Here is a 143,880-nt window from a genome sequence, read left to right as displayed (position 1 = left end):
ACTTACCAACAAGCGACTTGGCCATAAACTGTTTGAATTCCAGAAACATTTTATCTAGGATGTATTCTAAAGGAGACTTAAAGAAATAATAAATTAAAAGTGATAGGCTCCAAAGGGCCCCTTCCATGTTCGTCGTTAGGACTTGTATCCGATCTGTATGGCAATAACAATGGTAGTAAATCAGCTAATCCGCACAAAGTGTCATGGTTAACAGAAAAAAACACAGAAATATATACAGTCGTCAGTCATTGCTTCAATACATTTTCTGTATGGAATCAAATCATATTATTGCATCACAATGCCCCAGAAGGATCAGTGCTTGTTAGAGGGAGTTCCGTACTGTCCAGCAAAAGTCTTCCATTCCATTTCATTAACATTCTGAAGCTAAAGATTATTTTAAAAGTTTCAGTGTGAAAAATATTAATTTGGTCCAGAGTAAACATGTGACTGAGGCCGTAGGAAAGTCCTGTGCCTATATATCCCAATTTTTTTAGAAAACAGTGTGTAACTTAAATTGTGAGAAAACCCAGGTAAAGGGTTTGCCCAGTTCACAAATGCTACAAACATGAAATTTAATCATTTCGTGTCAGATACTGACAGTAGTCATTTAAGGCCGTGGCAAGGACTCAGTTGTAGCCTTAAGGATGAAACAAAGTCGGAAGGCTGCACTTGACACCAAGTTGATCTGCCAAAATTCTCTCCCACCTGTAATCACGGACATTAGACCCATTAGTGCCATCTAGTGGTAATTTGAACATAAGTATTTACACTGCAAATTTACATGATATTCTTTTGGTGAATTGTTACAAAGATATCGGGGCGTTGCTCTTTCAGTTAAGAGAATTGCAACGTTTTGAGAAATATTTCGTGTCCAGTTTTACTTTACTATTCCATGAGCTCATTTAGCTTTGCAGAAGCCCTTCGCAACCACATTACGCGATTATGACATCATTCATTATTTTCGAGAGCTGAACAGTCAACGTTAAGAGGGCTGCAAAAACGCTAAAAATAGTGAAACTTTATATGCTCTGCGGCCGTCCAATTTAGGTAGATTAAGAGGTAACAAAGAAGACGTACTGGAATATAATTAGTAAGGAAAATAATATTTCTGGACAAATTAGATAATAATCTTACTCAAGCCTAATTAAAGATAAAGAAGTGTGAAGTACTTTTTATCTTTGATTTATTGTCTGAATAGCTGGCTGAGATACGTGCTGAATAAAGCGTACCAGAATCGTAAAACAGATGTTAGCCTGATATGTATCTTGCTGTTATTAAGCAGTAAAGAACGGACCGCTGTTCGCAGATCTTACTGCCTACACTCACACGACAATCAAGACGAACTGAACTTGTTTGCTGTTCGTACAAAAGCAAAAAAATATGAAAGCTGGATCCATTTAATTCAAGACGGGTTATGCTGCATAAACTACTTTGTGGTATTTGAACAAAGTCTACAGCCTAGCTAGCAAACTGACTTTTACATGCAGGGGTTTCCTTCAATCAGTTGCTGTCAATTACGATATCGTTGCAGCTTTTTAACGTAATGTAGGCTTAGCATTTCATATTTTGGGCAGCAGCGTAGTATAGTGGAAAGGAACAGGGTTTGTAAATCAAATGTCTTGCAATCCCAGTTTGCAGGTTTTCGGGTCTGAATCGCTGGCGGGGCACTGCATACTTTGTGTGCTTGGGAAAGATACGTAACCAGAGTTGACTCAGTAAATATCCAGCTGTATTCAATGGTAAAATATGAAAACTGTATGCGGTGTCAGCTGATCTGGACAGGAATCTCTGCGACAGCTGTAATGTAATGTAAAGCTGCTCATTGTTTTAATGACATGTTTCAACAATGTATTCTTGATCTAACTTGTTTGTAATATCAAACTATTATTTATGTATGTACCAGTCTCTCAAATCTGCATGCAGAAATTAATACAGTCACCTGACTGATGTCGTTAGTGACCATCAACTAAGTAGCAGAGTTAGGAGAGCTCCACAACTTCAGTAGGGTGAGGGAGGTGAGAAGCATTATCAGAGGTCTTATTGGCTGATACCAGTAATGTGGGAAATGCTTATACTGGCACATACTGTCAGTGGGCAACCAAAAAGAACAGCCTGCACATTTCTGATCTTCCATATATGATGTGGCTACCACACCAGTCATGCAACCACAGAACATACAAAACTCCAATAAAATATAATGAAAACATTAAAAGGGTGAGTCTTTTTCTGCTTTATTGATATTATATGATGCAGTCAAAAAACAACACATATTTACATGCATGTCCAGCATGTTTACACCAAATCAAATTAATCAAAAGGACTGCTATAATTAGTCAATTGATTAAGGCTTAATTATATTTAAATAAAGATTCATATTCTATTGAGAAGCATGATTTGGAGAAATAAAAGTTCTTTCTTAGTGTATCCTCAAATTAAACAAATAAATATAAAATTCATTTTAAGTACATTGGATGAGGTAAACTGGGTATGTTTTACATAAAAAGTAAACAAAGTATGTTATGTGATGACTCTTACTGTTGGGTTCTGACAATTACCGGTATGTTTTATTATCATCTGTGCTTTCTCTGGAAAAAAAAAAATCAGCTAAATGACTGAAATTTAAAATGTAGTTACAGTACTATAATAATGCTATAATAAGCAGAGACATAAAGGATACAGGCCAATCATAGATACTAAGGCCAGTCTTAATACATGGTGTGATTTGTCTCATTCCTAACATAATAGAGCTGTCATATTGAATCTTCAAAGTGTTATGCAAAACTGTAGCTATTCTGGTTGGGGAAGGACTGATGTTAGAACATAAGAGTCACCATATATTTGCTTAGGATGGTCTCTTATCCAGAGAAACTTACATAAGTAATATATTATCAATTTATACAGTTAAATGTTTACTGTAACTATTCAGGTAAAATACCTTGTAGGAATCAAAGCAACGTTAAGACTACCAGAAGCCAGGACAGTTGGGATCTCTCTGTATGTTAACTAGGTGGCATTTGCAGACAGACACACTAACACAACCACATGCTGGAATATGTATTCGACTGCTCATTTGTACACAATGGGAACTACCATGCTGATTGTCACACTTGGTACACTGTCCAGCCGAACTACAACGTTGAAGTTCAGGCTCCTCATCGGCCAGCACACATATGCGATTTTCATACACGTGAACAGTTTTTACGACCCCTTCTTCCTTTTGCCCCGCATCCACGTGTTTTTCTTCACTGTTGACTTTACCCGACTTGCTACAAATTCCAAAAAAGGTCAGAAACACCGGGATGAACATGACGCCGTGAACCGCCCCAAACAGGATGACCAGGAACATGATCTTGAAGAAGGTTCTGAAGATGTAGCTCTTTGAAGCAGACAGCACCACCACCCCCAGTATGGTGGAGACTGCCCCCTGCACTATAGGATAGCCCAGGGAAAAGAGCGCCTCAACAGCCTTCTCGTTGGCCCTCGGCTTACTGTTTGAGACAAAGGCGTATGAAATGTGCGCAGAGAAGTCCACTGAGAAGCCAATGCAGACAACCAGGTTAATCATGGATATGGAGTCCAGATTAACGTCCCACAAAGCCATGAACCCGGCCACGCCCGCAATGACAGAGGCGATGGCAAAGGTCACCCACAGAGAGCAGAGAGGGTTTGGAATCAGCAGGAGGGAGATCACCCACATGGCTGCCGTGGCAACTACAACATTCTGTATGGTGTTACTCACTATGACAGCATACTGGTCATAGTAAATAAATGCTGGGTGATAAACCATTAAGGAGGCATTCTGCAAGGAGCTCTTTGCAGCTGTCTCTCTCAGCTTATTCAACATGTTCTCTTCTTCAAGGGAATTAGTTATGTTTATAGTCTGTATGAAGAAACGAGAAGCATAAATCTTGTCATTGGTGAAGTTAACATCTTGGTTAAAGCCACTTACATTTAAAAATGTAATTAAATTTGCTTTGAATTCAGTTTCATTACTCATATTGAATTTATCTCTTGCATAGATTTCATATAACTCAAGCCACGACACAAATAAGGTTTTATCAATAAATTCTAGATTTTCAAAAATTTTCAGGCTCACATTGAGATATTCCCTTTCACTCTGATTCCAATACGGAAATTCACCATCTATAATTACCATAACATTCGGACCATATCTATTGAAGTATGCCTTCTCGTCGTCATAGTACTTAACAACATAGGAGTCGTCAGGTGCCAAATTTCTAACGTCTATGCCCTCCTGTATCTGAAAACATCCGTAAATGCTTCCAGCCAAATAGGCAGCATAGAGCAGGACCACAAAGCCTTTGGTCCATGTTTTAGTCAGAAACGGCCCGTAGTATTTCTTAAAAAAATGATTCATTGGCTGTTTCTCTTCTTTATTTGTTTCTCTGTCATAAGCCCCTCCCACACAACAGATACTGTGACCTTTAGAACTTTCCTGGGGACGTTCTAATGGAATCTTCATGCAGGTCAGCCAGTGTCGGTTGCTGGCTTCCCTCCTTCCATTCAACGCCATAAAGGCGCCGAAGAATGTGATGTTGTAGAGGTAGCAGAAAAGGAAAGCTGTGCCAGTGTACAGACAGAAGGACCGGACAGAGCCGAAGGGAGTCATGAGGCCGATGTAGAAAGCCAAGATGTCGGTCAGCGTGGTGATGGTGATGGAGATGGCCGCCTCTTTGTACATGTCGGCCAGACGCTCCTCAACCTTGTCATGGACGTTGGTCTGCTGCCAGGCAGATATCATGATGAACATGTTATCGACGCCAACTCCTTAGAAAGAAAAATGATAGTTTGGATGTTTAGCTTCAGTTTTCACTTAAGAATTGGAAGTGTAGGTTGTCTTTTTTAAGTGTTAATAAAACTAAGTGTTATCACTTAGTTTGTACACGTCTTCCCCAATGTCCATTCCAATATTCCTCATGTCTCCTGTTCATGTGCCACTTCATTTGAGTCTTAAGACAAAATAGCTAAAAGAATGTGAAGATCTACTATTGTCTGATTTTCGGTTTATTTGATTTCCAAACTGTTTGTTCAGATACGCGACACACCATAGCACTACTGGAAATCCTCCTATAGGATGGCAGAAAAGTGATATCAAGGCAGTGAACGTTATTTCTATGAGTACATGGTAAACAGTAAGATGCTCATATTTAAAAATTATATTTAAAAATCAGATCTACATTGATTGCATTGGATATTTGTGTTCCAACTTATATTTTTATTATTTTTATTATTATTATTGTGCTCCTTGCAGCAAGTCATTTTTTGATATTAATATGAGCCCTCAAGTATGGCTGCCTTGGACCACTTTATGCATGTGTATTTTCATGTAGATTATTATTTTGTAATATTTCGGCTGAAATGGACAGTGATCCCTTCAGCCATGCTTCTGTCTACCTCCAATTCCCAGCAGGCACAGATACAACATGCGAAATGCACTCTAGGGTATGAGACTTATACTCTACATGTATGACCATTAAGCTGTTAAAATAAGCCAGCTTTATTTAGTGTTTCAAATAGCATGTTTTATTTATTAAAATATACATTTTTAATGGCTCTTTGGTGTAGATTTCTTCTGTAATAAAGGTTGGAGAAAACACATACATTTATAAAACTGCAGTTGAATTATGCTTTAGGTTTATGCTTATAGAAGACTGACTGTAGTCTTTGAAAAAAATCCAAATATAAACCTGATGCTTTTTAAAAATACACAGACCTTCTGTTTATGAGTAAAATAACAAACTATCTCACATATGGTATCTGCTGATTAACTATATTTCAGCAGATAATTAAATATTCTGCATTATTACTGGCACATTGATCCCAAAACAAAACGAAATATTTATTTTGTAGTTTAAAACTTTATGCTAAATATTTGCTTTAGAAATTAATTAAACATGACAAAAAAATAGGGTCAGGGTTAGGGTTAGTGTGAAGGCATATTTTCTATTCTGAAAAATAACTTTAAAAAAACCATCATCGTACTTATATGAGAAAAGTGGGGGTCTATGGCGCTTGTTCATCTCTTAAAAATTGAGTAAACCTAGAGATACATCTGTGTGGTATGAGGGTCCCTGGGGTAGAGCGTCTCACCGAGTATCAGGAAGGGAGAGTTAGCTGCAGTCATGGCAAAAGGCACACCAATGTAGAGCATCATCCCAAAACTGGACAGCACCGCCAGGCCGGCAGAGAGCACACCAAAGGCAGCCACCCACACCTTGTTCCTCACACTGTCCAGCCTAAGAAAAAATGGGACGCAGAAATAAATACAAAAACAAAAATCATAACAATGGATATGTCTGTATTGTTCTGGCCGACTCGTTTTCTAGAATTTTCTTACAGGGAGGTAATGTTATTGCAGAACAGCTACGAGACAGTTGCATTTCATGTTTCCGAGTGAGCAGAAAATATTGTACAGTACATATCATTTACTAGCAAAAATAGTGGTTCCTCTCTCTGTTTGACTGCATACCTAATGTCCAGAATAGGTCATCTCTATTGTTAGTGTTTCTTAACGGAAAATCCAAGCCTATAGGAAAATATGTTGTTACCAAATAATGATAATAATAATATTCACCTTATGCAAGATACAATTGAGAAAGTAATGGCGAGGAAGTACGTGACCGAAAACAAAGGGATCACTTCTTTGGTGTTGCCCTCGAGCTCCTCCTGACGTGATCGAGATGTGAAATAAGACACCTGAAAAGACATACTTGTATCAGGCATCATCAAGCGTTACGACACACAAATGAACAGCGCAAAATCGTTGTGGTCAAACAGACCAAAGTATGTAAAAGGTGCAATCCCTTTAAAATATCATTTTTAAGTAATAACAAACCAGAACGTAGTTACATACAGTGGTCTTTCGGCTACGTTGCTTAACTTGAAAGCGTATGGACTTCAAATCACCAGATTAGCAAGCCCGACACGTTCCACCAGTGAGGCACAGCTGAATCATATTTTGCACTCATCCGTTAAAAACACACTGATATTTCTGTGGCTTGTGATGTCAAAACAGACTGCCATTCCTCGTGCTCATTTGAGGTCAATCTGGAACAGTCATCGAGACTGAAATGATCTTTTCCGTTTTCTTTCTACTGGTGCCACACATTACTTCACATTACACCACGCAAAGCATTTTGTGTGAAGGTTGATGAACCTTTGTAATACATAGAAAGTAACAATGCACTGTATACAGAGCGCTAGAGTGAACAGAAAATCGAAGTCTACCCCAGTTACAATTTTTAGCCATGCTATTTTGATAAACGTGCTGCTCAACTGCTCCCACGTCATCTTCGTCACTTTACAGCACGTCTTAATCGAGATATTACTCCACATCCTAAAATATGTTTTGTCAAAACACATATTCATGAATTAATATCCGTCAAACAATGAATCAAAAGAAGTTGCTTACGGCTACATACCTCAATAGAGTTCATGGTCACTATTTTGGAGGAGACGTTAAGGAATTCATTCAGCCACAAATCTACATTCTGGCGGTCTTCTTCGTCCTCTCTTAAATAGTAGAAAAGTCGTATTGCCCGAGCCTGTTCGACAATGTCATCTCTGTTCACTTTAACCCCACCGACCGTAAAGCCAAGAAAATAGTCTCCATGCCAGGGGAAAGTGATGTTGATTTCTGAAATCTTAGTGGCATTGTTATCAATAATTTGTAATATGGCATTGGAGACGCACACATCATTAGCTTGTGCGCAGATGTTCGCGAACTTTAACGATTTGGCACTCACACTGATATTTCGGATTTTTTCGTCCAAATAGATAACTTCTTCAAATGCTGCCTTTGTCAGTATATTGTCACCATTTTTTGACACAGCTATGAGAGATGCGTATGTTCCTTCAGTGTACAGCCTCTGGATGGAAAACGTTGATTCGTCGTAAGGGAAGTTTTCCTTGACGAATTGTCTCTCTTGCTTGGCAAGTCCATTCAGCGGGGTAAACTGTTCCTCGATGTCATTCGCTTCTCTGTCTTTGAGAAAATAAAATCCCCCTCCCAACGCAGTGGAGACTAACATGGGGATGATGAGAAACCAGTAGGGGTGAGAGCCGACAAGACGTCCGAATTTTTTAAAGAGTTTTGATAAAGGCTTCTCAATGCAGTCTGTATGGCAGCACGCCATTGTCCTCCTAAATTGTGCTACTCTTCCTCACAAAGCGTTACAGCTTGCAATCACTCGTGCAACTGAACTTGATCTGTGCCTTTGACTGGGCCGTACCGTTACTCCCCATATCTTGTTTTTAGCAACTCAGTTCATCTAAACTCTATAGGGAGTTCCCTACTAGAGCTGTAATGCAGCTGACCCCCCCCCCCCCCCCCACTCCACCTCCCACAGAAGGCGACAATGAACCATGGACTACCTCAGCGCAATAATGACATTATTATGTGCAATGCAACGCAGCATACCTTTTTCTGCAATAATGTGGATACCATGTGCACCGCACTTTTAATAGAATACAATATGATACGATAATACGGGCATGTGCAATATCAGATACGTGTGCAACAGAGATTTTTTTTTTATGGTAACAGCCAGGGACGTTTCTAGCTATTGAAAAGATCCGGGGCTAAGTCAAGTTTGCCTGGGGCTTGTCTTTTTTTTTTTTTTTTGAAGGGAGATCGGCATCGGTAGGTTGGGGAGGTTTTATTTACCTCCATAATAAATAAACATTATCACAGCTTCGGACACTGCAAGTCAAGTTCCGCTCTGTTACACAGTCTGTTGTTTTGCTATAAACACCTCCTTTTTCAAAATATTCGGGGCTAGGCTTAAAATATTTGGTCGGACCTAACGACACAGAAACTTTATTATTATTATTTATTTTCATACACTTCTCATATTTTATATATTCACACATTTGTATATATTCTTGTTGTTTTTAAATTCTTGTTATATGTTGTCATGGCACTGACACGGGGTATCAGTAGTAATTTCGTTGTCCTGTACAATGACAATAAAGCTCACTTATCTTTTATCTTATCTTATTAAGGTGGCTGATTAACATCGAAGCGCAGAGATTCTTTTTTTCTAGCAACTTAGCTCGGCCCCCGCTCTTTCCCAAAAAAGGTTGTTGCGCCACGTTACCAATCGGTTTATCTTAGAACAGCTCCTTTTTTCTCTATGGATTCCAGTGCAGTGAGTCCATGCGTTCATGGGAGGTCAGAGATGTCCACCAGCACATAATAATCACATGATTTACCAAGTAAATGAGACAAAATCTTAACTAAAAGTTGCAAGGGACAAAAGTTCATAAATCGTCACAGAACTGACCTGTTATAGTTATCACCATTAGTCCTTACTAAAAAAAGGAAATTCAGATTCACACCAATCCATCACACTTGAACCCAACCCTCATTGCTAAAAATCATACATGGACATTTTACTGAGCTCTGTAGTCTCGTCCTTTCGGCTATTCCAAGTTGAATTTTCTGTGTAAATTGTCATTGTTTAATATGTTTTCTGTGTTCTCTCTGGTATAATCAACACACTGAGAGAAAGAGATAAAGACTGATATTCTTTGTGTTTTCAGATACCTTGGCATGGTCCTCACCCTGAACTGAACACAGTAAAAATTTCAACAAACCTTCCAATAACAATTTTAAGCAAGCGCCAATATTAACATATTAATAAGTGGAAAATAAGTTCTAATATTCTGTCTTAATTCCTTTATCGGTTCTCTGCAAGAATATCCATGGTTTGCCTTCCGGAACAGCCACAGAACAAATAACATCCCAATAATATATCATGAAAGCACTGACACGGTGAGGCTTTTTCTGCTTTATTGAAATACTATGATGCAGTTTAAAAAACAACACATATTTACATACATATGCTATGCAGCACGTTTACACCAAAGCAAATTCATCTAAAGGTAAATACAGTATGTTATGCAATGACTCTTACTGTTGGGTTCTGACACTTGTTTTATTATCATCTCTGTTCCTAGCCTAACCTTTTCATATGCACTTTTGTGAATTTCATTGGAAAAATGTCTACTAAATTACTAAAAAAGTAAAGTGTGATCACAGTACTATAATAATGCTGTGGAGACATAAAGGAAGTAGGCCAGTCATAGATACTGAGGCCAATCTTAATACATGGTGCGATCAGCCTCATTCCTAGTATAATAAAGTTGTCATATTTAATATGGTCTTTAAAGTGTTATGCAAAACTGTAGCTGTTCTGGAAGGGCAAGGACTGATGTTAGAACATAAAAGAGATACCATATATTTGCTTAGAATGGTCTCTTATCCAGAGCAACTTACATAAGTTATATATTACCAATTTATACAGCGAGCTGTTTACTGAAGCTATTCAGGTGAAATACCTTGCTCAAAGATTCAACAGTATCTCACCTGGGAATCAAAGCAGCAACCTTAAGACAACCAGAAATCAGGACAGTCAGGATCTGTCTGTATATTAACTAGGTGGCATTTGCAGACAGACACACTAACACAGCCACATGCTGAAATGTATATTTTACTGTTCATTCGTACACATTGGGAACTATCATGTTGATTGTCACATTTGGTACACTGCCCAGCAGTGTTACAATGTTGAAGTTCAGGCTCCTCATTGGCCAACACACATATGCGATTTTCATAAATGTAATGATTTTTTATGATCCCTTCCTCCTTCTGTTCTGCATCCATATGTTTTTCTTCACTGTTGACTTTACCCGACTTGCTACAAATTCCAAAAAAGGTCAGAAACACCGGGATGAACACGATGCCATGAACCGCCCCAAACAGGATGACCAGGAACATGATCTTGAAGAAGGTTCTGAAGATGTAGCTCTTTGAAGCAGACAGCACCACCACCCCAAGTATGGTAGAGACTGCCCCCTGCACTATAGGATAGCCCAGGGAAAAGAGCGCCTCAACAGCCTTCTCATTGGCACTCGGCTTACTGTTCGAGACAAAGGCGTAGGAAATGTGCGCAGAGAAGTCCACTGAGAAGCCAATGCAGATAACCAGATTAATCATGGATATGGAGTCCAGATTAACGTCCCACAAAGCCATGAACCCGGCCACACCCACAATGACAGAGGCAATGGCAAAGGTCACCCACAGAGAGCAGAGAGGGTTTGGAATCAGCAGGAGGGAGATCACCAACATGGCTGCCGTGGCAACTACAACATTCTGTATGGTGTTACTCACTATGACAGCATACTGGTCATAGTAAATAAATGCTGGGTGATAAACCATCAAGGAGGCATTCTGCAAGGAGCTCTTTGCAGCTGTCTCTCTCAGCTTATTCAACATGTTCTTTTCTTTAGTGGCATCAGTTATATTTACAGTCTGTATGAAGAAACGAGAGGCATAAATCTTGTCATTGGTGAAGTTAACATCTTGGTTAAAGCCACTTACATTTAAAAATGTAATTAAATTTGCTTTGAATTCAGTTTCATTACTCATATTGAATTTATCTCTTGCACAGATTTCATATAACTCAAGCCACGACACAAATAAGGTTTTATCAATAAATTCTAGATTTTCAAAATTTTTCAGACTCACGTTGAGATTTTCCCTTTCATTCTGATTCCAATATGAAAATTCACCATCCACAATTACCATAACATTCGGACCATATCTATTGAAGTATTCCTTCTCGTGTTCATAGTACTTAACAACATAGGAGTCATCCGCTGCCAAATTTTTAAGATCTATCCCCTCCTGTATCTGAAAACATCCGTAAATGCTTCCAGCCAAATAGGCAGCGTAGAGTAGGACCACAAAGCCTTTGGTCCATGCTTTAGTCAGAAACGGACCATAGTATTTCTTAAAAAAATGATTCATTGGCTGCTCCTCCTCTTTGTGTGTTTCTCTGTCATAAGCCCCTCCCACACAACAGACACTGTGACCTTTAGAACTTTCCTGGGGACGTTCTACTGGAATCTTCATGCAGGTCAGCCAGTGTCGGTTGCTGGCTTCCCTCCTTCCATTCAACGCCATAAAGGCACCAAAAAATGTGATGTTGTAGAGGTAGCAGAAAAGGAGAGCTGTGCCAGTGTACAGACAGAAGGACTGGACAGAGCCGAAGGGAGTCATGAGGCCGATGTAGAAAGCAAGGACGTCGGTCAGCGTGGTGATGGTGATGGAGACGGCCGCCTCTTTGTATGTGTCGGCCAGACGCTGCTCGACTTTGTCATGGACGTTGGTCTGCTGCCAGGCGGATATCATGATGAACATGTCATCAATGCCAACCCCTAAGAAAGAAAGATGACGGTTTGCTTCAGTTTTAACTTAAGAATGGGAAGTGCTTCTTGTGTGTAGAGTGTCTTTTTTAATGTTAATAAAAATAAGTGTTATCACTTAGCTTGTACACATAGGTATGTCTTCCCCAATGTTCCTCATGTCTCCTGTCCATGTACCCCTATATTTTGAGTCTTAAAACAGCTGAAATAATGTGATTTGCTGGTTGTTCGATTCTCAAACTCTTTGTTCATATACGCGACACACCATAGCACTACTGGAAGTCTTCCTTTAGAATGGCTACTGCACGATTATTTCTAAAGACATGGTAACCATAAGACGATAACATTTAAAAACGATACCAAAAAATTCGATCTACTTTGATTGTGTTGATATTTGTATTCCAATTCTCTGCAACAATTCACTTTTTGTTATTAATATAAGCATACATTTACAAAATTGCAGCTGAAGTATACTTTCAGTTTATGCTTTTAGAAGACTGTGTCTTTGACAAATCAAAATATAAACCTGGATGTTTACAAAAATACAGACTTTTTGTTTATGAGGAAAATAATCATAAAATATCTCACATGTGGTATTTTCTAATTAACTATTTAGGAGGTATTTAAATATTGTACATTATTGCTGGCACATTGATCTTAATGTATTACATTAACCTACAAGAAAACAAAAATAAATATTTATTTCGTAGTCAAAATAGTTATGTTAAATATTTGCTTTAGGAATTAATTAAATATGTCAGGCTGCGATGGCATATTTTTAATCTGAAAAATAATTTTAAAAACATCATCGTACATATCTGAAAAATGTGGGGGGGTTTGGCACATGGGTTTTTTTTTCATCTCTTAAGAATTGAGTAAACTTAGAGATACATCTGTGTGGTATGAGGGCTCCTGACCATCTCACCAAGTATCAGGAAGGGAGCATTAGCCACAGTCATGGCAAAAGGCACACCAATGTAGAGCATCATCCCAAAACTGGACAGCACTGCCAGGCCCGCAGAGAGCACACCAAAGGCAGCCACCCACACCTTGTTCCTCACATTGTCAAGCCTAAGAAACAAGGAGACACAGAAATCAGAGCTTCGAACCGGTTTGAGGAACGAAAATGAAAACAGAAAATAAACATTATTTTATGAGGAACAGAAATCATGAAAACGAAAACGCTATTATATTTATTGTCCCGTTATTTCTGAAATCTCTATTACTGGTCAATAACATTATTTTTTTGTTCCTTGTGATATAGGCCTATAAAACATTTGTTAAATGTATCAGCTAAACATTTTTGTATTTTAGAGCACACTTCATTCAGTGCGCGCTTAATGGAAAATTGTCCAAATCTGTAGAAAGTCTGTTGTTTCCAAACAATAATAATAATAATAATAATAATAATAATAATAATAATAATAACCACCTCATGCAAGATACAATTGAGAAAGTAATGGCAAGGAAGTACGTGACCGAAAACAAAGGGATCACTTCTTTGGTGTTACCCTCGAGCTCCTCCTGACGTGATCGAGATGTGAAATAAGACACCTGAAAAGACATACTTGTATCAGGCATCATCAAGCTTTTTGTTTTGTCAATCAGATAAAACTACATAAAGGGTGCAATCCCACTATAATATAATTTTTAAGTAATAATAAACCAGAACGTAATTTTTATATTACAGACTGCCCCGACCTACAGTACCTCCAGGACCTCATCTTTCCCTGCGCTCGAAAATTTCGCTCTGCTACATCCAGACGCCTCGCTCCTCCCACCAACAGAACGAAAGGCCCATGCTCCTCACAACGTCGCTTTTCCATCACCCCCCCCCCCCCCCCCCCCCCCGAAGTGGTGGAATGAACTCCCCACCCCCCTGAGAACAACTCCTTCACTCCAATCCCTCAGACGTGGGCTGAAGACACACCTTTTCAGACTCTACCTGGACTGACACCCTTTCCATTTTTACCTTGTAAATCTAAGATTCTTGGCTCCTACTTGTAGCACTATCTTTTATGTTGTATTTGTAGCACGTTTTGCCTAGGTAGTATAGCAGCACTTTATTGTCCCAGTGACTGTATGATATATGTAACCTCATATCGGATTAGTTCTGTCTCGCTACACTGACGTAGCGCTCAGCTTCAGCACTATCTGCATTGTATGACCTGTACACATCTTGCCCTTGTGCCTGTTGTTTGCCCACTATTTGCACTTTTGTACGTCGCTTTGGATAAAAGCGTCTGCTAAATGAATAAATGTAAATGTAAAACAAGAAGCCTCTGGTCAAACACTCTCTGCCTGTCGTTCAGTTAACGGAAGCTGTCAATCAAGGTTCAAGGAGGTCGTGTGGGTGTGATTGCGTTGAAAGTGACCAATCATAAGAGGACCAGTGCCTGCCTTGGTTTCCTCCCCCAAATTGTCAAAATTCAGATCGAATCGCGCGAGCAGAGCTCAACTTCTAGAGCAGAGTTAACCCGCGCGAGCGCGTATGCCGTCCGGCGCTCGCCAAGCAGAAACTCTCTCACGCGTGGTGGCTGCTTTGTGCTCGCGCGAATATTTTCTGCGCTCGCGACTTTTGACATAATCTGACGCCATTACCTATGCCAGTTACAATTTTAGCCATGCTGTTTTGATAAACGTGCTGCTCAGTTGCTCCCACGTCATCCTACGCCACATATTAATTGAGACATTACTCCACATCCTAAAATATGTTTTGTCAAAACACATATTCATGAATTAATATCCGTCAAACAATGAATCAAAAGAAGTTGCTTACGGCTACATACCTCAATAGAGTTCATGGTCACTATTTTGGAGGAGACGTTAAGGAATTCATTCAGCCACAAATCTACATTCTGGCGGTCTTCTTCGTCCTCTCTTAAATAGTAGAAAAGTCGTATTGCCCGAGCCTGTTCGACAATGTCATCTCTGTTCACTTTAACCCCACCGACCGTAGAGCCAAGAAAATAGTCTCCATGCCGGGGGAAAGTGATGTTGATTTCTGAAATTTTAGTGGCATTGTTATCAATAATTTGTAATATGGCATTGGAGACGCACACATCATTGGCTTGCGCGCAAATGTTCGCGAACGATTTGGCACTCACACTGATATTTCGGATTTTTTCATCTAAATAAATTATTTCTTCAAATGCTGCCTTTGTCAGTATATTGCCACCGTTTTTTGACACAGCTATGAGAGATGCGTATGTTCCTTCAGTGTACAGCCTCTGGATGGAAAACGTTGATTCGTCGTAAGGGAAGTTTTCCTTGACGAATTGTCTCTCTTGCTTGGCAAGTCCATTCAGCGGGGTAAACTGTTCCTCGATGTCATTCGCTTCTCTGTCTTTGAGAAAATAAAATCCGCTTCCCAGTGCAGCGGATACTAACATGGGGACGATGAGAAACCAGCAGGGGTGAGAGCCGACAAGACGTCCGAATTTTTTAAAGAGTTTTGATAAAGGCTTCTCAATGCAGTCTGTATGGCAGCACGCCATCGCCCTCCTAAATTGTGTTAGTCTTCCTCACAAAGTGTCATAGCTTGCAATCACTCGTGCAACTGAACTTGATCTGTGCCTTTGGCTGGGCTGTACCGTTAATCCCCACATCTTGTTTTTAGCAACTCAGTTCCTTTTAGGGAGTTCCCCATTAAGGTTGCTGATTAACGTAGCCAATCGAAGCGCAGAGATTCTTTGTTTCTAGCTCCTTAGCTTGGCCCTAGCGGTTTCCCGAAAAAAAGTCGTTGTGCTACGTTGCCAATCGGTTTATTTTACAACAGCTCTTTTCAGTAGAACAATTTCAATATTAATTTTAATGTTTTAGCAATAATAACGCTCCTATTGATGCGACAACAACTAAATGTTTTTATCATAAAAGTAAGACATCTTGGTCGGATTGGGGTTTGTAAAAATTTACATTAAACACAAGCAATTTGTTAATGTACAGTACCAGTCAAAGGTAACTGGGAAACGTGTTCAGAGACATTTTGATCTATAAACTTACGCTTAACTGCTTGGATTTTTTTCTTAGACGACAATAAAAAATCTTAAAATTGCAAGGGAAAAAGATCATAAATTGTCTTTATGTCAGGTATGAAGCCAATATCCCAGACGATATGGCTTGGTAATCGCTTCTTCACACAAATTGCCTTTTGATATCAGGTGAAAAGTTATTATTCTGGCACAGTTAATATTTAAGTACGGAAAATAAAACATGAACATCCAACATATGTTAGATGTTCTGGATAAGTTTGCAAAAAATTGTAAAAGTGTAAAAGTTTTCATCTGAATTTTCTTTTTGTGTTATACAATGAATTACTCTTATAAAGACTACAGAAATCAATTAAGAAAAAAATTAACTAGCTTGCAGTCAGGAAAAAAAACACCACAATTAATCTATAACCATTTATCTTGCAGTTTAAGGTGTGATGCAGTCCAGAATGCACACACTGATAACTTTTGCTTACTTCAGTATCAGATTTGTACTGTATTATCAGTGAAGGAAATTCAAAGTTGAGATCATTAACAGGAACAACATCAGGTATCTCTCATGGAGGGAAAGTCCCTCACTTCTTCCTATGAAGTGCATACTAGTTGATAGAGGTAAAAAATTATTAAAAGATTAACTAGTGACCTTACCACCATATTACATTATCCTCACATCTTCCTGGTTCTGAAATCTAAAAGCTCTGGTTCAACAGATCTGGCTGGTTATAGTTGTCACCATTAGTCTTTACTGAAAAGGCACATTCAGATTCAATCCATCACACTTGAACCCAACCTCCATTGCTAAGAATCATACATTGACATTTTACTGTGCCCTGTAGTCTCACACTTTTGGCTATTCCAAGTGAAATTTTGGGTGTAAATTGTCATTGTTTAATGTCTTTTCTGTGTTCAAAGTCTCCCTCGTATTCTGGCAACTCTAGGTGTAATTGATACATGGAGAGGAAGAGATACAAAGAATAACAGTTTTTATTTTCAGATAACTTGGCATGGCCCTCACCGTGAACACAGCAAAAAAAATCAATAATACTTCCAATAACAATTTAAAGCAAGCTCTAGTATTAACATATTACTAAGTAGAAAAATACAGTCTTAATATTCTGTCTTACTTCCTTTATCTGTTCTCTGAAAGAATATCCATGGTTTGCCTTTTGGTTGCGATTAAATATATACAGTAGCTGTGCTTTGATATGTACACTGAGTTTGGATGGAAGAGTCAAGTGCAGTGTGAACACAAAACCAAAAGAAATGAGCTGGTCAAACAAAATTGGCACACACCGAGTTAAGGATCCTGACAATGGTTTAAACATGCTTAGTTATCACCCCCGCTCCCCTCAGCCAGCTCAGCTCATGCCCAGTTCAGACTGGCTCAACCACACCCACTCATCAAACGCACCAGTGACTCGTTCCTCAATCAAGTCCAGGCTACTTAAGGACTCAGTTTCTGTTTCCTCATTGTGAGGTATTGTTTCCTGCAACTACCAAGCCTGCTCTCTGCCATTCTGACTTCTGACTGCCGTGTTTGACCCTCGCCTGTTCTTTGGACCTTGCTTGCGTTTTTTGGATCTGGTTGTGTTCTGCTGCTTCCCGTGACTGACCCGTTTTGTCCCTGACTACGTTTTTGTCTTCTGTGATTAAAAATTATTGACCACACTTGGATGCCAGTCTGTTTTCATTACATTAGTACCTTCAACCTCACATTTGCTTTTCAAGCACAACACTGTTAAAATGTAATGTATTACAATGAATATATTTCTGTTTTTCTAGCAAGCTAGTCACTGCTGTTTCAGATGAGATGGCTGTATAATACAGCCTGTATTCACTGAAGGGTAGATACTTTCCTCCCTTCACAACTATGGTCTTATAGGACCATAATATGAAGATGTTTTAAACGCTTGCACTGCAGGACATGAATTCGGTCGTATGTACAGCGTGAAGAGACGACGTGCACGCAAGTAGGGATGGGTTGCTGAAGCACTGGATAATGTACTAACTATACAAAATATTTCCTGACTTGTGGTTGTGTGATTCCAAGATGTACCTCGACTCTATCTGGAACGACTTACGCGGCAGGACCACTGGTCATTTCGTCATAGTCGGGACTGTATCGAGAGTTTACACCATTCCATTTATTCATTTTGGCAGATGCTTTTATTCAAAGCGACTTAGAGGCAGAGTACAACACAAGCGAATGCCATACATGCAGTCACAATATTAGATGTGTTGTATGACCAAGTTTAAATAGTTGGCCAGACAAGGTACAAGCTAGCTGGTAGACACACAAGTGCATTTTGCAGCTTCCACGTATTGGGAAAAGAGCCGGCAGTCACAAATATAAACGACGCCTGGGGATTCGTTAATGCTGCAAAACTGAAGGGAACGAGCTGGTCGAACATATTTTGCATGATGACAATGGTGGTTTAAACATCTTTGCTACACCCTGCCTAACATTTGCCTTCCTTAAGATTTTTTTGCTAGTCCTTCACTCAGCAATAGCAATAGAGATTATTGTCAGTTTTTTTGTCATTTATTGTCATAATAAATGCTGTTTTATACAATTTTATGGAATTTAGCACATATTTGCTGTCTCATTGTGGTTCCATTTGATATGCTTTGCTGTCACTTTTTCCATTTCATTGTTATTAGGTACAAAGTGCAACAAATGTCCCATAATGGTTACGTAGGAAACTGGTTGAGAATAGTGCAGTCAATTTCCTGCAAAATTACAGACTTCACCTTGAACTTCACAATACTTCAGGCTGGCTGTTGATTTATCCCTCAAGGGCTAACATGTGAATCAGAATTCTAAGAAACAATTATCACGCCATTTGTTCAATGAGGTTCCATATAATGAGCTATCAGCTCTGACCTCGCCATCACACCAAGTTGCCTGTTTTGCAAACCTTTTGCAGACCACATCATCACATCATTATTACCACAATTTATTCTGTAATACTACAACAAAAGAGTAAAAAGAAGTATCCCTATGTCTCTCCTTTGAAAACTAAAACCAACTTTAAAACACTTGAAATCAATAGTAGTCTCGCTCTTCAAAGTTAAAAGTTTGGATTCTTATATTGTATAAAAAAATAAAATGAGCAGAGGGTCTAAATGTTTGAGAGACTTTTTTTAATAAATGCATAACAATGGATGTGAAAGTTCATTTAATTATTCATACAAGTCCATTGAGTGTTTCTCCTTTCACAAGAGGGTTTGATTACATTTTAAAAATACAAGTGCTGTGAGCATTTTATGCCCCAATCGAGCTCGGTGAGGTCTCAAGATGAGCCCCGCTCTGCTAAAAAACCCTCTCCACTGGTGCTGAGGAGGCTGGAATTGATAGCACCTTCATTGCCAGTGCAGGAACCTGTCCTAGTTTTTATCCCAGAAGACCAGTGCAGTATCCACATCAGATTCCTGGATGACATCAAAATATTTGCTTATCTGAGCTTGGATTGTTGCATCCCGAGCAGAGTTGCATTGCTTCTTTAGGGCTTGATATCGGGCTACAAGCCGAGGACACCTATTTGGCGGAGATTGATCTGATGGATCACTGACATCAACAGAATTAAGTGATATCTCCCGAACCTCCATGGACTCAAGCTCAGAGATTAGGAGGTCTGGAGAACATAAACATATTTTTTTCTTTCATATGCTTATATATAAAGGATTATCTTATCTTATCTTAAATGCACAATCACGGTCGAAAAACTACACGTCCCATGAACCGACAGCATTCTGATTCCCGCTCTCCGGCCTTGCTAGCTGCAAAGATATAACTGCTACTTTTGTAATATAAATCATACACAATCCGCGAGACGCCGGCCCATGCGTTCAGCCCACAGGCTTCATCAGTTGTAGAACTTCAAATTATGTAAATAAATCTTGTTTGCTCTACAGGGAAGTGTGCAGGCGTGTAGAAAAGCTCTTATGTGTGTGTATATATGTATTCTTCTGCAGAATTTAAATGTAGCCTAAATAGTAAAGCATAACATAGTAATGTACATTATTGGCCAATGTAAGTTATATTTAAATGAATCAATTAAAGTAACTATATTTCAAACTGACATCATATTAAGTAGGCTAGATGATGTTAAATGTCTATGATTCATCCATCACTCACCAGTACTAGATTGTGCTGGGGAGAGAAGATTTGCTTCAGTCTGTGCCTTCCTCAGGTCTCTCTTCTTTTTCCAGCTCAGGTTGAAGGTTTTCACAAGATTCGGACACAGTCCCATGGCAGGGGTTGTGCGCTCCTTATAGTGATGTTATGTTCGCGACCTATCCGAGTATTTTCAACGGCTCTTTAGTATGAACAAAGGGATCCAAGTTGTACTTGAGAGCCGTTCTCTTTTTAATTTTACTGAACAATTTTCCATATATATATATATATATATATATATATATATATATATATATATATATATATATATATCAATACGATCAGGTGTATACCAAAAAGACAGAGAAAAGACAAATTAAAACAGACAAGACTTAAATAATATTAAACATAACAGAGAGAGAGAGAGAAATAAATAAACAAATAAATAATAACTTAAAGGGCTAGGGCTCTTTTTGTAAATCATATTCTTCTATTATACTCATAAGTTTCATTGCATTTTTATTTTTCATAACTTTAAGGGCTTTTATATAACAAAGAAACTCATTATGAAACACTAAATTTAGGTTTCACTTTCATATACTTTGATTTGTGTATATAAAATTTTCCAAAAATAAGAATGTTATTAATCAGAAACTCATCTTTGTTATTGTCCATGACAAGTCCATAAACAATGTCCTTTTGAGAAAAATTTTCAAGTTGAAAACCCTTTGGGTAAAGCCAGTCATGTACATCAAGCCATAAAGCTTCAGAATACATACATTGGAAAAATAAATGAACGGTAGTTTCAGTATCATCACAAAATACACAATTTTTGGTTTCAGTTCCAAAACGCTGTCGTAGCAAGTCATTGGATGGATACACTCTATTTAAAATTTTTAAATGGATTTCTTTTGCTTTGGGAGTTATGGGGAATTTGAATATTTAGTTCGTAACTTGTGAAGAGTATATTTCGAATAGATTTCTGAAACTGAGTTTCTGTAAGATAGCCTACTATAGAGTATGAGATGTTATTTAACATATTTTGAATTGTTTTGTTTGGGATTTTGACTTCATTAAAGTCAAAGTCCCCAGCTAACAGTTGCGGGAGAAAAGGGATGATAGGAGTAGAATTTGTTAAAATTCCTTTAATTAAACATACAAAAGAATTTGGGATAGCTTTAGTTATGGATTTAAATATGTTACGATTGCCAATTAAATCATATCTAAGGCAGAAATTCTCATATGATATGATACAACCACTACTGCCAACTTAGTGAATCACCGACCAAATACATTGTCCTTGTTGTAACGTAGCCAATCAAAACGCAAATTATTTGTTTCTAGCTCCTTAGCTCGGTCCCAGCGGTTTCCCGAAAAAGCTTGTTGCTCCACGTGTCAGTCGGTTGGTTGTCTTACAACAGTTTTTTTCAGTAGTATTTCAATAATAATACTAAAGCTGCTATTGATGCGGCCGCAACTAAATGTCTTTTTTTATATCGTAACATTAACTGATCTTGGTCGGATTGGGGTTTGTCAAAATTGACGTTAAACCCAAATAATTTGTTAATGTACAGTACCAGTCAATAGTTTGGACACACCTGGTGAAGATACTGGGAAACATTCAACGTTCAACGTTCATACATTTTGATCTAAAGACTTGCGCTTAAATACTTGAATTTTTTGTCTTAGACGACAATAAATAAATCTTAAAAGTTGCAAGAGAAAAAAGATGATAAATTGTCTTTATATCAGGTATGAAGCAAATATCCCAGACGCTATGAAGGCTTTTCCCCCCTTTTTTGCCTTTCTGCATTACATGAAAATAGATTTTTAAAAATGTAATGGCTAAGTGGAAATGGTAAAAGTGGAAGGTTCCATTTGAATTTTCTTTTTGTGTTATACAATGAATTACTCTTATAAAGACTACAGAAATCAATTAAGAAAAAAATGAACTATCTTGCAGTCAGGAAAAAACACACAACAATTAATCTATAACTAATTATCTTGCAGTTTAAGGTGTGATGTAGTCCAGAATGCACACACCCATAACTTTTGCTTACTTTAGTATTAGATTGGTACTGTATTATCAGTGAAGGAAATTCAAAGTTGAGATCATTAACAGGAACAACATCAGGTATCTCTCGTGGAGGGAAAGTCCCTCACTTCTTCCTGTGAAGTGCATACTGGTTGATAGAGGTTAAAAATTATTAAAAGATTAACTAGTGACCTTACCACCATATTACATTATCCTCACATCTTCCTGGTTCTGAAATCTAAAAGCTCTGGTTCAACAGATCTGGCCGGTTATAGCTGTCACTATTAGTCTTTACTGAAAAGGCACATTCAGATTCAATCCATCACAATTGAACCCAACCCCTATTGCTAAGAATCATACATTGACATTCTACCATGCCCTGTAGTCTCATACTTTTGGCTATTTCAAGTGGAATTTTCTGTGTAAATTGTCATTGTTTAATGTCTTTTCTGTGTTCCCTCATATTCTGGCAACTCTAGGTGTAATTGATACATGGAGAGGAAGAGATACAAAGAATATCAGTTAGTTTTTATTTTCAGATAACTTGGCATGGCCCTCACCGTGAACTTAACACAGCAAAAAAAAAAAAAAAAAAATCAATAATACTTCCAATAACAATTTAAAGCAAACTCTAGTATTAACATATTACTAAGTAGAAAAATATGAAAAATAGTCTTAATATTCTGTCTTTCTTCCTTTATCTGTTCTCTGAAAGAATATCCATGGTTTGCCTTTTGGTTGAGATTAAATATATACAGTAGCTGTGCTTTGATGTGTACATTGAGTTTTGATGGAAGAGTCAGAAGCGCAGTTTGAACACAAAACAAAAAGGAATGAGCTGGTCAAACAAAATTGGCACACACCGAGTTAAGGATCCTGACAATGGTTTAAACATGCTTAGTACCTTCAACCTCACATTTGCTTTTCAAGCACAACACCGTTAAAATGTGATGTATTACAATGGATATATTTCTGTATTTCTAGCTTGCTAGTCGCTGCTTTTTCAGATGATGGCTGTATTTACTGAAGGGTAGATACTTTCCTCCCTTCACAACTATGGTCTTATAGGACCATAATATGAAGATGTTTTAAACGCTTGCACTGCAGGACATGAATTCGGTCGTATGTACAGCGTGAAGAGACGACGTGCACGCAAGTAGGGATGGGTTGCTGAAGCACTGGATAATGTACTAACTATACAAAATATTTCCTGACTTGTGGTTGTGTGATTCCAAGATGTACCTCGACTCTATCTGGAACGACTTACGCGGCAGGACCACTGGTCATTTCGTCATAGTCGGGACTGTATCGAGAGTTTACACCATTCCATTTATTCATTTTGGCAGATGCTTTTATTCAAAGCGACTTAGAGGCAGAGTACAACACAAGCGAATGCCATACATGCAGTCACAATATTAGATGTGTTGTATGACCAAGTTTAAATAGTTGGCCAGGCAAGGTACAAGAATCCGTGTATCATTCGTTCTTTCCATATTCAATCGAGAATCCAAACTTGGAGTATGAAAAAACGATTCGTTATTTGTTTATGAATCTGATACCAAAAAAGAATTAACGGTTTATTTTTCATACTTTCGATTTTATGCTCAAGTTAAAAATTAGGAAATGAAAAAAAACGGGCCAGGGTCCGAACTCGATTTTGATATTTAATTTGTTCAGTTTGTGTGACCCGGAAGTTACAGTCTCGTTAGCTTTAACCCTGCGCTCACACCGGCAGCGACTACGAGCGACAAAGTGGTCGGAAGTCATTCATTTCCAACGGTCGCTGGGCGAAACTGAGAGACATGGCGCGTCGGGTCGCCTGGCAACGCGATCGCCGCGACTTGGCGACTAAAAAAAGTTAAGCAAAATTCAACTTTATGCAAACGAGCAGGCGACAGAGTCGAGCGACGGTCAATCAGGGCAGATGTACACCTCTTATATTCTTTCGCTGTGAAAGTTTTCTTAAACTTTAGTTCCTATATTAGTAGCATATTTTAGTTCCCATAGCGGCGATTGCGAATGCTAGCTACTTTGCGGTCCATGGTGAAACGGTAGTGTTTGAAGCAAGATCACACTCTTTATAGGAAAATAAATTCCCTCCAAAACATTTTTTCAGTGGGAATGCACCTGATTTGTGGCTTCGCATGTTGGGCGATATATTAATATGCCTGCCTTTTAAGAAAATATGAACATACAACTCTACGATGAATATAGCAAAGACGATGTAGCCTAAATATAACGTATAAATAAATATAAAATATAATATATAGGCTATTTATAATATATATTCGTATATAGATTTTTAAGGAAATTGATATATCTCCTGTCAATACATTTGTAGCCCACTTCCTCAAAACTACGTTAGCAACGCCCACAAGCTGGCTGCAGCAAGCGACAGCGAAACAGCCGCTAGCTGCAGCTAGCGACAGCTACACAGCGACTTGGCGACGTACAGCGATAAAGTCGCTGCCGGTGTGATCGCAGGGTAAAAGCCCCGTACACACTGGAAGACACAAGCGACGAGAGACCACGGAATGTTAATGAGATTAGGCGTTTTGAAGCGATGTCAAGCGAAATGACAGTTGGCGACGCGAAGTGAAAGGGTTCCGAGTTAAACTAATCTCAAATTTGAGGCGACGCGATTGAGGCGCCCGTCGCTTCGTCGGTTGTGGGCGTTCCAGGCTTTGGTTGCCTAGGTATCCGCTTGTAGGCTATATTTCCCACCCCAAATGTTTCCGATTGAAACAAGCAGTAGCTGGCTAGTTCTACAAGACAATAAATATATCGCTGGTGTATGCATATGGAAGAGCTACGCTTCAATAGTGACAGTGCAGCCACGTTTAATGTCTTTTAGTTCACAGATAGTACAGTTTATACATCAAAGCCGTAGTGGTAGGAACCAAAGTCGTGGACGTTGTCTCCTTGTGGTAAACGTTTGGGGGACTCACTGTGGCGTCATCTGTCAGTCAACGGTACCATTCGCTCGCATTGGTAGTCGCCTCAAAATTGAGATTAGTTTAACTCGGAACCCTCCCACTTCGCGTCGCCAACTGTCATGTCGCTTGACATCGCTTCAAGTCGCCTAACCTCTCGGTCACACTAGCTACAAAGGGCCTTTTCCACGTCGCCATATTGGAAAGCAACAGGGGGTAAAGTTACTTCCGGTCAACAATGGCTACCTTCAATGTAGATGTGTCTCTCTCTCTGATTTTCTCCAGATTTTTGGCATATCTGCTAAAATTCCGGCTCTCAAAGGTTGCTGAAACAGTGGATATATATTGCAAAACAAAACGATACAAACTGGATCGTGGATATAAACTGTTCCATAATCAGTTTATCTTTAATTATGAAGATAATGTCAGCTAGCTACGGAGAGATGGCTAACGTTAGATCAAGCCACCTAGCAGCTTGTAAATACACATCAATAAAGCTGTGTAATGAATAACATATGTCATGATAGTTTAATATTCATTCATGTTTCTTACGTGCATGTTCTCTTTGGTATAGTGTCTGACGTAGTAGACGGTAGTGTCATAATATGAGCACGGTGCTACAGGTCACTTAAAAAGAATGAGGAGCCACACAAACTGGAGGTGTAGTGAAGATAACATTGTTAAGGGGCAAAAGGAGCAAGAGCGCTGAGTAAATTATTGTTTGCATCGGTCTGTTGAAGGAGATGCTTTGGCTAGCAACGCTAGCAACATCAACGTTTTCTCAACCACAGCAAGGTTTGACTTGACGAATATCAAACTCCAGTCTTTGTCGATCTGTTATAAACTTGACTTCCTGGCTGGGGTTCTGTCAAAGACCCATGGAAAAATACAAGGCACTGCATTTTTTAAATTCTGTTTCGACCAGTAGTTGTAAATAGGTCGTCGCTGCGAAAGTGCATGCTACAAACAACTGTGTCATCACAGACGTTAAACAGCTCTTCATGGCTTGAATCCATTCTCTTGCCAGTGGTGTACTAGCCATCGGGCATACCAGGACAAATCTCGGTGGGCCGGTGGACTGTCAAAAAATCCAATAAGTTTTTTTTTTTTTTTACTGGACCTCTCTGTGTGCCTATCATCTGATGAAATTGTTCAATCGGGAGGACTGAGAAATGAACTTTTATTTCAATAACAAGGTACCATAATTTCATGAATGCATTCACTGTTAAGGCATTTTGCAAAGCAGTTTTCAATGACACATGTTCGTATGTAATCATTTACTTTGACACTGACAAAGTCACGTCACGATTAGTTCAAACAGAGCTTAGTTGCGTAAGCTTACCAACAACGCGGTCATCTATCCTAAGTAAAATACTGCATTGTCACCGCTGTTTTTTTTTTTAAATTAACGCTAAATAAAGCGACAAAAGTTTCCAATGTTAGCTGTGTGCCGTTATCAAGGCAAGCAAGCAAGCTAGTTAACTAGCTAGCTGGCTACCTAGCGGGTTAAAGGGAACTTCAGGACCGCTGATGTCCAAGTTGTACCTAGCTAGCTAGCTAGCTGCATTAAACGTGATAATATAAAACTTGCTACGTGACGTATAATCAGAATAATATAATCGTTTGTAAAGTCCATGCACATTCATTAAGAGATGTAGACAGAACTTCAGAATCGTAGCCAAATTTATACTTTAATTCCTTAGCGCGCACCCCCCCTCATTCGCCAGTAATAAGGAAGATGTCTAACCGGAAGTAAAGATACCCCCTGTTGGCTCAGACTGGAAGGTCCGCCATGTTTACGTGAAAAAGGCCCAATGAGGACGACAAGCACTTCGCGTTTGTCACTTGATGGGCGTTCCTGGGCGTGCCTAGCTCGTAGTTACCTGGTTACTAACGTGACGGACACGCTCCTGTATCGATAGTTCAGCTCTGATCAGAGCTTGTAACTCTACCTTCAGGACGGCAGACAGCTCACTGTACAGCATTGCCAGAGCCAACCTGAGGAGAGGCATCCAACATTCCAAGGAGGTCTACAGGAGGAAGATGGAGGGCTACCTCACGGACAACAACCCTCGGCAGATGTGGAGGGGCATCCAGGCTATAACCAAATACAAAGGCCAGAGCCCAACAACCACCGGCAGCAGCAGCACACAGGCAGAGGAGCTGAACAGCTTCTTTGCCCGCTTTGACACCACCACACACCTGCACACACTGCTTCCCCACAACTCCAGCACCCCCCCCTCTCTCCCCAGGAGCATGAGGTGAGGAGGACACTGAGAGCAGTGAACCCCAGGAAAGCTGCTGGACCTGACGGCATCCTGGGGACTGTGGTCAAGGCATGTGCAGACCAGCTGGCAGGGATCCTCACCAAGCTGTTCAATCTCTCCCTGACGCATGCCACCGTCCCTTCATGTCTGAAGGCTGCCACCATCATCCCCGTTCATAAAAAACCTGCCATAGACAGCCTCAGTGACTACAGACCCATAGCCCTCACGTCTGTAGTCATCAAGTGTTTCGAGCGGCTAGCACATCAGAGACTGCCTCCCTCCCTCCTTCGACCCCCACCAGTTCGCTTATAGAGCGAACCGATCTACGGAGGACGCCATCGCCATAACACTTCACAGAGTGCTGAGTCATCTGGAGAACCGGAAGAGCTATGTGAGGATGCTCTTCGTGGATTACAGCTCAGTGTTTAACACAATCATCCTGGACATATTAGTTACCAAACTGTTCAAACTACAGATCTCCCTCCCCACCTGCACCTGGATTAAACATTTTCTCACAAACTGCCCACAATCTGTCAGACTTGGCCCCCACCTCTCCTCCATGCTCACACTAAGCACTGGTTCTCCTCAGGGCTGCGTGCTGAGCCCTCTACTGTACACCCTGTACACTTATGACTGCACTCCATCCCACCCAACCAACGCCACCATTAAGTTCGCGGATGACACAACCGTGGTTGGGCTCATCTCCGATGGGGACGAGATGGCATACAGGGCTGAGATAGGGAAACTGTCTGTGTGGTGCTCAGAAAATAACCTGTCACTGAACGTCCTTAAAACAAAAGAACTTATCATGGACTTCAGGAAACACAGACAAGACCACGCCCCTCTCCTCATCAATGGAGAACGTGTGGAAACTGTCACCACCTTCAGGTTTCTGGGCACCCACATCTCTGCAGATCTCTCCTGGACATCCAACACCAAGGCCTTAGTGAAGAAGGCTCAGCAGCGGCTGCACTTCCTGCGTGTCCTCAGGAAGAACAACCTGGACAAGAAGCTGCTGCTGGCCTTCTATCACTCCTCTGTGGAAAGCATTTTAACATACTCTCTGGGGGTGTGGTACGCAGGCTCCACAGCTGAGGACAGGAAGGCTGTGTGGAGGGTTATTAACACCACCCAAAAAATTATCAGCTGCCCTCTGCCCTCCCTGGACGACATATCCAGATCCCGTTGCCTCAGTAAAGTTAAGGCCATCACAGGAGACCCCTCACATCACGCCTATTACCTGTTTGACCTGTTGCCCTCTGGACGGCGCTTCAGGTCAATCAAGTCCCACACCACCAGACTAACCAACAGCTTCTTCCCCTGGGCCATACGGACTGCTAACAAACACTGACACCCACCCCCCCACCCTCTACCTCAATACAACTGTGCAATTCCACTGTGCACTTTAAGTAGTTTTTATTATTGTTAGTATAGTTATTATTGCACAAGTTTTTCTTATTATTTAAAATGTCTTCTTTTTAAATTTGTATTTTATTGTATTTATTGTATTTTATTGTATCTGTACCCAATGTCGTGTGCCTTATTTGTATTGTGTTTATATAAATGTTCCACAGTGCGCTGTTGTTGCAGACCACCCACAATTTCGTTGTACCCCACCGTGCAATGACAATAAAGTCTATTCGGATTCTGATTCTGATTCAGAGGTATTATCTGGTTACAAAAACACGGTTTTTGTATTTAAAAGTGTTTATTTCTAACTTTTACAAAATGAAAGAGAAAAAATGCCAAACATACTAGATTCATACAGAAATACAGCTGTTTGACCGTATTCCGCCATCTTGGATTATTTTTTCGAGTTGAGCAACTAAAGAATATACGTCACGTTGCCTTCCTTCAGATTGGCAGTCGCCGTGTCGCATCGTTCAACATTTGCATAAAATAGACATCTCGTCTATTTTGGCCCCGCCTAGCTGACGGCATAACGACCACTTGTCTCTTGTTGCTGTAAAACGCCCACTCTAATTGAAAATGAATAGTAGTCGGTCGCTTTGTCTCTATCTCTTGTAGCTACTGTGACCAAGGGGTAAACATTCCATGGTCTCTCGTTGCTTGTCTCTTCCAATGTGTAGCCTACGGGGCTTAAAGCTAACGAGACAGTAACCTCCGGGTCACACAAATCGAACAAATTAAATATCAAAATCAAGTTCGAGCCCTGGCCCGTTTTTTCCATTTCCTAATTTTTAACTGGAGCATAAAATCGAAGGTATGAAAAATAAATCGATATTTGTTTTTTTGGTATCAGATTCATAAACAAATAACAAAATAACAAATTGTTTTTTCATTTTCCGATTTTGGATTTTCCATTGAATATGGAAAAAACGGAGACACAAGTGCACTTTGCAGCTTCCACGACTTGGGAAAAGAGCCGGCAATCACAAATATAAACGACGCCTGGGGATTCGTTAATGCTGCAAAACTGAAGGGAACAAGCTGGTCGAACATAAAGTTGTGCTCAAAAGTTTGCATACCCTGAAAGAAATTGTTAAACATTGGCATTTATTTGGAAAATATGACTGATAATGCAAAAGATTTTTTTCTTATTTAAGGATAGTGGTCACATGAAGTCATTTATTATCACATAGTTGTTTGACTCCTTTTTAAATCATAATGATAACTGAAATCACCCAAACAGCCCTGATCAAAAGTTCACATATCCTTGAATGTTTGGCCACATTATAAACACACAGGTTGACACACACAGGTTTAAATGGCTATTAAAGGGAAGTTCCCACACCTGTGACTCATTGTAATTGTAATCAGTGTCTGTGCATAAATAGTCAGTGAGTGTCTCAGCTCATGAGGTGATGTACTGACTTGGCTGGATACTGCACCATGGGGAAGACAAAAGAACTGCCAATGGACCTGTGTACTAAGGTAGTTGAACTTTATAAAGCAGGAAAAGGATATAAAAAGATATCTAAACACTTGAAAATGTGTCAGTACTGTTCAAACCCTGATAAAGAGGTGGAAAATAAGAGGTTCTCTTGATACTAAGCCACGGTCAGGTAGACCAAGAAAGATTTCACCCACTACTGACAGAAGAATTGTTCGGGATGCAAAGAAAAACCCACAAACAGCTTCGAGAGAAATACAGGCTGCTCTGGAAAAAGTGGTGTTGTTGTTTCAAGGAGCACAAGAAGGAGGTACACAAATAACCTACATGGTCGAGTTGCCAGAAGAAAGCCGTTACTGAGCCCATGCCACAAAAAGGCCTGCCTACAGTATGCCAGACAACACCTAGACAAGCCTCACAGCTTCTGGAGCACAGTCATTTGGAGTGATGAGACCAAAATTGAACTTTATAGTCACAACCATAAACGCTATGTTTGGAGAGGAGTCAACAAAGCCTACAGTGAAAAGTACACCATCCCCACTGTAAGCATGGTGGTGGATCTCTTATGTTTTGGGGCTGTGTGAGCTCCAGTGGCACAGGGAAATTAGTCAAAATTGATGGCAAGATGAATGCAGCATGTTGTCAGAAAATACTGGCAGACAATTTGCATTCTACAGCACGGAAGCTGCGCATGGGACGCTCTTGGATGTTCCAACATGACAATGATCCGAAGCACAAGGCCAAGTTGACCCTCCAATGGCTACAGCAGAAAAAGGTGAAGGTTCTGGAGTGGCCATCAGTCTCCTGACCTCAACATCATTGAGCAACTTTGGGAAGATCTCAAACATGCAGTTCATGCAAGACAACCTAAAACTTTACAGGAACTGGAGGCATTTTGCCAAGAAGAATGGGCAGCTATACCACCTGAGAATTAAGGACCTCACGCACAATTATTACAAAAGACTGCATGCCATCATTCATGCTAAAGGGGGCAATACACGGTATTAAGAACTAAAGGTATGCAAACTTTTGAACAGGGATTATTTCCTCATTTTCTTTATTGTCATGTTTTGTTTGATGATTGTGCCATTCTGTTATGCCTTACATATGAACTTGAGTCCTGTAAGAAATAAAATACATGTGTTTTGCCTTCTCACTCTTTTTTTCTTTGAAAAATGGTACACATCTTCGCAAATTCTCCCAAGGTATGCAAACTTTTGAGCACAACTGTATTTTGCATGATGACAATGGTGGTTTAACCATCTTTGCTTCACTCAGCAATAGCAATAGAGATTATTGTCAATTTTTTGTCATTTACTGTTATAATAAATGCTGTTTTATACAATTTTATGGAATTTAGCACATATCTGCTGTCTCATCGTGGTTCCATTTGATATGCTTTGCTGTCACTTTTTCCATTTCATTGTTAGGCCTATTAGGTACAAAGCGCACAATGGTGTGGTGCTGCCTCAAGCAAAAAATTAACTAAAATGGATTTAATGAACAAATGTCCCATAATGGTTACGTACAAGGAAACTGGCCGAGAACAGTGCAGCTAATTTCCCCAAAATCACAGACTTCACCTTGAATGTCACAATACTGTATGTTGGCTATTGATTTATCCCTCAAGGGCTAACATGGAATGTGAAACAGAATTTGCATATCTAGAACAAATTACCTCGCCATTTGGGGTTCCATATATAACGCTCTGACTTCGCCATCATACCAAGTTGCCTGTTTTGTAGACCTTTTTCAGCGATGTGATCTTGCTTCCTCCTCCCTGCATTTGGCCGTGGTGCTGTAAAATGCTATATAAGAGCCTCAGAAGAGGCCAGCAATTAAGGCAGAAGGCAAGAGGGATGTGAGGTAGGTCAAATGAACAACGAAGTAAACACTTATGACAAAAATATATCTTTTGTGAGAAAATTTAAGTTTAAAATATGTCCTCGTTATTGTCATTTTGTAATTATGGCTGGCTCTACTGCAGGAATGAATGTATGGATTTGACATAAATATAGCCTAGTTTGCACATCCATTAGGATACTTTAAAAAACCTGGTTGTGCAATTTCAATTTCAATTTAATTTTTTTTTTTTTTTTTTTTTGTAGAACCACACTCCAACATAGTCTATTCAGTCTTTGAAAGATTACCTGCTTGTACTTGCTTTCTTCATAGTTTTGTTTGTGTTTGATTTGTTGTACAAGAAATTTGTCAGAATAAATGCAAGCTATACAAGCTCGATAAAATACGATTTAATTGTTTGATTGGTTTGTTGATTGATTGATTTTGATTTTAGGCAAACCTTTGGCAATACAGAGTAGTGCTGCTAAATTTATGTACTTTCAAGTTTATAATAAGTTATACAAGTAGAAAAGTGTGTGTGAAATAATTTGACATTATCATTTATAAAGTGTACTTCTGGTATGTTTTGAATTAATTGTATTTTAATTCATCGATAGGTACAGTGATGTTAAACGCACTCTGACCAAAGGGTTACGACAAAAAAAAAAAAAAAAAAAACAGAACAGAAATAATATTTCCTGTTGTTTCATGCTTATTTGGTTTCCCTTTATTAACTACTTGATGAAATATGTCATGCCTAATAATTTTAAATAGCTTCTTAAAATGATGTATCACCAAAAATGGAAATATTTAAGGAACTTGTCTGCCATTACATTACATTCCTTCAGTTTTGTGTTCAAACAGCACTTGACTTTTCCCAGCAAAATTGATGCCCATATCAAAGCACAAGTACTGCACATATTTAATGTAATGTAAATAAGGGGGAACACACTACGGTACCTGATTTTAGAACTAAAGTGCAGATTAAGGTCTTGATTAAGGTCAGTGAGGGGCCTGTTCATATTTTAGGGCACCAAGCCTTTTTACCTGCTTCACGTATGTGTTTTTAAGTTTTTTTTGGATCCAGACAAAGTTGCAAGGTGTGAATTGTGTAAGATGCCTTGGGAACAGCGTTTCCCAAACCTCTCCTGGAGGACCCCTTGTCCTGCATGTTTTAGATCTCTCCCTGCTCCAACACAGCTGATTTAAATGATCAGTTTGTTATTAAGCAGCTTCAGGAGTTCATAACGAGTTGATCATTTGAATCAGCTGTGTTGGAGCAGGGAGAGATCTAAAACATGCAGGACAAGGGGTCCTCCAGGAGAGGTTTGGGAAACGCTGCCCTAGATATCCACACTTCTAGGCCCGGAGCCTGGTTACCAATGGATTTTCTCATGGAGTTATTAGTCTCCATTGCAGAATGCAGTCGCAAGGCGCTCCCTTTAATATAAAAGCTGAGCAAATTTTCTGAGAAGATGAAGCACTTCTGGAGACAAGATGAAACTTTTCTGTATTAACTGACAATACTATTGTAATATACACCATCCTGACTTACCTGACTACTAAACACTAAACTGACAAGTTAGAAATGCCATTAGGCTGCCAAATCTTTTTAGTTTTTAAAAGGGGAAAATACTACCACACACTTACTTCAAAATTTTCTCTCACATTAATAATGGGGCTGGAGTAACAGTAACAGATGATATGGAAGTTTGTACATGCATCAGCCATATGCATTGCAATATTTGACAGTATTGTTCTTTATAAGCAACCATCAATTTGAAGTTCAGTGTAGAGGAATTTTATGACACCTCACACAAATAGCTGGTTGATGCACTTTAACATTGATGGCTGCCCATGGTCTGCACCAGTGAGTGGCAGAGGTGGAAAACTCTGAAAGTAAAAGTCCTACCATGTATTTGTTCTAGCCATTCACTAAACAAGGTTATTTCACTAATTAGCTCCTCTACTTGGCTGAAGAGTTCTGCTTATTAAATTCAGCTGGTGTAGTGCATGGCTCGAACAAATACGTGGCAGGACTACTTTTTGAAACCGGGGTTTCCACCTCTGGTGAGTTGTAAGCTGCGTTTTAACCGAACGCGGATTTTAACCTTCCTCGCGCCGGTTTGATCGCTTGCCTGAAAAATGAACAAGCGAATTTCGTGCACGTCACAGCAAGCATTTTTGATTGCCAACGCTGCTAGCAAGTTGCTGAGATTTCTGGAAAGCGGGCCTGGCTTCTAGGCCCTACTTGAAGGTGATTGGCTTTCGTCAGGCGAAATTTTCGCTCGAGATGAACATTTTTAAGTCAATCGAACGGTTGCGAACGCGTAGCGATTTCGCGTCGCTTTAAGGTCTACATATACAGCGCGTTACGATTTTTTCGCATCGCTTTGTATGCCTGTTCAGCTAGTTTTGCAGCGATTCCGCCCATTCGCCTGCTGCCATTGACTTTTCATGCGTTCGCGTTGCTCGTAAATTTCGCCTCACGTTCGGTTAAAACGCAGCTGTACGACTAGCTGTCTTGCAAAGTGGTCCTAATTGTGACGCAGTTGTGTCCGCTCTCTCATGGCATTGTGTGCTGTCCATTTGCAGCTGTATTTATACAATGGTCATGTCATGATATTCAGTGTGCATAGACCTAGAAAATGCATTCAGTAAAGTCGTGCCAACTAATTAGTTACCGCTACATCAGATATCACCATACAGTACGTAAAATTGGATTTAAGGATGAATACACACCAAACGGGCCATGCATTTTAATGAATATGAGCGCAGGTCATCAATCATAAATGGTTGTTTTAGGCGAGTGTGGAGTTTGCCGATAGTTCATCCAAGTTCCTTTACAGAATCAACCATGATTACTCTTGGGCTATTGAAAGCTGTTTTCAGTCTGAGGTCTACTCTTTCATTTTGGGTGCGTTCTTCTGAAATTATTATTGGATCTGGCCTCTTGTGTGACGTGTATGATTTACATTACATTAAATGCGTTTAATTCTTTGTCCTACTTGGCAGTTTCCATACGAGACTGTCCGTTGTGAAGAATCAAATATGGAGGATTCGGATGAAGACATTGCTGTAGTGGGTATTGGCTGCAATTTCCCCGGTGGTAAGTGGTGTACACCCTTAAAAACCTTTATCGATTTCAGATGACAGGTTTCCACGGAGATAATTGGGTCTGCTCATTTTCAGAATCCTGTGATTACAAATGTGTGTGTGCACACTCACACATGCACACACAGAGAAATATCTTCACCCTGAGCTAAACCTTTGAGTATAAATAAAGATATAGATGTTTTTATAATAACGGTGGAAACGATACTATCACCCAGGGGAAGGACTTGACAGTTTCTGGAAGGTTCTGTCGGAGGGAAGGAACTGTGCGGTGCAGATTCCAGATGACAGGTTTGACAGCACGTTCTGGTACGACCCGGACGACAGCAAGGCTGGAAAATCATGCTGTGCCAAGGCAGCTCTGATTGATGGGTAAGGTTTCATTCTGCTGAGGTGGCTGCATTTAACTTATCACCAAACACCAGCACATTTGGCCAGACATGCAGACCTCTGCATGTAGCAATCCCCAGCTTACTCTTCCTTGTATATTAAATGTGCACTAATTTTTCTCTAAGCTGTGCGAATCCCCTGCTGCATAATTTAATTTGAATTTATGCATTTCACTGCCTGTCAGTAACATTATTATAACATGTACTACTTTACACATGTAATGCCCAGTGCTTTGTCCTTCCTGGGGGGTAAGGTGTGAAAACTTTAATGAATTTTACAATCAGGATAGCTGAAAACAAGGGACTAACTGTCTGAATCTTGGAGGAAGCAATCAAATTGTAAATTACTTGCAAACAAATACTGTGGCTCACTAAAATATTAAATAATCACATTTGCAGGTTCAACAAATTTGACCACAGGTTCTTTGGCATCGCTGAGGCTGAGGTGGATTTCATGGACCCCCAGCAGAAGCTCCTGCTGGAGTGCACCTACAGAGCCCTGGAGGATGCTGGGATACCAATGGAGAAGGCCAGCGGAACCAGAACCGGGGTGTTCATAGGTAATTAACGAACATGTTAGGACTCAGGCAGGGACTCAGGCGCAGACAGGAGTGGAGGATGCACAAGCGGTTTATTACAGTCCTCAGGGAGAATCCAGTAAACGCGGTCAAAAACAGGCAATGTCAAAAAACCAGGAAAGTGCAGCGGATGGTACAGAATCGTATCCAAAACTTGTGGTCGGGAAAACGGGCAAGATCAAAAGACAGGCGGGCAGAAACAAGATGAGAAAATGCTGGTTGCGAAACAGATAAACTGAGACAAACTGGCAAAGAGCTAGAAAACAGACGGAGTATAAATGCACAAGCTAACAAGCAAACGAGACACAGGTGAACAAGCGGGCAAGTGAAACAGATGAGCAGTCAAGCCACAGGCAGAGAAACAAGGGGCGGGGCAGGGAAACGAGAGCACTGAAAACAAATTATCATTATTTCCTTTTTACAGTTACAGCCACAAAGTATACAGTATACAATGTTTAAAAATTGAACAAGACCACTTTCAATTTTTGGTAAATGTGACTTCGGTAAAGCGATTTGTTTCTTGAGATTCTCTTACTGAAGGTAAAGTGTGATCAGCTGTAAATTAGGAAAGCGGCTATTTACACAAATGTAGTTACTGTCCAGTAAACATAAATGTCAGAGCTGTTTTAACAAAAATGGAAGAACTGTATATATGAGTCCAGGCAGTGAGCTGTGCAATTAATGACAGTTGACATAAAAAAGCTGAAAAAAATTAATGATGGATTTGTTTAATGAATGTGTACAGTATTTAGTGCAGTTTATCAACACTTCAACACTGTAAAGCAAAGCAGCATGAAGGTACTGAACATGTTTTTCATGGCAAACGCTTTCTTCTAGGTCTCATGAACAGAGATTATGAGAAGGGACTGAACAGGAATGCTGACACAATAACACACTACAACGGCACAGGGACAGCCATGAGTATAGCAGCCAATAGGATCTCCTACACCTTCAACTTCACTGGACCCTCATTGGCTATTGACAGCGCATGCTCCTCCTCTCTTGTGGCTCTGCACTATGCCATCCAGGCCATTAAACAAGGTAAAACCATGTGCACTTTTGCTTGAGTGTTAAGATGTGAGCATGTGCAGTTAAAATTAGTACCTTTCCAGTCTTGCTGTCTTCATTGAGCAGCCATGCTGTGCTTACCATAGGAGACATGACCCTTCATGGTGTTGAAACGATTTCTTCCCACTAATAGGCTGGGCTCAGGACTTGGATTCCATCACCACTTGATGTGACTGTGGTTCTAGAATGCTACAAAAAAGTTCTAAATTCTTCTTGTTTGTGATGTAATGAGCTGAGATGTAAGCTGTGCTTCTTGCTCTTCCCAGGAGACTGTGAGATGGCAGTCTGTGGGGGAGTCAGCTGCATCATTGAGCCACGAGTCTTTGTTGCTCTCAGCAAAGCCAAAATGATCTCCCCCGAGGGCACCAGCAAACCTTTCTCCAGCAGAGCAGATGGCTATGGGAGAGGAGAGGGCTGTGGGATTGTCCTACTTAAGCCACTTAAAAAAGTAAGAATTGAAAAGCACAATTAATTAAAAAAGCACATGCAAGAATAAATACATGACATGATTCTTCCAGTGCTAAATATAGAATGGGTTAATGCATAGGAGCCCTCTATCCATAATTTGCTGGGGTCTTTTGATGATGAACTTAAAGCAATCTGGCATGCCCTCCCTTTCCCATGGAGCCATGGAGAGAGGCTGTGAATTGTTGTTAAAGGAAACATACCTACATAGCAGAAGAGCTGAGAAAAATGCCTTTCTGGGAAAATATTGAGGCTGTTCAGTTTCATGTCAAAGCTAATAGTAAGATAATTATCAAATTTTTTTAGGCCCTGCAGGACTTTGACCATGTATGGGGCATCATTAGCAGAACTGCAGTCAATCAGGACGGCCGCTCCGTCACTCCAATCACCAAGCCGTCCATGGCCCAGCAGGAGGAGCTGCTCCGCAGAGTTTACTCTACAGGGATTGATCCTTCACATGTCCAATACATAGAGGCTCATGGGACTGGAACTCCGGTGGGGGATCCCATTGAAGCAGGGAGCATCTCCAAAGTCATTGCCAAAGCCAGACCCCCAGGATCAGACCCGCTCTGCATCGGCTCTGTGAAAGGTAACATCGGACACACTGAGTCCGCAGCTGGAGTGGCGGGACTCATCAAGGTGCTTCTCATGATGCACCATGAAACATTGGTTCCTTCACTCTTCTACTCTGAGGATGGGGCCAGTATCGATGGCAAAGCCCTGAATCTGAAAATTCCCACCAGAGTAGAGAAGTGGGAAAAGACTGGCCCAATGGGAAGGATTGCAGGTGTCAATAACTTTGGATTTGGAGGGACAAATGCACACGCCATTGTCAAACAGCTCTCTCGTTCTCATTTCACGGAGTCATTTAGTCGCAGTTGTACCAAAATATTTGTACTCTCTGCTGCCTCTGTAAACTCTTTGAAAATGGTAATGGAAGACACAGCTCACAAGATAAGTACAGACAATACTGTAGGCCTTGATGTGCTAGTGTACACATCAGCTTGTAGGAGAAGCCACTCAAAACACAAGTACCGAAAAACATTCCTTACATCTTCTTTGAGCGATTTGGGAGAAGAGCTCAAAACTGTGATGAACAAAAACATTGCACCATCAAAGTCAGACACCAGGTTAGTGTTTGTGTTTTGTGGAAATGGGGTTACGTACAAAGGCATGTGCAAGCAGCTTTTGAAAGAAGAGCCTGTTTTCAGAGAAAAAGTGAAAGAGGTTGAGAACCTTTTCCAGAAGTACAAAAGCACCAGCATTTTACAGAAGCTGGAAAATGATTATGACAATGACAATTACTCAGAACCAGATGTTGTCCAACCCCTTCTCTTTGCAATCCAGGTTGCCATTGTTAGCCTTCTAAAGCACTGGGGTGTCAGACCTGATGCCATTCTTGGCCATTCTGTAGGAGAGGTGGCTGCTGCCCACTGCTCTGGTCTGTTGTCTCTTGAAGATGCAGTGAAGGTCATCTACTTCCGCAGTGTGTTGCAGAGCAGGGTCACAGGAGGGAAAATGCTCGTTGTCAGCAACGTAGAAGTGTCAGAAATACTGAAGCTCCTCCCTGCCTACTCTGGGAAGGTCTGCTTGGCTGCCTTCAACAGCCCTCAGTCCTGCACCCTGTCAGGTGATGCAGATACTGTAGAGAGTCTTCATCAGAAGCTGAAGATCTCATTCAACAGTAAAAATCTATTTCTTCACATTTTAGACGTCCCTGCGGCTTACCATAGCCACATGATGGATCCTATCCTGACCGAAATCGAGGACAGCATAGGTCCCCTTCAACAGAATGAAATGGAAGCAGAGTTATTTTCAACTGTGACAGGAAAGGTGTTTTCCCAAGGGGATTTTAGCACAGGGAAATACTGGGCTCAAAATGTTCGTGAGCCAGTTGCTTTCAAGCAAGCAGTGAAATCAGCAGCCAAAGACAAGAAGAACGTAGTCTTTGTAGAGATAGGTCCCAGAAGGGCCCTGCAGAGGAACATCATGGAGACATTGGGAAATGATGTCACGGTTTTCCCCTCCGTGCAGCCAGATAAAGACCGTGAGACGCTGCTGACTGTTGTGTCCAAACTGTTTGAGCTGGGGGTACAAGTAAACTGGGATCAGTTTTACAGAGGGTGTGAGGCACCACCTACACCTTTCCCCCGGTATCATTTTGATTGTGTAAAAAAGGAGTTGTTCTCAGATAAAGCCCGGAGGGGCAATGAATTGATGTCCAGCATTAAACATCCTCTACTGGGCACAACAGTTGATGACATGGAATTCAGTTGCAGCTTGCATTCAGATGAAGCATCCTTCATCTATGAACACAAAAACAATGGGGTTGTCATCGTGCCTGGTGCTCTGTATGTTGAACTGGGTTTCGCTGCCTTCATGGCAAGCGTAAGACCAAGATTACCCCTCAGCTGCCTACAGCTAGAGGTCAGCTTCCAAAACCCATTCATAGTCGGCAAGAATTCCCCGGAGATGAGAGTACAGCTTGAACAGGCAGATAATGGGATGAGATTCAGAGTGTTTTCTCCATTGGCTACCTATGCATCAGGGTGTGTTCAGCTTGGTGATGACGTGTCCGTTGAAGAGCGTAACATTTCCTTGGACTGCGTATTCAGACGGTGCCAGTCGGTGGTGAAAACGGAGCAAGTGTACAGCGTCCTCTCCCAGATCGGCTTTCAGTACAGCTCAGTTTTCAGAGGCCTCGGAGATGTGCACTACGGGGAAGAATTCGGGGAGGCAGCTTCCTCAGTCAGCATCCCTGATGAAATTCTTATCCAGTTGCATGACTACTGCATTCACCCGGTGGCGCTGGATTATTTTCTGCAGATGGCAGCCATAGTTGCATCAAGTGGATTCAAGTCAAAACCTGGTTTCCCTACTGCTATCGGCTCAATGACAGTATTACAACCCTTACATAAAGAAATGGTCATTTATTTAAGGGAAACCAGTGTGGGGTCAGACTATTTTGAAGCCTGTGGATGCTTTACTGGTAGAAATGGCAATGTATTAGTTGAACTGAAACATGTGAGAATCAAATATCTAGGAGGTGGTTTAAGTGTTGCTGAGGAATTTTTCTTCCAAAACAAACTGACTTCCATCTCGGAGGATGTCACTGTCAGCCACAAACCAAAAGCTTTGGTCTTTGCAGACACACTGGGTGTTGCCGAAGCACTGCAACAGCATTTGCACCCAAAGTCTTATTACATCCCCTACAAAGACCACTCAAAACCCAGCATCCCTGATTTGCTTTCAGGTTTGAAAGTATCAAAAATTGGGGAAGAATTCAAGGAGGTTTTATTCATGTGGGGCATTCAAAATCTCAGCGAACTAAAAGGAGAGGAGGTTTTGGCGCACCTGGTTAGCTGCTGTGAGATCTACCGTCAACTGCTTGTGAGATTGAGGGAGGAAAATTTCCCCCATCCTATCCGAGCTGTGACCTACAGATTAGCAGACAAGGCAGTGGACCAAATCAGTTCAGGGTTTGTGTTTCCTGGCATGATCAGATCATACGCCGCCGAAATTCCAAGTCTTTCCTTTCAGTTGATTGATGTCAGCTCTGCATTAGCTGAGGACATAAGAGCTTTGGGTCAGGTCATCCACTCGTATCCTTGCAGCAAATACCCAGAGATTGTAATAAACAAAGGTAAGCTGTATGCTACTGAGGTGACACGCACACCTCTGAAATTGACTGTCAGCAGTAACAACGGATATCAGTCCTACTATGCAGAAAATTTCACATTGCAGACTGCTGATGCCTACAAAATGACAACCTTGACAGCCATTCCCTGTGACAGGGAAAGTGATAAGGAGACGCAAACAGTTGAGGTTCAGTTAAGCAAAATCTGTGTTCACTCATCAGACTACTTCCCTGTCAGTGTTTCTGATCTGACTTTTGGTCAGACTATGTACTGGAACAAACACACATCTCAGAACCACAAGCTTCTGGCTCTCGACTTCAGTGGTACTGTTACAGCTGTGGGGAGGGATGTGAGCAAGCTGAAAGTGGGAGATCATGTTGTTTCATGCTACCCTGTAGCTGCATCCTCCAAGATTGTGATTCCCGAAGCTGCCTGCTACAGCACAAAGAAATTTCCATTTCTCAAGGAAGTACCATGTGTGTCCTACTTTGTGCTGTCGTGGGAAATCTTGCACAATTCGCTACCCAAAATAAGACAGCAGAGAAAGCTGGGTGTCATCTCATCTGAGCCTGACTCCAGTCTTGTGCAGGTCTTGGTGCTTTCAGCAAACAAGTCCGGATGGATCACTGTCGTAGGAGCACAGTCTAGTGGACTGCTGCAGAATGTGAATAGGTGTGAAACATTCATTTTCTTACCCCCATTTGATGTGTCTTCAGTTTCCATAGCGTGCAGGGTTTCCACCGCCAGGAATGTTGTTGTAGTGTGCGATAACCAGGTGTCATCTTCTCTGTCACAAAACATCTTTAGAAGTGAGAGTGAAAATGTTTGCATTCAGACTCTTCAAGTAGCCAGTGTGTTCCAGAAAGCTTATCTCAAGAAGCAGAAAGTACGCATCTCTCATTGGTTGAAATCCTTGCACCTGCAGAAGAAATCTCTAGACCTGCAAGGTGTCACGTTTGAAAGAGTGACATCTGGAAGCATTGACTTCTTGCCACTGCAAGAATCTGAATGCTACTTCTGCTCAAAGACAACGTCCATCATTGTGCTTAATGCTGGGGAAAAGAACAAGAATGAAATGTCTCACATTCCTGTGCTTGAGAATCAGAGGCAACTTTTCCAGAAGAACTCCGTGTACATAGTGACAGGGGGGCTGTCTGGGCTGGGGTTCGAAACCGTGAAGTTCATTGCTCAAAGAGGAGGGGGCTGCATTGCCATTCTTTCTAGAAGAGCTCCTTCCTCTCAGATGCATCTTGAGATATCTAATCTGCAGAATCAGTGTGGCGTGTCTGTCATCAGTACAGAGTGTGATGTCTCAGTGTCAGAGCAGGTTGTCAGTTCGATCGCTCTCATTGGACAGAGGTTTCCCACCTGTCCAATCAGAGGAGTGTTTCACAGCGCTGTCGTCTTACATGACGGGCTACTGGAAAGTCTTGACGGATCCCTCTTTGAAAAAGTCCTGAAGCCGAAAGTCGTTGGAGCTCTGAATCTGCATCACGCAACAAGGCACTGCAAGCTGGATTACTTTGTGTGCTACTCCTCCATCACCTCATTTACTGGTAGTTCAGCTCAAATCAACTACGCTGCAGCTAATTCGTTCCTTGACATGTTGTGTCATTATCGGAGAAACCTTGGACTTGCAGGACAGTCCATTAACTGGGGGGCTTTGAATGTCGGCCTCCTGCTGAACAAGGATAATTTGCAGAAGTTTCTGGAGGCCAAGGGCATGATGGTTATGGGGGTCCCAGAAATTCATGAGGGCCTGGAACACAGTTTGTTGCTAAACAATCCCCAACAAGTTGTGTGCAAGTTCAACTTCAGAATCATGAACAGTCACGTCCTTTCTCAAAACAGATACCAGAGAATGCGTTTCCTCACACTGATCACCGAAGAATTCAAAAATGCGAAAATTCCAGAGCCCCAGGTTCAGCAGTTAGTTACCCCTTCCTTACCAAGAGAGTATATCAGGTCAGTACTCAGTGAAACCTGCAATGTGGAACTGGACGAGCTAGATGATAATACTGCGCTTTCTGCTCTCGGCGTAGACTCAATGCTAGCCATGACTCTGCAGAACGTCATCTTCCAACAAAGAGGAGTCAGTGTTCCCCTTGTCAAATTACTGGACCCAAACAGCACCCTGTCCACTTTGGTATTACTCCTGGTGGAAGCGGACAAGGGTGCAGTTCAGAGAGAGGACCTAAGCCAGATTTTGGAATCGAATAATAATGAGTATACACAGCTGTGAAAGAGATTTTATTTTGCATGTAACATTTAATTAATCTGTGAGTAAATCCTGTTTCACCATGTCTGTATCATTATCGGAGGCAATTTTCTCACGTAGAATGGCCCCCGCAGGTATTTTGGTACAGCATGCATTAACAGACTTGCTTTTTTCACAGTTGTGGCCATTAAGTAGAGGTTGTGTTAAATATTATTCTACTCAAAAGCAAAAGTCTAACAATATAAGTCAAGGTTTTTGTGACCTTGTCCAAGGTGCAGAAGGTCTTCTCGATCACCCAAATGTATTTAATTCATAACCTTTTACTTTAAGTAAACCTTAATTTTAATTTATCGATCTTACCTCAAAATCTACCATTGGAAAATGTGTTTCTGCATCATATTGTAGTTGCACACCTGCACATTGACCTTTTGTGTAATGCAGTATGTTTTAAAGGTGTTACAAATAAGTAATATAATATCAATAATGTCAATAAAATGGGGATCTGTATAAATCTTGGGAGTTAATATCATTTTGCAAGATACCTGCCTGTTTGACTTATTCATATAATTTCATATTCATGCTTAAAATGCTTTTTTTCTGCATCTGTAATATTGCTGTTTTCTGTCTTCTGTTTTCTGTGTGCCTCTACAAAGACCATGTCAAAGAGACCATTCCCAGTTTTTTTTTCTAGAAAATCATTCCTGTCCTGTTCTCCCAGTTGTAATAGCTGAAAGCTGAGGCAGATGCTTTGGGTCTGGATTTGAGTGTCACGTAAGTCACAACAGGAAAATTAGGGGGAAAAAATCAAATGAAAATATATACTTGGCAGCACTCTGAGGAACTATGGTAGAAATATGAAATGTTGTATGGTGCAGGTGCTCAGAAAATTGAAACTGAATAAATTGAAGCTAAAGCGCACAAATTCTCCAGGATCAGTACTGCCCACCTCTATGTTTTGTATTTATATTGTGAAATGTGTGTATTTAATTGATGTGATTATTGTTTTTTTTTGTATTTGTATTTCTCTTATGTTTCTAAATAAAATCATTTGGGAAAGGTGTTCCCTGGATGCCAACATTTTGGACCACTAGTGCTTCATCACCATCACGCACACATGCATGTTCCCATCCTGATATCGACGCCTACTTTTGTAGTGACTTTTGGTGAGCTGAGCGTATAGTGCACGTGAATGTGAGCTCAGAGTGGTGATCTGTGGTCAGCAACACAGTTTGGTCAACATAGGAACTCACAGTATTGGCCACAGTGGAGATTTTCAGGAACATAACCTAACATGTATGCAAGCAATTGCTCAACATTCAAGCCTTATGATGTCATATAATCTGATCTTTATTTTTTCATGTTTATTCTGGAGTTATGGTAGACCATGTAGAGTGCATGTTGCACTGCATTTCAGTGTAAATCCCTTCATCATTAATGGATACACATAGAGCTGTAGCTAGACACACACTCATAAGAGACGGAATGTACACATTAATCAATATACAAGTGTTGTATGATGCTATTACAAACAGGTGTTAAATAATAGGAAAATACCTGAAGCGTGTTACTGCATGAGATGTCTGTAATAGACATAGCAGCGTACCTGAGCAGACCCAAAGCATGGGCCAATGATAAGATTGCAATCCATCTACAATGTATTTATGAGCAAGTACAATTGTACTGGATGCATAAATGAATGGTGACATCTGCTGGATGTTCTGCAAACAGTATAGTTAAGGTTTTGCATATTGTGGTTTGTTATAACACCATACTCTCAATAATTTCTGACCTTGACAAAGGGTCTAAGATCAGCTTACCCAACTCCATTGTAAACCCTATTCATGTAGTGCAAAAGACTGATTGGTCACTTAGGATAGAAGTATCAACAGCTATCAATCCCAAACGCAACTGTACAAGTTTTTCCAGTTTAACTTTAAGCCTATGCGTAGAATATGTGATTATGATTACTGTTAAACATTGTATTGAATGCCTTCATTCAGGGTGGCTTTCAGCACATCAAGGGTATATACAGTGCATTCCACTTACAAGAATCAATAACATATAGGTATCAAAAATACTAGAATAAAATCACCCCTGTTCTAATGCTAAAAGACATTCATTTGTAATTCTGCTTACATCCAACCACTCATAAGAACATGGCAGCCATTTTGCATCAGAGGCCTATAGACACAGTTGGAAAAATGGGCAGTAGTCACACAGCCCTCATCAAGCTAAGAAGCCTTGGTCAGTACTGCTTTTCCAGTCTGTAGTTTACAACACATGTTTCTTTTGCCGTATCTGTTTGGATGACTCAGGTTTCACCTTCATAGACACTGTGCGACTCCCCTCCCTGTGATTCTGTCTAGCTGGCATAACGGTACTGATCCGTTCCTCTGGGTGTCTGATCCCAAGTCCAATCAGGTTTCAATCATCATTCATCTGCTCGTGATTATTGATGTCACTGATCATATTGATCTGTGGATGTAGATAATGGTCTCTGTGTGTCATCAAAGGTGGAGCATAAACATGGTCTATGGGTAAACTCCCTGTTCTGTTGGTAATCCACCGGTGGTAGATATTGCACACAATTTACTTATGCTGTATGGATTTGGATGACGTTAGTTTTGACTTTGTGAGCACTGTGTGGCCTTCGCTCCCTTCTGGTCAGGTTAGCTGACACACCAGCCCTGATAAAAGCAATCTCATAAATACAGTGATTGTTTACTGGTTTATGGATGCTACGCCTGTGCAGTCAAGGTCAGGTTATTCATCATATATTATTAGAATGTTTTTTCCTTATTGTTTTAGCCCCGTGTAATCGTGCTGAAAATATCGTTCAGCACTGTGTTCAGAATGTCCCGATCGATTAATAATTAAGCTCCACAAACAACTTACAGGAATCATTTTACCTCATTAAATTACCTGGCTGTTACACGATGAGGATAAAATCAAGGTCAGGCTTAAGTATTTTTGTTTTCATTCCGTGCATAATTACTACATATTAAAACTATCATATCTTTCTTATTGTCTCCTTATTGTCATTAATTGCAATTTAAACCCAAAGAAAGTTTTTATTATTGTTCTTATACATTTTCCTTTAATTCCATGTTACTTTCTCTATTGTTTTTAATAAGTGTCATCCTACATTTTGTTTCCAGCTTTTTTATATTCTCAGAGCTCTCATTCTCCAATATTTTTTTCAGTACAGTGCTTTGGTAATAAGTTAGTATCTATTTTATGCTAAATTCTGCTATCCTTCATGATTAGCAAATTGATTTACTGTAGATTTACTTGAGCAGTAGAATAAAATGATAAAACAAACACTTTTTTCAAGAATGATAATGTTAATGTTAATATGTTAAAGACTACACTTGACACAAGATAAACTGCAGAGGCAAACTTCACAGACAAAGAGAATCAATGACTAAAAATACGATAATTATTAAGATCTCCTTATACAAAAAGTAATGTGAAAATGTAAACACTTTATTATAGACATTACATAATAATGAAACCGTTTGACCTCAACATCTTTGAATACAATTAATCATGGCGTGATCATTATTTTAGGTATTTCTAAATGTCTGTCTGTAAATTGTATCTGTAAAGGGCATGTTCATTCTGAGTGAAATGTCAGATTGTAGACACAAAACACACACACACACACAACAATATATACATACATTAGATAGATGTGTGTGTGTGTGTATACATATATATATATATATATATATATATATATATATATATATATATATATATATATATATATATATGATGCTTCAAAAAACATGCATGCCATGCAATTCATATTTAGCAGCTGGATACTGAAAACAATTTTAAACAAAAATGACCTAATTTTGTATTTTCCACCATTTTATCACAAGTTAACAGAAATTTTTGAGAGACCCAGGACCTTGGTTTAACATCTCATCTGAAAATTGTCTCCTACAGCTTAGTTTCCCATGCACTGGTGCAAGAGGGAAACCAAATGGTGAACCAAATCCGCTTTCAACAGTACACCTGAGAACTGGTATCAAGCTATGTCATGGGCAGTCCTCATAATCTTCAGGAACTTTCATCTCTAAATTCTGAGGATTGTAATCTACTGATCTGAAAGATGGATTGACATGTGAGTTGATTTGAAACACATCGCTCCTGACAATTGTCAGTTCTCCAGTTTTAAAAAGTACAAAGCAGGAACATTGCATTCAACATGTGGCACATGGACTTACTGTGATGAAACAAGGTAGCACTGCTGAAAAATGACCAATGACACCTGAGAACTGGTAGCAAGCTATGTTATGGGCAGTCTTCATAATGTTCAAAAACTTTCATCTCTAAATTCTGAGGATTGTAATCTACTGATCTGAAAGATGGATTGACATATGAGTTGATTTGAAATGCGGTGCTCCTGTTTTGGCCAGAACACACTGAGCAGATTACCATATTTCTTCGTCTATTTTTACCATCATCCAGCTGTTTGTTGCCACAGCATCCAAATAAGGTCAAAAACACAGGAATAAAAACAATTCCATGAACCATCCCAAAGAGGATGACCAGGAACATGATCTTGAAGAAGGTTCTGAAGATGTAGCTCTTTGAAGCAGACAGCACCACCACCCCCAGTATGGTAGAGACTGCCCCCTGCACTATAGGATAGCCCAGGGAAAAGAGCGCCTCAACAGCCTTCTCATTGGCACTCGGCTTACTGCTCGAGACAAAGGCGTATGAAATGTGTGCAGAGAAGTCCACTGAGAAGCCAATGCAGATAACCAGATTAATCATGGATATGGAGTCCAGATTAACATCCCACAAAGCCATGAAACCGGCTACACCCACAATGACAGAGGCGATGGCAAAGGTCACCCACAGAGAGCAGAGAGGGTTTGGAATCAGCAGGAGGGAGATCACCAACATGGCTGCCGTGGCAACTGCAACATTCTGGATGGTGTTACTAACTATGACAGCATACTGGTCATAGTAAATAAATGCAGGGTGATAAACCAGCAACGGAACTTCTTCACACTTCTCAGCAGTTTCCCTCAACTCATTCAATAATTTCTTCTCATCCACTGAAGTGACAATGTTTACAGTCGGGATAAAGAAACGAGAGGCATATATACTACCATTAGTGAAGTTCACATCTTGCTGGAACCCTGATATTTGTAGAAACTCTGGTAAATGCTCCTTGAATATCTTTTCATCCTTTAAATTGAAATCAGATTGATTTCCAAATATCTCATATGATTGGAGCCACGATGGTGTTGTCATCTCCTTGTTAACATTAGGTAGACTTTCAAATCTTTCAAGACAAGCGTCAAGATTGCTAAGTGATGTTTCATCCCAGTACAGATACTCTCCTTTTACAACTACCATAACATTGGGACCATACTCTGAAAAGTAGCTGTCTTCATCATCATAATAGTTACCAACGTATGAACCATCGGCTGCCAGATTTTTGAGGTCTATGCCTTCCTCCATTTGGCGGCATCCATAAATACTACCAGCCAAATACCCAGCATAGAGCAGTATCACTAACACTTTGGTGTAGGAGTTTGTCAGAATTGGGCCGTAGTACTCTTTGAATAAGTCATTTACAGGCATCGGTACCTCAGCCCCAGTTTCTTTATCATAAGCACCTCCCATGCAGCAAACTTTGCAGTGCTCAGGAGTGTCGCCAGGTTTTGGAATCTTCATGCAGGTCAGCCAGTGTCGGTTGCTCTTTTCTCTCCTTCCATTCAATGCCATAAAGGCACCAAAGAATGTGATGTTGTAGAGGTAGCAGAAGAGGACAGCTGTGCTAGTGTACATACAGAAGGACTGGACAGAACGGAAGGGAGTCATGAGGCCGATGTAGAAAGCCAAGGCATCTGTCAACGTGGTGATGGTGATGGAGACGGCCGCCTCTTTGTATGTTTCTGCGAGGCGATCCTCAACACTGTCATGAACGTGTGTCCTCTGCCAGAAGGAGATCATGATGAACGTGTTGTCGACGCCGATCCCTTGGAAAACAATTGAATTGTGTTATTGATCGAATCACGGTATATAAAAATCTGTTTGCTGTAACTTCTCAGAAGGAGAGCTTGTAATCTTACCAAGTATCAAAAAGGGGGCAGTGGCCACAGTCATAGCAAAGGGCATGCCGATGTACAGCAGCATCCCGAAACTGGACAGCACTGCCAGGCCAGCAGAGAGCACACCAAAAGTAGCCACCCAAACCTTGTTCCTCACACTGTCCAGCCTGACATGATGGAAGAAAATATGGGAAACGTGGCAAACATTAGCATTTCAGTCTTTCCTGATTTATTTCAAATGGGTTTTAACAGCACCAAGATTGTTTTATCCTTGAACCAGCTTCACACATTCATCACCATCCCATACAAAACTGTACGACATGCACAGTCTTACTTGTATGACATTTGCAACTGGAGTCAATCAAGCTAATACAACCTGTTGACATTGCATGGGATGGAATAAATTAATTCATCTCATTTCAGAATTAAACATCTGCCTGCTTTTTCTTTAAGAATGGTTGGCAAGCACAGATTGCAAGTAGTCATTTCATTCATTGTTGTTTACATCTATGATTACGTCTATGTAGAAAGAGTGGAGTTGCTCAACAAGTTGTTCAACAAGTATACTTCTTATTTGGCTTATAACTGGATACTCATGTGGTTCTGTGGTCTCTGAGGTGGCACTATATGCTTAGTCTAGTACAGTGTGTATTGGAGAGACCTTAGTAGTGAGTAAACTCTTTAGCTGTGTAATAACCTGGTTTCCAGTTTGCCAATTTGTTTGCTAATTAACCACGGAGCTAATTATTTTGCTAGCTATATCAAACACAGGGCAGAAAACTATCAAAACTGATTCAATACTAAATATTATTAGTAGTGATGCTATTCATTATTATTGCTGTTCATTACATTACATCATTTAGCAGACGCTCTTACCCAGAGTGACTTCCAAATAAGTGCATCACTATGCTATTCAAAACCTACTCTCTTTAATCTTTGGTTTATGGCCAATACTCAGACTCATACCTCAGGGGAATATTCCTGCTTCTTTTGGTACTACATACAGTATAAATAGTATTACCACCAGTATACCAGCAATATTAGCAGTTTAACTATGGAAAAAAACATGTATCAAATCTGACATGTCATTGTGTCCTGAATGTTTACGATATAAAAATTCTACAGACCTTCTACAGTAACCCCGTTTTCCTGACAAGCAAAATTCTAGTATACTCAAATGCTTGTTGAAAAGCTGTCTAAAAAGGTGCATCTGAACACACATACCTCATGCAAGATATAATTGAGAAGGTAATGGCCAGGGTATATGTGATTGAAAAAAATGGGATCACAGACTTTGAATTGCCCTCAAACTCCTCCTGCCTTGATATGGAGGTGAAGTATGACACAGACACCTGCAAAGACACACAATGGAATGTAAATAAAATAAAAAATAAAAAAAAAGCATTTAATGTGTACACATTCCCCGCCAAATATACCCATCTCCCTCTTTGTTTCTAGATCTATTATGCATTCAGTGCAAACACTCATAAGATAGAGAACACCAAATCATAACGTCTGACCCTGCTTAAAATTTTCAGCTGTTTCAGTTTGACTAGGAAGATTTGAATTACGGATATTTGCAATACATATCCAGTCTAGCTATTAAATATTAAAACGGCTTACCATAGGCGGGGCCCGTTTGGACTGCGGGGCCCCCCCGCCTGGCGGGGGCTGCGGGGGTATAGCCTACTTTACTGCCCAGCTTATTAATTTAACTTTTCTTTAGACTACTTTAAAAAGACGGCTTTGGCGCCCCCATGCATTGCATAAGTCATGGCATTTGGCATTGCATGTCCATTTGGTAAGATTAATGTCTATTTTTGGCTTACCCAGCAGTATGAACACAAAAGCTTCCATGTAGGTACGCATAAAGCGTACGTTTTTAGTTGCTCTTGTGATAAAAGACGTAAACTCAAGTGCAGTAGTTTTCCTTTGAAAAGTTCTATTTAAAAGTGTAAAATACTTCATTCATAAAATCTTTAGTTTTTCTGACACTGAAATAAATCGGATATAATCGTAATATTGCGGACGCAAATCCTGCTGTGACTTACATAATAGCCAACCCCAGACGCCGACTATGGCCTACTGTAGCCCTACTAACAGGGCCGGCCCGCGGCATAGGCAGTATAGGCAAATGCTAAGGGCGCCGACCATCCAGAGGGCGCCAAAAACGGGGGAGAAAAAAAAAAAATTACTCTTCTTAAAACTAGTTGGTATTATATATCTTAATAGGAAGATAATGAGCCAAAAATATCTAACTGCACAGCAAACCCTATTAAATATGAATAAAAATAATAATAAAAATGATTATCACACTTTACTTTCTTGAGATGCTCCCCCTTCCCCCCGGACTAATTAGACTCTACCTGCTGGCGGAGGGGGGAGGGGGGAGGGGGGGCACGCATTAACGTGACCCCAAAAGCAAGCTCGACAACAAGACAACGACGACAGGACAACAACAACATGTCAAAACGTCCCAAACTGTCTGGTGCCCAGGGGAGGAAAAAAAGAAAAGAAGAGGAGGAAAAAGAGAGAAAGACAGAGGTAATGTTACAATAAAGGTGATGTAATGACATTATTTGTACGTAGGAGAACAACGACACGTTGTTAACCAAACATGGTTTGCTAATCAATAAATAGCTAGCGTGAACTGTTTTAACTTCAGTTAGGCTAATGGCATGTTACGAAGGACCAAAGCTGTTATGAAAAATGGCACTCCCACCCAGCTTCCAAATATGTAAATATTATAGGGTCAGCAAGAGTTAAAATTAAAATAAAACTTGTTTACATTTTTATTGAAAACTGGTTAGCTCACGTTTTCTTAGCTTGCAATATTAGCCTTAATCAAAAAGCTAACGTGTTATTCCTTTTCCTATAGTTTTAAGCCTGCACAGTGCACATCATTCCTGTTATAGCATACCTTAGCATTCCTACATTCTATATTATAGTGCAGTTTACTACTTCTTTGCATTCTGCTAATCAGCATTTCCTTGTAATGACAAAAATTGAATCTTATATCATTTGCATATCAGAAAAGTATTAAACATGTACAGCGTAGTCATCATGCACATATCCCTTAGATTTTTAATTTGTCATATTTCAGTTTATTCTTAAAATCATATTATGTATCATATCATATTTATTATTAGATTGGTGTAATATATTCCTCTTCTCTCTTCAGATGCGCTGTTGAGGTTTCTCAGTCCCACCCCTGCAAATCTTGGGTCATCTACAGCATCAAGCGCTCCTCCTGTTTCCTCCACCTCAACAGCCGATACTGTTGTTTTTTAATATCTTATTGTGTGCAGTGCCTAATTTATATTGTATTTATAATTTATTTTATGCCACTGGTTTACACTTTTTTATTTTGTGGCTATTTAAATCTTATACTTTATTTAAGCTATTCATATTGTATTTCAAAAATTCATTTCATATTTTTATTGTATTTCTTTCTAATTTGTTCCAAGTGTTTTGATTTTGCAATCGCAAATAAAAGAATGTCGAAGACAAAGCTATTCAGTTTCTTGTGAGTATGTACACCAGCAGTCGAATTTACTCCGATGCAAGGGGGGCGCCACCTACATTTTCACCTAGGGCGCCAAATTGGTTTGGGCCGGGCCTGCCTACTAAGTCTTCAGATGCAAAATATCTGATGGTAAATTTGACCATTTTTATATTACATTCTTTAAATCGTTGTGTACCTACCTCTTTCAATTCAGGTTCCTTGGACAACGTCTCTATGAATGCTTTTAGCCATAACTCGTTTCTTGTAGAGTTGTCCTCTCTCAAAAAATAAAAAAGTCGAATAGCCTCTGCACTTTCTATGTTGTCTGAAGTAATTTTCACCCCACCAATCTCTGTCCCAAGAAATACAGACTTAGACTGAAATTTATAAAACGGAAACGTAAGACTAATGTCTTCGATTTTACTAGCATTGTAATTAACGATGTCCAAAACAGTGTTAGAAACACACGACCGACCAATTGTGGCGCAACTACTTTCATAAGATATCTGTCCATCCCCAGCTTTTATCTGCTTAACTTGTCGATCTAAACTGATAATTTCGTTAAATGCTAGTTTAGTTAAGATGTTTGATTTGGACACGACAATCAACGAGGCATACGTCCCCTCCGTATCAAGCCTCATATAAGAGAAATCCGAGTCACTCATGTTGAAGTTTTCCTGAACGAACTGTCTCTCCATCTTCGCGGGTCCGTTCACTGGTGTGAACTGGTCTTCGATGTCGTTCGCCTCTCTCTCTTCCAGATAGTAAAAGCCCCCACCAAGCCCAGCGGAGACTAGCAGTGGTATGAATAAAAACACCCACGGATACCTGCCTACAAACCGCCCGATTCCCCCAAAGCAGCGGGAAATCGGCCTTTCAATGCAGTGTGTGCGGCACTCCATTTTCCGCAACCTTTAACTTTTCTTCATACTAACTATCGATAAAAAGTGCCATGATGTAGCCTACTCTCAACGACCTCGCAGATGCGTATGTACTGGGAACAACCTGTTATCCGTTTTACTCTTTCTATTTGTAGTGGAACGTCATCAACGTAACTGTCTTGCTGACCTAGCTATATGGCAGAGTCAGCAACTTCTTGGTTAAACCTCTTTGCGCTGTAAAACATGTCCTTATCAGGTATTTTCTCACTAGCAGTTTCCTTATAGCAACAGGACAAAGGTGGTTATTTTATGACCAATATAAGTTTATGACTATATTGAGACTCAAAATAAACACATACAGTACCTTATACCTTATTCCCAAATAAATAAAAATAAAGATAAAAATGACCTCTGTAGACCGTACACTAACATTTTAATTAAAAAATAACATACAGTGCTGTAAAGTCCTTACACCGGTTTACAGTGAGAATGACTGGTATCAACAGGAGATATACATTTGGGATGGAGGTTTTGCATCAGATTGCAGATGCTGTGTCTCATTCTTTTTACGGTGCATAGACAGCAATGTGGTGTTGTGGAAAGAAGGAGCCTTTATAACCCAAGGTTGCTGGTTCAGTTCCCCACTAGGGCATTTCTGTTGCTGTACTTGGTAAGTCCTGGAAAGATACATAACCTGGAATTGTCTTAGTAAATATCAAGCTATAAAAGGATAATATTTATAAATTGTAAGAGTGTTTGCTAAGCATCTAAATGTGATTATCTTGGACAAACACATGGCAGTAGATTCCTAGAGGTCCACATATTGTTCTGTCTCATAATAAAAATGTTTAATGAGGCTCCGGTTTGGATGAGTGGGGCATTATGCAGGAAAGATGTTACACTAGGAGCATGTCAAGATGAGGCTTACCAGAAGGACTGGGAATAATGTCCCAGGGCCTGTATCGAGCAGCATGTTGTCAGGTTGCGTTCAATTAATACAAGATCATTTCTGTAGCGACGAGACACCCCTGCCCCCGTAGTTTCATACCATGATACCTCCCTCTGGATTGGAACAACATCTGGGCCACCCTCATTGACCAGTACCAAGGTAGTCTGCACAAACATTTGGCTGCACTTTGAACCACCTGTACGTCCACTTGTGGGCTTACTCTGGGAGCCAGAAGTACTTTACCTGTATTGCTCAAGTAAATATCCAGCTGTATAAATGGACAGCATGCTAGCTATTATAGTTTGCTCTGGATTCAAAAATATGATAAGCAGATGGATAAAAATATACACAAAAACCCTGTATGAATCACTCAGGCACTCACCCAAAGGTGTGGTGTAGCAAGAGGCTTGCTCTAACTAATTAATGCTAGAGTCCCTCTAGCCAGCTAGCAAATTCTACTGCACCTAAGATGATGCTATAAATACACCACAGATTTAAAGCTCACACCCTCATTAAATAAGAAGTCAAACTTATATGAGTTTTCAAGCTTCTTTGAGAGCAGCAAAGATAATTCTGCTCCTGTTCAACTGACATGTGGATGGCTGATTGACAGATACATAGTGTATATATGTATGTATGTAAGACAATATATAATAATATAATGGTGTATAATTACCATTATTCATATTATATATCAATATTATACATGGATATTTTTCTAAAATCATATATACATGAATGTCAGTCAAGAAATGCATTGAGCCATGTGTATCAACAAGCATGGTCAATATACAGTATTGTATGCTGAGTACTGTAATGGACACAAATACTGATCTTTGTGAATGAATTTTTCTGTTAAACTAACAAAGTGTTTTTCACTCACATATTTATTCCTCTAATCAGTACTATCTGAATAATCGGTCAGAAGAATTTCTAACCTTTGACCAGGAATGCAAATGAGGATTGTAAATACGATCACATGATTTCTGATATTCATTAAGAAGAAAGGCTTATCTTTTATCATGTTTGTTCAGCCATGTTATATGGGGTCATGTATAAAGTATAAAGGGTATAAAGTGTTTATAAAGAATGGACAATAAAAGCCCCATTACAAAATTACTTAGCTTGCATTGCGCTGGATCACACATTTATCTACAGCAAGTGGTCACATGAGCACTTTTGGGAAACTGACCTTGGACCATAACCCAAGTTTCCTCTTGAGGAAGTGTGATATTTAAAAAAAAAAAAAAACTGAAAAGAAGGATATTAAATACAACACAATAGTAATTTGTTTACCTAAATCAGTTTGTATTTTCAGAAAAGTATCAATCAAGTTTTAGGTAAGTTTGTCATACTACTTTATGGTATTATTGCTTTTTCTTGTTCTTCAATTAACCAATGTGTTATCCAAATGTACGAAAAAAGATACGCATGTATGAAATCATTAAGACATGTTGAGAAATGGCTTCTTTGAGACAGCCTCATTGGATTGTTGTGCGGAAAGATGTTTTGTCTACAAACATCTTGCAACTGGTCATTTTTCAGGTCAGCTTCATACTGAGAAGTTGAAGAAAGGTGTTGGTCAGCTCAGATGTTAAAATGGAAATGACTCCTTCCTAGGGTAACTTTGTGTACAAACGACTCCTTCCAAGGGTGACAGTGACATGCACTGTCTGCTCTCAACAAGACAGTGGCCCAGAGGTGTATCCCAAATATGGGAGGGGTGTGAAACGCAGTGTCTTCTAACTGCAGGTGTTTTTTTTCTCTGTGCCTTAGAAGAAGACGCACTAGTTCCTCAATTCTGTTAGAATCTCCATTTCAAAAACATAGAGAAAGACGTGGGCCTGAATTCATTTTCATACTTGAGAAACCCACTTTTATTTCTATAGGCCTGGCTTTGAGAAGACTGTGGAAAGAATTGAGCAGCAGCTTTCATTACATTACATTACATCATTTAGCAGACACTCTTACCCAGGGTGACTTACAAATAAGTGCATCACAATGCTAAGAGTAGTGGTTGAAAAGTACTGGGTCTGTAAAATACTGAGTTAAGCGCTAAACTTAAACTAAACTTTTTTATTTTTAATTTTTATTTTAGCCAAAGATGTAACATGTGTAAAACATGTGATGTGGTCACAAGCTTCACTACTATTACATTAAATTACATTCATTTGGCAGATGCTCTTATCCTGAGTGACTTGCAGCATATTAGAACATTATTATTGTTAGTACTGCTACTACGACAATGACTACTACTACTATTACTACCACCACCACCACTACTACTACTACTACTACTAATAATAATAATAATAATAAATATAGCTGTAAGCAGCAATTCTGAGGTCCAAGCAGAAATAAGCTAATTGCCTGGTTGTCTTGAATTTCATGCAGTAAAAGTCTGTGATGAAGATTTTCACAGGTCAGTGTTAAGAAGAATTTGATGCTCATTTGCATATCAATTAGTAAATGAAGCAAATGATTGGCTTGTAACGGCTATGTTTTTTGATATAGTAACTTTTCCTTCATAAATTAGACAGAAGTCAGTGTAAGGGTTTTCATACCAAGTTTTGTGTTGATCAGGCTAGTGGTTCAGAAGCACATGAGTATTAAATGTCAAAAAAACCATTATGTCACCGTTGCGATTTGATTGACACATAGCTCTGATGTTATTTGACGTAGCGACTATTCCTTCACAATTTAGGCAGAGCATACCCCAGATGCCCTACAAGTTTTGCATCAATTGAATGTACGGTTCATGAGAAAAAGATTTTTAAGTATATTTTAAGTATATATTATATTAAAAATTGGGTTAAAAATGGGCTTGTGGAGTCTGATATTGGCTAATTTGCATATTAATTAGAAAATGAAGCAACTTGATTGGCTTGAGGCAGCTGAAATCATGAATATGCAAATTAGCTCAAAATCCAATATGGCAGACTTGAAAGGTTCAAGAGGCAAAGTTGTTTCTTGTGATGAGGGGAACCTGTATACCAATTTTAGTCACTTTTTGTCAAATAGGTCAAGGGGGCTGAGCTTTTGAAAATGGCGATTTCAATCCAAGATGGCTGCCAGGTCATGTGACCTATGGACACCATATTGAAGACAATCGTTCAGGAGATGACCCTCTACCATCCTACCAATTTTGGTGACTTGATGCACGGTTTTGGTTTTATGGACAACATTGGAAAAGCGAAAATTTTTTGCAGTTTTTGTTGTTCTTTTTGTTGTTTTCCAAATACCTTCAGGGTTATCTTGATTTATCAAATGGCTATGCAACCCTCTGATAACAAACAGCTAATAAACACAGTTATGCAATAACAGCGTGTGTGTGTCCAATATGAAGTTGACTGAGTCCCCATTAAAAAAACTGCATTGTTATTACTCAGAAAAGTGCATACTGTGTTCTCCTGAATTTGTGATATTTCTGTGTTCTCACATTGCTCTTTGTGGGCAGAATAATGCATGTATCTCATTCAGATGAAGTAACATACATCACAATGAGTTTTTTGGCATCATCTTCACCATATTGGACTTCACTCTTTTCGACATTTTGTTCTTTTATTTATTTATTTATTTCTTACATTACAGATTTATCGTTGAAAACATAAGGGGCATAAAGAAAACCATTATTTGGGTATTTTATTTACTTCGACACTAGTTTTGCAAGGACAGTCATAAGGTAATCATTGTTTCCCCTTTGGTTTCAATATTACTGCAAAATATTTTAAGTAGATTTTTTGTCCTGGATTTTACATGGGTTTCATGGAAATTTCATTTTTCCTTATTGTCTTACTTATCTCGGGTGGTAATTATACCCCCATAAACCCTGCCACAGTTCATATAGAAGAGATGTGGAACAGTGTAAGAGAATGAAGGTGTCAAACATCCATGTTGTGTGATCAGACACCAACATGGAGACACAGAGGAAGACATTGCTGTGGTTGGCATTGGCTGCAATTTTCCTTGAACACACAGTAAGGTGTTACCCCTGATTTAGCTCTGAAAATAGCTGTTACAATGAGGTTATACTGATTAAGTCAAGCAAAAATCAAGATTTCTGTGAAACATTTTACCATAGGTGAAGGACATGACAATTTCTGGAAGGTTCTGTTGGAGGGAAGGAACTGTGCAGTGCAGATTTCAGAGGACAGGTTTGACAGCAGGTTCTGGTACGACCCTGATGACAGCAAAGCTGGAAAAGCACATGCTTTTGTTTGTTGTTTTTCCTTGTGTTCCAGCCCTGCCCCACGCTCCACCCTGTCTCCGCCCACCTGATCAGTTCCACCTGCCTGCCCGCACACCTGTTTCCAGTCCCCTCATCAGCCCAGCCCTATTTCTACCCTGCTTGTTTCTGTCTTGTTTGCTAGTTTGTCACAGTGTGTTTTCGCCTGTTTCGTCCCCGCCGGTTTTTTCTCTGTCCGTGCAATTCCCAGTTTCCGACCTTGCCTGAGCCCCGACCAAGTCCCTGCCTGCCACCTTGCCCGATTGCCTGATAGCCTGCCTGCCTGGTCCTCGACCCTGCCTGCTCCTGTTCCTGATTCCAGTTCTGCCCTCAGATTGCCTTCCTGATCTCAACCCTGCCTGTCTTTGTACTACGTCTTTGTTTACAGTTTACAATAAACTCGCCTGGAACCCGAAGCTCCCGTGGTCTTCGACTGAGTCCTTGTTTGAGCCGTTACAATACTCTGAATATTTAAATATAAGCCTGAATATATAAATATAAACCTGAATAAATATAATTCCTGAATATATAAATGTAACTGAATATATAAATACAATTCCTTAATATATAAATGTAACTCTGAATATATATAATTCCTGAATATATAAATGTTATGTGAGCATTGTTAACATAAGTCTATAATAATTAGGATAAGGGTAAAATAGCCATACTCCAGTTAGGGAAGCTGGTTGTAAGGAGAGGCTGTTTTGATTCCCGGGTCGTGGGGTTTTATTTCCGAGTATGTATGTGTGTGAGCTACTCCGCTACACCTCCGCTGTACCGAGATGGCTACGTCACACTGTTGTCGGAAGTGAAATTCCCCATTCATTTTAGTCATAGACTTATTTAAAACGTACTTTTAAAGTACTTCTAGTGATTTGGCTGCTGTGTTCCATTTGCCTCTGAAGTCGGAGGTTGGAGCTGGGAATGACGTCACACCCGAGTTGATCGCGTTCCAGTACAACAAGCCGGAAAACCAAGATGGACGCCTCCAGGAAAATCTTTCTTGTGCTTGCTCTTTCGGAATACAGACAACTACAGAACAAATATGAGGTCCACCTCAAAAACATCATAGAAGAAGTTATATCCACTAATGAATGAATGGCCTGGCGCACTTAACGCTAGCTAGTTAACTAACGTTAAGTTGCTAGCTAGCTAGCACGCAAAAGGTACTTAATCAGAAGTCAATACCTTGGCTTTCAGTATGATTTTAAAATGAACAATTTGTTAAGAAGAGACATGATGAAGTTGTATTTGATAGCTAGCTAGCAAAGTTCGTGAAAGCCAAATTAGCTAGCTAGCTAGCTACTTGCACATTCAGCTGAAAAGTACAAATAGGCTACCACCTTACAAACACAAGTCTAACTGGCTACAATAAAAATAAAATAATAAACGTAACTAGCTAGCTACTGTCACATTCCACTGACAAATACAAATATCCCCTTAAAACAAACACAAACACAAACACGTAGCTACAATAATAAAAAAAACAATGAATGTAGAAAGCTAGGTAGCTTGCTTGATAGTTAATTTGGCTTTCACACACTTTGCTCAACTGTCATATTACTAACCGCTAGTTAGCTATCAAACTGATACAGCCTCATTACGTCTCTTCTAACCAAATAGTTAATTTTACCACAGCCACTGCAAGCAACCTGTTGTGACAACTTTAGCACTGTAGTTAGCTAGCTACCCCGAGCCGTTATTGTTAGCCATTGTTAGCAGTACCAGTTGATAACAACGCATTACGTGGTATTTTGCGCATAAAGACACCATAGCAACATGTCCACAGATAGAAGTTAGACAGCTACTACAGCTTTCGCTACTGTTCATGCCCAGATCAGCCATCTTGGATTTTGAGGTCAGGGTTGGTGAGGGTCCTCCAACTTTCCCAGTAGGAAATCTAACTTCAAGGGGCATTCCAATTGAAATTTCAGACTGGGAACTAGGGAATCCCCAGCTCCCAGTACAAATGGAACGCCCCAACAGTGAGCGTAGACCACGTAGGTTAGGCAGCATAGCTAACCAGCTAGCTAGCTAGCAAAGTCAGGTTACCACATCATCACCCATGGAGCTTGCTAAGTGGACTGACTGTTAGCCCACGATTTTGAATGATGAAAAACGCCCTAAGCCTTTGAGACATATCTACAGTCAGAAACACCTTGATGTTTAGGCAAAAAGATAATTCTGCTTACACGTGTAGATTTGGGCACTCGACCTGAGTGAAAATGCACATTCAGTTAGCTACATTTGACAGACGTTGCTCTGATGGTGTGCTTACAGAGATAACCTTCACGGTTTTCATAGTGTAAAACTATGTCGTAGGGCATTTTGGAAACCTGAAAAATTTGCAGTCGTTCACGTATGTACGGTGGCTGCAGTCCGGGACAAAGCACTGAACCATTTTATAACGATTACGGTTGTTTGTTAGCTAGCTAACTACCAACCGTCGTTGTCCTTGCTACTGTGTTGTCCACTAGCAACCCTAGCTGGGTTCAGATCCAACAGTTTTCTACATTACATTACATTTAGGTCATTTGGCAGACGCTTTTATCCAAAGTGACTTACAAGTGAGGAACAGCAAGCAAGCTACAGTAGTGTAGGAGACCTTGGAGTAAGCTTTAAGTGCAACCTAAACAACTAAACTCAGCTAAATAAGTCAAGAAAAGTAGAAAACAGGTAAACGAGGTGAAAACACAAGGATAGACAGACAGAGGAGACAAACAAGTAGTGACAGGAGAAAGAAGTGCGAGGGCAGAAAGTGCGTGGAGATGGAATTGTGTCCGCCGTGTTCTGAACCATTTGTAGTGGTTTCACCGCACATGCTGGGAGGCCAGCTAGGAGGACATTGCAATAGTCGAGGCGGGAGATAACCATGACCTATACCAGAAGCTGGGTAGCATATTAAGTCAGGTAGAGCCGGATTTTGCGGATATTGCATAGTACAGAGCAGCACGACTGAGAGACTGAGGCAACGTGGTCCGAGAAGGACAATTGTTTGAGAGTATTTGAGGCAAGCTTTAAATTGATGCTGTGATGCATGGATGGCTTGGCTGGGATGACCAAGAGTTCCGTTTTAGAGAGGTTTAGCTGAAAGTGGCGTGCCTTCATCCATAAGGATATATCTGCAAGACATCCGCGCCAAGACTGTGGCGTCATCAGGCGGGAACAACAGATATAGCTGGGTATCGTCTGCGTAGCAGTCGTATGAGAAGCCATGCGAGTGGATGACCGGGCCCAGAGAGGAAGTATAGATTGAAAAGAGGCCGAGAGCACCGAGCCTTGGGGTACCCCTGTAGAGAGGTGATGGGATTAGGACGGCTGTCCTTGCCATGACACGTTTCTAAACCAAAGACCCAGACTGCCCGGATGAGATGGTGGTATCTGATTTGTCAGGACGTTCCCCCCACATTGCACTATTGGATATGTTGTTCGAAAAGTGGACTACCAAACGAACTACAAGTCTTAAATCTTAACATTTTCGGAAAATATCGAAACATTAGATGAGTCCAAATATATCTTCACACCGAACATGTTAAGTTAGTTTATACTCAGGTATATCACAAGACAGTTGTTTTTCTTTTTTGAATAATTTCTTCTTTTTTTTCTTCATAGGCTACTGAGTGGGCAAAACAAGTTTAATATTAGCATCAGTAAAATTTTTACAGTACAATCAAAGATAATCAAATAAAAATGTTAAATAATTTAAATTTGAATGAGGCAATAATTTGGAGTTCATTATGGGGTCCTTACTTTCTTGCTATTAGGACCTTTCAAGTAGGGGAACCAAATTTCACAGAGGCTGTTTATCAACACCAAGAACGCTAAGAACGTACTTGTGTTCTTGAGAAGAACGTTCTTGCCAAGCGTCCTTGATGAGAACGGTCTTGCAAGATTGCGAGGACGGAGAACAAGATTGAGATGCTATGTGTACTTGCGTACTTGCTATTGCACAATACCCTGGGCGCAGCTCATTTAAGCAGTGATATGACACTGGCATTATAATAACACTGGCATTATCAGCGCAACATTTGAAAAACTTTTGTTTTATTGTGTTTGTGTATTACATTTTGTGTTTTACAAGTGTTATGATGCCCCTGCCCTAAGCCGAATAGTCACGTGAATAGCCTTTGAAATGTCACAAGCTACCAGCAGCAAAAAGATGAGGTAGAAAGATAGACAGACAGACAGACAACCGATTGTCTTGTAATGTTAAATACCATTTTAGTAGCCTACTCATCCTACCTTATGAGAGAAGTGACAACATGAAGTTTGAGTTTGAGTCTTTATTATTAAAACTAAAGTCGTCCAAATGGATACAGCACAAGGAAAGGGTGACAGAACAAGTTTTGGAGTTTACCCAGAGACAATGTATATATATTTTTTTCTTTTAATGTATATATATTTTTCCTCTTTTAAGTGACATGCAAAGTATGAACACAAGCTTTAACAAACATTTGAATTAAAATTATGTACTAGAAAGATGTCCTAATAGAAAACATATGAATGTTATTTTTCATATACATAAACATTGTTAACCCGACATCATTGAAAAAATAAATGATCACATATACATGGCATAATTATAATTTTCTGTTTCTGTATCTGTATATTTCTGTGCTGAATTATGTATTACATATTGAGTGTCATCAGTCAAAACACTGTAAATCACTGTGGAAAGGGGGTGGGCAACTCCCTTCAACCACCATGGCAGCCATTTAGCCCAAAAAGGTCAGTAGATACAATAGTAAAAAAAATGGTTTACAGCCACTTGTCATTAGACCAAAAAGCTACGGGCAGTCCATATGTGCCATATCCATTTGGATGACTCTGGTTTTGTTTTTATAGGTGTTGTGTATCTTCCCCTCCTTGCAGCTCAGTCCAGCTAGCATAACAGCACTGACACATTCCTCCTTGTTCTGGCAAAACTCCTTGTTCTTGTGATAATCCACTGGTGGACATTTCACATGATTTTCATGTCCCACATCCATTTGATCTCCTCTGGTTGTGTCTTCATATGCATTGTGCATAATTCTCTCCCTGCAGTTTGGTCCAGCTGGTCTAACAGCATTGTTGCATTTCTCTCGATATCTTACCCCAGATCTGTTTAGGTTTAGGCCATCAATTATCTGTTCATTGTTACAGGTGTCCCTCATCCTTTTGATCTGTGGATGTTGAATATGGTCTCCGTCTGTCAAGGGAGTTGGTTTGTCAAAACATTGTGGGTATGTGAACTCCCTATTCTGACCATCATCCAGCGATGGTGGACATTGCACACCGTTTTCTTGTGCATTGCCCATTTTGTCACCTCTGGTTTTGTCTTCAAAGGGATTGCACATCTTTCCCTCCCTGATGTTTAGTCCAGCTGCCATAGCAGCACTGAAATAAGCCCTTGGAACACTCACCCTATTTCTGTTTTGACTTTTACCATTTTCCACTGGGTCATGGATATCAATGAAGCTACTAATATTGGTTGGTGAATGATGGTAAGGATCATCTGTTTCAAAACCTGCATTGAAATGACTATTTCTGCAGTTAAACCCCTTGTTTTGGCCATAATTCACTGTTTGTACGCGTTGCACACCATATTCTTGTGGAATCCACCTCTGATTGACTCCAGTTTTCTGTTCACAGTACATCCTTCCCTCCATGCTGTTCATCCCAATGAAGTGCGCCTCCTGGCATCTTGGCTTGCCACAAACTGTATTCAACTGTGGAAACTGATTAGGGTCATTGCCTGTCTTGAAAGATGGATTGTGCTGGTTGTGTCTGCAGTGCAGTCCCCTATCTGGCATACCAGCATTGGAATGTGTCTCAGGGTGCATTGCCCTATCTCCTTTTGGCTTTTTACCGTCAGCCATTTTTTTATCTTTACCGTTGCTGTCCCCACAACATCCAAAGAAGGTCAGAAACACTGGGATAAACATGATACCGTGAAACAACCCAAAGAGGATGACCAGGAACATGATCTTGAAGAAAGTTCTGAAGATGTAGCTCTGTGCTGCAGACAGCACAACCACCCCCAGTATGGTAGAGACTGCCCCCTGCACTATAGGATAGCCCAGGGAAAAGAGCGCCTCAACAGCCTTCTCATTGGCACTTGGCTTATTGCTTGAGACAAAGGCATAGGAAATGTGCGCAGAGAAGTCTACCGAGAAGCCAATGCAGACAACGAGAATGATCATGGATATGGTGTCTAAGTTGATGTCCCACAAAGCCATGAAGCCGGTGACACCCACAATGACAGAGGCGATGGAAAAGGTCACCCACAGAGAGCAGAGAGGGTTTGGAATCAGCAAGAGGGAGATCAGCAGCATCACCGCAGTAGTGACTCCAATGTTCTGGATGGTGCTGCTCACTATGACGGCATACTGGTCATAGTATATAAATGAAGGATGATAAACCAATAATGGGACAGGACACTTCTCAGCTGTGACTCTAAACTCATTTAACATATTCATCTCATCGATTGCAGCGGTGATGTTCGCTGTTTGCATAAAGAACCGTGAGGCATAGATCACATTGTTGGTGAAGTTCACATCTTGCTTGAAGTCAGAGTATTCAAGAAATGAAGATAAATTTGCCTTGAACACCCTTTCATCACTTACTTTCAAATTCATCATTAATGCATATTCTTTATATGACTGAAACCAAGAAGTAAATCCATTTTTCTCAATGTAAGAGAGATTCTTAAAAGCTGTGATGCAGGTGTCGAGTTCAGATACATTCTGTTCATTCCAGTATGGAAATTCACCCTTCACGACTACCATAATATTTGGACCATATTTGGCAAAGTACTCTTTTTCATTATTATAATACTTAATTATATATGAGCTGTCAGGTGCCAGATTCCTAAGGTCTATGCCCTCTTGTATCTGGAAGCACCCATAAATGCTGGCTGCCAAATACGCAGCGTAGAGCAGGATCACAAAGGCTTTGGTCCACGATTTAGTGAGAAAGGGCCCATAGTAGTTCTTAAAGAAGTGATTCATTGGTTGGATTTCCTCTGAGCCAGTGTGGTGGTCATAAGCCCCTCCCACACAGCAGAGGTAGAAGCCTTTGGAGCGACCTGGGGGGTGTTCCTTCAGAACCTTCTTACAGGTCAGCCAATGCCTGTTGCTGTTCTCCCGCCTGCCGTTAAGCACCAGGAACGCTCCAAAGAAGGTGATGCTGTACAGGTAACAGAAGAGAATGGCGGTGCTGGTGTACAGACAGAAGGACCGCACGGAGCGGAAGGGGGTCATGAGGCCGATGTAGAAAGCCAGGACGTCGGTCAGCGTGGTGATGGTGATGGAGATGGCCGCCTCTTTGTACGTGTCAGCCAGACGCTCCTCGACTTTGTCGTGGACGTTGGTCTGCTGCCAGCAGGAGATGAGGATGAACATATCATCCACACCAATCCCTAAAGAAAGTAGCAAAGGTTTTACCAGAGCCTTTATTGTGTTCATCATGTCAAGCAAAATAACATTTGTTGATTTGTAGTGGCTACTTTAGAGATACTTACCCAGTATCAGGAAGGGAGAGTTAGCCACAGTCATGACAAAAGGCACACCAATGTAGAGCATCATCCCAAAACTGGACAGCACCGCCAGGCCAGCAGAGAGCACACCAAAGGCAGCCACCCACACCTTGTTCCTCACGCAGTCCAACCTAAAGGATTTGGGGGGGGGGGGGGGGGCAATCAAATATTTGTTTATTTGCCACAGGAAAAAAACAACAGCGACAATGATCACAGCACTCAAGGGCAACCCCAAACATCATTCTGGATTACATGATCCTTAGAGGTCCCTGCATGTCTTCATCAGTTCAAATTCAAAATCAAAGAGGAGGCACATCACTGTCTCTCAGCACAGCAAAGTCTTGATTATTGTTCTGTAGAACTTTCCATGCTTCCTCAGCAAGCTAAGAAAGTACACTCAAGTGCAGAGGACGTTTTGACCTCATCTTGCCACCCTGCTGGAGTTTTTACCTCCTTTGCTCTGAGCATCTCTGTTTCCACTGCAAACCCTGGTCTATCTGACTAGCTTGACTAAAGTGAGTTCATTTCACTAGAGCATATCCTGGAGGCCCAATGTCACCTAGACCAAAGAAAGCATACCTCATACATGACACCACTGAGAAGGTGATGGCAAGGAAATATGTGATGGTAAATAAAGGAATAACTTCTTCTGCATTTTTCTCAAACTCTTCTTGCCGAGACAATGACGTAAAATAAGACACCTAGAAAGACAAGAAATAAAGAAAATTTCATCAATAATATCAATATTACTGCATGACAGTTGTCACGCTATAGTTTAAAGCTGAACCAGCTTTGCATTCAAACTAGCAAAATCAGAGCAAAATAGAATATGATATTGCATCAATGAATCACTGAAACGAGTTGTGGCCATACACCTTGCAATTAGCTAGGGTAAACGTACCTATTAAGCTCACCAAAATCTACATTGACACATTTTTAGAGCACATGACATTGATTTCAGCAGGAGAAGTGATGTTAAAATGAAGATCACTCATACAATAATATTTAACTTAATTTAAATGCTTTTGTAGTTTAAAATAAAGATATACATCTTTAAATGCAAAAAACCTGGCTGTGCTTAATGTGTACATTTTGTACCCCTGTTCCAAATAAGCTCACAACAATACATTTTATTCAAACTGATTGTTTATTTTAAAAAAAAACACTTTTAGAAATCATTGAAATAAATTTTATTCAAAGGTAAAGAGTCAATAACAAATACCAAACCACTAAAATCAAGCAACAAGCCATTAAAATAGAACTTCATTGAACCAGTGGTCAAGAATGGCAGTCTCATTCGTTGCCTTGGCCCTTGACTCAGGAAATTGCTCAGATTTTCTGACCATCAACTCGGGATGGTCTCTTATAAATCTCTGGAACCACTTGGGACCAGCCCTCCCAAGTGTAAAAGGTGTGTTCAGATCATTCACCTGCACATACTCTTGCACCAGATCTAAAAGATCAGATCTGGTGAATCCGTAGCCCCATTAGGAAAGGATATACACAGAGAAGAAATTAAATAAATAAATACATACTTCAATACACACACACACACACACACACACAGATATATTCAGGCCTGTATATTAGTATCAGTGATCAGTACCTATTGTATAAACTGACTCTTATCATAGACCCCTCTATTTAATGGTTCAGTTTGTCTTACTTTAACCTAGCCTACCTGAAGACAACCTGAGATCTCCCTTTCTGTCTCTACACTCAGGTAGACACCCTGCCTTTGATGCGCCTCAACACTGATGTGCTCCTTTACTCTCTGGGTCAGAGCTTTTCTGTCAACTCCAAACTTCCTGGACAGATATGACAGGTTTCTGATGGCTCCCTCTTTGTATAGACAACATGCATCTTTAATCTTTGGGCATGAACCATAGTTCTGCCTCGATTTTGTCATCTTAAGGCTGCAAAAATAATTTATTAATCATTTTTTAAAGATTAACTTAAAGTGACAACCATCAGTGAATGTTTAAAGTCCGTTTATGAAATATTTACATGAGCTTTACAATGAGCTTAAAGGGAGCACACTGAGCTTAATGGGAGCAGCAACAATTTTTGATAAAAAAAAAATATTATAAATATTATATAAATATGATATAAATATTAAATGAAATATTAGTACAATATTTTGCAAAATAAATGATCTAGGTTATAAGATCAAGTTTGTACAATACTTTAATACAAACAAACAATATTGATAATGTCTATTATATGTTGATGTTATCTTGTTGATGTCACACTGGCGCTCTCTGGTTTTTACAGTACTGTACCCTTTAAGCTCACCTTACAATGATATGAATTCTTTAAAAATTACAGCAATCTACAACTATTGACCATCAATAAACTGGAAATGTATGGTATTATGGATTTTAAAACGCAAGCCAGTAATACTTGTGATGCAATATATTGGTGTAGGACACAATCTTACATGGCTAGTATGCTAACTATGTACTGTAGTGCCTGTGCTATGTCTCTAAAACAGTCTTTTGATTTAACTGTAACTATTTCCCACATCCAAGTTCCAAGATATACTATGCATAATTTTAAACATTAATCTCTTAATTTTGCAATAAGTAGTGATACTTACCCAAAATAAAGTTTTTGGACAGCTTTCAAAATGGCCACCAGCAAGTGTGAACACATTGATACACATATCTGAGTATGCAATTATCTGATTGTCTTAAAATTACAGGAGGTATGTAGTAACAAACACGTTAATTGGTTAAGACATCAAGTAGGATAATACATTTTTTCTTTAAATAATTTGAGCTCAAAGATGGTAGTGTGCTTAATAGGTACATGAGCTCAATAGGTACGTTTACCCTCTCTGTCACATCAGATGTCACAGTTTGTGAGTAATTTCAGCAGGTTCACGTTTTGGAATGATTCATAAAAGCACATACCTTAAGCAGTGATGCATTTTCTGTTGTCTATTTATTGGACATCAATCTGTATAAAGCTTTTTTCACACCTCCAAGAAAGAAATTCAACTTTGAACATCAGTTCAAGTAACTAGTGCCTGAAATGTATATGAACAGCAATATAAATCTTCAAATGCAAGTATGTTATAAGGTGTGGTTTTAGCTACGCATCTTGTAATACAAAATATAAAATATTCTAACCAGGTTACAGACATGACTTTTAGGCATTTTATAGTGGTTGTGTGATAAAACATCTTATTGGCACATTAGTCATTAGCAGTGCATGAGTAAATGGTCTTGTATGATATAGTTGCAGAAAGACACATGTTTCTGCATGTGTTTCTACAATGTAGAAATTTTTCATATGCATAGCAACAACTACTATAAACACCACAGTTCAAACTGTGATATTAACAGATGAGAGAGACATGCTTTTTTCATTCTGGGTATTGGCCACTAACCTTTACTTATTTGTCTTTTGTTGTATGTTGTGGCTTCCAATAGGGGGAAAAAACATATTTTCCCAATAGTCTGTGTAGCTCATAAAATGTGTATACTGTACGTTGTGCGGTGTATATTGTGATTCTGTATGAGAATTTTTCGCCACAAACTTTTGCACACCAGGGGCATTGTCTCGTTTGTCCAGAACTCCTCTGTAATGCAACAAGTATTACAGGGAGAATCCTATAGTAAAAATATGCATGCACAGATACTGATGCTGACCAATAGGATGATGCAGCCTTGTAGCCTATACATTGGACTGTATATATTTACTGTCCGTCAAATTCTTACAGCAACTTACTTCAATTCCATTGATGTTCGACCTACTGGAGAAGAATTTAAGGAATTCTTCAAGCCATAAATGGGCTTTTTGGCTGCTGTCATCTTCCTGCACATAGTAAAAAAGTCTAACAGCCCAAACACTGTCATTGCTGAAAATCCCGCCAAACTCTGAGCTCAGGTTGAGCCCCGGAAATATCACATCAGTGGTGGGCGCCTTCTCACTCCGATTGTAACGAATATCGTTGAACGTAAACTGTTCTGTCCCATCACTCACAGTGATGTCAGTGACTTTCTTGTCCAAATTGATTATTCCATCAAATGCCGCTGCTTGTAAGTCTGCATTTGTCGGTGCGTTTGATTTAAAAACAGCTATGAGAGATGCGTATGTTCCTTCAGTGTACAGCCTCTGGCTGGAAAACGTTGATTTGTCGTAAGGGAAGTTTTCCTTAACGAATTGTCTCTCTTGCTTGGCAGGTCCGTTCAGCGGGGTAAACTGTTCCTCGATGTCATTCGCTTCTCTGTCTTTGAGAAAATAAAATCCCCCTCCCAATGCAGTGGAGACTAACACGGGGATGATGAGAAACCAGTAGGGGCGAGAGCCGACAAGACGTCCGAATTTTTTAAAGAGTTTTGATAAAGGTCTCTCAATGCAGTCTGTATGGCAGCACGCCATTGTCCTCCTCCTAAATTGTGCTACTCTTCCTCACAAAGCGTTACAGCTTGTAATCACTCGTGCAACTGAACTTGATCTGTCTCTTTGCGAGGGCTGTACCGTTACTGTTCACAAGTTGTTGATTTCTAGGGACTTAATTCACCCGCATGTATTTCCTTGTCAGAGTTGTTAATTAACGTAGCTTATCTATGTGCATAGGATCCTGTGTGCCCAGCTGCTTAGATCTTCCCCACTGATTTTGCTGTCAAGGTTGTTCAGCCACACACAATCTTAAAAAAAAGTTGCAAGGGACTAAAGTTCATAATTTGTCATCCTCTCAGGTATGGAGTGAATACCCTAGTCCCTACTCAGGCATTTTTGTCTCCCGTGAAAATAGATTTTAAAAATATGGTCTCACAAATTAAGTTTTGATAGCAGGTCAAGAGGTTCAACAGGGGAGAGGTTCATTTTGTTTGTGCTGTCAGTTTGTGTAGGCTAGGTTCTTTGCTGGGTTTTAAAATAAATTGTTTTTTTTTTTTTGCTGTTTGCTCTTTTCTGTGTGTTTTGTGGGAAGTGTTGGCCAGCTTCTCCACAGAAGGAAATGAAAAGTTGGGCTCATTTTACAGGGACATCTGTTATTGATCATGGAGGGAAAGTCCCTCTGTTCTTCCTGTTTACTGCATACTGGTTGATAGAGGTTAAATATTATGAGAAGGAAACTAGTGTCCTTACTGCCATGCCATTATATCCTCATGTTGTCCTGGTTTTGTAATCAAAAAGCTCTAGTTCAAGAGTTCTGGCCTGTTATACTTATCATATTAGCCTTTACTAAAAAGAAACATTCAGATTCAATCCATCACACTTGAACGCAGCCCCCATTGCTAAAAATCGTACATTGACATTTTACTGTGCCCTGTGAGCGATTCCAAGTGGAATTTTCTGTGTAAATGTCATTCCTGTGTTCAAAGTCTATCTGCTATTCTGGCAACTCTAGGTGACACATGGAGAGAAAGATAGACTAACTGATTCTTTGCATTTTCAGATAACTTGGCATGGACCTCACCCTGACCTTAACTCTGGAAAAAAGAAAAGCAGTAAGACTTCCAACAACAATTTTAAGAATGTCCCAATATTAACATTAATAAGTAGAAAAATTCTTAATACTCCCTTACTCTTTTTGCCTGTTCTCTGAAAGAATATCCATGGATTTTCTTTCAGTTGAGATTATATACAGAAGTTGTGCTTTAATATGAACATCAAGTTTGCTGTGAAAGTTCAAGTGCTGTTTGAACACAAAACCAAAAGGAATGAGCTGGTCAAACATATTTGGCACACACCGAGTGTTAAGGATCCTGACAATGGTGGTTTAAACATGCTTAGTACATCCAACCTAACATTTGCTTTTTCAAATACGAACCCATTAAAGGGTAATATATTAAAAGGAATACATTTTTGCATTTTAAGCTAGCTAGTTAGTGCCATTTCAGATGAGATGGAAACGTGAACTCCTACAATTTGCCTACCAGGCCAACAGGTCCATAGATGATGCAGTCAACATGGATTTATATCACATTCTCCAACACTCAGTGAAACCTGCGTCATGGAACTGGATGAGCTAGATGATAATGCTGTGCTTTTGGCGTAGACTCAATGCTAGCCATGACTCTGCAGAACCTCATCTTCCAAGAATGAGGAGTCAGTGTTCCTCTTGTCAAATTACTGGACCCAATACTTGATAAATAATAATAATAATAATAATAATAATATGACTTTATTGTCCACAAATGTGGAAATTTGTCTTTGGCTCCACAGGTAGTTGTTAAAAATGAGTGAATGAGTATACACAGCTGTGAAAGTCTGTCAAGGCCTCAGTATCAAGACCCATGCTTTGTTATCAGTCTTGAAGGAGGACAGGCAAAGTGATTTTCAGAGAGAGGATCAAGAATGAATGAAAAGTAGCAGGAGTACACAAAGTTTTGGTTGTGCTCCCTGCTGCTAATGATAACCATCTAATCCCCATGCAGGTGATGCATGGCAGCCATTTTGCATCAGAGGCCAATAGATACAGCAGGAAAAATAGGAAGTAGTCATACAGCCTTCATCATGCTACGAGGCTTTGGTCAGTCCAGCTTTTCTCGTCTGTAGTTTACAACCCATGTTTCTTTTGCTGTATCTGTTTGGATGACTCAGGTTTCACCTTCATAGACACTGTGCGACTCCCCTCCCTGTGATTCAGTCTGGCTGGCATAGCAGCACTGATCCGTTCCTCTGGGCGTCTGATCCCAAGTCCAATCAGGTTTCAATCATCCATCTGCTGATGATTATTGATGTCACTGGTCATATTGATCTGTGGATGTAGATAATGGTCTCTGTGCGTCATCAAAGGTGGAGCATAAACATAGTCTATGGATAAACTCCCAGTTCTGTTGATAATCCACCAGTGGTAGATATTGCACACAATTTACTTATGCTGTATGGATTTGGATGACGTTAGTTTTGACTTTGTGAGCACTGTATATCATATATTATTAGAATGTTTTTTCCTTATTGTTTTAGCCCGGTGTAATCGTGCTGAAAATATCATTCAGCACTGTGTTCAGAATGTCCCGATCGATTAATAATTAACAACTTAATAACTAACAACTCCACAAACAACTTACAGGAATCATTTTATCTCATTAAATTACCTGGCTGTTACACAATGAAGATAAAATCAAGCTCAGGCTTAAGTACTTTTGTTTTCATTCCGTGCATAATTATTACGGTAAAACTATATCTTTCTTATTGTCTCCTGATTGTCATTCATTGCAATTTAAACCCAAAGTAAGTTTTTATTATTGTTCTTATACATTTTCCTTTAATTCCATGTTACTTTCTCTATTGTTTTTAATAAGTGTCATCCTACATTTTGTTTCCAGCTTGTGTATGTTCTAGTTACCCGTGTTTATATTCTCAGAGCTCTCATTCTCCAATATTTTTTCAGTGCTATGCTTTGGTAAAAAGTTAGTATCTATTTTATGCTAAATTCTGCTATGCTTCATGATTAGCAAATTGATTTACTGTAGAACTACTTGAGCAGTAGAATAAAACGATAAAATAAACACTTTTTTCAAGAATGATAATGTTAATGTTAATATGTTAAAAGACTACACTTGACACAAGATAGACTGCAGAGGCAAACTTCACAGACAAAGAGAATCAATGACTAAAAATACGATAATTATTAAGATCTCACACATACAAAAAGTAATGTGAAAATGTAAACACTTTATTATAGACATTACATAATAATGAAACCGTTTGACCTCAACATCTTTGAATACAATTATACATGGCATGATCATTATTTTAGGTATTTCTAAATGTCTGTAAATTGTATCTGTAAAGGGCATCTTCATTCTGAGTGACATGTCAGAGTGTCAGATTGTAGACACAAAACACACACACAAATATATACATACATTAGATAGATGTGTGTGTATACATCACTACAAATATATATATATATATATATATATATATATATATATAATTAAATAAATAAATAAATAAATAAATACACACACACATATATATATATATCTATATATATATACATCACCTAGTTTTGTATTTTCCACCATTTTATTACGAGTTAACAGAATTTTTTTTAAATTCCAGAGACCCAGGACCTTGGTTTAACATCTCATCTGAAAATTGTCTCCTACAGTTTAGTTTCCCACTCACTGGTGCAAGAGGGAAGACTGTCCTCTACTGGTGAACCAAATCCGCTTTCAACAGTACCCTGGTTTTCCCAGGAGGTCTTCCTGTCCAGCCTTTCATCAGGAGAAGGCTAGAGGGCATTTATAACTGCTGATCACTCATTTAAATGTACTTTTTAATTGTCAGTTCTCCAGTTTTAAAAAGTACAAAGCAGTAACACTGCATTGAACATGTGGCACATGGACTAACTGTGATGATACAAGGTAGCACTGCTGAAAAATGACCAATGACACCTGAGAACTGGTAACAAGCTATGTCATGGGCAGTCCTCACATTGTTCATGAACTTTCATCTCTAAATTCTTAGGATTGTAATCTACTGATCTGAAAGATGGATTGACATGTGAGTTGATTTGAAACACGTTGCTCCTGTTTTGGCCAGAACACATTGGGCAGATTCCCGTATTTCTTCGTCTATTTTTACCATCATCCAGCTCTTCATCCGTCTGTTCATCCAGCTGTTTGTTGCCACAACATCCAAATAAGGTCAAAAACACAGGAATAAAAACAATTCCATGAACCATCCCAAAGAGGATGACCAGGAACATGATCTTGAAGAAGGTTCTGAAGATGTAGCTCTCTGCTGCAGACAGCACCACCACCCCCAATATGGTAGAGACTGCCCCCTGCACTATAGGATAGCCCAGGGAAGAGAGCGCCTCAACAGCCTTCTCATTGGTACTCGGCTCACTGCTTGAGACAAAGGCGTATGAAATGTGCGCAGAGAAGTCCACTGAAAACCCAATACAAATAACCAGATTAATCATGGATATAGAGTCCAGATTAACATCCCACAAAGCCATGAAACCGGCCACGCCCACAATGACAGAGGCGATGGCAAAGGTCACCCACAGAGAGCAGAGAGGGTTTGGGATCAGTAGGAGGGAGATCACCAACATAGCTGCTGTGGCAACTGCAACATTCTGGATGGTGTTACTAACTATGACAGCATACTGGTCATAGTAAATAAATGCAGGGTGATAAACCAGCAATGGAACTTTTTCACACTTCCCAGCAGTTTCCCTCAACTCATTCAATAATTTCTTCTCATCCACTGAAGTGACAATGTTTACAGTCGGGATAAAGAAACGAGAAGCATATATCCTACCATTAGTGAAGTTCACATCTTGCTGGAACCCTGAGATTTGTAGAAACTCTGGTAAATGCTCCTTGAATATCTTTTCATCCTTTAAATTGAAATCAGATTGATTTCCAAATATCTCATATGATTGGAGCCACGATGGTGTTGTCATATTCTTGTTAACATTAGGTAGACTTTCAAATCTTTCAAGACAAGCGTCAAGATTGCTAAGTGATTTTTCATCCCAGTACAGATACTCTCCTTTTACAACTACCATAACATTGGGACCATACTCTGAAAAGTAGCTGTCTTCATCATCATAATAGTTACCAATGTATGAACCATCGGCTGCCAGATTTTTGAGGTCTATGCCTTCCTCCATTTGGCGGCATCCATAAATACTACCAGCCAAATACCCAACATAGAGCAGGAACACTAACGCTTTGGTGTAGGTGTTTGTCAGAATTGGGCCGTAGTACTCTTTGAATAAGTCATTTATAGGCATCGGTACCTCAGCCCCAGTTTCTTTATCATAAGCACCTCCCATGCAGCAAATGTTGTTCTGCTCAGAAGTGTCGCCAGGTTTTGGAATCTTCATGCAGGTCAGCCAGTGTCGGTTGCTCTTTTCTCTCCTTCCATTCAACGCCATAATGGCACCAAAGAACGTGATGTTGTAGAGGTAGCAGAAGACGACAGCTGTGCCAGTGTACATACAGAAGGACTGGACAGAACGGAAGGGGGTCATGAGACCGATGTAGAAAGCCAAGGCATCTGTCAGCGTGGTGATGGTGATGGAGACGGCCGCCTCTTTGTACGTTTCTGCTAGACGGTCCTCAACACTGTCATGAACGTGTGTCCTCTGCCAGAAGGAGATCATGATGAACATGTTGTCGACGCCGATCCCTTTGAAAACAATTGAATTGTGTTATTGATCGAATCACAGTATATAAAAATCTGTTTGCTGTAACTTCTCAGAAGGAGAGCTTGTAATCTTACCAAGTATCAAAAAGGGGGCAGTGGCCACAGTCATAGCAAAGGGCATGCCGATGTACAGCAGCATCCCAAAACTGGAAAGCACTGCCAGGCCAGCAGAGAGCACACCAAAGGTAGCCACCCAAACCTTGTTCCTCACACTGTCCAGCCTGACATGATGGAAGAAAATATGGGAAACGTGACAAACATTAGCATTTCAGTCTTTCCTGATTTATTTCAAATGGGTTTTAACAGCAATAAGATTGTCTTATGCTTGAATCAGCTTCACACATTCATCACCATCAGTCTTACTGTCTGACATTTGCAAGTGGAGTCAATCAAGCTAAAACAACCTGCTGACATTGCAAGGGATGGAATAAATTAATTCATCTCATTTCAGAATTAAACATCTGCCTGCTTTTTCTTTAGCAATGGTTGGCAAGCACAGATTGCAAGTAGTCATTTCATTCATTGTTGTTTACATCTATGATTACGTCTATGTAGAAAGAGTGGAGTTGCTCAACAAGTTGTTCAACAAGTATACTTCTTATTTGGCTTATAACTGGATACTCATGTGGTTCTGTGGTCTCTGAGTTGACACTATATGCTTAGTCTATTATAGTGTGTATTGGAGAGACCTTAGTAGTGAGTAAACTCTTTAGCTGTTGTCAGGGCTCAGGCAGGGACTCAGGCGCAGACAGCGGAATAAGGTGCACAAAGCGAGTTTGATAAAGCCGACACGGGGAATCCAGAAACCGTAGTCAAAAACAGGCGAAGTCAGAAAACCAGAAAAGCACGGCTAACAATACCAAAACCGGATCCTAAAACGTGGTCAAGAAAACGGGCAAGAGAACAGTAAAACAGCAGGTAGGCAAGCAGGCAGAACAGGAAAAACAGCTTGTAGCAACACAGACAAACTGAGACCAACTCGCAATGAGACAAGAAACAAACAAGAAATATATAGGGCAAGGCTGATGACAAGATGGCGTTCAGGTGTGCAGGTAGGCGGGTGGAGCCAGTCAGGTGACCAGGTGGGCGGAGAGCAGGGCAGGGCTGGAACACAGGGAAAAACAAAAGCACAAGGACAGGGAAAACAAAAACAAAAACAAACCCGGCTAAGGAGCCGCAGTCCTGACAGCTGTGTAATAACCTGGTTTCCAGTTTGCCAGTTTGCCAGTTTGTTTGCTAATTAACCACTGAGCTAATTAATTTGCTAGCTATATCAAACGCAGGGCAGAAAACTATCAAAACTGATTCAATACTAAATATTATTAGTAGTGATGCTATTCATTAGTATTGCTGTTCATTACATTACATCGTTTAGCAGACGCTCTTACCCAGAGCGACTTCCAAATAAGTGCATCACTATGCTATTCAAAACCTACTCTCTTCAAACTTTGGTTGATGCGCAATACGCAGACTCATAACTCAGGGTTATATTGTTGCTTCTTTGGGTACTGCATACAGTATAAATAGTATTACCACCAGTATACCAGCAATATCAGCAGTTTAACTATGGAAAATGTGTATCAAATCTGACATGCCACTGTGTCCTGAATATTTGCGATATAGGAAATTTCTACAGACCTTCTAAAGTAACCCCGTTTTCCTGACAAGCAAAATTCTAGTATACTCAAATGCTTGTTGAATAGTTGTCTAAAAACGTGCACCTGAACACATACCTCATACAAGATATAATTGAGAAGGTAATGGCCAGGGCATATGTGATTGAAAAAAATGGGATCACAGACTTTGAACTGCCCTCAAACTCCTCCTGCCTTGATATGGAGGTGAAGTATGACACAGACACCTGCAAAGACACACAATGGAATGTAAATTAAAAAAAGCATTTAATGTGCACACATTCCCCGCCAAATATACCCATCTCCCTCTTCGTTTCTAGATCTATTATGCATTCAGTGCAAACACTCATAAGATAGAGGACACCAAATCATAATGTCTAACCCTGCTTAAAATTTTCAGCTGGGGCTGAAGATGACAAACCAGGAGAGCAAAACAAACATAACGATCCAAGCAAAATCAAGAGCAGCCTACACAGACATAACACATGGTCAAATGGCTGGTTATCAACCCTGCGGCAAACAAAACACGAATACACAGTCAAATTGCATTTTAAAATTAAGCTACCGATGTCAAATCTATGGTTTTCAAGGACGCCGATTCACATTTCTGCCATACAGTGGCACAACTACCCTATTAAGTGCCCTCGTTTAAACGTTGTGGTGTCTGAACGGAATGCACAACATTTGAAGTTCCAGCCACAGTAAATTGGGCTCCTGTGTTGTCGACTCATGTAGGGCTAAACTACAGAATAATGATTCACAATCTAGTTCATTCAAGTTAACGTTTATGTCCTAATATGTCCTATCTTAATAAAGTTAGCCAACATCACATAGCAGCTAACTGCCGAAGTATAGCGCTAATTAACTAGCTAACTAGAGCCTACCTATCTAACTAGTCACCAGACCTTGCTGATGGGTCACTGAGTTGTAGGCCTACTGATTCGAATTTGCCGTAATGCATCCAAAATTATTTTTACGCCAATATTGGCTCTAAAAATGAAGACAATACCATGATGTGCACCCTATGTAACTGTAATTTTAAAATAATAATAATAATAATAATAATAATAATAATAATAATAATAAAAACATTAAAAAAATATCATAATAGTTGACAGGCGGGGCGGGGTATGGCAAGCCGTTTTAACATTTAATCGAACCACACTCCTATCTGGAATTACAGTTTAGATATCCATAATAGCATTTCTCCTATCTGGAATTACATTTTAGACATCCATAATAGTATTTCTCCAAGTCAAAACTGTATTCTCACTAGTCGGAATGGGAATTAAAGAGATAAATTCCTAGGACGTCATTCGTCCTAGGAAGAATGACGTTGTGGTTATCTGAAATTACAATTGTGTATAGGAAGAATGTCATTGTGCCTATCTGAAATGTTCATTTTGACTAGGAAGAATTGAATTACGGATATTTGCAATACATATCCAGTCTAGCTATTAAATGTTAAAACAGCTTGCCATAGGCGGGGCCCGTTTGGGCTGCGGGGGTATAGCCTACTTTACTGCCCAGTTTATTAATTTAACTTTTCTTTAGACTACTTAAAAAGACGGCTTTGGCGCCCCCATGCATTGCATGTGTCATGGCATTTGGCATTACATGTCCAGTTGAAGTCGATTTGGTAAGATTAATGTCTATTTTTGGCTTACCCAGCGGTATGAACACAAAAGCTTCCATGTAGGTACGCATAAAGTGTATATGATAAAAGTTACGCATAAAGCTCTTGTGATAAAAGACGTAAATTCAAGTGCAGTAGTTTTCCTTTGAAAAATTCTATTCAAAAGTGTAAAATACTTCATTAATCTTTAGTTTTTCTGACACTGAAATAAATCGGAAATGATGCGTAAAATTGCTGACGCAAATCCTGCTGTGACTTACATAATGGCCAACCCGAATCGCCGACTATGGGCTACTGTAGCCCTACTACGTTTTCAAATGCAAAATATCTGATGGTAAATTTGACCATTTTTACATTATATTCTTTACATCTTTATGTACTTACCTGTTTCGATTCAGGTTCCTTGGACAACGTCTCTGTGAATGCTTTTAGCCATAGCTCGTTTCTTGTAGAGTTGTCCTCTCTCAAAAAATAAAAAAGTCGAATAGCCTCTGCACTTTCTATTTCGTATGAAGTAGGCCTAATTTTCACCCCACCAATCTCTGTCCCAAGGAATACAGGAGCAGAGTTAAATATATAAATTGGAAACGTGAGAGTAATGTCTTCAATTGTACTAGCAGTGTAATTAACGATATCTAAAATCGTGTTGGAGAAACACGACTGACCAACGGTGGCGCAACTACTTTCATAAGATATTTGTCCATCCCCAGCTTTTATCTGCTTAACTTGTCGATCTAAACTGATAATTTCGTTAAATGCTAGTTTAGTTAAGATGTTTGATTTGGACACGACAATCAACGAGGCATACGTCCCCTCCGTATCAAGCCTCATGTGAGAGAAATCCGAGTCACTCATGTTGAAGTTTTCCTGAACGAACTGTCTCTCCATCTTCGCGGGTCCGTTCACTGGTGTGAACTGGTCTTCGATGTCGTTCGCCTCTCTGTCTTCCAGAAAGTAAAAGCCCCCACCAAGCCCAGCGGAGACTAGCAGTGGTATGAATAAAAACACCCACGGATACCTGCCTACAAACCATCCGATTCCCCAAAAGCAGCGGGAAATAGGCTTTTCAACGCAGTCTGTTTGGCACGTCATTTTCCTGAATCTTCTCTTTTTGAGCCCTTTTCTAAATTCTAACTTGTGAGGGAAAAAAGTGCCCGTGATGTGCTCTCAAGGACCTCTCAGGTGCGTATGTGTATGTACCCACGGATACCTGCCTACAAACCGCCCCATTCCCCCAAAGCAGCGGGAAATCGGTCTTTCAATGCAGTGTGTGCGGCACTCCATTTTCCACAACCTTTAACTTTCTTCATACTAACTATCGATAAAAAGTGCCATGATGTAGCCTACTCTCAACGACCTCGCAGATGCGTATGTACTGGGAACAACATGTTATCCGTTTTACTCTTTCTATTTGTAGTGGAACGTCATCAACGTAGCTGTCATGCTGACCTAGCTATATGGGAGAGTCAGCAACGTCTTGGTTAAACCTCTTTGCGCTGTAAAACATGTCCTTATCAGGTATTTTCTCACTAGCAGTTTCCTTATAGCAACAGGACAAAGGTGGTTATTTTATGACCAATATAAGTTTATGACTATATTGAGCCTCAAAATAAACACATACAGTATCTTATACCTTATTCCCAAAGGAATAAAAATAAAGATAAAAATGACCTCTGTAGACCGTACACTAACATTTTACTTAAAAAAAAAAACATACATTGCTGTAAAGTCCTTACACCAGTTTACAAAGAGAATGACTGGCATCAACAGGAGATATACATTTGGGATAGAGGTTTTGCATCAGATTGCAGATTCTGCATCTCATTCTTTTTACAGCACATAGACAGCAATGTGGTGTTGTGGAAAGAAGGAGCCTTTATAACCCAAGGTTGCTGGTTCAGTTCCCCAATGGGGCATTTCTGTTGCTGTACTTGGTAAGTCCTGGAAAGATACATAACCTGGAATTGTCTTAGTAAATATCAAGCTATAAATGGATAATATACATGAATGTCAGTCAAGAAATGCATTGAGCCATGTGTATCAAGTAACAAGTATGGTCAATATACAATATTGTATGCTGAGTACTGTAATGGACACAAATACAGTTCTTTGAGAATGAAATTTTCAGTTAAACTAACAAAGTGTTTTTCACTCACATATTTATTCCTCTAATCAGTACTATCTGAATAATCGGTCAGAAGAATTTCTAACCTTTGACCAGAAATGCAAATGGGGATTGTAAATACGATCACATGATTTCTGATATTCATTAAGAAGAAAGGCTTATCTTTCATCATGTTTGTTCAGCCATGTTATATGGGGTCATGTATAAAGTGTAAAGGGTATAAAGGGTTTATAAAGAATGGACAATAAAAGCCCCATTACAAAATTACTTAGCTTGCATTGAGCTGGATCACACATTTATCTACAGCAAGTGGTCACATGAGCACTTTTGGGAAACTGACCTTGGACCATAACCCAAGTTTCCTCTTGAGGAAGTGTGATATTTAAAAAAAAAAAAAAACTGAAAAGAATTGGCAATACTAACACATTGGATATTAAATACAAAACAATAGTAATTTGTTTACCTAAATCAGTTTGTATTTTCAGAAAAGTATCAATCAATTTTTAGGTAAGTTTGTCACACTACTTTATGGTATTATTGCTTTTTCTTGTTCTTCAATTAACCAATGTGTTATCCAAATGTACGCAGGTATGAAATCATTAAGACATGTTGGGAAATGGCTTCTTTGAGACAGCCTCATTGGAATGTTGAGCGGAAAGATGATTTGTCTACAAACATCTTGCAACTGGTCATTTTTCAGGTCAGCCTCATACTGAGAAGTTGAAGAAAGGTGTTGGTCAGCTCAGATGTTAAAATGGAAATGACTCCTTCCTAGGATAACTTTGTGTACAAACGACTCCTTCCAAGGGTGACAGTGACATGCACTGTCTGCTCTCAACAAGACAGTGGCCCAGAGGTGTATCCCAAATATGGGAGGGGTGTGAAAAGCAGTGTCTTCTAACTGCAGGTGTTTTTTTTTCTCTGTGCCTTAGAAGAAGACGCACTAGTTCCTCAATTCTGTTAGAATCTCCATTTCAAAAAACATAGAGAAAGACGTGGGCCTGAATTCATTTTCATACTTGAGAAACCCACTTTTATTTCTATAGGCCTGGCCTTCAGAAGACTGTGGAAAGAACTGAGCAGCAGCTTTCATTACATTACATTATGTCATTTAGCAGACACTCTTACCCAGGGCGACTTACAAATAAGTGTATCACAATGCTAAGAGTAGTGGTTGAAAAGTACTGCAAGGGGTCTGTAAAATACTGAGTTAAGTGCTAAACTAGTGTAGAGTGCTTTTTTTCTGAATGGAAAATTGGGATAGATAGGATAGATAGAGAGGAAGGTAGACTAGAGATGAAGCTTGAAGACATGAGTTTTTGACTTTCTCTTGAAGGCACTCGAGGAATCTGTTCTACGAATCTCAGCAGGAAGCTCATTCCATCAGCGTGGAGCAAGTACTGAGAAGAGGGTGGTCTGAGAGATGCTTTGAAATTGGCATATGACTGGCAGTAAAATATACAGGTGTGTAATAATATGTAATAAAAATGAACTGCACCAAATGCTTTCCCTCTTCCCTTTACGGCAAGCGATAATGTGAGCTTTTGAGGGAAACTGACCTAGAGGCGTCATAAACCGTCTTTGCTGGAGGAAGTCAGTAAGCGCTTTATTTGTGTGGGTAGAGTCCCTGTCTGATCTAAGTGCAAGGCGTCTGAAGGTCGACATGAAAACAGATAATATAGTCGATCAAATTCGGTCAGGTACGCCACCTTTTCCAATGCACCTGCATCAGAGCAGTCCCAATGGGAAATTATGCTACAAATGCATTACTTTAGCCAAAGATGTAACGTGTAAAAACATGTGATGTGGTCACAAGCTTCACTCCTATTTCATTACATTCATTTAGCAGATGCTCTTATCCAGAGTGACTTCCAGCACAAAAGAACATAAGTTTTATTATTATTAGTACTGCTACTACCACTGCTACTACTACTATTATTATTATTAATAATAATAATAATTACAATAACAATAATAATAATAATAATGGATTACAGTTGCATAGCACCTTCCAGCCTCTCAAGGTTGTGAAGCCAGGGACTCCCCTCAGCCATCACCAATAAGTAGCACCCACCCGGGAGATGGACGGCAGCCATTTTGTGTCAGAACGCTCACCACAAATCAGCAGAGAGGCAGAGAGGGAGAGAATAATTTCTGTTGTGCCTCTTGTTAAGCGTGAATCTTGTGTTCTTTTGTGCAGCTGTTGATTTTAGTGACGGAAAAGGCAAAACTAAATGCATTTCATTGCAAGGCAATAAGACAATACCTGGTTCAAAGAATCTTTTCTTTCATCTAAGCAGTTACCGTTGGATGACACACTCTGGAGTCCTCTTCCATGTAAGTGTGGCCTGAGGCAATGAACTACAACAATAAGGTTTTTAAAGTCATCATTTTATACAGCGTGCAGGTACGTTTATGTTAAAACCTTTGCTATCGAGGACTACACATTCGTAATTTGTTGAATCAATTTGACAATCTTTGAGCCCGAAAATAACAAAATACCACCTGTTGGGGTAGCATTCAAATATAACAGATCTAACTGTTTCATCCCATTTTTTGTTGTTGTTCTTTTTGTTGTTTTCCAAATAACTTCAGGGTTATCTTAATTTATCAAATGGCTGTGCAACTCTCTGATAACAAACAGCTAATAAACACAGATATGCAATAACAGTGTGTGTTTCCAATGTGAGGTTGACTGAGTCCCCATTAAAAAACTGCATTGTTATTATTCAGAAAAGTGCATAATGTGTTCTCCTGAATTTGTGATATTTCTGTGTTCTTGCAGTCCTCTCTGTGGGCAGTATAATGCAATTCATTGTGATGAAATCATGTGCACCATAATGAATTCTTTTGGGATCCCCTTCACTCTTTTTGGCACCTTTGATCCTTTCTTTCTTTCATTCCTTCTTTCTTTTTTCTTTCAGTCATATTTCCACAATTACATTACAGATTTATCTCAGCTAATTGTTCATAAGGGGCACAAGAAAAAAACATTGTTAATGTGTTTTATTTTTATTTACTTCTTCACTACTTTTACACGGACAATCACTCTGTAAGTTAATTATTGTCTCACCCTTGGTCTTACAATAAAATATTTTATGGTTAGCATTTTGTCCTGGATACTTCATGGGTTTCATGTTTTCCTTATTGTCTTACTTATCTCAGGTGATCATTGTACCCCCATAAACCCTGACAATGGTTCATATAGAAGGGCAAACAGTGGAAAATAATTAATGCATTGAGCATCCATGATTAAAGACTTGAAGAGTGAGAAATCCTGACAGGCAGTAGAATCTATCACAATGTGACTCTCTCTCAAATGTATTTGTAGTGTTTGCCTTGTGTGATCAGACACCAAAATGGAGGACACAGAGGAAGGCATTGCTGTTGTGGGCATTGGCTGCAATTTCCCTGGAGGTAATGCATTGAGGCTGTAATGCAGAGTAAGATGTTTGGCCTGATTTAGCCCTGAAAACAGCTGTTACAATGCTACAATTTGCTACAATTGTCATGGACACCTGCCGGACCATTGAGTTAAATGGGGCTGTGGTGGGGTGTTGTGTTAAGACGCAGGCGCTAGTAACTAAAAGATTGTTAGGGCACTGCTGTCGTACCCTTGGGCAAGGTACCTAACCCACAATGTCTCAGTAGATAACCAGCTGTATAAATGGAAATATAAATTTTTAACCTATGTAAGCTGCTCTGGATAATGGTGTATGCTACATGACAATAATGCAATGTAAAAAAAAGAAAGCCGCAGAACTGCATTGTCAAACATATTATGGATGCAATATGTATAAAATCTGTGCATGCATATAGTACTGTTAACACAATTGGATTGCATTGCTAAATGTCATTTGCAATCTGATCGGTTCGTGTGATGCATGATTTAAACTATTCACAGGATACTCTTGTGACTGTGTACAGTGAGTATTCGTACATATGACATTCACGTTTCACAGTCCAGAGCTTACATACATGGACTGCTCAAGCCAGAGTGAAATCAAGTTTTCTGTGAAACATTTTACCATAGGTGAAGGGCTTGACAGTTTCTGGGAGGTTCTGCTGGAGGGAAAGAACTGTGCGGTGCAGATTTCAGAGGACAGGTTTGACAGCAGGTTCTGGTACGACCCAGATGACAGCAAGGCTGGAAAGGCACGGTCTACCAAAGCTGCACTCATCGATGGGTAAGGCAGTTTTTAAGTTGTCATTCAGTTTCTGTCTTCGCTCAACAAACACTACACCAAATTAGATGATACACTTCAAACAAGTGTAGTTGTACTTGTAGCTGAAGTTAATGTTTTTTTCAGTTCTCTTGGAATTAATTTTAAAAGGATACAACAAACTATAAGGCTTTGTTTGCTTGTAAGATTTTTTTTTGTAAGGTGAATGGTCCAAAGGGACAGTAGACCTACAGGGTCTATAGCTCTAAAGTGTGTATTACACTGTTAATACGTTGTAAGACACATCAACATGCCAGCTCAGGAATTACTTTCCAGAGAAAATGTCAAAATTAGGAGTTATACCTACTCTGCTGGAAAAAAAATTATGTTAATGCTAATAGATAATGCATTCCTTTTTCAAGTGCCCTCTGCCACAATTATTATGTTACATTTTTCACAATAAATGTCAGTAGACCCAACACAGATATTGTTTCATAGGTTTAACGCGTTTGACCACAAGTTCTTTGGCATACCTGATGGAGAGACTATCGATATGGACCCCCAGCAGAAACTACTGCTGGAGTGCAGCTACAGAGCCCTGGAGGATGCTGGGATACCAATGGAGAAGGCCAGCGGAACCAGAACAGGGGTTTTCATAGGTAATTGCCTTGTGAGTTTCATAATAGGAACCACCACTGTTGATAAAACCACATTTTTTACCAACCTTTAATCGTCGTGGTCTGTTTTGTGGGATGACCACTAGGGGGCTATTTAATGTATAACCACAGTAAGGGATCATGCCTCTGTTTGCCATCGGTGTACAAATACTGGGACTCATATGAAACTCATATGAAACTCTAAGCCACTCTCCTAAGCATGCAAGGATAAATTTAAGAAAAAAATTCTGTAATTAGCAGTGGTTGTGGGGGCATCCCATTTAAACACAATGACTGACATGTCCTAAGAGAGCTGATTTTCACAATCATACAGTGAACTAACATCATGCAGAATTGATTCAGTATGGACAGCATGTCATGTACAGTGTTCTTAGGACAGCAAACAGATACAACAATGTAGAGTTTTAAACAATGTGAGAGTTAATTAGCTTCTTACAGTTTATTGGACATGAAGTTGCTACGTTAAAAGTCTTGCAAATGAATGAAAAAAGTAAACATACCCATAAAAAACAAACCTTTTTGAATTGAATGTATGTGATTCTTTCATTAGCAATGCTGGTATTGTCAGATTATTGATGCTATTTATGAATGCTTGCCTTGTTTTAAGAATAAAATTTAGAGTGCATCCCTGATCTCTGTTGACAATAATGCAAGTGTTATGAGAGTGTCTCTGACATATTTTAAATCGCACCTGATGTTCTTCTTCTTGTTTTAGGCTTGATGAACAGAGATTTCGATCTTATAACTACAAAAAACTGCCCCACCACTATAACCCACTACACTGGTACAGGGACGGCCATGAGCATAGCAGCCAATAGGATCTCCTACACCTTCAACTTCACTGGACCCTCATTGGCTATTGACAGCGCATGCTCCTCCTCCCTTGTGGCTCTCCACTTTGCCTGCCAAGCAGTGAGACAAGGTAACAATTCTTCTACCTATTTTGTCTTACCTTACCTTGAGACCATTGTGTATAAGAGCCTATTAATGTTTCATTATAAATTTATTTCTGTCTGTTTTACAGGTATACTGTATCAGTTAACCATATTCTGTGGCATTCATTGCTCAGCATGTAGAACACGTCACTGGTGTTTAGTCTGACATTGATAAATATTAGTGAATGCATTGTTAAAGAGGAGGCCAGGGTTGCCACACAGAAAATTCCATCTTGTACAAGATATCAGTAACCTTGTGCTCGGTTTTCTCATTCTATCAGTCATGGCCTCACCTTCAACACATTCATTATTTATATTTATTAATATTATTAATATTGGACTAAATAGCAGCAATGTATTTTAATGATGTATGATGTAGTCAATGTAAGTCATCTGCACTACATTTACTTGACTTTGGATCTATTTTAACACTGCAATTTGATTTCATTTGCTATATCACCCTTTGTCCATCACAAAAAAAATCGATGCTCACTTTTGATAATCGGGGGCATTTGAAACCAAGATTATTCTTTTCTAAACACAGTAATTTCCTTTTTTTAGGAGACTGTGAGATGGCAGTCTGTGGGGGAGTCAGCTGCATCATCGAGCCACGAATCTTTGTTTCTCTCAGCAAAGCCAAAATGATCTCCCCTGAGGGCACCAGCAAACCTTTCTCCAGCAGAGCAGATGGCTATGGGAGAGGAGAAGGCTGTGGGATCGTCCTGCTGAAGCCACTGAAAAAAGTAAGACACCAAGGACACAGAAAATGTCGACAAAAAACCACAGTGGTTGCCGATACTTGTCCAGCAGTATTATTGAGAGCTGCAACAAAAGCAATGCCTATGGTGCACCAAACGTATGGCATACCCAAAGCAGCCAGTGAAGAAAACAAAGTATCTAACACATCTACGACAGCAGCAGTGTGGTATTGTGATAAGGAGCAGGGCTCATAATTAAAAGGTTGCTGGTTTGATTCCCCGCTGGGGCAATGCTGTTGTACCCTTGGGAAAGGTTCTTAACCCCCAACTGTCTCAGTCAATATCCATCTGTATAAACTGACAAAAAATTGTAAACTGTGTAAGTCTCTCTGGATAAGAGTATATGCTAAATGACAGTAATATGATACAGATTTTAAGCTTTCACAACAAAAGGTGCTCCTAGATACCCTGCCATCAACCCAGCCGTAAACCAGTTGTCGTAAATTGAATCATACCTTCCCATATATACGATGTAGTGAGTGGGGGATAGATTCCTGAACATGGGATAGGAATTGAAAAAGACTTGATAAGTACAGGATCAAGTCAACTACTTATGATGTACTCATACAGTGTGAATATGTGTGTGTTTAATATTACATATATCGGGACAGGAGTGCAGCATAATGGTACAGAACTTGCAACCAAAAGGATACTGGATACTCAAGCACTGCTGTTGCACTATTGGACAGGGTATTTAGCCAACAATTGCCTCAGTAAATAACCAGCTGTGTAAATGGATAAAACTGTAAGCTGCTGTATGTAAGTCACTCTGGATAAGACATAGGAAATGACAATATTTCAATGTATTAACACAGAGAAAGTATAGTTTATAAGTTTTTAATGCCAATACGTTTATTGGCATTAAACAGGGACTGCTTGTATTAGAACTTGGTTAATATGTACGAGTTCTTGTTCATTCAAAATACTATATTTAAAGGGTATATTCTGTACATAAATAATTCCAGTAATCTGTCAATTACCGAAATGTAAAATCGTATGACATCCTCTCCTCTATACGCAGGCTCTACAGGACTTTGACCATATATGGGGCATCATTAGCAGAACTGCAGTCAATCAAGATGGCCGCTCCGTCACTCCAATCACCAAGCCGTCTATGGCCCAGCAGGAGGAGCTGCTCCGCAGAGTTTACTCTACAGGGATTGATCCTTCACATGTCCAATACATAGAGGCTCATGGGACTGGAACTCCGGTGGGGGATCCCACTGAAGCAGGGAGCATCTCCAAAGTCATTGCCAAAGCAAGACCCCAAGGATCAGACCCGCTCTGCATCGGCTCTGTGAAAGGTAACATCGGACACACTGAGTCCGCAGCTGGAGTGGCAGGACTCATCAAGGTGCTTCTCATGATGCACCATGAAACATTGGTTCCTTCACTCTTCTACTCTGAGGATGGGGCCAGTATCGATGGCAAAGCCCTGAATCTGAAAATTCCCACCAGAGTAGAGAAGTGGGAAAAGACTGGCCCAATAGGAAGGGCTGCAGGTGTCAATAACTTTGGGTTTGGAGGGACAAATGCACATGTGATCGTCAGAGAGTACATGCCACCAAAAGTTGCTAAATCAGAGACAGAACGTGCATATCACTGTTTTGTAGTATCTGCAGTCTCGGAAAAATCTATCAGACAGATGATAGAGGACACAGCTCAAAAGATAAGCACAGACAACAGAGTGGACCTACAAGCTCTTGTATATACATCAGCCTGCAGGAGAAGCCACTCAAAACACAAATACAGAAAAACATTCCTAACATCTTCTCTGAGTGATTTAGAAGAACAGCTGAAATCTGCACTGAAAAGGAAGTTGGTGCCATCAAAGTCAGACACCAGGTTAGTGTTTGTCTTTTGTGGAAACGGGGTTACCTACAGGGGCATGTGCAAGCAGCTTTTGAAAGAAGAGCCTGTTTTCAGAGAAAAAGTGAAAGAGGTGGAAAAGATTTTCCAAAATTACAAAACCACAAGCATCTTACAGAAGCTGGAAGATGACTATGACAACGATGACTATTCTAAACCACACGTTGTCCAGCCTCTTCTCTTTGCCATCCAGGTTGCCATTGTCAGCCTTCTAAAGCACTGGGGTGTCAGACCTGATGCCATTCTTGGCCATTCTGTAGGAGAGGTGGCTGCTGCCCACTGCTCTGGTCTGTTGTCTCTTGAAGATGCAGTGAAGGTCATCTACTTCCGCAGTGTGTTGCAGAGCAGGGTCACAGGAGGGAAAATGCTCGTTGTCAGCAACGTAGAAGTGTCAGAAATCATGAAGCTCCTCCCTTCCTACTCTGGGAAGATCTGCTTAGCAGCCTTCAACAGCCCTCAGTCCTGCACCCTGTCAGGTGATGCAGATGCTGTAGAGAGTCTTCATCAGAAGCTGAAGATCTCATTCAACAGTAAAAATCTATTTCTTCACATTTTAGACGTCCCTGCTGCCTACCATAGCCATATGATGGATCCTATCCTGACCAAAATCGAGGACAGCATAGGTTCCCTTCAAGAGAATGAAATGGAAATAGAGTTATTTTCAACTGTGACAGGAAAGGTGTGTTCTCAAGGGGATTTCAGCACAGGGAAATACTGGGCCAGAAATGTTCGTGAGCCTGTAGCATTTGAGCAAGCAGTGAAATCAGCAGCCAAAGACAAGAAGAACATAGTCTTTGTAGAGATAGGTCCCAGAAGGGCCCTGCAGAGGAACATCATGGAGACATTGGGAAATGATGTCACAGTTTTCTCCTCTGTGCAGCCAGATAAAGACTGTGAGACGCTGCTGACTGTTGTGTCCAAACTATTTGAGCTGGGGGTACAAGTAAACTGGGACCAGTTTTACAAAGGGTGTGAGGCACCACCTACACCTTTCCCCAGGTATCATTTTGACTGTGTAAAGAGAGAACTCAGCCTTGAAGTACCACAGAAACCTTCTGCAAGCAATCATCCTGTGTTGACACACACAGGTAAAGACAATGAATTCGCCTGCAATCTCTCTTCTGATTCTTTGTCTTACCTGCATGAACACAAGAACAATGGTGTTGCGATTATCCCAGGTGCCTTCTACGCAGAACTGGGTTTGGCGTCATTCACAGCCAATGCAAAACCAAGAGTTCCCCTCAGCTCACTGCAGCTCGGCATCACATTTCACAGTCCGTTTGTTTTTACCCAGAATCCACCCGAAATGAAAGTGCAGCTTGAACCTGCAGAGAATGAGACAACGTTTAAAATATACTCCTCCTCAGCCAGCTACGCCTCCGGTGCCGTAGAGAGCAAGCCAGGAAGGTTGCCTGAGGAACAGAGCATCTCACTTGACAGCGTTTACAAAAGATGCACATCCGTTGTGAATTCAGAGGAATTCTACAACAGTCTCTCCTTGGCAGGGTTTCAGTACGGCTCAGTTTTCAGAAACAAGGGAGATGTGCTCTATGGGGAGGAATTCAGGGAAGCTGTTTGTGTTGTGAAAATTCCAGAAGAATTGCTCATGCACTTGCATGACTATTGCATTCACCCAGTGGTGTTAGATTACCTAATGCAGCTGACACCTGTCACTATCGCAAATGGATTCATGTCAAGGCCCGGCTTTCCCTCAGCTATTGGTAGTTTGACAGTGTTTGACCCATTCGAGGAGGAAATGGTGATGTATCTGAAAGCGACTGATGTAGGGTCTGATCACCTTGAAGTCTGTGGCTGTTTCACAAACAAAGAGGGTCATGTTTTAGTTGAGCTGAAGCATGTGAGGATTTCCTTTTTAGGGAGCAGTTCTTATGTTGCAGAAGAGTTCTTCTTTCACAATGAATTCAATGTAATCTCAAATCAGGAGACCAGCACCACGCACAAACCCAAGGCTTTAGTCTTTGCAGATCAGTCTGGAGTATCCAAAGCCCTTAAACAGTACTTGAACCCCAGATCTACATACATTCCCCACACAGGCTTGGGGAAGTCTAGCACTAAAGCCTCTGACTTGCTGTCAAAATTGAACATCCCAGATATCAGTAAGAATTTTGAGGAAGTTTTGTTCATGTGGGGAATTCAAAACATCACTGAGCTCTCAACAGAAAATGTTCTAGAGTGCTTAGTCACCTGCTGTGAACTTTTTCGGCAAATTGTTCTCAAATTGAAAGAAGAAAGGTTTTCTTATCCTGTTAGAGTGATCACCTACAAGTCAGCAGAGAAGACAGTAGGCCACATCAGCCCGGCCTTCGCGCTTTCGGGGATGACAAGGGCATGTGCAGCAGAGATGCCAAATCTCTGTTTTCAGTTAGTCGATCTTGACTCTGTTTCAAGTGAGGACATCAAAGCGTTGGCCGAAATAATTTACTCCTTCCACGGCAGCAAATATCCAGAGCTTGTCATTAAGAATGGTGAAATTCTGCAAGGGTCCATAAGACGAACACCTGTCAAAAGTGTTGAGACTGTTGAGAGAAAAGCCAGCTCTTTGGAGTTTGATAGGTTCATTTTGCAGATCGCTGACCCGTACAGAATGACAGGCTTGTCTGCCATTCCCTCCAGTGACTCTGGGGACCAGATTCAGAAGCAAACCGTTGAAATTCAACTGAGTAAAATCTGTGTTCACTCATCAGATTACTACCCTGTCAGTGTCTCTGATCTGACTTTTGGTCAGACCATGTACTGGAACAAACACACATCTCAGAACCACAAGCTTCTGGCTCTCGACTTCAGTGGTACTGTTACAGCTGTGGGGAGGGATGTGAGCAAGCTGAAAGTGGGAGATCATGTCGTTTCATGTTACCCTGTAGCTGCATCCTCCAAGATTGTGATTCCCGAAGCTGCCTGCTACAGCACAAAGAAACTTCCATTTCTCAAGGAAGTACCATGTGTGTCCTACTTTGTGCTGTCGTGGGAAATCTTGCACAATTCGCTACCCAAAATAAGACAGCAGAAAAAGCTGGGCATTATCTCATCTGAGCCCGAGTCTACTCTGCTTCAGGTCTTGCTTTTTACAGCAAATAAATCAGGGTGGAATGCCATTGTAGGGACAGAGTGTAGTGGTCTCCTTCAGGATTTGAACAAATTTGATGCATTTGTCTTTCTGCCTCCCTTTGACATCTCCTCCTTCACCAAAGCCTGCAACATTGCCAGTGTGAAACACATTGTTGCTGTCTGCGATAACTTCGTTCCATCTTCTTTCACACAAAATGCTTTCAGAAATGAGAATGAAAATATTCACATTCAGACTCTTCAGATGGCGAATGTTTTCCAGAGGGCTCATCTGAAAAAGCAGAGGACACAGATATACAACTGGCTGAAGTCAATGCATTTGGACAAAACCTCTGTGGTTTTCCAAAGCACCACATTTCAAAGAACGACATTTGGAAGCATTGACATCCTGCCGCTTAAGAGTGAATCCTACTTCAGCTTAGGCATCACATCTGTGATTGCCCTGAATAAGGTGGCAAAAGACGAGGTTTCTGACATCCCAGTGCTGGCAAAACCAAAGCAACTCTTTGAGAAGAATTCAGTGTACATTGTGACAGGGGGTCTGTCTGGGCTGGGGTTCGAAACTGTGAAGTTCATCGCTCAAAGAGGTGGGGGAAACATCGTCATCCTCTCCAGAAGCGCCCCTTCACCTGACATGCAGGTGGAGATCGACAATGTACGCAACCAGTGTGGGGTTTCGATCATTAGTTTGCAGTGTGACGTCTCTCTGTCGGCGCAGGTTGTGAAAGTCATCGGAGTCATTGGCCAGCGATTCCCCTCCTGTCCAATCAAAGGGGTCTTCCACAGCGCCGTCGTCTTACACGACGGGTTTATTGAGGCGCTCGATAAATCACACTATGAAAAAGTGTTCAGGCCAAAAGTTAACGGAGCTCTGAATCTCCATCATGCAACAAGGCACTGCAAACTGGACTACTTTGTGTGCTACTCCTCCATTACAGCATTCATTGGCAATGCCTCTCAAACAAACTACGCTGCTGCCAACACATTCCTGGACATGTTTTGTCATTATCGAAGAAGCCTTGGACTTGCAGGACAGTCCATTAACTGGGGGGCTTTGAATCTCGGCCTCCTGCTGAACAAGGATCATTTCCAAAAGTTTCTAGAGGCCAAAGGCATGATGATTATGGAGGTGCCAGAAATTCAGGAAGGGCTGGAGCAAAGTTTGTTGTTAAACAATCCCCAACAGGTTGTGTGCAAGTTCAACTTCAGAAACTTGAGAAATCACGTTCTTTCCGAAAACAATTCTCTCAAAGTGCGTCTAGGTGAAGTGGCAGCAGAAGAACTCAGAAAAGCAAAGGTGACACAGACTAATTGTCAGCAGACTGCTACACCTTCCTCACCAAAGGAATATGTCAGATTTGTGCTAAATGAAACTTGCAATGTAGACCTAGATGAGCTAAATGACGAAACATCCATTTCTGCTCTTGGTATGGACTCAATGCTGGCCATGACTCTGCAGAACGTCATCTATCAGGAAAGAGGAGTCAATGTTCCCCTTGTCAAATTACTGGACCCAAACAGCACCCTGTCCACATTGGTGTCACTCCTGACAGAAAGTGACAAGGGCACTTTTCAGAGAGAAGACCCAAGTCACACTTGGGAAGTGAAAAATGAGGAGTATACAGAGTTTTAAAACAGAAAAAATTGTCACTATCAAGACCCACACAGGTCCTAACCTGGCTAGATCAGACTGAAGAGCATGTGACTCTATGTCAGCCTTATGGATCTGAGCCCAGCATGAGGCAAAGTTGTATTTGCAATAATCAACATGGTTTAATGGTGATGCGGTTGAACCTTGTAAAAGCTGCAAATTTGAATTCTTCGTAAAGCAGAAGTTATATGTTTTTATGCAAGGCTATGAATATATACGCTGTAGTTGTACAAATCATATAGTACTGTGTCCTCGAACAGACCTTGCTCTCAGCTGAGAACTACTGTCTCATTGTAGAACTGTACACATCCTGTCCCCGTACTGTCACTATACTTACTGTATGCACTTTTGTACGTCGCTTTGAATAAAAGCGTCTGCTAAATAAATAAATGTAAATGTAAATGTATATAACATAAAGACAAAAATGTAAAAGCTGACTGTGAAGATCCATGACATGTAGTTTTACTTTCAGGTCACACATACTTGAATGAACATACACATTGTAAATTGGTCTTATTCTTAATCCAGATCATTACTGTTCACTGATTTTGTCTAGACTACATGTTTGCCTTAATTTACAATTGTTTATAGGCCTACATCACATTCACAGAAAAATAAAATTTGTATGAAAATGTGATATTTGTTCATGAAGGAATTAATAGCAATAAAATACCTTTTTAAAATAGCAACTGAAATTGTATTTATTAAGGATTTGTGATTTATGAGTTTATTAAGGAATTGAGACCACTGCTTAATCCACTATATGCAACTGAATGACTGGATGGTTGGAAAAAAACTGTTGCTGAAAAGAAACAGTGTGTTGCAGCAAAAAATATAATAAATATTATATATATAAATAAAGGAATAAAGGAAATATATGTACAATAAATGTAAGTATTTGGTTACTATATGTATTTATACATTACTTGCTACATGGAATTGACCAATTATGTGTATTGTCACTTTCTAGAAAATAACTGCTTTGGCAGCTACATAGAAACATACTAGGTCAGTTTTCCAGACCCAGGCTATTTAATTTGCCTTCTGAGATAATGTCTCAGTCGCCAGCAATCTGCCCAGTGGCGAGTAGATGTTGTGTGAAGCAACCCAATGTAGCTGAAATATCATAGTCTTACCTGCTTCAGGCCTAGAGGTACCTGGGCTGGCAGTAAACCCTTCTAGATTGCATGTAGACTGTAAAAGGTGGACACAGCACTTAATGTTTAAACTCTGATGGTCAGGTTTATTCTGAAGCATATTTCCTTTTTTCCCCCCTTATATTCTTACTTTTAGTGCAAACTCAACATACACTATATGGACAAAAGTATTTGGCCACACCTGTTTTTCAGGGTTTGGGCTAGGCCCCTTATCTCCAGTGAAGGGCAATGTTAATGCTTCAGCATACCAAGACATTTTGGACAATGCTATGCTTCCAACTTTGTGACAACAGTTTGGGGAAGGCCCCTTTTCTATTCCAACATGACTGTGCCCCAGTGCACAAAGCAAGGACTATAAAGATAAGAACATAAGAACATATGATGACGAGAACAGGCCATTCGGCCCAACTAAGCTCGCCATTTCTTAATTAAAGAGAATCCAAAACTGCATCAAGTCTAGACTTAAACACAGGAAGGGTCTCTGCCTCAACTACATGACCTGGCAACCTACTCCATGTATTGATAACTCTTTGTGTAAAATAATATTTCCTTATATCAGTGCGGAACCTACTCTTAACTAGTTTCCATTTATGTCCTCTTGTTTTACAGACTGAACTCACCCTAAAGAATCTATTATAGTTAACCTTATTGATTCCTTTTATAAATTTAAAAACCTCAATTAAATCACCCCTAAGCCTCTTCTCGCTTAGTCTAAATAGGTTAAGTAACTTGAGTCTTTCTTCGTAGCTTTTATATTTCATGCCAGGAACTAATTTAGTTGCCCTTCCTTGAACCTTTTCAAGAACTTCGATATCTTTTTTATAGTGCGGTGCCCAGAACTGCACGCAGTATTCCAAGTGAGGTCTGACTAAGGCATTGTATAGTTTCAATATAACCTCTTTAGATTTATACTCAATACTTTTGGCTATATATCCCAGCATCCTGTTGCCCTTTTTTACTGCTACAGCACACTGCCTAGATCCTGTTAAGCTTGGGTCAACTATTACTCCTAAGTCTTTTTCAAATTGAGCACATTCTAGTTTTTTTCCACCCATGAAGTAGTCTTGTTCTTTTTTCTTGTTCTTGTAGTCTGTTCTTTTTTCCTGCATGTAAGGCTTTACATTTATCTAAATTGAATGTCATCTGCCAGGTATCTGCTCACTTTTGGATGCTGTTTAGGTCTTCCTGTATTATCTTGGTTGATTCTATACTGTTGGCTAGACCCCCTAGTTTTGTGTCAACTGCAAATTTTACTATTTTACTACTAACCTCTGCATCAAGATCATTTATGTATATAAGAAATAGCAAAGGCCCCAACATCGATCCCTGCGGGACTCCACTTCGTACAGAACCCTGCTCTGATACAATTCCTCCCACAGTTACAGTCTGCTTTCTATTAAACAATCAACCTCAAACCCACTCAGTGATAGCTCCTGTAATTCCTGCAGATTTCATTTTCAATATGAGCCTCTCATGCAGAACTTTGTCAAATGCCTTTTGAAAATTTCATCCGCACCTATCCTTTATCGACCGTAATATTGAAAAAAACATCTAGTGCAATCTGTCTTTCAAAACACCTTTTAGCTTCCCTTATTTTTTTTTTAAACTTGAGATCGCATATTACTGTATTCAGTCTTATTACTATCTGAGCTCTCCAACATGTATTTTCTAAATAATTTCCTTTTTTGTTTCAAACTGTTCCGTAGCGACTTATTCATCCACTGTGGATGCTTCTTTTTCAGCTTCCCTTTTCTCACTTGCGGAATGAATTTACGCTGTACATCCAGAATAATCGTTTTAAGAATGCACCACATTTCTTTCACAGTTTTACCACCTAGAATAGGTACCCAGTTTATATTCCTTGTATAATCATGCATCTTAATAAAGTCAGCTTGTCTAAAGTTGAATACTCTAGCATTGGAGAATGCAGACTTAACTAGCAAAAAAACTTCAAACGTAATTGAAATATGGTCACTTGTACCGAGTGGTTCCCCTACCTCAATACTCCCAATTCTATCAGGATGATTACACAGAACCAGATCTAGGATTGTGTTCTCTCTCGTGGGTTGAGTAACAGACTGTATCAAAAAACAGTCATTTACAACATCCAAAAACTCTTCCTCACATTTACCTTGACCTGACACAGCTTCCCGATTAATTGAAGGGTAATTGAAGTCCCTCATTACTATTGTCTCACCCTCCTGACATGCTAGTGTAATGTTATCAAAGAGCATACAACTGACATTGCTGTCTGAAGCTGGTGGCCTATAGCATACTCCAACATTCAGACCTTTTTCATTTTCCCCCAATATCTTAATCCATATGTCTTCACTAACACCAAGGGGCTCCATTCCTGGTATTTCCTGAATATTAAGATTATCCTTTACATAGAGAGCTACGCCTCCTCCTCTTCTATTGATTCTATCTTTTCTTAGCAGCTTGTATCCCTCTACGTTGTACTCATCCCCATCCCCTGCACCAAGCCACGTCTCTGTAATCCCAACAACATCATAGTTACTATTACTCATAACGATTTCCAGATCCAAAATTTTATTTTTTATGCTTCTAGCATTTAAACAGAGGAATTTCAGGGTATCACGTGTGCATTTCTTGTCCTTCACCCCCGCCCCCAGCTGCTCAGAACCACCTCTATTTCAGTGCTGCTCTGACTGATTTACAAGCATCGTTTTCAGCAATTATGCAGTCATGCAGTCAAGTTTTCGGACAAATGCATCCACTTTGTCAGCTAGGGGCAACATGCTGGCATCTCGGCCTTGCAAAGACAAGTTCAAAGTATTGAGCCTGCCAAATATGTTGACTAAATACGACAGGGAAGCTAGCCACAAGGAGTCACAAGTGTTTGGCAAGTTCTGATTTGCTCTCTACCAAAAACAAATCTTCACCTCTTCTCGCAGTTCGTAAAGGCGCTGTAACACTCTCCCTCTGGTAAGCCAGCGCACCTCCATGTGAAAGAGGAGCTGCTCATGTTCAGAGCCCATTTCTTGACAGAGGACTGCGATTAAGCACAAGTTCAGTGCCCGTGCTTTAATGTAATTTATTGTCTGAACCGCTTGATGAAGGACAGACTCTAGGGGCTTCGTGTCACAACTCAGGCAGGGACTCAAGCGCAGACAGCGGAATGGGGTGCACAAAGCGAAGTATAATAAGCCGATACGGGGAATCCAGAAAACGAAGTCAAAACAGGCGAAGTCGGAAAACCAGAAAAACACGGCTAACAGTACCAAACAGATCCAAAAACACGGTCGAGGGAAACAGGCAAGATCGGGGAAACAGGCTGGCAGGCAGAACAGGAAAAATAGCTTGTAGCGAAACAGATAACTGAGACGAACAAGGCAGATGACAAGATGGGATGCAGGTGTGCAGGCAGGCAGGTAGAGACAATCAGGTGGGCGGAGAACGGGGCAGGGCTAGAACACAAGGAAAAACAAAAGCACATGGACAGGGAAAAGAAAACAACCGGCTAAGACGCCGCAGTCATGACACTTCGGCATTTTTCGTCATTTTTTTTTTTCTGCGAGAGCCTCACGATGGATCATTCAATGAGTCCATCTTGCCAGCGGAGCTACCTGCTGGACGTGTGTGACCAGGCCACTCACAAATCCCGTCATTGATCACACCCCATCGGTACAAATTCCTACACATTTGTCCCAGCACAAGTCAGCACAAGTCTTCGAGAGTAACAATGTTACACAGTGCCAGTTTTTTGGGGTTTTTTGCGATTTTGTAGCCATGTCTGAAACTACAGTGGAGAGCATCATTTCGGACTCAGGGCTAGACCTCCTGAACACTATATGCAACCTGTTGTTTATGGGGCTCCTCATTCTTTCTCATTGACCGATAGCAGCTTGCCTCCTCATTCTCTAAATCTGACACTGCATATAAAGGGGGGGGGGGGGGTTATCACAGCTTACTGACAACTGATAACTTACAACTTACAACTGAAAAAAGTTAAAAAAGAAGTTAGTCTTAGTTTCTGACAGCTTACATTTACATTTACATTTATTCATTTAGCAGACGCTTTTATCCAAAGTGACGTACAAGAGTGCATACAGTGGGAAAACAACAGGTACAAGGGCAAGATGTGTACAGGTCACACAAAGCAGATAGCGCTGAAGCTGAGAACAAGGTCAGTGTAGCGAGACAGAGCTAATCTGATCTAAACAGCTGATAACATGAAATGAGTGTCTAACGTTGCGCACACTGAATGGAAGTGGCTTGCTGCAGACATAATATTAACTCCTTTATCTACCCACCCAAATACTGCAAATCAGCATATTCGATGAATATGGTAAGTATATGATCAAATGATTTGTTGTGATTTGATTGGATTAATTGAGTACCAATATTTTTTCAAGGCTGTGCAAGGCGCAACGATACATATGAAAATAGTGATTTCTGAATCAAAATGTAATTTTTACTGAAATTTACTGTACTTTATGATTCTGTTTTATCTGAAATTTTATGTAAAGGATTGTGATGGGAGTTAACCTAAAGGGTAGTGGTGGAAGCATGCAGAAAGTGTTAGTACTGCAACATTCTTGTATGCAATATCATTTTACAGCCTCCTGGAGAAGTCAAACTGATTACTTTATTCTTTGTGTAAAACCATGTTTTCTCTGATCTCACCGCTAAATTACATAAGAACACACAGTTTACATTCTATAAAGACGTTTTCCAGTTTAATATTTTGTTTGTTCATTCTGGTCGTGTGGCTTTTCTAGAATTCTGACTGTCTCAAGACACTTTTCTCGGAATATCCCCAATGCGTATAAAGCGGTATTCAGACTTCCCCTCTTGAAATCTGACCACAATGTAATCCATCTCCTGCTCAAATACAAGGCTGTGGTGAAGAAAGTGAAATCTGTCACCAAGCAAATACAGGTGTGGTCAGATAGGTGTAAAGAGCAACTCCTGCTTCGAGGAGACTAATTGATGACCAGAACAATTTTTACTGTAGATTTGACACTATGGATGGCAGGATGGAATGTGATGAGATCTCCCCGTAGAAACGTCAATCGTTATCAACGAGGATGATGTTGCTGCAAGTCTTTTTAAATTGGAGCCGAACAAGACCACTGGCCCAGACAGTCTAAAAACCCGTCTTCTTAAAGACTGTGCTCCTCAACTAAAAGGAGTTTTTGCAGTTTCAGTTTCTTCTAGACACACACACGGTACCAAAACCATGGAAGTCAGGCCTGTGCCCAAAAAGCCAGGCGTAAGTATGCCAAATGATTTTTGGCCTATTGCAATAACCTCCATTTTGTGTAAAACCATGGAGCAAGTTCTGGCCAGTCATCTGACCTCAACTGTGGCCACCATGCTAGATCCACTCCAGTTCACATATAAGAGCGCCAGAGGCACAGATGATGCTGTGCTGACTCTGCTTAATGCAGTTACGAAACACCTTATGCGTCCCAAAGGATACGCCAGGGTTCTGTTCGTGGATTTTAGCTCAGCTTTTAATTCAATGAAGACACATATTCTCCTGAAAAGTCTCATTGATCTCAACATCAATACGGGGTTAGTTCTCTGGATCAGAAACTTTCTTTCCTGCCGCCCACAGAGGGTCTGTGTCAGAGGGAGCATGTCAGATGTGCTCACTGTGAGCACAGGCTGCCCGCAAGGCTGTGTTCTTTCCCCTGTGCTATTCTCTCTTTTTACCAATGAATTTATGATCAAGGAGAAACACTTTAGACTGTTTAAGTATGCTGATGACATGGCCTTAGTTGGCCTCCTAGAGAAATCAGACCCTCTAGGTGAAGCGGCCTGAGTTTTCTGAGAAGATAGAGTCGCCGCGAGCATCTCTTGAAAATATACTCCGTATCTTCAGAAAATCTCACCTGGGAGTCCAGAACTGTGCCAAGGTATTTAAGGTTTTCCACAATTTTGACATGTGGGCCATCAAGTGAAACTGGTTGAGTTTTCAGATTTTGTTTTGTGCAGATAACTGGTTCTTTTGTCTCGGCAACATTGATTTCTTGCTGGCTAAGGCGGCACCATGTTTCAAGGGCCTTAGTGTGAGCCAAATAGGCAGCTTCATCTAGTCTGCAGATCTCAGAACCAGCGTACAAAAACTATTGTTGAGAGTGTTTTAACTTTTCATCTCCCTGCCTTATGGTATGGTCACCTTAATTGTAGATTTAAGAATAAACTTTCTAGAATTGTGTCAATGGCAAGCAGAATAACTGGCAAACCCCAGAAGCCCTTAACTCAACTTTTTACAGAAAGGGTGAAGAAGAAGGCGAGGAGTATCCTGGCAGATAGCTCCCATCCTCTCTTCAGCCAGTTCGAGCCTTTGAAATCCAGGAGGCGCTATAGAGTCCCTCTGGCAAATAAAAATGTATTTAAGGAGTCCTTCATCCCAAGTGTCGTTAACATTCTTAACTCTACAAGTGACTGGTAAGATTCAAGCCACAGACACTGACAACAACTGTTTTTATTTATGTATTTATTTATTTTATGCACAATGTGACCTTGTCTACGTGTTTGTTTTATTAACTGCCTTATAACTGCCTGTCTTATGCTGTTGTTCTTGTGTTTTGGTGAGCCAAAGACAAATTTTCACCCTGGCCGACAATAAAGATATTTTCCATTCTGTAAAACAATACAACACTTATCTTAATTTATAACACAACACACAGCATGCGGGTGTTGTATTTTATTTTTTATTAGTGTTGTTATTTAATTTTATCTTGTGGAGGCAGTTAGCTATCAAGGAAGTAAGTTAGATTTTAGTGTTTTTGCCAGTAAGCTGTAGCGCTGTAAATGGTCAGGGTCGGGTTAGTAGGTTTGTTTTTATGACTTTAGCTGCATGTGCTGTAAGACACGTGCAGAGAATTCTGTAGGTTCTGTATAAATAGCTGTCCTGAACACAATGACCAAAACATAATCAAGCAAGGAGAATATTGCGAGCAGTTTTGGTGAGTAATGGTAATCCCTCTTCCATGTAAAGCAATCCGAGATTCTTGAAAGGCACTGTATATATGTAATCCATTATTATTATTGTTATTATTATTAGAGTTCTGTATATCTGTGCATACTGTGTCATATCTTCCACTGCTTCTGCTTTCTTATATAATTTTTGATGCTATTACAGTGCTTAACATGTGGTTATGATGAATTACTGTGTCATAATGATTTATTTGGAAGGTTTTTAATTATATATGTATAAAATAATATATAATAAATATAGCGCTAGCATTAATACTGGTACTATATTTACTCATGCAGATGTCTGGTTGGCATGCAATGTAACACCCTTATTCTTTAGACCTTACATAACTGATATGTATACAGTTATATATATATATACATATATATATATATGTGTGTGTGTGTGTGTGTGTGTGTGTGTGTGTGTGTGTGTGTGTGTGTGTGTCTATATGAATGCAGAATGAGAATGATAAATGTGCAAATTACATCACATGGATACACAACGCACACAAATTACATTTATTTGTAATGGTATCGCACATGTTTTCCTTCATCACTGTCAGTCCTGCACAGGCTACAAAACAAACATGGAGGACAAAGATGATGACATCGCTGTGGTTGGCATCGGATGTCATTTTCCAGGAGGTAGGACTTAGGTTTTGTCCAAACGTTTTTTCATCAGTCAGAATTTTGTTAATTAAATATTATTATTGTTTTTATTGTAATATTAAATAATTGATTTTAGACATCAGAAGAGGGAACTGCACGTGATTCTGGTGCATCATTCCTGTATTTGTGAGAGAGCAAGCAAATGTATTTTTCTGGACAAAGCAGCCAAAAAAAAAAAAGAAAGAAAAGACCTGGGTAGTAATATTTCATTTCCTGGTTGATTTCAGGTGAGGGGCTTGACAGTTTCTGGAAGGTTCTGTTGGAGGGAAAGAACTGTGCAGTACAGATTCCAAATGAGAGGTTTGACAGCGCGTTCTGGTACGACCCTGATGAAAATAAGGCGGGAAAATCATGCACGGCCAAAGCTGCACTCATCGAGGGGTAAGACAGTAATTAAAATTTCAAATTCAAATTAGTGAATATGTGCAGAATTTATTCAAATAATAAAAAGCAAGACCACTGATTCTTGCAAGTTTCTTTCCCCTGGTCTCCATTGTGTGACAGTTCCCCACTCTGATTGTCATCCAAATCATGGATCCCCCCCCCCCCCCCCCCATGTTTTATTAACTGTTGGTTATTATGGTTTTGTTGGCATAACGAGATTATTCAACTTCTTAATTGTTCTTGTCAAATTTGCACAACCTTCTCCAGGCTCAATTCATTTGACCACAAGTTCTTTGGCATCACTGAGGACGAGGCCGTCCAGATGGACCCCCAGCAGAAGCTACTGTTAGAATGTACCTACAGAGCCCTGGAGGATGCTGGGATACCAATGGAGAAGGCCAGCGGAACCAAGACAGGGGTGTTCGTGGGTAATGTGCTTGTATTTACATTACAGACTATTTCAGTGCCTACCGAATACACATTTCATTGACTCTGTATCACACAGGAAATAAAACTGAAAGTCTACACTGATATCAGATTTCATATGTCATTTCTCTAAGAAATATGATAGGAAACTCCTGACATTACTGGGGGCAGGAGCTCACAGTGGCAGAGAAAACTGCCCTCATTCTGCCAGGGATACTTGTGGGTGTCTTGGAGGACTGCATGTACCCCTGTTTGAGTGCAGGGCTTGCAAGGAGCACTTGATTTTCATGTGGTGTTTACAAGTAGTTGGGCATAAAGTGGATGTAACTTTTTAAACTTTTTTTTACATCAGTTACATCAGTCTCAATAGCCATGAAATCCTTTCCCTTCAAAACCAAGTGTAGAGATATGTAAAATGAGGGAGCATGTTAAAACATGAAATTACTCTTGTAGGATGAAGTAGTATGAGGTTTATATCTGCAGCACTGAATGTCTCAAATATAGAAAGTATCCCATCACAATTATATTACATTTACATTTATTCATTTGACAGATGCTTTTATCCAAAGCAACTTCTAAGTGAGGCAGAGTACAACACAAGCAAAAGCCATACATGGAGTCACAATGTTAGAAGTGCTGCATAACTGAGTTTCAGTAGTTGGCCAGACAAGGTACAAGCTAGAATTGCATTTACAGAACAAACATTGTACAGATTTATAGTTAACTGATTTGCTCATAAAAAATTCCCTCCTGCTTTTCAGGTATGATGAACAGAGACTTTGAACTGTCAATTTCGACGTACAGTGTCTCAGCAATAAACCACTATGTCGGCACTGGCACTCAGATGAGTATCGCAGCCAATAGGATCTCCTACACCTTCAACTTCACCGGTCCCTCATTTGCTATTGACTGCGCATGCTCCTCCTCATTGGTTGCTCTGCACTGTGCTGCCCAGGCTATAAGACAAGGTAACAGCGCTTGCACTGAAATTTCTACAGTGAAATACAGCAAAAACTCTATTCATAAATTCATTCACACAAAGAAGGAACACTATGCACTCTGACTGCCATACCAACGAGCCAGGCTTTTTGACGTCGCAAAGTCGCATGGTTGGTACCCCGTAGACCCGGGTTCGAGGTGACTGCTCTCACCCTTTGCTACACGCATATACATATACACAGGATTTCCCTCAAAAAATAAAAAATGCAGCTTGGTTTTATTTTTGGAATTATTTGGCCTTGGTTAGACTAATTTTTGCTCTGTTCTAGGTGATTGCGAGATGGCAGTGTGTGGGGGAGTTTGCTGTATTCTTGAGCCACGAGTCTTTGTTGCTCTCAGCAAGGCCAAAATGATCTCCCCCGAGGGCACCAGCAAACCTTTCTCCAGCAGAGCAGATGGCTATGGGAGAGGAGAAGGCTGTGGGATCGTCCTGCTGAAGCCACTGAAAAAAGTAAGATAACTGGAAAATTGTGTTATGCTGTTATTATCATATTATTAAACAGTTTTTCTACATTCCATATGTGTTCATTACATTGTACATTACATTAACTGTTCCATACTTAAAATACATTGACATTTACCCTTTCATCAGTTGTACCAGTTTTATATCATTGATGTGCTTTCTTGAACCAGACCACCACCACATTAAACAATGGCTGTATTGAAGTTCCATCAGACTTCACACAGAATTTATGTGACCTCCAACTATTACAGCATTGCCTGTAAATGCCAGAACTAATAATAATAATACGTTGTTTATAAGCATGTAAAAGAACCCCTTGCAATTTTAATAGTTGTCTCAAAAATGAGAAATGATTAAATGACATCAATCCCTTTGTATCAAAATGTCAAATAACATGACGTCATCTCCACTGTAAACAGGCTCTTCAGGACTTTGACCATATATGGGGCATCATAAGCAGAACTGCGGTCAATCAAGATGGCCGCTCCGTCACTCCAATCACCAAGCCATCCATGGCCCAGCAGGAGGAGCTTCTGAAAAGTATTTACTGTGCACCAGTTGGTCCCTTGCATGTGCAATACATAGAGGCTCATGGGACTGGAACTCCGGTGGGGGATCCCACTGAAGCAGGGAGCATCTCCAAAGTCATTGCCAAAGCCAGACCCCCAGGATCAGACCCGCTCTGCATCGGCTCTGTGAAAGGTAACATCGGACACACTGAGTCTGCAGCTGGAGTGGCGGGACTCATCAAGGTGCTTCTCATGATGCACCATGAAACATTTGTTCCTACACTCTTCTACTCTGAGGATGGGGCCAGTATCGATGGCAAAGCCCTGAATCTGAAAATTCCCACCAGAGTAGAGAAGTGGGAAAAGACTGGCCCAATGGGAAGGGCTGCAGGTATTAATAACTTTGGGTTTGGAGGGACAAATGCACATGCAATCATCAGAGAGTACAGACAGACATGTGTACATGAAAATCAGAAATCAGAAAATCAGAATTTACAAGTATTTGTACTGTCAGCGGCCTCACCAAAATCTCTGAAAATGATGGTGGAGGACACAGCTCAAAACATAAACAGAAAAAACACTGTGGACCTCCCAACACTTGTGTACACATCAGCATGCAGGAGGAGCCATATCAAACACAGATACAGACAGGCTATCGTAACATCCTCCCTGAGCGACTTGCAGGAGAAGCTGAAATCCACTCTGAGCAAAAAGATTGATCCCACAAGACCAGGCACCAGTTTAGTTTTTGTGTGTTGTGGGAATGGGGTGAACTACAGGGGGATGTGTACACAGCTGTTGAGGGAGGAAGTTGTTTTCAGAGAAAAGGTGAAAGAGGTTGACAGTGTCTTCCAAAATTACAAAGATATTGGCATTCTGTCAAAGCTGGAACATGATCATGATAATGAGGATTACTCAAAACCAGATGTTGCCCAACCCCTTCTCTTTGCCATCCAGGTTGCCATTGTCAGCCTTCTAAAGCACTGGGGTATCAGACCTGATGCCATTCTTGGCCATTCTGTAGGAGAGGTGGCTGCTGCCCACTGCTCTGGTCTGTTGTCTCTTGAAGATGCAGTGAAGGTCATCTACTTCCGCAGTGTGTTGCAGAGCAGGGTCACAGGAGGGAAAATGCTCGTTGTCAGCAATGTAGAGGTGTCAGAAATACTGACGCTCCTCCCTGCCTACTCTGGGAAGGTCTGCTTGGCTGCCTTCAACAGCCCTCAGTCCTGCACCCTGTCAGGTGATGCAGGTGCTGTAGAGAGTCTTCATCAGAAGCTTAAAACTTCACTTAACAGCAAGAATCTGTTCCTCCACATTTTAGATGTCCCTACTGCTTACCATAGCCACATGATGGATCCTATCTTGGCCCAAATAGTTGAAAACATAGGTTCTTTGCAAGAGAACAAAATGGAGGCAGAGCTGTTTTCAACTGTGACAGGAAAGGTGTGTTCTCAAGGGGATTTCAGCACAGGGAAATACTGGGCCAGAAATGTTCGTGAGCCTGTATCATTTGAGCAAGCAGTGAAATCAGCAACCAAAGACAAGAAGAACGTAGTCTTTGTAGAGATAGGTCCCAGAAGGGCCCTGCAGAGGAACATCATGGAGACATTGGGAAATGATGTCACAGTTTTCCCCTCTGTGCAGCCAGATAAAGACCGTGAGACGCTGCTGACTGTTGTGTCCAAACTGTTTGAGCTGGGGGTACAAGTAAACTGGGACCAGTTTTACAGAGGGTGTGAGGCACCACCTACACCTTTCCCCCGGTATCAGTTTGACTGTCCAGAGAACAACGTGCACTTTGAACTTGTGAGAAATGGCAGTGAAGCGTTCCACCCTGTTCTAATTCAGACCAGTCATGATGGCAAAGAATTCAGCTGCAACATTGCATCTGATTCAACATCCTATCTGCATGATCACAAAAACAATGGCGTTCCCATACTCCCGGGCGCCTTCTATGTTGAACTGGGCCTGGCGTCCTTCATGGGAAGCGTCAGAGGAAAAGTGCCTCTAAGCTCATTACAGCTGAGCATCAATTTCAAAGGCCCTTTCATTGTGAGCAAGAATTCTCCTGAGCTTAAAGTTAAGCTTGAGACAGCCGAGAATGAGACACGGTTTCAGATCTTTTCCCCGCTTGCAGCCTATGCATCCGGAACCATAGACTGCAAGAGAGGGAGATCATCTGAAGAGCAGGCCATCTTGTTGGACCGTGTTTTCAAGAGATGCACAGCTGTACTGCAGTCGGAGGAATTCTACTCGCATCTTGCTCAGGGAGGGTTCGAGTATGACTCAGTGTTCAAGAACCTTGGAGATGTGTTCTATGGGGAAGAATTAGATGAGGTCGTGTCCTCAGTTAAGGTTCCAGATGAACTGCTGCCTCAGCTGCATGACTACTGCATCCACCCAGTGGTGTTTGACTATTTCATGCAAATGGCGGCCATCATTGCAGGGAACAAGTTCATGTCCAGGCCTGGATTCCCATCATCCATAGGCAGTGTGGTAGTTTCAGATTCGCTACAGGAGGAAATGGTCATGTATTTACGGGCCACCGATGTAGGATCCAGTCACTTTGAAGTCTGTGGCTGTTTCACAGACAGAGAGGGTCGCGTTTTAGTTGAGCTAAAACATGTGAGGATTTCCTATCTAGGAGGCAGTTCTAATGTTGCTGAAGAGCTCTTCTTTCACAATGAATTCAACCTGATCTCAGATCAGCAGATCAGCTCCAGCCACAGGCCCAAGGCTTTAGTCTTTGCAGATCAGTCTGGAGTATCCAAAGCTCTCCAGCAGTACCTACACCCAAAGTCTACTTACATTTCCTATCCAGACTTGAGAATGATTTCCAGCTTTGATGGACCTGATTTTCTCTCGAAACTGCATGCGCTAGACGTTGACCAGACCTACAAGGAGGTTTTGTTCATGTGGGGCATTCAAAACCTCAGTGAGCAGAAAACGGAGAACATGGGGGAGCAGATGGCGGAATGCTGTGAGCTCTTCCGTCAAATTGTTGTCAGGCTGAAAGAGGAAAACTTTAAATACCCAATAAGAACGATCACCTACAAAGCAGCAGAGAAAACAGTGGACCACATCAGCCCGGGCTTTGTGCTCTCAGGCATGACTCGCGCCTGCGCAGCAGAGGTCGCAAATCTCTCTTTTCAGTTGGTTGATGTTGGCTCTGTTTCTGCTGAGGACATAAGTGCATTGGGTGAGGTTATTGCCTCATACCCTTGCAGCAAATACCCAGAGCTGATTGTAAGAAATGGCCAGATTTATTCAGTCTCCATTGCACGCACAACCCTCAAGACTATAGAGGGTCCTGCAAGAAAAGTCCACTCTTCAGAGCCCAAGCAGTTTGTCCTGCAGACTGCTGACCCTTACAGAATGACAGGCTTGTCTGCCATTCCTTCCAATGACTCTGGGGCCCAAATCCAGAAGCAAACCGTTGAAATTCAGCTGAGTAAAATCTGTGTTCACTCATCAGATTACTACCCTGTCAGTGTCTCTGATCTATCTTTTGGTCAGACCATGTACTGGAACAAACACACATCTCAGAACCACAAGCTTCTGGCTCTCGACTTCAGTGGTACTGTTACAGCTGTCGGGAGGGATGTGAGCAAGCTGAAAGTGGGAGATCATGTCGTTTCATGTTACCCTGTAGCTGCATCCTCCAAGATTGTGATTCCCGAAGCTGCCTGCTACAGCACAAAGAAGCTTCCATTTCTCAAGGAAGTACCATGTGTGTCCTACTTTGTGCTGTCATGGGAAATCTTGCACCGTACATTACCTAAGGTACGACAACAAGGAAAGCTGGGCATTATCACACCTGAGCCTGACTCCAGTCTAGTGCAGGTGTTGATGCTTACAGCAAACCAATCAGGGTGGAATGCCATTGTAGGAAGCAAGTCTAGTGGACTGCTGCAGAATGTGAATAAGTGTGATGCATTTGTGCTTTTGCCTCCTTTTGATGCATCCTTAGTTGCTAAGGCTTGTAGCGTGTCCACAGCCAGGAACATAGTTGTAGTGTGCGACAACCAAGTGTCTCCTGCTTTGTCGCTGAACATCTTCAGAAGTGAGAGCGAAAATGTCTGCATTCAGATCCTTCAGGTGGCCAATGTGTTCCAGAAAGCACAGCTAAAGAAGCAGAAAGCCCACATTTATAACTGGCTGAAATCAATGCATCTGAACAAAAAATCACTACAGCTCCAAAGCTCGCCTTTCCAAAGACGGACATCCGGGATCATCGATATCCTGCCTCTTGATGAGTCTGAATCCTATTTTGCCTCAGTCACCAAATCTGTGATAACACTGAATGGTACGGCTAACGTCTCAGATATCCCTGTGCTCGAGAAACAGAAGCTAAAGTTTCAAAAGAACTCTGTATATGTAGTGACAGGGGGGCTGTCTGGGCTGGGGTTCGAAACCGTGAAGTTCATTGCTCAGAGAGGTGGAGGATGCATCGTCATCCTTTCCAGGAGGGCTCCCACAGCTGAAATGCAGGTTGAGATAAACAACATCCACAATATATACGGAGCCTCAGTTATCAGCCTGCAGTGTGACATCTCAGTATTCGAACAGGTTACAAAGGCATTCGCCGCCATTGGACAGAGGTTTCCGTCCTGTCCAATCAGAGGCGTTTTCCACAGTGCAGTTGTCTTACAGGACGGGTTGCTTGAAACTCTTGACAAATCCCACTTTGAAAAAGTCCTGAAGCCAAAAGCTAATGGGGCTCTGAATTTGCATCACGCAACTAAGGAATGCAAGCTAGACTACTTTGTCTGCTATTCTTCAATCTCTTCATTCATTGGCAATGCTTCCCAGTCCAGCTACAGTGCAGCAAATTCATTCCTGGACATGTTTTGCCATTATCGGAGAAGTCTGGGGCTTGCTGGTCAGTCCATAAACTGGGGGGGTTTGAACCTTGGTCTCCTGCTGAACAGAGATAGTTTACAGAAGTTTCTGGAGGCAAGGGGAATAGTGATCATGCAGACAACAGAAATTCACGAAGGCTTAGAGCACTGCTTGCTGCAAAACAATCCCCAGCAGGTCGTGTGCAAGTTTAATTTCAGAAACTTGACCACCCATGTTCTCTCTCAGAATGCATCGCTCAATGCACGTCTGTCTGCCTTATCTGCAGAAGAAGTCAAAAACGCAATTGCAACAAATTCCAGAGTCCAGCAATATATTCCCTCCTCACCAGATGACTACATCAGGTCATTGCTGTGTGAAATTAGCTACGTAGAAATCAGCGAGCTGAATGACGATTCCTCCCTCACTGGTTTGGGGATTGACTCCATGCTAGCCATGACCCTGCAGAACCGAATTTTCCAAGATAGGGGCGTGACAGTTCCCCTTGTTAACTTGCTGGACCCAAACAGCACACTGTCCAATTTAGTGTCAATTCTGAAGGAAGGGAGAGAGGAGGAATTCCAGGGGGAGATTCAGAACTTTGCCTTGACTCAGAGTGATAAGACTGATGATGAGTACACAGAGTTATAGAGTCCTAATTTCTGATTTCTGATTAAGAACCAATAGAGACAGTGATTACCAAGATTGTGGCATGAATGCCAAACTATACTTTTTTTCATCTACAGATTTTTTTTATTATTATTATTTGCACTACCTTTATGGTGTTAAAAAAAAAAACAAGTCTTTTGATGTAGTTTCAAGTTGTAGCCGGGCTGTATGCTTTTGGAGGGCGTCAGTTTTCATTGCGAACTAACTAACCTAATAAATGAGTTCGAATTGCTGTTTTCTTTAATTGGTTTAAGAACGGCATTGTGGGGTATCACAGATGTAACAAGATGAGCTGATGGAGCATAGTATCGAAGCATGTTGTGCTCATAGGCTGACGGGGTAAAAAGGGAAAAACGTTCTTTGAGAAATGTGGAAAAAATAATAATTGACGAATGTGTGTGGCTAATGTGTGTTACAGACTAAATTTAATTATCTAAACAAGGCTTTTTTTGCACTTCCAGTCCGGGCGGTCTGGGCAGTCTGCTTGGATCTCAGTGGCCATTTTTAAGTAGAATTGATGAAACAGCCACTGTTTGAAAGAAAACTAGGTGATGTTGATTTGATGTTGTTTATATATCTATGGTGAAAAAAACACTATGGCTTATCAGCATGTTCACTTTCAGTGTAAAAAATTTTCATGAAATATGTCATTTGTGAAAAGCAAAGCCTTTGCAAATATTATGCATGATGTGTATGCACAATGTGTATGTCTAAGAAAATGCTATGTATATTCTTAACAAAGGAGAGAAAATTATCAGTATGGTATTGCCTGTTAAATGACAACTAAACTGAATGATAATTTAATTATCTAATCAACAATGGACATGTATTATTGCATGTCAAAATCATTTGTAATTAACCATTGGACCTGTGTGATTTCATTCATGTAATTGTGACAGCTAGCAAAAGCATATCATTTCAATGTTTGTGAAGAAATAAAGCTCAAATCACTACACCTCTCATATAGAGACAGCCATGTATATATATGTATATATATAAAAACCTTAGGAAATGGAAATATTCACTGGCTCAATGTGAAATGAGTGCATGTGTGTCCAACTACTAGGGTGGCTCAGATTGTATTAATAGGACAATAAATAGGTTAAATCACACATTATTTAGACATTTTGATAAAATTCAAAAGGACCATTTAAAGAATAAACATTTTTTTAAAAGTTGTGTCAGATGGATCTGCATCTACATACACCTTCTAGCAACAAACACGGTAACCATTCCCAATGTAGAACAACAATAAACTGAATATCAACTCAGTAAACGAATGTACCTGTGGTTGCTGCCTGAGCTCTGGACGTTGTTTCTTGCCAAATCCCTTAATGAGAAGTACACTAGTCATAAATTATTCAAAAAGAATTTAATTATTGAACTTACATCATTATGTCGTAATGATGTAAGTACATCAGTTAAAGTACTGCATGCGTGACCAAATTCTGGTCATTTATGAGCCTGGAACAAGTATGCTTAATCACAGCACCCCCTAGCGGTTGCATTGCAACAGTGACTGCATGACGTCACTCCTCAGCCGGAAGTTGCTGGTTGCTGATGATCTCAAAGCTTCCTTACCGACGGTTGAAGCAGCAACGTCACGTCAGCTTGCGTGTGAACCCGTTAAAGTTCCCACAGTTAAAAAAAAAACACTCCAAAACAACGGGGGGAATATGGACGACGACGTGCTCACGACTCTGAAAATACTGATAATAGGAGAAAGCGGCGTCGGGAAGTCCAGGTGAGATGTGTTTTTGTTGCGGCTGGTTTGTTTAGCTTAGGTAGCTGGGTTAGCCAGCTAGCTAGCTGTCCGAACCAGACTCTTCGAAAGTCCCGTTGCTAACACGGCCCTGCTTCGTCTCGACTCCGGTACGAGCATTACTGAAACAGGCAAGGCCCTGTGACAACACTGTCACTATTGTCCCACTGCTTAGCCAGATGGCTGTCGAGGTTTTTGTCTACCGTAGCCGTTGAGGCGTATGGCATTGATGTTGGCCTTGCTGTTGCTAGCTTGAAACATGCTTGTTTAACACCGGTTGCGGTAATGTTGACGTTAGCTAGATAGCTAGGCTAGCTATCGGTAAACATATTTGTCAGCCAGCTAGCTGTTGCGTTATTTACTTAGCTGAACTGACGATGTTTAAAGCTAGCCAGTTAGATGGCCACCGTTAAATATATTATTTGGGACACATATAAGTTTTTGGGGTTGCTCACTTTAGCTCGTTAGCTTTACATGGGGTATAACCTAGTCAGCTAACTAGCTACTAACTGAAGTGAGTTAGGTTAATGGACATTGTGCTACCTGCACTGTCTAAATAGCTCGTATGTTGACATTTGCCTAGGTAACTTTCGTCTAAGAAATTTTTAACAAAGAATCTCCATATAGCTACTACCTCCTTATTTTCAAACATCTGGTTAGCCATTTTGCTAACTCTGTTTCGCTTTGTGTGGTTAGATGTATTGTAATGTTTACTAGTCTGGATTCCTAGCCAGCTCGTTCACTAACCTCACAGCTGTCTGTACGATGACTTAACAGATAACGTCGGCTAATTATAAGCAACAGCAGTGAATTATTAGAAGAGCAAAAGGTGTTGCCGGCGAATGCATTTTAGGAACGTCTCTGTGCATTCGTGGCAGAGCCTTAAGACACCAAGCTACCAAGTTAGCAAGCTCAGTTTGAACGGATTCTTGCCTTGTCATCCTGTACTGCGTGGAGCATGTAACACGAGATAACACAGGGGTGGTCAGAAATGATGTTGCAACCCTCTGGATGATAGCTGGCCGGCGTGCTACTTAATTCCCAGATCATGCAGTTGACTGTGCGGATGTGGTTACTGCTCAGTTATGAAGGCGTTATTACAGAGCCTTTGCCCACCTCTGTACCTATGGAACGTGTGCTCTTAACGAACTGTGGGTGTATAATTTGTAGTCTGATTCCAGGTGACCTGTTGCAGTTCCTGGCTCGCTTTGCTTAACAAATTGGGGGTCATAAGGGCCGATTGCGTGCTGTTCGTGCTGTTGGTACATCGCCGCACGCATCTCTTATTTATTATTAATACCCCGTTTTAGTTCCGGGTGTTTTCAATCCATCTGTAACAGTGTCGTCTTAATTACATTTATCATCTGTGTGTGTCTGTGGCATAAATGATTAAGCAGAATGGCACACACAGTCATAGGATGGTAACTCTTTTGATGCCACAAAATCTGTCAGATGTATTATTCAGTATTAGGATTCATCAGTATAGCAGATGATCTAAAGCTTGTAGTGTGTTATTCCAGTGTATGCAGCCTTTGTTTGGTTTTAGAGATTGAAAATTTGAGCTTTATTAATGAAGGATTTTTAACCAAAGCTATGTGGACCTCTGGCAGCTGTTAAGAAAGTTAAGTGGTTCGAGCAATAAGAAAACACATATTTAACATAAGAAAAAGTAATCTAAATACAATAATACTCTTAGTGTTTATGTTCAAATCCTAGAAACATAATCTATTAAATTGCAAGGTCTGTGCAGTGGCTTCTAGGTTATGTGAATGTGCATTCATGCACTGCACACACAAGACTTTTGGGCTGTTAGGTGAAGTGCTCCTGAAGTCTTGAGGTGTATTGCGTGTGCTGCATTACCCCCAGCTGAATTTCTGCTTCCATTCACTCCTCATTCCTCATTTCAAGGCCTTCTTCTGTTGCTGGAAGGCATGCAATTTATGCGCTGAGTTAAAAAATAAAAAAAATAGATAAATACAATGGAGTAAAGTTCTGAAACGGGCTGAAACTTAATGTTTTTCCATCAGATTGGCTAGACGTTCAGTAATAGCGTCGTTAACAAAGGGCAAATTGTTACTTTATGTGGTCTGAAGCTGCGTCAAGCATTTTTATAGTATTTGGCTGGCTTTGTCTTTTAGCAAGATTAGTTATGTGAGATTTGAAGGGCCCTGTGAACAATGAAATTCTATGATTTCAGCAAATGATCCCTTCTTTTTTTGTCAGAGGAAAAAAATGTAGCCTGACATATCTATGAAAAGCTGTGTCATTTCCTGAAAATAAAACAATACAGCAGTTATAGATAATAGGCTATATATAACGGCCTGATGTCTGTTTAGTATTTTTACAGCCAGTATTGGTTTACAGTGTGAGCCGTCCCATTATTGTAAGTATTGTTTTAGTTGGATAGAGGGATAGCTCAAAATAACCGTAGCTTTTCTTTCTTATTTTTAGTCGTCTTATGTGATCTCAGCTAGGACTTGATCCTCGGTATTGACATCCACTGCTGTTGTGGTTTCATTTTGCCACTGAATATGAAGAAGCACAAAATAAATGTTTATATGAATTGCTGCAAGGGTGAAATAAAGGGTAATATCCTGTAACAGGGCTCATTGTGCAAGCACTGACTTCACTGACTAGTCACTGGGCTGCATCACATACACAGATGAACCCTGCCCTGAAGGTCATCAGTCAGTGATGTCATCTGACTTGCCTCGGTCCCTGTTTGTGTGCTGATGTGTTTGCATGCAGTAGCAAAGTCTTCAGCTCCGCTGTGGCTTGACCCACTGTAAGACATTTTGAATTTTCTCCTTTTTTTAAATTAAAATTCTTGAAGTATTGTTTGTTAAATGTATGTCAAGAGACGAGAGCTTTTGTTGTCAGCCCATCCATATACAAGTATACAGTAGAGTTGGGTTGAAATAACATTTCTTTAGGACCCATGGTGCTACATTCCGACAGTGAAGGACAAAAACAACGTAGGGTGTAAAGCATAAAATCCATAAATAATAAGACAATGGGGACAATAAATAGACAAAATAATGAGACAATAAATGGACCTAGTGGCAGGCAGAAGTGTGCAAGTAATTGTTAACAAAATTACACATTGCATAAAGTGGCTATGTGTATTAAAATTTTTTGGGGTGTTCTGTCCAGGGGGGTGGATGGGGGCATGCTGGGCCCTGGGGGTGTGGGTCAGTTCTTGTTTAGGTATGGGGGGAGGAGGGGGCAGCAGGGATTTGAAAAGCCTGACTGTCTGAGGGGAAAAAACTGTTGCAGTGTCTGGCAGTGACGGTACAGATGCTCCGGTACTTTCTGCCAGACGGCAGGGGGGTGAACAGTCCATGGGGGGCAGTTATAGGGGTCTGTGGCAATGCTGGTTGCAGTGCCGGATGCAGTGTTTGTTTAAGAGTTCATTCATGGTTGGGAGAGGGACCCCGATGATCCGTGCAGCCGTGCTCACTATTAGATGTAAAGATGTGTCTTTATTAGATGTGAAGAAGGTGAAGTTTTTAAAATACCTAAACGTTATGGGAGAGAGACTTAGGAGAAATTATCGCTGAAACAATGCGGGAGTTTCGCGTATGTTTTCCTCATGACTCTAGTAAGAAGCCCAAACTGTGTACTTGAATTTTGTAGTTCTGTCATGTCATGATAAGGCTGCTAAGATGATCATATCGTCTCTGAAGGCAGCACTCCCATGGCTTTAAAAGTGATTAAGTGATTAAAGTGATTTCTGCTCATTCCAGAATACTTCATGGCGAAGTGATCCTGTGATATCAGGATGTTGTGAAATGGCGGGCAGAGCAGTCATTTAGAACTACTCAGACGACTTTGTAGAGAGCTGTGTCGTAACAGATAACAGGTCACGTAACTTTTTAGGAACAGCTTTTTGGATGGGGGTGGGTCTCAAGAGGGAGACTGGCAGCCTCGCTGTGAAAAGAGCATAAGAAATGTCATTATGAGGACATGCTTTTCAGTCCAGCCAGGGTCATTTTCAGTCCAATGACAGGGTCATTTTGCCTATAGTGTAATGTGTTTAGCACAGTGTCATGCCTGGCCTGGAACACTTTAAGGTGCCTCTGCTTCCACTGTGAGTCCTGGTAAACTGTTCTGTGCGTTTGAAAGAAGTTTGAAAGAAGCACATTTTGTTGCTTCCTTGAAAAGGTCTGTGAGATTTTTTTTCAGCATCATTCTCCCTCTGAAAAACTGTGATTACCCCTTATTTTTTGTTCTTTCCAGGAATTATTCAAACCTCTAGCTAATGGCACAATGACAAAATCATGTACATGGTGCAAGTTAAACTAACTTCCCTGTGAAACAGAAGATAGGCACAGTAAGAAGGATTACGAACAATAGAAACCTAAGCACTGATGTCAGAACGTTAGAGGATCAAATTGCAGACGCACTGTGTATGATACAGTTTCTAAAGCCTTACTATATCACGTTTTATAAAAATCATTGGCTAAGCACATTTCTTTTCATCGCTGAGCCTTATATTGGATGCCATCGGAGGAACTGTATCATATATATATATATAGTGTGTCTCAGACACTCAGTCAAGGACTGGCCAAGAATTTCCCAGGAAGTCGTGACAGTAGTTTGTTTTTCCCCACTAGAGGGCTGGCTTGGGAAGTGACATCAGCCCCAGTCAAAGGGCATTTTGCTGAGAGGCCCTTTGTATCAAAGCTAACATTTTCCTTTCTTTTTTCCAGTTTGCTTTTGAGATTCACAGATGATACCTTTGATCCAGAGCTAGCAGCAACAATTGGTAAGTAGAAATGAAAATCTTGGAACATCTTGAAACAAAGTGTCTGTGGCTGAATCATTTCTCTCTCTCTCTCTCTCACACACACACACACACACACACAGAATAACTCAAGATTTGGAAGAGAGTAGGCAGACTGGATATCATAAAGCTGCAGCTATGGTGTCTTGCTAATCACCAGTTTGGTGTGGAAAGTCAGTCCAGGGCAGCTTCATGAGATTTATTTGGACCAGAGGTAGACAACCCTGGTCCTGGAGCAGCAGAGATGCTTTTGGTTTTTGTTGTTCTGAGGACCTTTTAATCACACAATTCCTGATGTCGGAGTGGCGAAATATTGAGGTGTGTTTACAATTTACAATTTACAATTTGGCATTTCGTAGACGCTTTTAAACCAAAGCAACTTACAATTAGTGCATCAGTCAGGTTTAGCTGACTTCCTCATAGGCAAAAGATCACAGTAGGAATGCAAATTCCTTACATAATTATTTACAGTACCATGCTCTTGTATATCCTGCAACAATAAAACAGAAATGTGCAAACAAAGCCTGCAACATAGAGACAGGGTTAGTACAGAAGGTTTTCTTTTTCTTAATAGAAACCTAACAGAAAGGTTACACAACAGGGGACAGGTGGATTCTGAAAAGGTGGGTTTTCAGGCTCCTGCGGAAGATGGCGAGTGTTTTAGGCTCTCAGTCAGACAAAAAAGACCATATAACCTATGGACGAAGGGAACATATATGTCATAAAGGGTCCAGATGCCCTACCTGAGGCCTACTCCCCTAGTGATGTTCTGCTGCTCAGACTCTCAAACAGGAATGAACAGACATGCAACAGACATGCAGCAGACAGGGCAGGCATTTGTCACCTGAGTGGAGGGAGGGGATCGATATGTCCTCACTGTCCTTCACTCACACACAGGCTGGGGAGTGAGAGGGAGGGAGAGAGACACAAGGAAGTATCGTCTTCCATGCTTGTTTCCTGAAATGCTCTGGCGACAGAGATAAACTCCTCTCAGATTGGTTAAGTCAGCTTTAATCCCTTGAGAGTGACCGGGAGAGAAGGAGAGAGGAGCTCTGAAAGTGTTGGGTTCTCAGTGCTGGTAGTGTTCAGGCTGTGTGTGCAGACAATGCTAAGGAGCTGCTGTGATTCGGGACCCTGGCTCCATCACAGTCTCCTTTAGGCTTCATCACCTTCAAGAATGAAACAGTCTGAGCTCCTACATCGCAGGGTTTGAAATCGGACAGCGGTTTGATGAATGTGTTTTAGAACGAAACAGGGTGAGAATTCACACCTTGGCATTGGCTTCAGAATCCGAGCCCAGCCTCTGACATACCAATGGCATGACGCTGCACTGCTGTAGATAAGATATTAATAATGATGATGACAATATTTCTGTGGTTTTCTTTCTTGATTTATAACATGCTTGACATCCTGCTGGTTAAGTGACCTCATCAGCTGTTCCCAGTAGTCTCTCTGACTAATCAAATGATGTGGTGCTTCTCCAACGGTCAAAGATAATACCAGAGCACCACGGTCAATTGTGAATGGTCAATAAATCAACACGATTCCAGAAATGTGCAACTCATCTCCAGAGTCATTTTGATACATTTCTTTTGATTCGGTGTATCTGTGACCTGTAATCAGCTGTTAAGTCCAAAAAAGTGGAATGTTTATCAATCTATTTTGCATAAATCTGCTTTCTGGATGCAGTCTTAACATTTGAATTATGGCTGGGGAGGCGGACCCCACCAGCTATTCACAGACCCACTCAGGTCTGTGAATGATATCAGAATGCTGTACAGGATTAAGCATTAGATGACTCTCAGCTGACATATTCTGGAAAATATTGAAGGACAGCACAGAGTTTTTTTGTCAGGTAACCTTGAAACTGTTAACAGCAAACTACCACTTGTCAGTCAGGGGACATGTTATATTGGTTATGTTTGAAAAATATGGGAATGTCCCGATTGATCACCTGGAAACCGTATAGTGTACATTTTACAATTATATTCGTATAAATCCCATCGCACAATGTCAGCCCTGTTGAAATAACATTACCAGCAGGTTTTTAGCGACTTAGATGTAATAAAAATATTTTTTCTTGTAGGCAGGCAATTCTCTTATTTAACTTGGCCAGCTGTATGTCTTTGCCAAACAGATGTCCCTGCTGAAATTCAGTTAATTCTACTTTGACATAAGTCCTGTCATATTTGTGCTAGCAAAGCCTCTTTGTCCCAGTGCTGTTAATGGTCTTTTTTTCTGGGTGATGTATAAGCATGCAGGTTGAGGGCACACCTCTTTTACATTAGTAATCAGGAAATTCCGTTTGTTGTTTTGGAATTACTCGCTTCGTATATTTTCAGGCCCCATTGCAAAGCCAGTCTCTCCAAAGGGAATGTCGACTTTATTAAACGTTTCATTAACTTTTTGAAAAGAAGTGACCGGAATCAGAATCCGGTTAATCAAGCAGTGTTAATACAGAGCAAAGGACGTGGAGTGAAGGTATTAGTTCATATTTCTTTAACATAGTATCAGGTCCCAGCAAGGTCAAAGCCTTGTCACCTCACATCATGTGTGTATATTGTAGCAAAGCCTCCTGTGTATATACTGTAACTGATACCCACGTGGACACAAATCTCTGCAGTAGCTGTGAAAAATACAGATAATAATTTATGCAAAATCTCGGTCGTGTGTTCTTCTAAATCCAAAAATTACAACTGACAGCTTTTTTCAGTGACACAGAAATAACATTTCAGAACAGTGTCTTGTCTTTCAGGGTTGCATTCCTGAATCAGACAGCTGTGAGAGGCAGCTCCCAGGGTCACAGAGTATGAAAACGTGTCACTGCTTAATCACGAACATAATTCAATCTTTGACATCTCCACCTCCCATACCAATATTATATGCCAACTAATACATCCAGCCTGGTTCACTGTAATTCTCAGGCAGGCATGTGCAAGGATTCAGAAGGGAGTTTTTTAGCGTATCGTAGAGTGCAGCATCAGAGGGAAGGCATTTGCTGGACTAGCAGCGCCGGCGGCATGCAAATCAGCTCTGACAAGGACGGCCGTACATAAAACCGGGGTTAGCAGCTGAGCAAGGCTGCCCAGACGTCCGAGACGTCAGGATCCAGGGGTCAGCGAGTGCACTCCGAACAGACGGGCCCTGAGGTATTTCTATGAAATTTAAGCGTGCGCTGCGAGAAAGCTTTGTGATATATATGTATTTTTTGTGGCCGTCTTTTTTTTTTTTCTTCTTTTTTCTTTTTTTTTTTCGTCTGTTTTGTGTCCGCGCTTGTCGTTCGGGGTGGTTTCAGATTACTCATAAAATCATAGCCTTTCAAAAGCCGGACTGTCGGCCTGTCGGGCTGCTGACCTTTTTTTTTTTTTCCTCCATATTTCAAACAGACGGGGCGGCTGCTACTGACTGTACATTAAACAAAGTAACCCGCTGTGAAAGGCCCTAGCCGCGTCGCGTGAATTCCCCCGCTCTCGTCTGGCTGCTGCGTCCCTCCAGCCTCACAGAGCTTGTTTATACAGTGAGGGCTCCATTACTGGTTCCTCTGCGGAGACTGACAGTGCGCAAGGTCACAAAGGTGACGGCCCTCTTGGCTTTGACAGCCGCCCACCCCCCACCTCTTGTTTTTGCTGGAGTTGAAGTTTGGCCGAAACGTCAAAACAACCGCGGTCAAGGCATTTGTCTCTCTGATAAAACTTTCAGTGCATACTAAAAATTATGGGTAAGATGTCCTCCAACCGCGTCAGCTGCAGTGTGTTGAAAGCCACAATAGAGATGATTTAGCTATTGAGGGTGCTTAGGGCTGTGCTACTGGGTTTTTATTTTATTGTATTTATTTATTAGAATAAAATTGAAAGCTACTTTATTTTGTTTTGGCAAAGATTACCCCAAATTGTGATTCTTTTGCAGTGATGTGTTTCAGATGCTCAGTGGTCATTTCCTGCAGTCTTGACATTATTTATGCATATATTAATATAAAGTAGGCCAGTCCCAGAGGAGAATTTATATGGATTTACAGTTTAAATTGACGGTATAGAGCACTGCTCCTGACAAATGACTTGGTCGGTTTCAACTTTGGCCTGTCAAGTTTTATGTTAATTTTTGAGACAATACTTTAGTGTGTCTGTACTGATGTTTTTGCAAAGCAAGTTTCAAGAAGACAGTGGAAGTTCAATTCACCATTCACTCATGCAAACAGAAGAGATTGTTGACTTCAGTTCTGTGCACTCTTGTGATTGCAGGTGTCGATTTCAAAGTAAAAACTATTTCAGTGGATGGTAACAAGGCAAAGCTTGCAATATGGGTAAGTGCTGAAATGGAGATTCATAGATTTTTGCATCTAAGAGAAAATAAATGTCTGTACAATATTCATTTGACACATTTCTATATACACATTCAGATCTGTAATGGCATAGCAGTGGTGCTTAGGATGTGAAAAGTGACACTGGTAAAACCATCTTACTCTGTATCAGTTATAAATCATATATCACCATATAAATGTTGAATATTTATGCAGAAAATGATACATAGTTCTTATATAGGACATTTGAAAGAGACAGTTAGAGATACCCATAGCTTGTGCAGTCCAAAAGACCATAGGAAATGTTCTGCCCTTAGCTGAGTCAAAAGTACTTGAATAGAATGAATATGGTATGCATGGAGTGTGCTGTTCTTAATGTCATGCAGTTTATCACCAAAAAGACAGTCAAGGTTAAAGCTCTCAGAGAACTACAAGTTCTCACAGCACAAGACAAGTCACTTTACAGCAGGCCTAGTCAGATGAAGCAGGCGTTAGGGAATGTGATGTAAGTCGGGTGGACGATTTGTAATGAAGTACAGTCACAAGTGAAAACAGCAACAGGGCCATCTGATGTGTGGGACTGATCAGTAATTCATCCAGCAGTCCAGGAGATGGCGATAATGCACAACATTGCACTGAGAGTAGAGGAAAGATGGGCTTTTGAATTCATGTGTTTCTTTCGTAGTTCCTGGTCTTCATTAAGGCACATTTTCCTCTGTATCTTTCAACTGATGAAGTGGTTTTATTGTTTTTTTTTTGTATTTTTTTTTTTTTTTTGCAGGACACAGCCGGCCAAGAGCGCTTCAGAACCCTAACGCCAAGCTACTATCGCGGTGCACAAGGAGTTATCTTGGGTAATTCATTTAAGTCATATTTAACATTTTACTATTCAAAGGTGCTTTCAGTCAAAAAGCTGTCTGAAAAATAGCTGTGATTTTTTCATGTTTGATTCATGTGACTCTCTGCACTGTACGAGCACATGTGCCCATCTGTCAGTGTGACAGGAATTGAAATGCCTTGGGCCTTTAAACAAATCTGTCCCTGTAGTTATGACTGTTGATCTTGTGCCAGCGTGGGAAGCCATTGTGTCAATATGTATGAGAGTTCAATAGACTCCCCCTCCTTGTAGAATACCTCAGCAGAGAAGTTGCAAAGTGTTAGCTCCACAGTGACAGTATGTGCAAAGAACAGGGGCTTCCTGGCTTAAAGAGGTGATTTCTTTTTTTTTAACCCCACTTGTGTCTTCTCACCTCGCAGTATATGATGTCACGAGACGGGATACTTTTGCCAAGCTTGATAACTGGCTAAACGAGCTGGAGACGTACTGTACAAGGAACGACCTCGTGAAAATGCTGGTTGGGAACAAAATCGATAAGGTGAGTACGCTTCTTCCATTGTCTGTGTATTCACAAGGAAAATTCCAGAGAGATAAAGCACCGTGTTACATCGATTTCACCCAGTCAGACTTTCCTCATAGAGGAAGACATTTCTGTTTGTTTTTGGTCTTTTGTTAAGGTGACCCAGCATCCTTATGTAAAAGGCATAATAACATTTTCACTCCATTACATTATTGTGATTTATCAGACACACTTATACAGAGCGACCTACATAGGTTATTTTTTTTTACATGTTATCTGTTTATACAGCTTGATATTTCACTGAAGCAATTCTGGGTTAAGTACCTTACCCAAGGACACAGCAGCAGACTCTCAGCAGGGAATCGAACCTGCAACCTTTCAGTTATGAGCCCCGCTCACTGCTCTGCTACACTGCCATTGAATGTTTATAAGCTTGTTTAGACATGAACTGTTTTTTCGGGTCCTCCGTTTTTGACAGCGCTGTCTCGTTTCTCTGCTTATAGTTCTGTTGTCGTTGCAGGGTTTTTCATTTCTCGCTTCTCCAGCTCGGATTTGCGGGGCTTTTTCCTCCCTGTCCACCCCGCCTAATTCACGGTAGCTGACAGGCACAGATGGTAGCCCTCATAAATGCCTGTTCTTTTCGTTTCAGGAAAACCGGGAGCTAGACAGGAACGAAGGCCTGAAGTTTGCAAGAAAACATTCCATGCTTTTTATAGGTAAGACAGGAGAATTACCCCCTCAAACAAACCTCATGAATTATTGCAGGCAATTACATAGAGGAAACCTTTTTTTTTTTTTCCTTTTCTTTTTTTGAATTACTGTCCTACTTGTAGTGGAGCGTCTGCACCGGCGTGTATTGCTATTTTTGACATGGCTTTGCCCATTCTGAAGTCATGCCCTTAGATGAACGGTGATTCCCCCTCTGCACGCCTTTGTCAGGGTTCACTTAAGTTCAAGTAGCAGAAAAAAGGATTGTGAAAACAGCCAGTGACATGCCGTAGAACAAAGAGGGATGAGGTTCTTCTTTCTTCATGTTTTGTTTTGTGTTTTCCAGACTGTGTTCCTCTTTAGAAACCAGGTCAATATTTCTGAGTTTCCATTTTAAAGCAGGCAGCACAATTGAACGTTAGGGGGGGGATATGTTTAGTGGTGATCAAAGGAATTTATCAATCTATTTTATGAATGCATTTTTTGTGGTGAAATGAAGTATATGGGTTTTGGATGTTGGTGAAATATTTTTGGCATCAGGGTGAGTCATACATTGTTCATGACTGGCCATAATCCATTCTAATAACTTTAAAGCCTTTTTCTCAGCAACAGTGGTGGCGGAATACCGTCACTGCAATGCTGGTATTCCTCACCAACACCCCATTCACACCACCCACCAGTGTCTGAAGGAATCCACCATATTGCTTTTTGCAGGTTGCTGGCCCATTCACATACGCAAGGGCAAGTGCCTGTTTTTGGTTTTGCTCAGTTTAGAAATCACTGGCTGCAAGCACTTTTGACATTCAGAGTGATAAATCAACTCATCACCTCTGACCAATGAGGTTGACTTGATGCTTATGCAACAGTTAGTCAGTCAGGGGATCACATCCAGCCATGATTGATTGTTCAGATCGATGGCAAAAACATTTAATTAAACTCCATAATCCATATGATTTATTTTAAGAAAAGCCCATGCAGACACAGTACATTGCCAACAAGTCACAAAAGTGTAAGTTATATGCGTAACTTTCCTGAACTGTCTAATAAGCATCCTTTTTGAGCCCACACAGTAAGTTGTTTGAAATGAAGTAATTTGAAGATTTTGGTAATCTCATTCTGTATATTGCTTTTAGCTGTGCTTTTTTTTTTTTGCTCTGGTTTAGCCGAAATTATTTTTGGCCTGCGGGTAAGATGTTCAGCTTCACTACTTGTTACACAAGTGAATAAATATTTAAGTACAGGTCCGCTTAAATTAGCCACGTCTGAAGCTGCAAATGGATTGAGGCCGCTCTGGAATGAAACGAGTCGCCGTCACGGCAGCGGAAACACATTGGCTTTAAGTCTAAACCGATTGTGGGGTGATTTTATTTTTTACTCTTTTTTTTTGTTGTTTTTTTGTTTTTTTTCTACACGGCCGCAGTAACATTTGTGCTACAGTGCAGCGGGAGCTGGAGTTGTATTGGTGAGGTGCCGGTGTGATATTTTTTGTGTGTGTCTCCCCCCCTCCCACTCCCACCCTCCCCCTCATGGGTGCAGAGGCGAGTGCGAAGACCCGAGATGGAGTGCAGTGTGCGTTTGAGGAGCTGGTGGAGAAGATCATCCAGACCCCGGGGCTGTGGGAGAGTGAGACGCAGGGTCGGGGGGTGCGTCTGTCTGACCAGGAGGGGCGCGGCGGGGGGGGCTGTGGCGGCTACTGCTCCTTGGTGTAACCCCCACCGCCCCACCGCCCCATCCCCCTTCACGGAGGAAACCTAACCAAACACACACACACACAGAATGGCAAATTTAAGGAAAGAAAGAAAAAAACAAACAGACAAGGAAAGCATCATTTTCCAACTATTTAAACACAGCCTCTGAAGAGTAAATAGCGGTTCTATACACACGCTCGGCGGCTGGCGCTCCTAGGGACTTTGCTATTTGCACACTCACCCCCGGTATCATGGCAGCGCTCTTGGAGTGTTAAACATCGCTCCTTCCCCCCGACCCCGACCGCCCCCCCCTCACCCCGCCGAATGACGACGTTGCTCGAGCGCCCTCTGCTCCGCCCTCTGAGCACGGCACCATGGCGACGGCCAGCGGCCGCTGGTGGACAGCACAGCAGGTGTCCTTCCCAGAGCCGCCGAGGGTGGAACATTCGGAAGCATTCTGGAACCGTCTGAACCAATCGCGGCAGAGCTAGACATATCCATCCCTCCTGCCTTTTAGAATAATGTATTTTTTACCTTGTGTACTTGATGGCGCATTTCTGTTGTAGTGTGCAAAAACAGCATTTCTTTCTGGCTGCCTGTTTCTCTCTCTCTCTCTCGCTCTCTCTCTCTCGAATGTGCAAACTTGCAGATGCGACTCATACTGCCTCGGCAAGCACAGCCTTGCTCCTCGAGAAGCAGGAGTCTCTAGCATGCTTCTTCTTCCTGCTCTGCATGATCATGCCTTGTGCTCCTGATTTAGGGAAGATGGGGGCAGAGGTGGGCCTCTTCCCCTGCATTATTTTATCAGCTGAAGCTGTGGCTGGGCTGCGCTCTAGCCAGACCAACAGGCTCGCGCATAATGTACCTCTGTTGTCCAAAACCAGCTGTTTGTTCGGAATAATAGAGTTACCAACTTCTTGGAACTAAGTTTTACTGCTTTTATTAACTTGGACTCCACGCTTTAAATATGTTTTGAAGGGTTTATAAATCAAACGGCTTGGCACAGAGGCTTTCTGTTGTGCACTTAAAGAAAAAATGGAAAAAAAAAACAGTGCATGTCTTGTCTGGTTTGAGGGTTCCTCTACCCTGGCTTTAAAGGCCTGTGAACCCCGCTGACTCCGCCCTCTCCCTTCAGAGATCCAGCTCTGTCCATTGCACCAGGGTCACACTTAAAAAAAAAAGAAAAAAAAAGGTCTTTATAAAAGAACCGTGAGAACACCACCTCAGTGTTTCCACTAAGAAAGGAAGAGGTGCAAGGTTTTGAGTCCGTGTCCTTTCCTTTCCCCTCTCCTTCAGTCGCTCACCTTTATTTTAATTTGAGGCTGGCTGTCCCTGTACCTTCTGTTGTATCCCTGCGTGTGCATTCCCACGGTCACCTGCTTCCTTTTTCCCTGCCTGTAGTTATCGAGTGCCAGGGGATAGATGGGTAATTTAGAATTGGTACACTGGTGTACAAATAATCATGGTGAATGGGGATGAAACACATGCCTTTTTGTCTGTTCAGAGTATTCTTTTTGTTCTCTGTTTATTTTTTTTAAACTGCATGGAAGGTTGTCTGTGTTGTGACACAGAATTGCATACCCTTTTTCACGTGTTTATTCAATAATAAACTGTATTAATAACTTGCAAAGTTATTGTATTGTTTTAAACACTTGCACATTGTAAGGGTCTGGGGTGTTTGGGGTTTTTTCCCTGTGATGATTATTTTTGAGTACTTTACATAGGGAATATTGCCTCTTGACAAGCTGCATTTAAGTGACCACTAATTACTTTTTGAAGCAGAATCAGAGATACTTTATATGCCTATGTTTGTATGTTCATACATATATATACTTATATATGCACATGCAAACACACATGTATACATATATAACATTTAAACATGTAGTTGTATTTGTATATCAAAATATGCTGTAGAATTTTCATATGTACTGTACATTGTTAAACAAAATATACATATAAAACATTTAAATCATTACATTTTTAAAGGACTGCTTATTTTGCTGTTGTGACAAATTTTAGTTTGTTACTGTAAAATAAAGTGACAGCTGCCTCTAAGTACTTAATACCTTAATAATTAAACCTTAATGATACCTTAATTCTGTTGCATATGCATTTCAGGGTTCCAGTCCTGTTACATTTGCAGTCTTGACACATATGACACATACATGGTGTAAAGCTAATATGGTCTACAACGGGAATGCATTGTAAGGTATCTAATATTTCAGGAGAATTTTACTTGGTTGATGGCCGCTGCAGCTCAGTGGCTTTCACCAAACCACAAACACACATACACACCACTTGGTTGGCTGATATTGAACACATGATCCCCTTATGAATGGAAGGAAGGAAATGTTCTCATGATGACGGCATTGACATATGCATGCAAGATTTACAAAGTGATATGAGGACATTCATTCACCCAGAGGTGTTCAGGACTGGGTGTGTTTGCACATCATTGGGGTTCATCCATAACAGATCTGTCTCTTCTTTTGTCCCACAAAGTTACACCCCTTTCAGGACCAAATAAGCATCAGCTCTCTCCTCGGTGTGCCAGGCCATGCCTGACTCCAGCGTGGCAGGTTTGTTGAGACACCGCCATCGAGGTGCAGTCATGTCAAAGCGCAGTGAGCCGCTGTGAGGGGCAACCTGGAGCCTCGTTCTGAAGGTACAGAGCGGTGAGTCCGTGCGCCACTCTGCTAACCTGGCTGTGCCGTGAATCATTTACAGACACACTTCTGCAGTGTACATAGAGGGGTGATGCTGCCGTGCGCGTCTCCGGGGAGACGCTGTCGCCGTGCCGCATTAAAGCGAGACAGCAAGGCGTTGGCCCCGGGTTTAAGGACGTTCACATCGTGTTTGGAGCACCATTTGCCACCGGTTCGTCGTTTTTTCCACGTTGGCGGGAACGGTGTCATTGGAGCACAATGTGGGGCAAAGCTGTTTGCATTGCAGATATCCGCTCCGTGCACGCCCTGGGCTGGAACTTCAGTGGAGCAGCAGATCAGCACTTGCGTGACCCAGAACCCTGTGAGGGACCAGCCACGCGCGATTTGTCCTGTGCCCTCACTGTCAAGCATTTACTTCCAGGGTAAGAGAAGGGGTGTGTTGGTGGGGTGCAAGGGTCCTCTCTCTCCGCACCGGAGGCCTGTGAGGCAATACACCCAACGTCCGCAAAACCGATGGTTCTGTCAGCGCCCGTAGGAAACACTTTAATTATACTGAATTACCTGTTTAGAATATCCCGGTCACTTCCAATATTGCTTCACGTGCTTCTTATTTCCCTATTTGACAGCTCTCAGTGAAAAATCTCTTCCCATTCCCCCCACCCCACCCCCCCCTCTTTGCCCCGCCCCGCCCCAGCTCAGCGCAAGGCCCCGTCTTTCCCTGTGTAATTGACAACAGTGTGTTATGAAATGATAGCGGATGGTGTGTAGGCAGGACTTTCTGTCGACCCTTTCCTCCAGTTAAATACAGCTTATTGAAGGAGTCTCTCTCTCTCTCTCTCTTTAAAGCGTACACCACAGAGTTGCAGCAGTAACAGCACTGACACAGCTTTGCAGTTCTGTGTGTGTGTGTGTGTGTATGAGTGTGTGTGTGTGTGTGTGTGCGTGTGCATTTGTGTGTGTGCGCGTGTGTGCACGTGCGTGTGTGTATGCGCGTGTGTGTGCGTGCGTGTGTGTGTGCATGTGTGTGCGTGTGCGCGTGTGTGCGCGTGTGTGTGTGCATGTGTGTGTGTGTGTGTGTGTGTGTGTGTGTGTGTGTGTGTGTGTGTGTGCGTGTGCGTGTGCGCGCGTGTGTGAGTGTGTGTGCATGTGTGCATGTGTGTGTGTGTGTGTGTGTGTGGTTTTAGCTGTGATAGCATCTGCGTATCCACAAGCAGCCATTCTGTGGCTGCATGCTGCAATGATGAAAAAACAAATATTTCACATTACGGGAGTCAGAATTTAAAAAAGATGTAGCCGTGCACACGGATCACACAAAGCGTACTTTGATAAAAGCTGCCAGTAGGTTTCTTTTTATAGTTTATTTTTTATTGCAGTGCATTGGTGTCTGCTCAAAATACCTCTGTAACCGAGTTATAAGAGAAAAAAACTGCAGCCGTTTTTAAAAATATAAGGGAGAATATCTTAGCTCACGGCCCTAGAGCTGAAGCTCAGTGCCCAGTGGGGTGCCTTTAATGTAGGCTTTGCCTTACTGTGGCAATAAGCAGAGAGAGGGCGGTGAGCGGGGGGACCGGCCGCGGGCACCGCCGCCCTGTGGAAATAAATCGAAGGATGAGTGCCGCCATTCATCACCTGGTAATTCCCCCCCCTTTATCGAGCTCGTGTGTAATATATTTCAGGGCGCGCTCTCATCCCGAAATTCCTGCGCTGTGCTGTCATTCAAGCGAGCATCAGGAACGGCCTCGGGATCTCCCGGTTCCGAGCGGGCAACACGCAAACAAAAAAAATGCACGCCGTAATTACGGCTTCTATAATAAACTAATCACATTGTGTCAACATGGGGAAAGTGTTCATTTTCCTCCAGGTTTAAACACGTTTTTTTTCTGTGGAAAACCGCATGTTTTAGTGAAATGATTCAATTTCTTAATTTTTCCTCCCTCAGTCTTATTGTTGAAATGATTGGCGTGTGATGAAATAGATTCATTATTTTATGTAAATAAATGTGCGCAATTTCATAATTGCAGTGCTTATTTCCTTTTGCTGGGCTCATCTGGTCTTCTTGTTTGCAGCAGTGAATTCATTATGAAACAAGGTAAAAAAAAAAAAAAAAAAAAGGAAAAAATTAAATAAAACCCCTCACTGCCTCATTGAAGAAACCCTTCGCACGTGTGCGGCCCTCGAAGAAGAGATGACAGTCAGTTAATGTTTCATGTGACACAAGACTGGATCCTCTTGAAAATTTGACATGACTGCCGCAGCCCAGTTGCATGTGAAAGAAGAGAAACTTTGCCAGAGGAAACAGGCATGGAAGCTTTCAATTAGACCATCAACCGAAGCGTGTTTGTCACTGTAGATATGAACAGTTGCAGTGTCACGAAGGCCATTACATTTTCCAGAGGGACTTGGGGGGGTGGGTGGGGGGGGTGAGTGGGGTGGTCTTAGATCCATTTGGGAGAGAACAGTGAAATTATTACCTGATCCCATGAACAGACACTCCTGTAGAATAGTGTAGAATAAGACCTCACAAGACATGAAGGGGAGATGGACCTCCCAGCCATTGTAACTGCGATCTTATCTGTTTGGTCCATGGTTTATGCTGGTGTGTACTGGGCACTCATTGAATTACCCCGTCCGGCTGCTAAGCGCAGGTAATTGCTGTGTATTTTTCTACGGGAGAGGTTTACATTAAGCAGTTGTGTTCTGGTGGATGGGGATTATTTTTATAACGTTTAAACAGGATGCTCAGGTACTTTGCAGATGTGCAATAGAGATCCTACTATTTAAACCTGGAATTCAGGCCAAACCTCCCCTCCTCCAAATAAAGTGTAACATACCTCTGGAAATATGGAATAATCTCACGAAATAAGAAATATAAAAAAAAGTATATCATCAAGACGTGGGCTCTGTTTAATCTAAGGAGAGGGAATATCCTGTGTCCACATAATTAGAGGAATTTATTTTAATCAGATTCTAAAGGCATAATTGTCAGAAATTCTGAAACATATTTCCTGCATGCTTATTTCATTAAGTTCCTTCGTTTATGAGGTCAGTCAGGCTTTAATAAATCACAGGACCTGCACTACGGTAGGTTTGTGTTCAATTTTCTTTCACTATTTGCAACCCAGGTTGGATGATTGGTCAGGGGCAGTAATACGATTGTTGTTATTTGGCGTTGTGCGGTAGTGCGGTTAACAGCTTTAGCTCCTCTGGTATACTGTATACTTCTCCTTTTATCTCTTCTCTCCTCCTTCTGTCTTTTCTCATCTTCCTATGTCTCTCACCTCTTTCCTTCTCTCTTCCCTTCCTGTCATCTTTCACAGCTCCTCTTTCCATCTCCTTGCCTTCATTACCCTCTTTAAGTTTACAGTTAATCACATGACTGACACTCTTCTCCAGACTCACGAAGAAAAAGAAAAAATAAGTGCCAGTACTCGGGTCACATGAGCAACACCACATGCAGAAGATGGTACCCCACATCTGAGCATGTCGACCTGTTACACAGTGCTGTGATAATCAGTGTCATGTTGAATATGGAAGTGCAACAATCGAAAGATTAAACAATGCATGAATACCCTACAGTAATATACAAGAAAACGGTAAGTGTTATGGCTAGGTAGGAGAGACAAAAGGCCGTCCTCGTTTCTGTCCTCTCTCCCTCTCTCCTGTCTTTCCTGCTCCTCTCCACATCTCCTATTACTTAACTTCTCGTCTCCTTCTCCTCGCTGCTTCCTTCTCCTCTCCTCCTGCCGGGACCAAACAGGACCTGCGCCATGGCCACCAGGGCGCTCTGACTCCATCCCTGCGTCGAGCCAGAGGGAATTCCAGACGCCCGGGCGCAGACGCACCTTCTGTCTCCAGCCGTGTATTCGCGCTTTTCCATTGTGCGATTTTCTGTGAAACGCATTGCCCCGCTGGCACGGTTCACGTGCGTGAAGCCATGACATAGTTACATTTTATGTGACAGCAGTGGGCTGTTGTTCTGAAGAATGTTACTTATTGAAAGCAGTTGACCTTAGTTTCGTAAAATAGGAATGAAGGTGAGCTAGTTTTTTTCCCCCCTCTCTCTTTTCTGGGCACTCTTAAACAATATTTTTCACCTGATTACTGTTGTGGAATTATTTGATTAGTTTTATTCTCTCTCTCTCTCTCTCTCTCTCCTCTCTTTTCTTATATTATTTATCTGAATACATTAATTTGGTTATTTTATCCCGTATATATCAAATACTACATATCTTGGGTTGACAGACGGTTTTTTATTTTATTTGGAAAGATTGGACTTTTTACTCAACTCTGAGGAAAGCAAGATGAATAAATCTCTGACATTCCGAAGAATGGACCAGGCAGTAGTAAGAAAAATATTTTGATTTTAATCCATTCTGCATACAGCTCCAAGCCTGTTTGACGCGTGTGCACAACATACCATTCTTTATGCGGATTAATCGTGAATATATATATACTTTTATGTGTGACCTTCTAGGTGGCGTTCTTGCTATTTCAGAGAGGAAGATAAAAAACAAACGTATCTGAAATATAGAGCATGTGACATCTTTTGAGAATTTCACCTAGTCACCAAGGTTTACTTAAGATGACTTATGGCATCAATTATTTAGGACAAGGCCTCTTCGGCATATTTTGCGGGTGATGAATGCGTTTGTGTGAAATATGTTTTATGCCCCAGTATGAATTTATTTCGGATTGCTTAAGTGGCCCCAAGAGAAAACGCACTTATTTATATTGTCACGCCGTGCCTGAATTGGAACCCCAGCTGAAGGGTTTACAACGTAAAAAAATGTTGAGGGAGGTTCTTGAGCGTCTTATTTATGTGCGCTGGGTTACGCCGCAGGTAAAGCAGCTAGACCTGACATTGCCCATTAACAGAGGCTCCCTAACTGCGCGCGAGAGACGGAGCGAATGTTCTGGAGCGTTACACCTTTATCCCGGCAAGGCTTGAGTGTCTGGCCCTCGCTGTTTTGTCTACGCCTCCAGCTTTAATGTGGCAAGCATTCATATCCTGCCGCACATCAGCCCCAGTTAACGGAAAGTGGCAAGAAGTTCCAAGACAGTTGTACGATTTTTTTCCCCCGGCATCGTTCACAAACAATATTATCCGTCACTTTGTTCGTCTTTTTTTCCAGAAAATGCGGAGCCACCTTGTCTGTGAACGGACACTGTAACCAAGTCGAACGGTATTCCCCCGCGGGAGCGCGCGAACTCCAGAGCGCTGACCCGTTCAGGCTCCTGCGCTCGTTTATAGCGCACAACACTTTGGCCGAACTTCACAGCGGGCCCGTTTCGACCTCAAATATTTACATTCGTACAATCAAGCGGCAGACAGTAGCGCATATATTTCAATGAGGTCACGGGGCTCCCCGTCCCACCTCAGTTTAAAAAAAGAATCTAGGGGGGGTTCTGCACGTCTCTGAGAGAGGCACCGAATACGAGTTGACGTTATGAATGTTTCCCCTGGTCTCCCTGGCTTTAAAAAATGCTCACTTAAAGTCTTTAATCTTCATCTAGATTTATGACTTGATGTTATCATTTTTGGCACACCTACTGTTCTTTATGTTTTTTCGTAGGTTTAGTACACGGGTCTTGCTTGGCTGTACCAGGCCTTGACTGTAACTGAGAATGTTGAGGATATACATAGCTCAGATTGTCTGCGGGGACAGGGGAAAAATACACACAAACGCACAGTGCTGAAATACCTCTTTCCCGCAGTGATGGGTCATGTCCCATGCTAACGGGCCTGGAGCTAGATATCTGAAAATAAAAGAAAGACAGTGAAGGTTGTTGGACATGCATTTAGTTTTCAGCACCATAAAAGTAATCTCCTTAGTGTTTGCTTAGCATCTTCAACTAAACACGTACCCAGGGTTCCATTTTATGGTACTTACTCAACTGCCCCTGGGATCTTTAAAAAATAGTTTTAAGCCCCTTCTGACGTAAAGGTACAGTAATATAGTGGGATGAGCTTCAGAAAATGTGTTCCGATACATACCCCAGGTGCACTTCAAAAAATAATAAAATAAAACCTTACACAATAGCATGATGTCTCTTTTTCCCCCCACGGTGATGAGCCCTGGCGCAGATCGAAACACGCGCTTAAAAGCACGGCAGACCGCAGAGGAGAGAGCGTAAAACTAAACTCCGATAAGTGCCAGGCCATCTGGAGCGACATACGTTACCGTCCGTTTTCGAATCTCAAGCAGATTGTTGTTTTTTATAACTTTGGACCTAAAGCAGAAGCGCACAAAACAGTCACTGCAATGGGATGGGGAATTCGATGTTGAGTAAATTAAGAAAACATCACTCATTCTGTGGGATGGCTATTGCGAAGTGTCTACAAGAGACCCTTTGTACGACTAGATATCTGTTAAATTTTCTGGATTTAATTCTCGTTGTGTCCATATTTTCAGGGAATGATGGGCGGGGTTCCAAAATATTACTGCTCATTAATGTAATAAAGGTTTAGTCTCAACAAACACCCTTGATGTACATGACGTTAAGCCTTTAAATCTCCATAAAATTGATTCAATATCGCTTTTGAAAAGTCAAGAGAGGACTAAAAACCCACTGGGAGAGATAAACCACCTGTTGCCCACTGATAAGTAGCATTATCTCGTACATAATCTCTGTCGGTTAACATTTAATATATCACTAGGTGATAAATTACAACGCAGTGGAGTGGAACAGCCGTGTGGAGAGCGCCGTAAAATAGCTTCATTAAACTACGAGTCTCCCACGGCGAGTGCATAAATTCAGAAATTCACTTCAGATATAAAAAAATATACCAACATCTGGAACTATCTGCCCGGCCACTGCCGAAGTGTGCCCGTTTCATTTCAAATTTATGGTAACATTACAATTTTGGCTTTTGCAGCAGGCTGGATCGCTCCGAGACGTATTTATTTGTTGGCCGCTAGGCTTGGCAGCCCCTGTGGTGCCACGGGTCTTGCCAGGTCTGAATGCGCGCTCTTCAGAGATCAGCTCCCTTCCCCGCGGAGTCACGCGTTCGCGGAGATAGACTGGGTGTGTTTACGAGCGCGCTTGTGACCGTGTGCGAGCGTGTGTGATACTTCTGTGACGCTTGCTATTTGCAAAAAAAAAAAAAAAACGAGGACGATGTCGCAGGGTCACACTGCGAGGCTGTACACGTGGAAGCGTTTCTCCCCGTCGTTTCTTCTTGCGTCTGTTTAATGTGGTGTGATACTTCGCACATGTGACCGCAGAACGCAGAATGGAGCGCAGCCCGCATCTATCAACGACGTATTTCTGTGCCTCAAAACATAAAGTGTCGATGCAAGAGGACCGTCCAGTTTGATCCACGGCACTGCCAAACCGCATTCTTGTTACAGCTGCGATTTTTTACATCTGTTGCGTTGACGCTGTTTCACTTGACTGCAGTTGGGAATTTGTTATACTTTTGAAGACACGCGGAGAAGCACACATCTTTTCCCCCTCTTATTTGCGATTCCCCAGCTGTCCCTCTGAGTGGCCGTGTGCTTCTGCGCTACATTTTTCTCTCTGGCTGCTACCGCTGGGTCTGCGTGTTGACCTCACGTGACTCAGATCACGGGCATGGAACGCCAAATATTGTTTGAAACGAGAGCGCAAAAGTATTACTGTAAAAAAAAGACTTCCTCTGGTAGAGCAAGACGCTATTTCCTGAAGTTAAGGAATATCTGTTATCGTACTTTTACCCTGTGGGAGACAGGGGACCGCGTTGCCATATTTCAGTTGCTATTTTTCATATGAAATCCTCCTAAATTATTAGCATGCTGCTCTAGGACTGAATGCCATGAGAGGAAAAAAAAACACTGTCATAACCTACCATTCATGTAGATCTGAACACGCAATGATTCATCATGATTAAGCATGATGTTTAATTTTGTTTAATGAATTTGTTTTCTCCAACAAATTCTCTCCTGTACTGCTTTTTTTTCTTCTCCAAATGTAGCCTAAGCAAGCCTTGCACATGGACAAGGGTCTTCTTTAAGCCGAGGAAGCTTTCATTGGCTGTAACCCATAAACACGCTGGGACTCCTGGTTGTGTTTGTTTTTTTGCCACCCGATGCCAACCTGAAAATGCACGTAAACAGCTTCGGAATCTCAGGTGCAATTTCTAGGTGAAGGAAACAGTTCAGCAAGAGCTCCTAGATCGTTTTTGTTTCATTATTTGTTTTATTGGTATCATTGTATTGCGTTATTGCTTTATTGGTCGTCATTATTGTTTTATTGGTCAGCCACAAACTTTGTCTTTTGGTTTCAGCCACATTTCAGGGGAGGAAATTCACAAGAATTGTTTTTGAATAAATATTAAATAAATATAACATAGCAAATATATTCAAATATTACCTTCATCTCACGAGACCTATCAAGGCATCATATTAAACAGAGGACTTCATTATTTTTAGCATTCTGAATTAGCTGAACATCCAGTGTTACAAATAGCTTCACAACATATACAGACACAGTATCAGATATGAAACACCTGTGTGTCTATGCTAATATAGATGCAAGCCACAAACAGTAGACCTTTACGATGCAAACATGCCAGGGATATGAAAGTGCCCTTGTAGAAGTGCTCATAAACAGTCCCTTCCATTGGATCTCAATCACATGACCCTCCTCCCCATCTCTTTGTGGTTCCGGTCCCTGAGAAGAGACACTGAAGAAAGTTTTATGGGAAGGAAATGCATCTGCGTTGTTTGCTCAGACTGAAAAGTACAAATACAAAAAAAAAAATGTTTTCTGAAGCATACTTGGATTTACTCCATTAGCTGTCAGGAGCGCAGGTCCAAACTTGCTACTTGATCCACTTTGGACACGTGCACCCCAGTAAGCCTTAAATAAATGGCTAAGGACTTTCTGCCTCTGCTTTCTGCTCGGCAGGCTGTGGTTCAGATCCTGGTCCATGGCGATCACAGGGGTCTTGATGGGTCCTGTCGACTTGAGTTCCCACGGATCCCGAGGTCCTCACAGAGGTCCTGTCCTTGGCTCCCTGACGCAGAGAGGGCCCATACTGTTTTCCTTTTTTATGAAGCATAATTTCTGGCACAGCCTCCCATTGGCCAATTCCATAGCTTTGATCTCTATGTGCTGTTGACCGTTTTCCACTCTCCAGTCATAATAGCATGCAGTGCTTCAATGCTTTCCCCAGCAGCAGAAGTGACCCTTTAATTTATTTTTGACATGTCATTTTTTTTGTTGTTTAAAAAAAAAAAAGGTAAGGCCGTTTTTTAAAATACAAAATTTAAAGCATCCACCTGAAAAAACAATATATCGTCCTTTGGCCAAACAGGGCATTTTCTTGTGGTTCCTTCACAGTTTATTGTAAGTATCAGTTTTTTTTTTTCAAACCTTCTGGTGGTTTCTTGGAAGTTTATTATAGAAATGAAGACAGGAAATATTTTTTACTGCCCTAGGTTAGCTTACTAAAAGGCAGGCTCTGAAACGAGTTATTGCCCTACATCAGAATTGGAAACAGAAAAAGAGTTAACCATCTGTGCCTTTAATACAATAATAAAATGGCAAACAAAGCCAGCATTCATCTTTCTGCCTGAAACAAATACAAAAGATCTAGGGGAAATAATCCATTAGGAAACTTAATACAACAAAATAAACCTGCTCTGTCTGATGCAATCAATAGGGTTATTGCTGCATTAGTGCAAAAAAAAAAAAGAATTCAAAGTACGTATGTTTCTGGTACATCACTTATTTAACATTTCATGTAAATAGTTTGGAGGGGAAAAAAATATTGCTTCCAGCCCAGAACATCCACTTTGGAAACTTGGAATTACATAACACTAAAAGATCCACAGATCCACTTTTGTTTTATTTCTTGGTGCAAAACACATTTTCCATGCGTAAGATGAGCGCAGGTGTCAGTTGACTTTCACAGCGATGGTTATTGACTGAGGGCCCACAGGCAAGGTACAGCGAGTGCATAACAGCCACTTTCATCTTAGGACATTACATCTGTAGCGTTCATCCCAAAACAGGGTGAAATATATGTCCCAGGTCTAACTGAGCCAATAGCAGCATGAGTGGGAGGAGAAACAGTATCTTCCCATTCTCAGATGTATCATCATGGTTAGGTCAAGATGACACTAAATTGAATCTACCATTGCAGACTCTCAGGAAATTTAAGCAGAGGTGAAACTGGGGTTGGTCTTCAAAATGAACACATTGCGCTGGCCTTAATCTTGGTTGGTAATTTCATATTGTGTGTCCAAAGAAATTTGTTTTATTTTGTTTCTTTTTTTTCTGAGTTTTCTGGGTGCATGAGTGTGGTATGCGCACAGTAGAGTAATCTGGAATAGCTCTAATTAATGTGTTGTTGGAATTTCATCGTAAGGTAACTAATTACTTCAGTATGGTTGAGGGGGTCATATTTCTTCATCAGATAGGAAATACTTTGCTTTTCACTCAGATCATTTTCATCGTGTCTTTGTTCTTTGGTTTCGGGTCCTCCTGGTTTTTTCGACGGTAACTCGAATTCCAGGGTGGAAGAGAAAAAGTGCTCTGGAGTGTGTCAAGCAATTCGCCAAGCGAGCATCCCGGCTTGTCCGTCTCCCGCGTCTAGATAACGGCATGGATCCTCGACGCTTTTCAAATCTTTCAGCACGATCCGGCTCGCAACGGAAAATATTACTCAGGCTGGTTTCCCCGGGTCCGTTTGATGAGAGAGAAAATTAGAAACAGAGTCAAAAAAACCCCCGGATAAAGCGATTTTGGGGACGTGTCAGGGCCGTCTCTTGGGCTAAGCCCAACTCCAGTTCACCCCGAAATAAGCAGGCGGCTCATGCTGGGCCTTCTGCAGTGGCACAGGCCTCTGAAACGCACCGGCCTGATTGGGGCTGACTGACAGCCGTGAACACAGAGCGGAGGGACTCTGATTGGCTGAGGGGGGACTCCCTCTCTCTCTCTCCCCGCTAGCAGCTGGGAGCTGTCAAGCAGGATGGTGTGTGAGAAGGGCTTGGTCCAGGATGAAAGCACAGAGGACAGGGACTCATCCACTGTGTGTGTGTGTGTGTGTGCATGTGTGTGTGTGTGTGAGTGTGTGTGTGTATGTGTGTGTACGGATGTGTGTGTATGTATGTGTGTGTGTTTGTGTGTGTGTGTGTGTGTGTGTGTGTGTGTGTGTGTGTGTGTGCATGTGTGTGTACGGATGTGTGTGTATGTATGTGTGTGTGTTTGTGTGTGTATGTGTGTGTGTGTGTGTGTGTGTGTGTGCATGTGTGTGTGTGCATGTGTGTGTGAGTGTGTGTGTGTATGTGTGTGTGTGAGTGCATGTGTGTGTGTGTGAGTGTGTGTGTGAGTGTGTGTGTATGTGTGCGTGTGTGTGTGCGTGTGTGAGTGTGTGTGTGTATGTATGTGTGTGTGTGTTTGTGTGTGTGTGTGTGTGTATGTGTGTGAGTGTGTGTGTGTGTGTGAGTGTGTGTGTGTGAGTGTGTGTGTGTATGGATGCAAGTTTGGTCTGCTGGAGCAAACAAAATTTGAAAAAATCATCACACAAATCTTGCAGATCAGCTGCAACATGAAATTTTCTGCATCACATCACTCAAGATACATTTTTCAAGTCTTTCAGAATTTCAAGTCTTGTCTGTTTATGTATTTGTTTGCCAACTATAAATTCAATAATAAATCCAAGTAATGCAAAGCAGCTTAGAGCTTGATCAACTGCATGGTTGGTCAATTTTTTTCAATCAGATGTGCAGTGTATTTGTTTTATAACTGCACGGGAAGTGATAGAATGAGCTGAACCACATTTGGCTGCATTTGAAAATAAGCGTGATGTTTTGTATTCAAGTATCAGGGGAAATTTACAAACCTTTTGGGATATATGAATCAGATTTTGGGAAATCCAAATATTGATGCCAATACTTTTCTCGGAAAAAAAGTGGCAGACATTCTTCTCTCAGACCAAAAATGAAACAGGTGGCTGCTAAAACAAAGAACTCTGGGGTATACTGCAGAGAAATTGCTTGAAAAAAGGCCTTTTACTGCATTTTCTGTGGCAAAAAAAAACAAACTTTGATCAGGGTTTGCGCTTGATAGTTGTAGCTCTTCTATCACCTAATGGTTTCTCCTTGAGATCTATAAGTCTGTGGATGACCATCTTTACTGCAAGTAAGTACTGGTGTTTTCCCCCTCCAGAACTTCATTCTGCCTTTATTTGCCTTCAGTGTTTCAGTATTTACAGGACAGAAACCAAAGAAAATTGCCTGCGGTGTAATTAATGGGCTCACATTTAAATGAAGGCAGTTGTTCAGAGAAGAAAGCAAAAGACGTCACAGCATTTTTTTGCGAACTTTGCCTGAACCTAAAAGATGAATTGCTGCATCGTGCCTTCTGATGAGGCTGTATACTGTGGAGTGAATTATTCATCAAATGCTAGTGTTATTTTTTAAATGAGATGCTAGGAAGTAAAAAGAAAAAAAAAATGAAATGCAGTTTTTTGTAGATCTGTTAACAGCGGATGCTGCTGGGAAGAAGTGCAAGTCATTACAGAGATGTTGAAAGATAAGATCAGATGAACTGGGCTCCATATCCTTGCAGAATATAAAATAATCAATCCAATTCAAATAATTACAGGTAATTAATCACTGTTCCTATAACATAATTACAGCACAGCTGAAAGTTTTGTTGAGGCATTGATGAAATTTGCAAGAGATTTACCTGCAAAACAGAAGGACTCCAGTTCCCCCCTTTTTTTGGGAGGCGGGGGGGGGTACCATACTGCTCCTTTTTGTAGATAAGCAACCAGTAACGATGATTAAGAGGAATTACAGATCCAGTGCTGAAAAGTACTTGTATATATAATAATATAATTCTGATACTAACCAGCAGGCTGATAAGGTACAGCACTGTAGAAATCAAAAGAGGAATTCATGATCAAAAACCAATTAAAGGAGACAGTCGGAAGTAGCATGTGATATTTGAAAATGTTTATTCATTTTTTTCTGGAGAAGTAACCATAGTTCTTTTAACACTTTTAAGTAAAAGCAAATCAAACATTATAATATGATATTATGCATTTGGTCATTGGATAAAAATCCAGTCTCTGACAAAAAAAAAAAAAACATATAACTTAACAAGAATCAAGAAAAGAAACACCAGAGTATTTTCACCAGTTTTTTGTTTGTTTTGTTTTTTTTACAATCCTTAATAATTTACACTTTTATTTCCAAAGTATGAACAAAGCAATCACTTTTCCGGTCTTCATAGCTGTCCGAGTCTGTGTTTCGCGCAGAATACAGTACCTAAACGTGTGCAGTTAATGCGCGTCTGTGGGGGCCTGGGTTAACAATGGCCTCTCTGTGCTTCGACACCTCTCTCTCTCTCTCGCTCGCTCTCTCCCTCGGGACAGGCTTCCGTGTGAGGTGCTAGGCGGCTCCCGCGAACGTATCAGAAGGTATTAGGGCCGTATACCGCGCTCAGCCGTGCCCCCGGGCCTTTTCTGCAGCGGGTCAGTGTGTGTGTATGAGAACCACATGTGGAGCGGCCCAGTGTTACACGCACACAGAGCATCCGAGCTGACCACACTGCTGCTGTTCATAGACACGTTTATGAAGAAAACCTTACTGAGGGTGGCCGGTTTGTAGGCTGGTGGGTGTGGGGGGGGGGGGGGGGGGGGCGAGTAAGTGAGTAAGTATCCAACACATGGAGGTTTTTAATCCTGCAAAGTTCTCAGTAACGGCGCCACGTCCGTCGCAGGTGGAGCGCACAGTGCTACTGTAAGCGCAGGTCATAGTGTTATGCAGCGCGTCCACAATTAGGGAGCGACTTAAAGCGAAACCGCTCTGCTTTTTTTTTCCCCCAAGTTCCCAGCCCATCTGGCCGGCCGGACCGCAGGCAACGGCAAAGCCTGTCAAACGAAGGCCAGAGAACAGAGAAATGCACGCCCCGACAGACAAACAGTACCTTCAACATATACATAACATTAGCCGGCGAGAGGAGCCAACTACTGTTGTTCATACGGTCATA

General features: G+C 40.9%; 9 protein-coding genes across 9 annotated transcripts; 4 read left to right on the top strand and 5 right to left on the bottom strand.

Annotated features, from left to right (window-relative positions):
* Nucleotides 1-1,979: 1,979 nt before the first annotated feature.
* Nucleotides 1,980-8,156, bottom strand: LOC118771959 (patched domain-containing protein 3-like). Its single transcript, XM_036520159.1, has 5 exons — nt 7,443-8,156; nt 6,596-6,717; nt 6,112-6,257; nt 3,136-4,788; nt 1,980-1,996 (listed from the first exon to the last, which is right to left on the bottom strand). Exons 1-5 carry the CDS (start codon nt 8,154-8,156, stop codon nt 1,980-1,982), a joined length of 2,652 nt encoding a protein of 883 aa, XP_036376052.1.
* A 2,211-nt stretch (nt 8,157-10,367) lies between these two features.
* Nucleotides 10,368-15,728, bottom strand: LOC118771951 (patched domain-containing protein 3-like). The gene is made up of 5 exons (XM_036520146.1): nt 15,021-15,728; nt 13,664-13,785; nt 13,157-13,302; nt 10,624-12,243; nt 10,368-10,390 (listed from the first exon to the last, which is right to left on the bottom strand). The coding sequence occupies exons 1-5, from the start codon at nt 15,726-15,728 to the stop codon at nt 10,368-10,370; spliced, it is 2,619 nt and encodes an 872-aa protein (XP_036376039.1).
* A 19,591-nt stretch (nt 15,729-35,319) lies between these two features.
* LOC118771943 (mycocerosic acid synthase-like) lies at nt 35,320-43,762 on the top strand. The gene is made up of 6 exons (XM_036520133.1): nt 35,320-35,377; nt 35,601-35,754; nt 36,171-36,331; nt 37,187-37,390; nt 37,684-37,865; nt 38,189-43,762. The coding sequence occupies exons 1-6, from the start codon at nt 35,320-35,322 to the stop codon at nt 43,760-43,762; spliced, it is 6,333 nt and encodes a 2,110-aa protein (XP_036376026.1).
* Nucleotides 43,763-45,911: 2,149 nt separating this feature from the next.
* LOC118771935 (patched domain-containing protein 3-like) lies at nt 45,912-54,222 on the bottom strand. The gene is made up of 5 exons (XM_036520121.1): nt 53,521-54,222; nt 51,040-51,167; nt 49,837-49,982; nt 48,208-49,743; nt 45,912-45,919 (listed from the first exon to the last, which is right to left on the bottom strand). Exons 1-5 carry the CDS (start codon nt 54,220-54,222, stop codon nt 45,912-45,914), a joined length of 2,520 nt encoding a protein of 839 aa, XP_036376014.1.
* A 9,943-nt stretch (nt 54,223-64,165) lies between these two features.
* Nucleotides 64,166-71,283, bottom strand: LOC118771928 (patched domain-containing protein 3-like). The gene is made up of 5 exons (XM_036520107.1): nt 70,630-71,283; nt 67,474-67,595; nt 66,880-67,025; nt 65,251-66,777; nt 64,166-64,326 (listed from the first exon to the last, which is right to left on the bottom strand). The coding sequence occupies exons 1-5, from the start codon at nt 71,281-71,283 to the stop codon at nt 64,166-64,168; spliced, it is 2,610 nt and encodes an 869-aa protein (XP_036376000.1).
* A 4,056-nt stretch (nt 71,284-75,339) lies between these two features.
* LOC118771921 (patched domain-containing protein 3-like) lies at nt 75,340-81,387 on the bottom strand. Its single transcript, XM_036520096.1, has 5 exons — nt 80,680-81,387; nt 78,759-78,886; nt 77,101-77,246; nt 75,448-77,007; nt 75,340-75,347 (listed from the first exon to the last, which is right to left on the bottom strand). The coding sequence occupies exons 1-5, from the start codon at nt 81,385-81,387 to the stop codon at nt 75,340-75,342; spliced, it is 2,550 nt and encodes an 849-aa protein (XP_036375989.1).
* A 4,392-nt stretch (nt 81,388-85,779) lies between these two features.
* Nucleotides 85,780-95,539, top strand: LOC118771912 (highly reducing polyketide synthase pks5-like). The gene is made up of 6 exons (XM_036520083.1): nt 85,780-85,837; nt 86,454-86,607; nt 87,082-87,242; nt 87,976-88,182; nt 88,757-88,938; nt 89,975-95,539. Exons 1-6 carry the CDS (start codon nt 85,780-85,782, stop codon nt 95,537-95,539), a joined length of 6,327 nt encoding a protein of 2,108 aa, XP_036375976.1.
* Nucleotides 95,540-104,255: 8,716 nt separating this feature from the next.
* On the top strand, nt 104,256-112,608 carry LOC118771911 (highly reducing polyketide synthase cm3B-like). The gene is made up of 6 exons (XM_036520068.1): nt 104,256-104,313; nt 104,565-104,718; nt 104,989-105,149; nt 105,909-106,115; nt 106,416-106,597; nt 107,029-112,608. Exons 1-6 carry the CDS (start codon nt 104,256-104,258, stop codon nt 112,606-112,608), a joined length of 6,342 nt encoding a protein of 2,113 aa, XP_036375961.1.
* A 1,589-nt stretch (nt 112,609-114,197) lies between these two features.
* On the top strand, nt 114,198-128,997 carry rab18a (RAB18A, member RAS oncogene family). Its single transcript, XM_036522397.1, has 7 exons — nt 114,198-114,370; nt 119,101-119,156; nt 123,413-123,474; nt 124,253-124,325; nt 124,729-124,847; nt 125,479-125,545; nt 127,074-128,997. Exons 1-7 carry the CDS (start codon nt 114,303-114,305, stop codon nt 127,244-127,246), a joined length of 618 nt encoding a protein of 205 aa, XP_036378290.1. The 5' UTR covers nt 114,198-114,302; the 3' UTR covers nt 127,247-128,997.
* The last annotated feature ends 14,883 nt before the right edge of the window (nt 128,998-143,880 follow it).

This window comes from Megalops cyprinoides, chromosome 2 (assembly GCF_013368585.1).
Source record: "Megalops cyprinoides isolate fMegCyp1 chromosome 2, fMegCyp1.pri, whole genome shotgun sequence".
In the NCBI taxonomy this organism is placed as follows: domain Eukaryota; kingdom Metazoa; phylum Chordata; class Actinopteri; order Elopiformes; family Megalopidae; genus Megalops; species Megalops cyprinoides.
This window is presented reverse-complemented; position numbering and strand designations above follow the sequence as displayed.

Excerpts from the sequence above, each read along its gene's own strand:
- LOC118771921 (XM_036520096.1), bottom strand. The coding sequence starts at position 81,387 with ATGACGTGCCAAACAGACTGCGTTGAAAAGCCTATTTCCCGCTGCTTT. Across the intron at positions 77,247-78,758 it reads TCAATTATATCTTGTATGAG|GCTGGACAGTGTGAGGAACA; the intron begins GTATGTGTTCAG and ends CCATCATGTCAG. Across the intron at positions 77,008-77,100 it reads TGCCCCCTTTTTGATACTTG|GGATCGGCGTCGACAACATG; the intron begins GTAAGATTACAA and ends TTGTTTTCAAAG.
- LOC118771912 (XM_036520083.1), top strand. The coding sequence starts at position 85,780 with ATGGAGGACACAGAGGAAGGCATTGCTGTTGTGGGCATTGGCTGCAAT. Across the intron at positions 87,243-87,975 it reads CAGAACAGGGGTTTTCATAG|GCTTGATGAACAGAGATTTC; the intron begins GTAATTGCCTTG and ends TTCTTGTTTTAG. Across the intron at positions 88,183-88,756 it reads CTGCCAAGCAGTGAGACAAG|GAGACTGTGAGATGGCAGTC; the intron begins GTAACAATTCTT and ends TCCTTTTTTTAG.
- LOC118771928 (XM_036520107.1), bottom strand. The coding sequence starts at position 71,283 with ATGGCGTGCTGCCATACAGACTGCATTGAGAGACCTTTATCAAAACTC. Across the intron at positions 66,778-66,879 it reads CTCTCCCTTCCTGATACTGG|GGATTGGTGTGGATGATATG; the intron begins GTAAGTATCTCT and ends TACTTTCTTTAG. Across the intron at positions 64,327-65,250 it reads ATGTTGTGGGGACAGCAACG|TGGATTATCACAAGAACAAG; the intron begins GTAAAGATAAAA and ends AATGTCCACCAG.
- rab18a (XM_036522397.1), top strand. The coding sequence starts at position 114,303 with ATGGACGACGACGTGCTCACGACTCTGAAAATACTGATAATAGGAGAA. Across the intron at positions 119,157-123,412 it reads AGAGCTAGCAGCAACAATTG|GTGTCGATTTCAAAGTAAAA; the intron begins GTAAGTAGAAAT and ends TTGTGATTGCAG. Across the intron at positions 125,546-127,073 it reads ACATTCCATGCTTTTTATAG|AGGCGAGTGCGAAGACCCGA; the intron begins GTAAGACAGGAG and ends TCATGGGTGCAG.
- LOC118771911 (XM_036520068.1), top strand. The coding sequence starts at position 104,256 with ATGGAGGACAAAGATGATGACATCGCTGTGGTTGGCATCGGATGTCAT. Across the intron at positions 104,314-104,564 it reads CGGATGTCATTTTCCAGGAG|GTGAGGGGCTTGACAGTTTC; the intron begins GTAGGACTTAGG and ends GGTTGATTTCAG. Across the intron at positions 105,150-105,908 it reads CAAGACAGGGGTGTTCGTGG|GTATGATGAACAGAGACTTT; the intron begins GTAATGTGCTTG and ends CCTGCTTTTCAG.
- LOC118771951 (XM_036520146.1), bottom strand. The coding sequence starts at position 15,728 with ATGGCGTGCTGCCATACAGACTGCATTGAGAAGCCTTTATCAAAACTC. Across the intron at positions 12,244-13,156 it reads TGCTCCCTTCCTGATACTTG|GGGTTGGCATTGATGACATG; the intron begins GTGAGATGGTCA and ends TTTCTTTCTTAG. Across the intron at positions 10,391-10,623 it reads CATTTATGAAAATCGCATAT|GTGAGATACTGTTGAATCTT; the intron begins GTGTGTTGGCCA and ends TTTGATTCCCAG.
- LOC118771943 (XM_036520133.1), top strand. The coding sequence starts at position 35,320 with ATGGAGGATTCGGATGAAGACATTGCTGTAGTGGGTATTGGCTGCAAT. Across the intron at positions 36,332-37,186 it reads CAGAACCGGGGTGTTCATAG|GTCTCATGAACAGAGATTAT; the intron begins GTAATTAACGAA and ends GCTTTCTTCTAG. Across the intron at positions 37,866-38,188 it reads TACTTAAGCCACTTAAAAAA|GCCCTGCAGGACTTTGACCA; the intron begins GTAAGAATTGAA and ends AAATTTTTTTAG.
- LOC118771959 (XM_036520159.1), bottom strand. The coding sequence starts at position 8,156 with ATGGCGTGCTGCCATACAGACTGCATTGAGAAGCCTTTATCAAAACTC. Across the intron at positions 6,718-7,442 it reads TGACCATGAACTCTATTGAG|GTGTCTTATTTCACATCTCG; the intron begins GTATGTAGCCGT and ends ATGTCTTTTCAG. Across the intron at positions 6,258-6,595 it reads TCAATTGTATCTTGCATAAG|GCTGGACAGTGTGAGGAACA; the intron begins GTGAATATTATT and ends ATTTTTTCTTAG.
- LOC118771935 (XM_036520121.1), bottom strand. The coding sequence starts at position 54,222 with ATGGAGTGCCGCACACACTGCATTGAAAGGCCGATTTCCCGCTGCTTT. Across the intron at positions 51,168-53,520 it reads AGGAACCTGAATTGAAAGAG|GTGTCTGTGTCATACTTCAC; the intron begins GTAGGTACACAA and ends GTGTCTTTGCAG. Across the intron at positions 49,983-51,039 it reads TCAATTATATCTTGCATGAG|GCTGGACAGTGTGAGGAACA; the intron begins GTATGTGTGTTC and ends CCATCATGTCAG.